The sequence below is a fragment of the Rosa chinensis genome, chromosome 5, assembly GCF_002994745.2.
Source record: "Rosa chinensis cultivar Old Blush chromosome 5, RchiOBHm-V2, whole genome shotgun sequence".
NCBI lineage: Eukaryota > Viridiplantae > Streptophyta > Magnoliopsida > Rosales > Rosaceae > Rosa > Rosa chinensis.
In genome coordinates this window covers 16,783,069-16,911,182 of record NC_037092.1, presented here as the reverse complement: position 1 = coordinate 16,911,182, position 128,114 = coordinate 16,783,069, and the positions used below count along the sequence as shown (strand labels likewise).

At 39.1% G+C, this 128,114-nt stretch overlaps 7 protein-coding genes and 1 long non-coding RNA gene across 35 annotated transcripts in view; 6 read left to right on the top strand and 2 right to left on the bottom strand.

Moving 5' to 3' along the window:
• The window catches only part of LOC112202321 (receptor-like protein EIX2), a 3,015-nt gene extending 324 nt beyond the window's left edge, over window positions 1–2,691 (top strand). The window contains exon 1 of the mRNA XM_024343275.2: window positions 1–2,691. This exon is cut by the window's left edge and continues 324 nt beyond it. Within this exon, the coding sequence (XP_024199043.1) occupies window positions 1–2,691 (2,691 nt within the window).
• Window positions 2,692–8,979: 6,288 nt separating this feature from the next.
• LOC112203295 (receptor-like protein EIX2) lies at window positions 8,980–81,100 on the top strand. Of its 9 annotated transcripts, none has more exons than XM_040506491.1 (11): window positions 8,980–9,530; window positions 70,972–71,117; window positions 71,607–71,935; window positions 72,266–72,385; window positions 72,478–72,667; window positions 72,790–72,887; window positions 73,399–73,993; window positions 75,405–75,644; window positions 76,032–76,178; window positions 76,585–76,951; window positions 77,818–81,100. In XM_040506491.1, exon 11 carries the CDS (start codon window positions 78,016–78,018, stop codon window positions 80,758–80,760), a length of 2,745 nt encoding a protein of 914 aa, XP_040362425.1. In that variant the 5' UTR covers window positions 8,980–9,530; window positions 70,972–71,117; window positions 71,607–71,935; window positions 72,266–72,385; window positions 72,478–72,667; window positions 72,790–72,887; window positions 73,399–73,993; window positions 75,405–75,644; window positions 76,032–76,178; window positions 76,585–76,951; window positions 77,818–78,015; the 3' UTR covers window positions 80,761–81,100. The 9 variants fall into 9 exon arrangements, with proteins under 9 accessions (XP_040362425.1, XP_040362422.1, XP_040362423.1 ...); XM_040506488.1 differs by lacking the exons at window positions 8,980–9,530; window positions 77,818–81,100 and adding exons at window positions 65,681–68,959; window positions 69,214–69,447 and having other exon boundaries at window positions 76,585–77,062; XM_040506492.1 differs by lacking the exon at window positions 8,980–9,530 and adding an exon at window positions 70,129–70,147 and having other exon boundaries at window positions 71,015–71,117.
• On the top strand, window positions 19,504–30,257 carry LOC112203298 (zinc finger CCCH domain-containing protein 37). The gene is made up of 14 exons (XM_040505742.1): window positions 19,504–19,648; window positions 20,377–20,621; window positions 22,533–22,592; window positions 23,869–23,946; window positions 24,041–24,106; window positions 24,200–24,384; window positions 26,661–26,806; window positions 28,039–28,055; window positions 28,156–28,193; window positions 28,278–28,324; window positions 28,424–28,545; window positions 28,715–28,765; window positions 29,111–29,257; window positions 29,640–30,257. Exons 1-14 carry the CDS (start codon window positions 19,519–19,521, stop codon window positions 29,781–29,783), a joined length of 1,476 nt encoding a protein of 491 aa, XP_040361676.1. The 5' UTR covers window positions 19,504–19,518; the 3' UTR covers window positions 29,784–30,257.
• LOC112202325 lies at window positions 31,241–34,139 on the bottom strand. 6 transcript variants are annotated; one of them, XR_002937292.2, is made up of 7 exons: window positions 33,526–34,139; window positions 33,048–33,219; window positions 32,846–32,922; window positions 32,669–32,758; window positions 32,159–32,251; window positions 31,803–31,913; window positions 31,241–31,468 (listed from the first exon to the last, which is right to left on the bottom strand). It is a non-coding gene; the product is annotated as an uncharacterized LOC112202325 (long non-coding RNA). The 6 variants fall into 6 exon arrangements; XR_002937293.2 differs by having other exon boundaries at window positions 32,867–32,922; window positions 33,526–34,138; XR_002937294.2 differs by having other exon boundaries at window positions 33,106–33,219; window positions 33,526–34,138.
• On the top strand, window positions 34,572–37,357 carry LOC112203297 (probably inactive leucine-rich repeat receptor-like protein kinase At3g28040). Its single transcript, XM_024344288.2, has 2 exons — window positions 34,572–36,058; window positions 37,260–37,357. Exon 1 carries the CDS (start codon window positions 34,705–34,707, stop codon window positions 35,896–35,898), a length of 1,194 nt encoding a protein of 397 aa, XP_024200056.2. The 5' UTR covers window positions 34,572–34,704; the 3' UTR covers window positions 35,899–36,058; window positions 37,260–37,357.
• On the top strand, window positions 36,066–48,311 carry LOC112202326 (receptor-like protein EIX2). 8 transcript variants are annotated; one of them, XM_040506498.1, is made up of 8 exons: window positions 36,066–37,641; window positions 42,907–43,596; window positions 44,860–45,076; window positions 45,558–45,637; window positions 45,976–46,115; window positions 46,836–47,269; window positions 47,446–47,544; window positions 47,860–48,311. In XM_040506498.1, exon 1 carries the CDS (start codon window positions 36,215–36,217, stop codon window positions 37,586–37,588), a length of 1,374 nt encoding a protein of 457 aa, XP_040362432.1. In that variant the 5' UTR covers window positions 36,066–36,214; the 3' UTR covers window positions 37,589–37,641; window positions 42,907–43,596; window positions 44,860–45,076; window positions 45,558–45,637; window positions 45,976–46,115; window positions 46,836–47,269; window positions 47,446–47,544; window positions 47,860–48,311. The 8 variants fall into 8 exon arrangements, with proteins under 8 accessions (XP_040362432.1, XP_040362433.1, XP_040362436.1 ...); XM_040506499.1 differs by having other exon boundaries at window positions 44,752–45,076; XM_040506502.1 differs by lacking the exon at window positions 44,860–45,076 and having other exon boundaries at window positions 46,844–47,269.
• Window positions 58,796–65,211, top strand: LOC112202324 (zinc finger CCCH domain-containing protein 37). Of its 8 annotated transcripts, none has more exons than XM_040506509.1 (8): window positions 58,800–59,277; window positions 60,559–61,259; window positions 61,358–61,395; window positions 61,480–61,526; window positions 61,650–61,706; window positions 62,347–62,400; window positions 62,751–62,885; window positions 64,552–65,211. In XM_040506509.1, exons 4-8 carry the CDS (start codon window positions 61,488–61,490, stop codon window positions 64,693–64,695), a joined length of 429 nt encoding a protein of 142 aa, XP_040362443.1. In that variant the 5' UTR covers window positions 58,800–59,277; window positions 60,559–61,259; window positions 61,358–61,395; window positions 61,480–61,487; the 3' UTR covers window positions 64,696–65,211. The 8 variants fall into 8 exon arrangements, 4 of the variants coding, with proteins under 4 accessions (XP_040362442.1, XP_040362441.1, XP_040362443.1 ...); XR_005799880.1 differs by having other exon boundaries at window positions 58,804–59,277; window positions 61,650–61,754; window positions 62,783–62,885; XR_005799879.1 differs by lacking the exon at window positions 64,552–65,211 and adding an exon at window positions 63,291–63,678 and having other exon boundaries at window positions 58,805–59,277; window positions 61,650–61,754; window positions 62,783–62,885.
• A 10,037-nt stretch (window positions 81,101–91,137) lies between the features above and the next one.
• Window positions 91,138–93,262, bottom strand: LOC112203294. The gene is made up of 5 exons (XM_040505741.1): window positions 92,963–93,262; window positions 92,516–92,848; window positions 91,832–92,434; window positions 91,285–91,630; window positions 91,138–91,178 (listed from the first exon to the last, which is right to left on the bottom strand). Exons 1-5 carry the CDS (start codon window positions 93,260–93,262, stop codon window positions 91,138–91,140), a joined length of 1,623 nt encoding a protein of 540 aa, XP_040361675.1.
• Window positions 93,263–128,114: the final 34,852 nt, after the last annotated feature.

Sequence of the window (128,114 nt, the reverse complement as noted above, 5' to 3'; positions counted from 1 at the left end):
AATTATGATGGCTTCTACAGGGAGGCTGCTTTGGGGGGTAAGATTAATCCTTCTTTGCTTATCTTTAAGAACTTACGTTACCTTGATCTAAGCGGAAACGATTTTCAAGGATGTCGAATTCCTAACTTCTTTGGGAAGCTTCAAAGTTTGAGGTATCTCAATCTCTCATATAATTCATTTGTGGGAGAGATTCCCCCAGCTCTTGGTAACCTCTCAAACTTGAACTATCTTGACCTCAATTCTGTTTATCGCGGTCTTTCTTCCAAAAACTTGAATTGGCTTTCTCATCTCTCTTCCCTAAAGTACCTCAATCTTGGAGGTGTGGACCTTAGCAGCACAGGAGTAAGTTGGCTACATGATGTCAACATGCTTCCTTCACTCTTAGAGTTGCATTTGTCTTTTTGCGAAATTCAAAACCTTCCACACTACTCCCAGCTTCCGTCAGTGAACTTCACATCCCGCCTATTGGTTCTTGATATATCAGGGAATAATATTAATTCTTCATTTCCCAGCTGGTTTTTTAATCTTACCAACCTCAAAAGACTTGATGCATCTTTCAATTTGTTCGGGTCCTTCCCTGTTGAATTTGCAAACCTCAAGTCTTTGGAAGACCTTGATTTCAGTGGAAGTTCTCTCGGGGATATTAGATCTTTCGGTCAAATTCCCAAAGTCATTGGTACTTTGTGCAGCCTAAGGATATTAGATCTTTCGTCGAACTTATTCAATGGTAGTTTGGAAAATGTTTTGAATGGTTTCTCAAATGGTACAAGTTATAGATTAGGACTGCTAGAAAATCTGAAGGAACTTGACCTCAGTGGGAACCAATTTTCTGGTTCAATTCCACAGTCTATTAGTAATTTATCATCCTTGGAAAAACTAGACATCTCGGATAATAATTTCAATGGGTCCATTCCTGAAAGTTTGGGACAGCTCTCTCAGCTAGTTCACCTCGATCTATCTGATAATTCGTTGGAAGGCAATCTAAATGAAGCCCATTTCCGAACTCTCACAAAGTTGGAGTCTTTTGCAGTCTGTAGCCAATACGAGCCCGTGACTGGGTGCCTCATTTTTAACATGGCTCATGACTGGGTTCCTCCTTTCCAACTTAATTCAATCGACATTGCCGGATGCAGAGTAGGTCCTGCCTTTGGGGTATGGCTTCAGTCTCAAACTGAATTAACGGAAGTCACGCTTTGTAATACTTCAATCTCAGATTTCATACCAGAGGAATGGTTCTTGAAGATATCTTTCCAACTCACATCGCTGGATTTATCTAACAACCAAATTCGTGGAAAGCTTCCATTTCACATGTACTCCCCGTCTTTGAGGTACATAGATTTGAGTCATAATCAATTTGAGGGCCCTCTCCCACATTGGTCTAGTGATGCTGCCAAATATCTCGCTCTTGAAAGCAATTTATTTTCCGGGCCAATTCTCTCAAATTATGATCAATTGTTGCCTAACTTGGTAGGATTGTATCTATCTGACAATCCTCTGAATGGTAGTATACCACCCTCTGTGTGCAACCTGTCAAGTTTGGAGACCCTTACGTTAAGAAGCAATCACTTGTCCGGAGAATTCCCTCAAGGATGGAGTCTTTGGCCAAATATAGAAACTGTAGATGTCTCAGACAACAATTTGTCTGGCAATTTCACCAGTTCAATGGGTGTTCCAAGCTCACTAAGGGTATTGGATCTGAGCAAAAACAATTTCGGGGGTCAAATTCCTTCTTCTCTATTCCAAAACTGCAGCGGGTTGGTGAGTATTGATCTTGGAGGCAATAGATTTACTGGAAGCATACCTTTACAGACAAGACCAAATGTATCATATGATTTTTATATGCTAAGATTGCGATCCAACTCTTTAAGCGGACATATCCCCCATCAACTGTGCTCTCTTCCATCTATTCATATCATAGACCTTGCCCACAACAAATTTTCAGGGACCATTCCCAAGTGTTTGTATAATCTGACTTCTTTGGCCGACGTTGATGACCTTTTTATGTACAGCGAAGAACACGAATTCACATATCATGAGACGGCCAGCTTGACATTGAAGGGACAAGAACTCGCATATAACACCACTCTGGATTTGGTGAAAATCATTGATTTCTCATCAAACAACTTAGAAGGTGAAATCCCTGACGAAGTAAGCAGCCTCATTGCATTGGGCACGTTGAATTTGTCAAGAAATCAAATAACTGGAAACATTCCCTCAAAGATTGGAAACTTGCAGCAGCTGGAAACTCTTGATCTCTCACACAATCACCTCTCCGGACAGATTCCTCAAAGTTTCTCTTCACTAACCTCTCTGTCTCACTTGAACTTGTCTTTCAACAACTTGTCCGGAAGAATTCCTTCAGGCAACCAACTTCAAACACTCACTGATTCATCCATTTACGAAGGCAATCCATCCTTGTGTGGGGTCCCTCTTTCAACTGTCTGCCCGGGAGATGGCGCAGCTGACCCTGACGATGGTGATCATAATGATGATGATGTTGATGAGAATGGGAAGTTTGGTATCGTTGTTAGCGCTGTCCTCGGCTTCATCATAGGCTTCTGGAGTGTCTGTGGCACATTGGTTATGAAGAAATCATGGAGGTATGCCTATTTTCGATTCTTTGATAACATAAAGGAGAAGGCAGCATTACCAATTGCATTGAGAGTGGCTCGTTGGCAAAGGAGGACTTGATTGGAAAAGGAAAACTAAAGAATAAAATGCACTGAAGGTGGTCTATATGGGGGCCTTTGTAGCTTTCTAGACTGGGTACGTTGTTTCTCTTTTGGTTCAGGTGCTCTCCATGTGACTGCCCTTTGGAGCTGTTTGTGGCGGCCAGTATTGTTTGGTTTGCTGTGTTCTCTTTATTGTTGTAAGCCATATAAGTGTTTAAAAGTGTCATGTAATCAATAATTAAGCATGTATCATGTGTCAAATTATTCAAGCAACTTTGATGCTAAATAATACCTTGCTGGAAGTGTGTATCCACGTTCGATGCATTTGAAACTTGTAAAAGGACTTGGAATAATATCAATTGATTTCAGTATTTAATTCCGGTGAGCAACAATCCCTCTGCTTTGTTTGTTTTGCTCTCTTCACCTACGGAGCCGCCCAATCAGCTCCAGCTCCCACCTCTGCTCTCTCCACCGTCTACACCCCCCGCTCCCTAGCCCAATCCTACGTCTCCGACCAGGCCCACGCTACTTTTCCGGGTCCGACCATCTCTCCACTTCCTCCATGTACCTCGCCGGCACCGACCGCCTCGGCCGCTAGAGCGACGTCGTATATGATGTCCTCCTGGCCCGCCCCGGATGCCGAACCCGGCCCGCCCGGCTTCAAACGCACCTCTGAAGGTTGGTGAGCTCTCACTCTACTGTAACTCTCTGTTTGGTGATTGAAAAGTTTGAATCTTTGATTGAATTTTATGGAACATCATTGCTAAAGTTTTCGAATTCTCTAGTGTAAATTGATGTGAGTATGTTTATAGCTTGCTAATCTAGGTATGTATGAAGTGGGATTATGATCAAATCTAGCTCCTAGTTGTTCATTTCACTAATTAATATAAGCTTTCGGCTGCCAAGTACAAGAGTTTGTGTAATAACTATGCAGTAGCTTTTGTGTATGCTTCTGGCCTTCTAGCGTGTGTTTATAGTTTGCTTACCACCCAGTATGAGTAAGCGTTTTGCTTTTCATGGGTAATGTCGGAGGTGGTGGTTTATGATCTTGGTATTATAGTATTTCTTGTAGTCAGTCATTGCACTACGGATGTGTTAGCGTGAGTCAATGTATCCTATTTAGAATATTCTTATTCTATTAGGAATGTACTTATTGTATGCAGTTAGGAATGTAATTATCCCTTTAATGTAATTAGCACTTACCTAGTTAGTATATGTAACCTTAGTATATAAATACCTCCTTGTGAGAAGAATAAAATTATCTCATCATTCTCTCAAATACATTCTTATTCTCAAGTTGGTATCAGAGCAAAGATCCGTATTGGACTTTGTCTCTTTGTTCTCTCATTGCTCTCAATTCTCTCAATTTAATTTCTCTTAAATTTTCTTCTATCCAGTAATCGGGATTTGTTTGTCTGTGTTCTTGTGATTGAGAGTATTCAAACCTTTAAACCTAGAATTTGGGTTTTAGGTTTTTTGTTTTTTTTTTTTCTTCAAGCGCGCCTCTACTGTTCGTTTTTTCGGCCTACCCAATTTCATCTTTTATTCCGCTGTGCTCTGTTACTGCAATGGGAGGACAAGGGTCAGGCAAGGATGATGATGTCGCTGTTCAAAAGGTGGAGGTATCTCTGAATCAAGACTCCTCTGGGGGTTTTGGTGGTGTTAAGTTGAATGGCACCAATTACCGTACTTGGAGGAAGATGATGACTGCCCATCTGTGTGGGCTTGACAAGATGAGATATGTGAATGGCACAATTGAAGTACCAGATGAGAAGGACCTAGGGTTCGGAAAGTGGGAGAACTCAAATGGGTCTGTGATGTCCATCCTCTACAAATCAATGACCGATGAGGTAGTTCAATTGATCATTGGATGTGAGACAGCTGCTGAGATATGGAAGACTTTGAAAGAGTTGTATCTCAATGATTCTGACTTTGCTCAGATTCATGAACTCCACACCAAGGCATTCAAGATGACTTAGAATGGACAATGTGTATCCCTTTATTTTGCTGCTTTGAAGAACATCTGGTTGGAGATTGATCAGAGGCGCCCCAATAAGATGAAGAACGCTGATGATATCAAGCTGCACAATGAGGAGAAAGATTTGTTGCGGGTGCATATATTTCTGAATGGACTTGATTCCAAGCATGCTAGTGCCAAATGTGAGTTGTTAAGGCTTGCTACTCCTCCTTCCCTTGATGGAGCCTTTGCTTATATTTGCAAGGATGAGGCTCAACTAGAGAGTGCTAAGGCAATTCATTCTGAATTGTCTAGTCTCACAGTTCAGTCTAATCCTACATCACCTAAATATGTGCCACCACATACTCAACAGTTGCGTCCTCAGTCTAGCTTTACATCACCTACTGGCAATCGTCCTTTCTGCAACTACTGCAAACAGTTAGGGCACATTAAAGCTAAATGTCACAAGCTAAATGGATATCCTGCATCTTGGGGAAAACCAGCACCTAATCAACAAGGACATGCTCATTTAGTCCAAAATCCTGATTACTATGGTGTGGAGGGGCGAGATCACACAACTGCTGCTGGTAATCCTTCTGTATCCATCGTTGGACGTGGTAAGATTGGTGTTGCTTTACATATTTCTGATTTTGTTGGGAAAGATACCTGGATCATTGATTCTGGGGCATTGGACCATATGACTTATGATAAATCCTATTTTACCCACTTGTCACCACCACCTGTGTCTAAAGTTACCAATGCAAATGGTGAAGCCTTTCCTGTGTTAGGAACTGGTTTAGTTAGACTTACACCTACATTAGAGCTCCATAATGTCTTATATGTTCCTGCTTTATCTCACCACTTGATATCTGTACCACAATTAAATGCTGAAGCTAAGTGCTCTGTGACATTTTTTCCTATGTATGTTGTGTTTCAAGATCTTCTTACTAGGGAGACTATTGGTCGGGGAGATCTGAGGGGGAGGTTGTTCCATCTGGACCAGATGTATGCAGGAGAGAAACCATCGAAGATGGCCCCAGTCGCTTTGATTTCGAGTTCTGAGCAGTTGAGTGAGCTGTGGTTATGGCATCGTCGCTTAGGACATCCTTCATTTAGTAACATGAAAAAGTATATGCCTTCTTTGTTTTTGGGCATTAATGATTCTTCTCTTAGATGTGAAACTTGTGTCTTGGCCAAGAGCCATCGTGTCAGTTATCCTTTAAGTATTTCCAATAAAAGTACTACCCCTTTTAAGTTGATTCATTCAGATGTTTGGGGACCTTCTCGTGATCTTACTCCTACCGGCATGTGTTGGTTTGTTTTATTTATTGATGATTGTACTCGAGTTTCCTGGGTGGTTTTACTTAAGTCTAAATCTGCTGTCTTCTCAGCTTTCCAAGCCTTTCAAGCCATGATTCAAACTCAATATAATGGTCAAATTAAGGTCTTTCGTTCAGATAATGGGGGGGGGGGACATGAGTCATGAGTTTCAAGATTATCTCTAGGCACAAGGCATTGTCCACCAAACAACTTGCCCACAAACGCCTGAGCAAAATGGTGTGTCTGAGCGTAAAAACCGTCATCTCCTGGATGTTGCCCGCTCCATCCTCTTTAGTGCCCATATGCCCAAGTACTTGTGGGGAGAAGCTGTTCTAACTGCTTCTCATCTTATCAATCGTATGCCTTCTAGTGTCCTTCAGGGCCAAATCCCATTTGAGGTATTCTCCACACATGTCTCCCTTCCATCTTTTCATAATCTACCTGCTAGAGTCTTTGGGTGTGTAGCCTTTGTTCATGTTCCCAAGAACCAACGATCTAAGTTGGAGGCTCGTGCCTTAAAATGTGTCTTTGTCGAGTATGGGACTCATAAGAAAGGGTATAAGTGTTTTCATCCTCCCACAAAAAAGTTTTATGTTACTATGGATGTTATTTTCTTCGAGGATGCCTACTATTTTTCTCCCACCGACACTTCTCTTCAGGGGGAGAAGTTTAGCTATTTTGAAGAGACGGTCAGTGGAAGCCAAGATGATGAAAAAGATGAAGAACGGGATGAAAAAGTTGAAGAACGATCGGTCATTCCAATTGTTTCTGAAGAACGGTTGGTCGTTCCTGAAGAACAGTTAAGTGTTCCTCTCATTCCTGAAGAACGTTCGATCGTTCCTATCATTCCTGAAGAACGGTCGAGCGTTCCTCTAGTTCCTGAAGTCGTTCCTGTACCTCTTGAAGAACGGTCAAGTGTTCCTGTCGTTCCTGAAGAACGAGTTAACGTTCCTTTCATTCCTTTTGATCAATCGAATGAAGAGGTTTCTACAGCAACTCCCCTTCCTCCATTACCCCACTCCGACCAAGGTTCCCAAGGTTTGAAGATCATTCTGAGGTAAATCCTGAACATGTGTCTAATCCTCTCAATCAAGATGAAGAGTCTGAACCTACCAAATACACTTTGCCTAATCGAGTCAATCGTGGTAAACCTTCAAAAAGATATGAACCTACCATTAGTGCCAAGTCAAAGTATCCCGTTGCCAACTATGTGTCAACCCATAGGTTATCTAAGTCATATGAATCTTTTGTGCACCAGATATCTTCTGTATCTGTTCCTAACAAAGTGCAGGATGCTTTGAGAGATCCCAAGTGGTCTAAGGCAATGGAGGAAGAGATGGAAGATTGCAGAAGAATAATACATGGGAGTTAGTATCACTTCCAAGTGGAAAGAAGACTGTGGGGTGTAGATGGATTTATACAGTGAAACACAATGCAGATGGTTCAATTAATAGATACAAGGCAAGATTGGTGGCCAAGGGGTTCACACAGACTTATGGTGTGGACTATGATGAGACGTTTGCCCCTGTAGCAAAGATCAATACCATCAGGGTGCTATTGTCTTTGGCTGCAAACCTAGATTGGCCACTTTGGCAGTTTGATGTGAAGAATGCATTCCTTCATGGGGATTTAGCTGAAGAAGTTTACATGAGCCTTCCTCCTGGATATGAAACTACTGCAAATATTGATGTGGTTTGCAGATTGAAAAAGTCCTTGTATGGTTTGAAGCAATCACCTCGTGCATGGTTTGGGAGGTTTACTCAATCAATGAGCCGCTTTGGTTATAAACAAAGCAACTCAGATCACACTCTTTTTCTCAAGCGTCAGAAGGGTAAGATAACTGTGTTGATAATCTATGTGGATGATATGGTGATTATAGGTGATGATAGTGATGAGATTGGAAGACTGCAACAACAATTGGCTTCTGAGTTTGAGATGAAAGATCTTGAAGACCTAAAGTATTTTCTGGGCATTGAGGTAGCAAGGGGGAGAAGTGGAATCTTCTTATGCCAATGGAAGTATGTTCTGGACCTTCTGACTGAAACAGGTTTGTTAGATTGCAGACCGATTGACACACCTATTGAGCAAAATCACAAGTTGGCAGAGGATCCTGATCAAGTTTCTACATATAGGGCTAGATATCAACGATTGGTTGGAAGATTAATTTACTTGTCTCATACCAGACCAGATGTAGCATATGCAGTCAGTGTAGTGAGTAAGTTCATGCACAATCCAAGTAAGGCTCATATGGATGCCGTTGTGAGAATTTTAAGATACTTAAAGACTGCACCATGGAAAGGTCTGATGTTTTCTAAACATAATCACCTGGAGGTGAGTGGCTTTACTGATGCAGATTGGGCTGGTTGTATTACTGACCGGAGATCTACTTCAGGGTACTTTACATTTGTAGGAGGAAACTTGGTTACTTGGAGAAGTAAGAAGCAAAAGGTGGTAGCAAGGTCTAGTGCTGAAGCAGAGTATAGAGGGATGGCTCATGGAGTTTGTGAGCTACTATGGCTGCGTAATTTATTGCGTGACTTAGGGTTCAAACCTAAGCAAGCCATGAAGTTACACTGTGACAATAAGGCAGCAATCGATATATCATAGAATCCGGTACAACATGATCGTACCAAGCATGTGGAAGTTGATAGGCACTTTATTAAGGAGAAGCTAGACGCGAAGTTGATTGACTTTCCATTTGTTCCAACTGAAGAGCAATTAGCAGATGTGTTGACTAAAAGAGTTTCCACCAAGGTGTTCCATGACTCACTTGACAAGTTGGGCATCCGTGACTTGTATGCTCCAACTTGAGGGGGAGTGTTAGCGTGAGTCAATGTATCCTATTTAGAATATTCGTATTCTATTAGGAATGTACTTATTGTATGCAATTAGGAATGTAATTATCCCTTTAATGTAATTAGCACTTACCTAGTTAGTATATGTAACCTTAGTATATAAATACCTCCTTGTGAGAAGAATAAAATTATCTCATCATTCTCTCAAATACATTCTTATTCTCAAGTGGATGTAAACCGTGAAGAGTAAAAGTGGGACTGTTTAACAATAGCATAACAGGTTTGGTTTGTTATCTCTAATTAGTAAATGCGTGCCCAGCGTACAAGAGTTTATATGTGTATTAACTATGTAGAGCTAGTAGCTTTTGTATATGCATTTAGTGCAATATATACTATTACAGAAGGAGGAAAAGAATCTATCTTTGTGTTTTTAGTATGTGTTCATTCTTACCCCAAATTACTTTTGAAGATATATACTGTATGGTAACATATACGTTTCATCTGGTTTTCTTGTATATACTTGCCTACTACATACTATAGCACTCTACCATCAGGCTCTTTTGGGTGCCCATAATCCGATTGGGCAAATGGAAGCTTGGTTCGACGAATCCTTTAGCAAAGCGACCTAGGTTCGAGAATATTGCCTATTTATCCACAGTGGCCAGGAGCCAGGAGAGAAAGATTGTGCCCACTATATGCAAACAAGAACCTGTAAATTTGGTGAGGGGCTGCAAGTTTGACCATCCTATTTGGGTTCCTGATGGTGGAATCCCAGATTGGAAAGAGGTGACTGCTTATTATTATATCTTATGCCGATATACTTATAGTTTTATGACTTTTACCATTTTATAAATAAATAACTATAAAGTAGTTTTAGCAAAATAATTTAATAATTCTGTATAATTTCTCTAAGCTTATGAATATGGATCGATCATATCCTATAAGCTGTTTAATTCTTTGAAGGTGCGGATAGATACTTTTTTTAGACTTATTCGATTATGTTTCTAGTCTCCTATAATATCTACAGTTATGTAGTATGAATTATAGTTTATTCTTTACTTTTAGATTTTTCTGCCATATCTGTTTTATAGTTTCTATACCTGCTACATTTTGTGTAGCAAGTCTGGTACATGTGGCTAGTGAGGCTGCAAAAAACCAAAAAGTCCAATGTATTCTTCTTAATTTTCCATTGTAGGTCATTCACACATTCATCTTACCCTGTGGGTTATTAAGGGATATAAGTTATATATTTTGTCCACTGTCATCTCAGTTTCTTTTTTAAGTCTAGTTATACGGGAACATACTGATTACTGTTAATCAGTCTCTCATGAACTGCTGAATTGGAAGAGGAATGTTGGGTCTAAAATTTTGTTGGCTAATTTGTTTCAAAACACCATACAATTAAGTTGTATCTTGAGTCTTTGTCCGCCATGATTAGCATTGGGATCATATCCCATCTTGAAGTACGTTGAAGATATTTGGAAGAGTTACCTTTATCATGAAGGAAGATTTTTCAGTCAAAGATCTCAAACCTAGAATGGTGAAAGATATTATAGCCAATCATGTAATCCCAAGTGCTTAGATTCACAGCTCTGTCTGAAGCATATTTAAGGACATTTTTGATGGAATGAATTGATGGATGTTCACACGTGATCATTGCTTAAGCAAAGAGCCCTATAGGTCTTGAATATTGAAAATCTGGTAGAATGTCTCGTTGCATAGATCGCTCAAGTAACATAAGAATATTATCTAAAGTTTGATGCACCCACCCTAGATTCTTTGGCTTTGGGTTTGCAAGCATATTCACTAGGTCTGAGTTTTGAGATTCCTCTTGGATCGCCTGTCTGAAATACAATTCTGCATCAAAACTCATTGAAGGGCATTTATGTGATTTGGATGTGGTCCTGCGTGTATCTTCAAGATGCTGTGGAGCTACCTTGAAGCTAAAGATCAACTGGCCAGATTGCTTGTAGGGTTGTACTGGTAGGCAAGTGGAGAAGGTGCTTGTACCTTTATGTGTTTGTCATGTATGAGTTGGTTATTGCCTTATTGGTCATGTCAAGGCTGTGGCAATGCATTGAGGATTGGAAGCTCCATTGGCAATTCATTAGTTGTTGATAATGATTGTGGAGTCGAGCCAGTTATTAAGTCAATCGTCTTTGTTTTTGTTTTGCCCAAAGTCTAACTTCTTTGTAGGCATATTCCTTTGCTTCGCCTACATAATGTAAAAAGGGCTTCAATTTGATTACTATCTCTAGTGTGATCACAAGAGTTTACTAGAGTTTCTTTATTAAGCCTACATTCCATGGCATTGCATGATTATGATTCATTTGCCTGAAATTATAGGCTTATTCTATGTTAAGCAGGGCTACCATCTGATGGTTAATCTACATACATACATGATTGTATGAGTCTTCTGTACTGGTTAATCCTCAGCGCTTTGGACAGGCTAAGTGTGAAGTAAGCAACTTCTTTTGTTAAATGAATTTGATTCCAGTTGTATATGATTGGCCTTCCAGATCTGAGTTGTTTTATATGATTTACTATGAAAGTGATCCTAAGAGAGAGTACTGAATTTGAGTTTCAACATGTTTAAACAGTTGCAACACTTTTTAGTTCTCTTCATATTATTCATGAAACTGTCAGCACATGAAGTGTTGCTTTATCTATCCACATTTGTTACTCTACTGGTAGACATTTGGCCAGAAATGATTTTGTTTGATCACTTGTTCATATTTTTGAATCATTAAGAACCTGATGATGATTGCTCTCATGTTTATGTCTTGTGGTTTTTTTCATTTTGTAGTATTATATTAAGACTGGAGAATGTAAGTTTGGTGCACAATGCAGATTCCATCACCCAATTGATAGGCCAGTAGTGGCATTGTCAACAACAAAGCCATCTCAACAAAAAAAATGTGAAGCTAATGCTTGCTGGACTACTTAGGAGAGAGGTACAGATGGTGGAGCTATTCTCTGTTGGGACTATCCCAAGTCGATCTTTTTATCAGTAGGGTTCACCTGTCCTTGTTTTAAGCAGGGTACCATTATATTCCAAAAAGCTTGAAAAGCATATGGCTATTCTTCCTAAGAATGAGTCAATTATTCCAAGTCCTTGCATTAGTAGTTTCAGATTACCACTTATCTTGTGAAACTATGATAACTATGAATATACTGTTTGCACATTAGTGATTGGTAAAAATGGAAATGTTAAGACCTTTATTTCCAGTGAGAAGTGACTGCATTTTCTGTAGCATTTAATGATATCTCTTCTGAATGTTGAAATCTTATTTTATATTTCTGATAAAGTAATCTGAGGTTCATATCCAAAACCAATTGGCAATGGATGGAGTGGCCCAAATCCTTATAAACTCATAGGCAAGGTCCCATTTTTCCTATGTGGGATCTATAATCTAACACGCCCCCGCACGTGTGGCGAATTTTCAAGCCATGCATGTCGACAACTTTTGGGTGACGTGGAGCCTGTGTGGCCGTTAGGCATGCACACGTGGGTAACCTGTTCTGATACCATGATAAAGTAATCTGAGGTTCACATCCAAAACTAATTGGCAATGGATGGAGTGGCCCAAATCCTTATAAACTCATAGGCAAGGTCCCATTTTTCCCATGTGGGATGTATACATTCTCAACACGCCCCCGCACGTGTGGCGAATTTTCAAGCCATACACGTAGACCACTTGGGTGACGTGGAGCCTGTGTGGCCGTTTGACATGCACACGTGGGTAACCCGCTCTGATACCATAATAAAGTAATCTGGGGTTCACATCCAAAACCAATTGGCAATGGATGAAGTGGCCCAAATCCTTATAAACCCATAGGCAAGGTCCCATTTTTCCCATGTGGGATCTATAATCTCAACAATTTCCATATAGGCATCATCTATCCTATACATGTAAGACCATGCCATTAACAAGGGTGAAACTTTTTTACAGGTTACTGTTATCTGTGTGTATTACCTTCACTGAAGAGAGACGAGCGCTTCTCACCTTCAAAGAAGATGTTACTGATCCTTCTGGTAGGCTTTCTTCTTGGGTGGGTCAGGATTGCTGCCGATGGAAAGGGATTTCGTGCAACAACCATACAGGTCACATTGCAAAGATGGACCTCCGAACCTGAATTATGATGAAGGCTTCTACTGGGAGACTTCTTTGGGGGGGGGGGGGGGGGGGGGGTAAAGATTAATCCTTCTTTGCTTAGCTTTAAGAACTTAAAGAATAAAATGCACTGAAGGTGGTCAATTAAAGGAGAGGGCAGCATTAGCAATTGCATTGAGTGTGGCTCTTGGCAAAAGAAGACTTGATTGGAAATGAAAATTAAAGAATAAAATGCACTGAAGGTGGTCAATATGGGGCATTTGTGGCTTTCTAGACTCGGTACGTTGTTTCTCTTTTGGTTCAGGCGGTCTCCATGTGACTGCCCTTTGGAGCTGTTTGTGGAGGTGGTGAAGATGATGACCAGTATAGTTGGGTTTGTTGGTGTCTTCATGTTTTTGTATTCTCTTTATCGTTGTAAGCCATATTAAGCATGTATCATGTGTCAAATTATTCAAGCAACTTTGATAATGAATAATACCTCGCTGAAAGTGTGTATCCACGTTCGATGCATTTGAAACTTCTAAAGGACTTGGAATATCAACTGATTTCAGTATTTAATCTTACGCAGTTGATCCACGTTAACGTTATGCTTGAATCATTCCCAATTCCTTGAAGCCATTATGCATTTTTCCCTCGTTGACAAAAGTTGTTTCAATTTTCTTTATCTTTTGTTCTTCCTATTTTTTTTGTCTCTTCATTTTTTTTTTCCTTATTCAAATCTCCAAATTTAATATTTAAACCTCTCTTTCAATATTTTCACGCCAAACTATCATTTTTACACATTATTTTCCTCAGATCGATCTAGTTGGTCTCCTGGCACGTTCTTTAAGTACCTTATCAGTTCATGAGTTCGAATACAACTCGTTTGAATTCAATCCATCAAATTGTTGTTGCCCCAAACTAAAAACATAAATCCAAACTGACCATTTGCATGAGACAAACAAACCAGGATTCCCAGGAATAAAGCATTCACTTAGGCAGTAGAATTTTATTTGTTTTTCTTCTTCTTCTTCTTCTTTTGAAGTACGAGGCCTTGGAAACTTGGGCTTATAATTGTTCTTTACCTGAAATATTAAAAGACAAAGTAACAAAGTACTGGTCTCAACATCTTGGACGATATTCATTACTCTCTTTCTACAATTTTGTTTTTTTAATTGGAATAAACTCTCTTTCTATACTAGATTAACGGGAAATTAATTGCAGTTTGAATTGAAACTCAAAGGCTATTGACTATTTGATGGTAGTATCTTGCAGTATGATCTAAATTTAGCGAATCGTCCCATTCGATAGTATTGCAGAATGGATAAATTGGCTTACAATGGAGAGGAGAGGGGGAGGGAGAGAGAGAGAGACTCGGGGGTTATCCACACTGGCTTATGCTCATTTTCTAAAAATAGAAGAAATGCAATATTGAATTTCTTTATTTTATAAGGAGTGAAAAATCATCCTGCGTGATTGAGTTCCATACTTTTTTTTTTTAAAGCTTTTTTTTTTGTGAGGTGTTTGGTAGCCTTCCTTATGTTTTCATTTGTATACATGAAACGACAATTTTTATCCTCACACAACCCCAGTGCACAAGTCAGTGAGATTCAGATATTTGACTTTGACAATGTTAGTTTTATTAACAAGTAACATGGCACAACTCACCATTTTTTTTTTTTTGGTATTAGGTGAAATTCAATTTTTATCTTCACCTCACCAATCTCAAAAATTAACGTATCAAATGTGTTTTTAGGAAATTTTTATGGTCCAACAAACTGTTAGTTAACGTATCATTTACCAATAATAAAGAATTGATTAGTATGGTTTGTCTCACATTCCACCCAAGGCAAACAAAAGACAAACAAATAGGTTTAGCAAATATTAACCATCTCCTGATCAAGACAAAAAAAAAAATACGTAAAAGGATCCAAGCCCGTCCATATATAGCGGGCCTTGCGGGCTTTATTTATAAATAAATATTTAAAGACACTAATATTTTTTTTTAATCAAGCTTTGAAAATTCATTGGATAATGATCAAATACAACCAAACGGAACAAATCTATATTGTACCAAAAAAAAACTATATTTATATATAGACACTAATTTATTTATAAATAAATTTTTAAAGACACTAATTTTTTATAAATCTATATTTATATATCATACACTCCAAAGAGCAACCTCTAGCAATTCAAAGAAAATACGAAAACCGACCGTTAGATGTGATTATTACAATAAATTATACGTGTGGTTAAAAATTTAGTCAATTTCACCATAGTTTCGAACCCGATCGGATTAGTCAACCGTAGTCACTTGCATGTTTTCTTGGTTGACTGATGGCGTGATGACCGCAAAACTTGCTTATTTTTTTACATCACGTTTGTAAATATTTCATTGATGGATGTGTGTGGACATAAGATAAAAATTTTAATTTTTAATTACAAATACGTTGGCCTATACTAATTTGCCTCCTAAAATTGTATGACTTATACATTGCATTTAAATTGTTGAGGTCCATTCTAAAGCAACCATGAAGTGGAAGATGAATTTGGAGAAACCAACCGCTCGATGGAGAGATTGTAATGTTTTATGGTGGTTGTAAAAAATCCAGCCAATTTAGTTCTCGTTTCGAATTCGATCAACTAGGTCAAACTTAGTTACTCTTATAAACCTATTTTTATATATCATACACTCCAAAGAGCAACCTCTATAAATTCAAATAAAATGAAAAAACTGACCAGTGGATGTGATTATTACAATAAATTATGAGTGTGGTAAAAAATTTAGCCAATTTCACCATATTTTCGAATCCGATCGAATTGGTCAACCGTTGTCACTTATATGTCTTCTTGGTTGACCGATGGCGTGATGACCGCGAAACGTGCTTATTTTTTCACATCAAGTGTGTAAATGCTCCATCAATGGATGTGCGTGGACATAAGATAAAAATTTCAATTTTAATTACAAATACGTTGGCCTGTACAAATTTGCCTCCTAAAGTTGTATGACTTATACATTGCATTACAATTGTTGAGGTCCATTCTAAATCAACCATGAAGTGGAAGATGAATTTGGAGAAACCAACCGCTCCATAGAGAGATTGTAATGTTTTATGGTGGTTGTAAAAAATCCAGCCAATTTAGTTCTCGTTTCGAATTCGATCAACTAGGTCAAACTTAGTTACTCTTATAAACCTATTTTTATATATCATACACTCCAAAGAGCAACCTCTATAAATTCAAATAAAATGAAAAAACCGACCGGTGGATGTGATTATTACAATAAATTATGAGTGTGGTAAAAAATTTAGCCAATTTCACCATATTTTCGAATCCGATCGAATTAGTCAACCGTTGTCACTTATATGTCTTCTTGGTTGACCGATGACATGACGACCGCGAAACGTGCTTATTTTTTCACATCAAGTATGTAAATGTTTCATCAATGGATGTGCGTGGACATAAGATAAAAATTTCAATTTTAATTACAAATACGTTGGTCTGTACCAATTTGCCTCCTAAAGTTGTATGACTTATACATTGCATTTAAATTGTTGAGGTCCATTCTAAATCAACCATGAAGTGGAAAATGAATTTGGAGAAACCAACCGCTCGATGGAGAGATTGTAATGTTTTATGGTGGTTGTAGAAAATCCAGCCAATTTGAGTCTCGTTTCGAATTCGATCAACTAGGTTAAACTTAGTTACTCTTATAAACCTATATTTATATATCATACACTCCAAAGGGAAACCTCTATCAATTCAAATAAAATGGAAAAACCGACCGTTGGATGAGATTATTATAATAAATTATGAGTGTGGTAAAAAATTTAGCTAATTTCACCATATTTTCGAATCCGATCGAATCGGTCAACCGTATTCATGACATGTAGAATATATATGCACATATTCTATATAGAAGTATGAGAACTTCCAATTTCACCATAAGCCAAATTACAACAAATTCACACTCACACAAAGATACACACACACACACACACACACATATATAACACATACATACATACATACATACATACATACATACATACATATATATATACAGGAAAGATCTGAAGAGGGCGTCCGTGAAGGAGGAAAAATGAGGACCGACACGCGTCGGCCAGCCAATCAACCTAATTTTCACGCGGGTCCCACCCACATCTGCTCCTCTGTCTCTAACTCTATTCTGGTTTTATGAAGATGTAAACTTGCTCTTGATCCTTATTCTCCCCCGTCTCTTCAACCTCTAAATCCAGAAACAGAATCATATTAACTAGAAAGAATATATCTTGAAACGGGCAGGGTCTCATTATATAATACATCCCGATAGCAGTTCTAGTGTTGATACCCATCTTCCATTCCCCCTTTGGGTGGCCTGCTGTTCATCATCTTTGCCAATAACAACATCATGTACAACATCTTCTGGGTATCTCTTCAAAATCTCCATCGCTGCATACCTCTAATGCTCAACACTACACAAGAGCACCATGAGCAATCAAGTACTAGTTTCTTAAAAGTCCAAGACTCCAATTCATATCAGTAGCCCAATTTGATATTCCATTATCATCTGGTTCTACTTTCTTCAATGATCAATTGTTTCTGGGAGAATAAGAAAGTGGGTTTTCATCTCGATCTACTTTTTTCTGGGAGAATAAGAAAGTGGGTTCTGCAGCTATTGACTAATTGATCCAATTTACTGAATTTAGTCAAGTCCAGGCCAACGTTCTTATCTTGAGCTACAAATTCAATTATTTGTGTGTTTGTAATTGAATCTCACCTGGAATTTCTCTTTCCAGCATGAAACGAAGTCCATCCCCTCCTTTGCTTCTTCTTGATTGTTATGGGTTGCTTCAATTTTGCTTTGGATTTTTATTAGTCGTTGTTGTGGAACCATTTTGTTTTCAATTTTCATTGGCTTCTTGTTTGCTACTTCCTTCTCATAGATGAAGAGCGAAACAGATTATGGGTTTGCAAATGGTGATGACAAATTTGTCGAGCCATTGTTCTCGATCCGCATCTGAGTTTCGAATATTTAAAAGGAAATGAAATTTACATTGGGTTTTATTGTCGTGCGTTGGATTTGTCAAACAAAATCCAACCGTTGATACCTGACCATCCGCATTTTACTCATTTCACGGACGTCCGCCTGTGATCCTTCCTGTATATATATATATATATATATATATATATATATATATATATATATATATATATATAAACATGTCTAAAAGTCCTGAATCTTCAATAATGATGACGCGGCATACTGAAGATTTCCAAATATATGTGTTGGGCCTTCTAGACATGAACTTGTAAAAGATGTTGCAGATTCCCGTCCAAGCTGAACTGCCTTCACTTAAATTGCCAAAACTTCTTCTAGAAAAGTCGGAATCGCAAACCGTAAAATTCCTCAGAAACTAGACACATGGGGCTTTCCGTGCATATAGGGTACAACTTCTAATTCCATCCGAGCAGTTTCCAGTAATTTTGCGAAGTTGCAGTGGTGTTCACCTGGTCAGTTGCTGACCAAAAAATTTATGCTCAACAACCCTTAGATTTACATCTAATGGTGGAAAACAAAACACCTCAACTTAATAATAATTCTCTCTGCCCTTGGATTTACATCTAAGGGTAGTTGAGCATTATTTTCTTAATCAGCAACTGATCAGGTGAACATTTTCGCTAGACATGAACTTGTAAAAGATGTTGCAGATTCCCGTCCAAGCTGAACTGCCTTTACTTAAATTGCCATAACTCCTTCTAGAAAAGTCCGAATTGCAAACCATAAATTTTCTCAGAAACTAGACACATAGGGCTTTCCGTGCATATAGAGTACATCTCCTAATTCCAGCCGAGCAGTTCGTAGTAATTCAGCGAAATTAGGTGTTCTGCACAACAGTTTTTTGTGTTAGTTAGCTCAGCTTAGCTTATTTTCTTCTTTCTTTGAAACACACCTACAAAGACACTAAACTAACGTAAATGAACCATAAATAAGGAGAACTAAACATATATACCAAGACTCCAAGAGAAAGAGGCATAGAAATATAAGAAAATATGAGCACATCAGCATACATATATAGATAGATATATATATATATATATATATATATAATATATAATAGTTTACGGGCTTTTATGGGCCGGGCTTAGCGGGTTTTTACGGGCCGGGCCTAGCGGGCTTTTGGCGGGACGGGCCTATGAGCGGGGCCCGGTTTTTGAGGGCTTTTTGGCGGGCCTCCATCGGCCCACCGAAGCGGGCTTTTGCAGGTTTTTTGACCGGCCGGGCCGGACTTTTGACCCTCCGGGCCGGCGGGCCTCCATCGGCCCACTTGATCCGCGGGCTTTTTGATGAGGCCTATGACATCATGTGAAATTGTTGCCAAATTTTACTATAAGTGTGGTCCCGAGTCCGCACCATAAAATATTGGTAAATCAAAATTTGGCTTTTGATGAATATAAGTTAAAAAAATCGTTGCGTGGCATTATGGAGATCGAACACTGAACCAGTAGCATGGCGGCGGATCCTCCATAGCAAATCAGATAACCCCGTTTAAAATGGAAAGTACCAAAAGTATGACTCAAGAAAATAAAACAAATAAGAAGAAGAAGAAACGATAATAAAAAATGATTTGGCCCACCGCTACCTTTCCGTGTCGGACCCTCTCTCCACTTCCTCCATGTACCTCGCCGGCACCAACGGCCTCGGCCCTTACTCCGACGCCGCCAGAGCGACGTCGTATATGATGTCATCCTGGCCCGCCCCGGATGCCGAACCCGGCCCGCCCGGCTTCAAACGCACCTCTGAAGGTTGGTGAGCTCTCACTCTACTGTAACTCTCTGTTTGGTGATTGAAAAGTTTGAATCTTTGGGTGAATTTGATCGAAGATCATTGCTAAAGTTTTCGAATTTTCTAGTGTAAATGGATGCGAGTATGTTTATGAGTTGCTAATTTAGGTATGTATGAAGTGGGATTATGATCAAATGTAGCTTCTAGTCGGTCATTTCACTAATTAATATAAGCTTCGGCCGCCGAGTACAAATGTTTATGTCTAATAGCTATGTAAAGCTAGTAGCTTTTGTGTATGCTTCTGGCCTTCTAGTGTGTGTTTATAGTTTGCTTATTACCAAGTATGAGTAAGCATTTTTGCTTTTCATCGGTAATATCTGAGGTGGTAGTTTATGATCTTGGTGTTACTTGTAGTCAGTCATCGCACTACGGATGTAAACTGTAAAGATTAAAAGTGGGACTGTTTAACAATAGCATAACGGATTTAGTTTGTTACCTCTAATTAGTAAATGCCTACTCTGCGTACAAGAGTTTATATGTGTACTAACTATGTAAAGCTAGCAGCTTTTGTATATGCATTTAGCGCAATAGATATTACTACAGAAGAAGATAAAAGAATCTATCTTTGTGTTTTTAGTATGTGGTACGTTCTTACCCCAAATTACTTTTTAAGACATATATACTATATGGTAACATATACGTTTTTCCTCTGATTTTCTTGTATATACTTGTCTACTATGTACTGTAGCACTCTACCATCAGGCTCTTTTGGGTGCCCATAATCCGATTGGGCAAATGGAAGCTTGGTATTCAACAAATCCTTTAGCAAAACGACCTAGATTCGAGAATACAAGCTTGCCTATTTATCCACAGAGGCCAGGAGAGACAGATTGTGCCCACTATATGCAAACAAGAACCTGTAAATTTGGAGAGGGCTGCAAGTTTGACCATCGTATTTGGGTTCCTGATGGTGGAATCCCAGATTGGAAAGAGGTGACTGCTTATTATTATATCTTATGCTGATATACTTATAGTTTTATGACTTTTACCATATTATATATAAATAATTATAAAGTAGTTTTAGCAAAATAATTTAATAATTCTGTATAATTTCTCTAAGCTTATGAATGGATTGATCATATCCTATAAGCTGTTTAATTCTTTGAAGGTGCGAAAAGATGCTTTTTTAAAGACTTATTCATGTTTCTAGTCTCCTATAATATCTACAGTTATGTAGTATGAATTATAGTTTATTCTATACTTTTAGATTTTTCTGCCATATCTGTTCTATAGTTTCTATACCTGCTACATTTTCTGTAAAAAGTTTGGTTATGTGGCTAGTGAGGCTGCAAAAAGTCGTGTTGGGAATTTAGGTACCCTTCTTGATTTTCCATTGTAGGTCATTCACTCATTCATCTTACCCGGATATAACTTACATATTTTGTTTTCAGTTTATTCTATTTTTCAAAAAAAAGAAAAAAAAAAGAGATCAATTTAAAATCTAGTGTCATCTCAGTTTCTTTTTCAAGTCTAGTTATACAGGAGCCTACTAAATACTATTAATCGATCTCTCATGAACTGCTGAATTGGAAGAGGAATGTCTGGTCTAACATTTTGTTGGCTAATTTGTTTCAGAACACCCTACAAGTTGTATCTTGACTCTTGAGTCTTTGTCCGCCATGATTGGCATTGGGATCATATCCCATCTTGAAGCACGTTGAAGATATTTGGAATGGTTGCCTTTATCATGAAGGAAGATTTTTCAGTCAATCAAACCTACAATGGTGAAAGATATTATAGCCAATCATGTAATCCCAAGTGCTTAGATTCACAGCTCTGTCTGAAGCATATTTAAGGACATTTTTGATGGAATGAATTGATGGATGTTCACTCGTGATCATTGCTTAAGCAAAGAGCCCTATAGGTCTTGAATATTGAAAATCTGGTAGAATGTCTCGTTGCATAGATCCCTCAAGTAACATAAGAATATTATCTAAAGTTTGATGCACCCACCCTAGATTCTTTGGCTTTGGGTTTGTATGCATATTCACTAGGTCTGAGTTTTGAGATTCCTCTTGGGTGGTTTGTCTGAAATACCATTCTGCATCAAAATTCTTTGAAGGGTTTGGTAATTTGGAGGTGGTCCTGTGTGTATCTTCAAGATGCTGTGGAGCTAACTTGAAGCTAAAGATCAACTGGTCAGATTGCTTGTAGGGTTGTACTGGTAGACAAGTGAAGAAGGTGCTTGTAGCTTTCTGTGTTTGTCATGTATGAGTTGGTTATTGCCTTATTGGTCATGTGAACGCTGTGGCAATGCATTGAGTATTGGAAGCTCCATTAGCAATTTGCTAGTTGTTGATAATGATTGTGGAGTAAAGCCAGTTAGTAAGTCAATCATCTTTGTTTTTGTTTTGCCCAAAGCCTAACTTCTTTGTAGGCATATTCCTTTGCTTCGCCGACATAATGTAAAAAGGTCTTCAATTTGATTACTATCCATTGTGTAATAACAAGAGGTTAAGCATAGTTTCTTCATTAAGCGTACGTTGCCTGCCATTGTAAGATTATGATTCATTTGCCTAAACATATAGGCTTATTCCATGTTAAGTAGGGCTTCCATCTGATGTAATCTACGTACATACATGATTATACGAGTCCTCTGTACTGGTAAATAGCTCAAATTTATAATTTTTTATTCCAATTTTCTGGCAAGTTATTCAGATGCCTTACTTAGTGTTTGTTTTCTGCCTATTGTATTATCTTCGTTGGCAATCTGTTCAGCTTAGAAAATTGTTTGCAGCTGTTTTTGTTCTGTGTGCGCTATTTTCAATTTGCTTATTAAAGGTGGCAAAAAGAAACAAATTGTTATATTGTTAAAACACATAAATTGATCTCATGTTCATTTAGGTTCCACTTGTTGCTCCAAGTGAGTCCCTTCCTGAGAGACCTGGAGCGCCAGATTGTCCAGTGAGTAGCATTTCAGTTTATTTATTTTTTGCCGATATGATGCGTTTAAGTAGGCCTGGCAACGTGCGGGTACGGTGCGGGTTCTTAACGGGTCGGGTTTTTAACGGGCCGACCCGGTAAGAACCCGTTAAGCTAACGGGTTTTGCGGGCCAAACCCAACGGGTTTGCGGGTTTTCCGTTGGAACCCGTCAAAACCCGTAAACTTTTTAATTTTTTTTTTTTTAACTTTTTATCAAAGCAATTAAAACCAATTAAGACATATATATCCCCTTCATTTGCCATTTTCTCTATATGAACTTTTTTTGTTTTCTATTTTGAAATTTTTTATTTTCTGTCTTTTTGGATTTTTTTTCCTTTCCTTTTTTGACAAAAAAATAATTCACAAATCACAATTATACAACGATCCAACGGTCGGACCCTCACAGATCACCAAGAGGATTATCTTTACCGATTTATACGATGATCCAACGGTCGAATCATCTAGAGGATCATCTTTACCGATTTATACGATGATCCAACGGTCAGATCCTCACGGATCACCTAGATGATCATCTTTACCGATTTATACGATGATCCAACGGTCAGATCCTCACGGATCATCTAGATGATCATCTTTACCGATTTATACTATGATCCAACGGTCAGATCTTCACGGATTGCCCTTAGATTCATCCTCTCAAAATTGTACGAAGATCCAACGGTTGGATCGTCCCGGATCGCCCTTAGAATCATCCTCACAAAATTATATGACGATCCAACGGTCGGATCCTCATGGAGCGCCTTTTGAATCATCTTTGCACAATTATACGAAGATCCAACGGTTGGATCGTCCCAGATCGCCTTTAGAATCATCCTCACAAAATTATACGACGATCCAACGGTCGAATCCTCACGGATCTCCTTTTGAATAGTCTTTTCACAATTATACGAAGATCCAACTGTCGGATCCTCATGGGGAATAAGAAAAATTATAAAAATGCCTTGGTTGAAAAAAAAAAAAAAAAAAAAAAAAAGGGAATTCGTATGGGTAATGGGAAATGGGTTTTTGGGAAGGTTTTTAGTTAACGGGTTCCAATGGGTTTAGCCCGCAAAACCCGTTAATTTGCGGGTTTTTTGAGTGCGGGCTTTTTTTAACCCGGATTAATAAACGGGCGGGTTTGTGCGGGTTTTTAGCGTGCGGGTATAGTGCGGGTTTGCGGGTTACGGGTTTAAATGCCAGGCCTACGTTTAAGCACTTGCACGGCTCACATACACCCTTCCATTGTATATGTTGTAGTACTTTCTAAAAACTCAAAGATGCAAGTTTGGTCTTAGATGCAAGTTTAATCATCCAAAGGACAAACTGGCTACTGCGGTAAGTGCAAATGAGATTAGGATGCCAAGATTTAATTATGATCTGGACTTATTCACTGTAGTTATAATGATATGATACTGTACTCTGGTTTCAGTGTGCTTCAGAAAATGGTGATGTTTATGCCTTACCCGAGACTCCGAGAGGCCTTCTGAACCTGCATGTGCAGTGAGATATCTATCTCCTACTTTTGTAATGTGCATTATCTATCTAGTTTTGTTGACTTGGTTATACTCCCAAAAATATGTTTAAACAGTTCTACTTGAAAACTGGGCAATGCAAGTATGGTGCAACCTGCAAATTTAATCACCCAAAAGACATGATACCATCAGCCACTCAAGAGAATAAATCTGGCGAAACTGAGACAGATCTTAAGACGGAGGGCAGTGAAGTTGCTGTGAAGCCTCTTGTTTCATTCACTCCAGCACTATTACTGTTAACGTTAGTGATCCGAGGGATCTCTAGTTAGCTTTAGAGAGAGAGAGAGAGTGACACGAGATGTATAGTGGTTCGTCTCCCGCCTTAGCGGGAAACTACGTCCACTTGAATGTTACACTAGTGTGTTGAGCCTTGCGACCCAAGAGGATTACAAAAGATGTAATGGGATCGTGTTTAAGTGGGAGGAGGCATTCCTTTTATAGGTGAAGGAAGCCCCCTCATTTACATTTTCTTAGATGTGGGACTCAAAGTTACTATTCTAGTCTAAAGAAGCATATTGTGGAGGCAACTTGGCAAGGCCGGGAAGGTGGCTTCCCGGCGACGGATTTGCGACTTCCGGATACCGTAGCGTAGCTTGAACATAGGGCTACAAGATGCAAGTAGCGGTTGGATCCCATGAGGGTGTTGTTTATGCTTGGTGAGGTAGCAAACTAGCCTTGCTAGTAGAGGTATCTACAAGTCCCCGAAGTCCCCGAGTAAGAGAAGCTTCTTGGTTGGGGAGTTATAATCATGAAGTCATCAAGCATAAACAATGTCCGAGAGGCGCCTAGCCCCTACAAGTCTCCGAACTCCGTAATCAAGAAGGGACTCTTTTAGCCTACACAATGAGACAAAAACGCGCATATGTAGAATGCTTGTTGTATTGGTTACCGCTCGTATTAATGGAATGCGAAAAGAATTCGTTTTGTTGCGAACAACAAATGGTAGAAGAACTCAATATTCCATTAATGTGTATAAACATGTAAAATATTGGTAGTTGTATATGTGGATCTTATGGCCATATAACACGCACAATAGATAGTGGCAAATGTAATGGGTGTCCATATAAATTTGTGGGAGTGGTCCCGGTGACATCGTATGAAGCGTTTGTGAACTTGGGGCTTAAGTAAAGCATGTTGGACATGATCGAGCAAGTTGGGTTGTTCGAGCAAGTTGGGTGTAGTTGAGTGTGTAGGCGTTGTGCGAGCATGCGAGGCGTGGCCCAAGCGCAAGTCGTGGCCATACTCGATACCCAAGTGAGTCGTAACCCGAACAAGTCGTTTATCCGAGCATGTTTAATTAAGTCGTAAGTGTCACAAGCTTCTAGATGCATGTCACAAGTAATTGAATTTAAGCATGTATGTGTGTAGCATGTACTTGTAGTAAAGTTGCTAATAACATTTTGTAGGCATGCTTAAGGGTCATGGAGACATGTATAGTCATGGCAAAGGCTCTATTTGCAAGAGCGTAAGAGATAAGACATAGTTACTTATCTTATGTTGATTTGGAGCAGGTTGGAGTTGGAATCACCGCAAATACTCAAATCACGCTGGAGTTGTCCAAGCATGACGCTCCATTGATTTGGCGGAGCGCAATAGTAGAAGGGTGATGATTTCACTATTTTGGAGAGGTGATCGGTGATTATGTCTCCTTCAACAAACATAAGAAAAAGGAAATAATTATCATCTTTGATCATGTATACATGTTTGAATTATGTTATCCAACATATATGTATGGTACTAATTGACACGAAATGCTTGAGTTTCACGAGCATGTGAGATGCTTGTTTTGATTATTAAGCAAAATCAAAAATATAAAAATACGTGTACATGAAATGTACTTAGAGATGAGTGAATGCTCATTCGGTAGCATATAAACCAAGAAGGCCGCACAAGTGCGCAAGCTTAATTTCAATGCTTTGAAGTTTCAACAAGCAAATAAATGAAATCATGACAAGCTAGTGTTTGTGTGATTGAGTTCAGCGCGGTCAATTAATAATGCTTCACAGAGAAGCTACATGTATGCCTCAATCAGTCAATCATACATAGGTAATTGAGGAATTATATATCGGCATGTGGCACAATTAATGTGATTGCACAAGGCATAAATGTGTGCACGGGTAGACAGGTGTGTCAAGTTATACCATAATACCATAACAAGTATGATTATGTTGCCGCATAAATGCGAAGCATGTGCAGATCAATGAATATACTGCAATTGAAGTGAGTGAGGACACGTGCATTGTACAGAAGCCCATAATTTATGTGTGGCATTAAATGGTTAGTGATGCTTCTGCATGAGCACGTGCGTATCAAAGGAAGGGATAAGAAGACTTATCTTGTGGCTGGCCTTGCATGTACGACGCTAATGCACGGTTGATTAGCGGTAATTGATGGCTACTGTTGAAGTTCTTGTGAGTCCAGAGACGAACGATGCCGGCGATGGCGGGAATTGTATTTGTGCGCAGAGAGAAGAAACTGGAAGATTGAAGTTCCTCCATGAGAATTAATGCCATCCAGCGGTGGTGCTAGCTCAGCAGAGGTTCATCAGCGGAGAAGCACAGCGGATGAGTCGGAGTCAGCGGAGACTCTGTTCAGCGGAGCTTTGCCAGCGAGTGAAGGTTCTCAACTGAGGTTTGGAGTTCAGCGGGGCTTTTCCGACGATGGTGGGTCAGCGGAATAAAAGACGGTGTTGAAGTCTGGCGGAGGATCTCAGTAACGCCTCTGCAGTGAAGGGTGAAGGTTCAGCGGGGCTTTGCCGGCCAGTGGACGTTTTGATGCTCAACGAAGGAGACGTCTTGTCAGCGGGAGCGGGGCTTTGCCCAGCGGTTGATTGCTGGTGGTACGTCCGCTAGCGGTGACCAGTGATGGTGTGAGTGGTAATCTTTGCTGGAGCTAGCGGTTGTGCTCGGCAGAGCTCAGCTAGCGGAGCTCGTTGATGGAGCTCTGGTCAGCGGTAGTTGAGTTTGGCCGGCGAAGTTTGCCGCTGGGATTTGCTAGCGGGAGATGGCCGGTGGACTGCTCTGCAGATGGTGCACCAAAGATTGGCGGTGTACAATGTGGCGGAAGATTTTCCGTCGGAGGTTGGCTAGCGATCCGTTTCCGGTGGAGGATGGCCTACTGGCGGTAGCAGTAGAGCTTGGTGGCGGTGCCTAGCGGAGTGGAGGAAGTTGGCCGACGAACGGAACTGTGGTCAGCGGTGGATGCTCGGCGGTGCACAGTTCAGCGGGGATTTTGCTTGGGTCAGCAGTAGTGCTAGGGAGGCTTGCTACCGGTTGTCGGAGTGGAGCAGAGGTTGCCAGCGAGTTGGGCGGAGGAGAGACTGGCGCGCGGCAGTGCAGCGAGTTGGGCAGAGGAGAGCCTAGCGGTGTTGACTGGCGGAGAGGAGAGCAGCGAAGAAGCAGGGTGTCCAGAGGTTTAGGCAGCGATTTTTTTTTTTTTTTTTTGGCCAGCGGTGACTTTTTTCATTTCCAGCGTTGACTAAGTGTGACTAACATTTTGCCAGCGTTGACCAGCCATCTCCAGCGTTGACCAACCTTGACCAGCCCTTTAAGATGCAAATTTTGCTCTGGTTGTACCGCTGGAGTGATGTTGATCATGCTTTGGCAAAAGTTACCGCCAAGAAGCATAAATTCAAACATAAACTCACTGGGAACCAATGAAGACTCCAGAATGACTAAACAGAAACGGGTGACCAATGAATTTGAAATGGCTCAAAGAAGGAGGGAAGAATTTCTTTGAGTTCCGCTAAGCAGACTTAGCTCATGGTAGGTGACGAAGCCTTTGTGTGTCGGCTTCCCACAGACGGCGCCAATGTTAACGTTTGAAAGTTCGGCGGTAGCTGAACCTTTGTTAACGCCGATCCGGTGGGTGGATCGATATTTGTGGTGTTCTCAAGAGCTTCCTGTACGACCGATATGTACTTATAAGATAGGATTGAGCCTCTTCAAAATTGTGTTATCAGCTTTATGATAATTTTATTTTACTTATAAGACCGGTCTGTTGCTTCTACCAGGGTGAAGCTGATTGTCCATTCTACCTGAAAACTGGAAGGTCAGTTGTGTCTTATTTTGTTGTTTGATTATGATTACTATAGACGACCAAAAACTCATAATGGCGTTTGTTCTCTTAAATCAGCTGCAAGTATGGGGCCACTTGCCAGTACAATCACCCTGATAGATATGGTAGATAATTAAGATTATGCTGCTCTATATTCTAGAGTTCGTTTTCATGTGTTTAACAAATAGCGTGCATCAGAATTTCATTGCCAAGTTTTTGTGCAGATATCAATCCACCTGTTGCTGCAATCAGCTATCCTCTTTCAGCGCCTTCAGTTGCAGGTTTTAACATGGGAGTTGCTAATCCAGCTGCCTTCACTAATCAAACTTTGGCACAACCAACGGTAAATATGTTCTATAGTATTATATGTTTCACATTAAGGCCTTTTTGTTTTGTATCATCAACTGAATTGAACAACTGTTAGGTCTCTCTCTAACCACCCCCCCCCCCCCCCCCCCCCCTCTCCTTCAACATATATAATATTGATTCATGTTATTATATGCACGTTGCAGTTGGGAGCGAGTCCTACTGTTTATCCTCAGAGGTTTGGACAGGCTGAGTGTGAAGTAAGCAACTTCTTTTGTTAAATGGATTTGATTCCAGTTGTATATGATTGGCCTTCCAGATCTGAGTTGTTTTATACGTTTACTATGAAAGTGATCCTTAAGAGAGTATAATGAATTTAAGTTTCAACATGTTTAAACAGTTGCAGCACTTTTGAGTTCTCATCATATTATTCATGAAAGTGTCAGCACATGTAGTGTTTCTTTATCTATCCACATTTGTTACTCTGATGGTAGACATTTGGCCAGAAGTGATTCTGTTTGACTGCTTATTCATATTTCTGAATTGTTGAGAACTTAATGACGATTGCTCTCATGTTTATGTATTGTGGTTTTTTCATGTTATAGTACTATATGAAGACTGGGGAATGTAAGTATGGTGCGCAATGCAGATTCCATCACCCGATTGATAGGCCAGCAGTGGCGTTGTCAACAACAAAGCCATCTCAACAAGAAAATGTGAAGCTAACGCTGGCTGGACTACCTAGGAGAGAGGTACGAATGGTGGAGCTATTCTATGTTGGGACTATCCCAAGTCGTTTTATCAGTAGGGTTCACCTGTCCTTGTTTTAAGCAGGGTACCATTATATTCCAAAAAGCTTGAAAAGCATAGCTATTCTTCATAAGAATGATTGAATTACGCTAAGTCTTTAGTAGTTTGAGATTGCCATTTATATTGTGAAGCTATGATAACTATGAATATACTGATTGCAGTAGTGATTGGAAGACCTTTTTTCCCCAATGAGAAGTGACTGCATTTTCTGTTGCATTTAACCTTATCTATTCTTTCTGTTGAAATCTTATTTTATATTTCCATCTAGGCATTATCTATCCTATACATGTAAAACCATTTAACAAGGGTGGAACTGTTTTACAGGGTGCCGTTATCCGTGTGTATTACCTTAAAACCGGCACATGCAAGTATGGTGCAACCTGCAGATTTGACCACCCACCTCCTGGCGAAGTTGTAGCAATGGCAGCTTCACAAGCAAAATCTGATTCTATTGGAGGAAAAGCATAAGCAGCTGAATCCACACAGGAATAGCAGCAGTAGTAGAATGAAGAAGTGGTGATACCTCGAAGGAGGTCTGGGCAGAAGTATTGCCATCTGCCATGGTTTATAAATTGCCCAATCAGCCATTCTTTATGCTCTGCGTATAAGGTGCGAGTGTTGACCGATTCGATAACATGAGGTATTTCGTTCTCCTGTATTTAAGTGAGTCTCTGCATGTAATTTGTAGATCTGGAGTATCAGGCTGATGTGTTTCAGTGCTATGGTGTTATGAAAGTTTGCTCTCATTGTCCTCTGCTTCTTCCTTCTTTGACGATATTCACCCTTAAAAAGCTTCTTTTTCTTTTTTCTGCTGATGGCATAATCAACCTTATCCTGGCTTAGATTTATGACTAGTTTCAGTGCTATTCCGTAGTGAAAAGAACAACTTTTAACCAAAATAAAAGAAAAAAACAAGTTACTCGTTGGGAGAGTTTTCCAAAAGTTTATTGCACTTTTTACTGGAGTTTGATAGTTTGCCTAATCATACTTATATACACAACATGACCTTACGTTACATGGTCCATCAAATTCCCTCGATTCAAAAGACCACTTCCATTTTTACACCAAAGTTGACCGCCGAAAGCTAAGATCAATGAGAAAAGCTTGTTCACTACTTGTCTTGGAGTTTTTCTCGAATCCTGGAGTGTGGATGGAAAGAAATAGAATTATTCCGGTTTATGAGCTCATTTGCATTTATTAATACAGTGGGAACAAAGAAAGTAGGTGAATCGATGAAAATCCACGGAGCTTTTAATAAGTAGTAAATAAACACACAATTGTTTCCCAATAAATATCTCAGTGGTTCCACCTTCAATTACTAAAATAAATTTACAAACTAGTAGTAGTTTGGTCTAATCATTGAAGTCCTTGTTGCTTAGGCAAACAAAGTCTCAGAAATGTACTTTGAGTGGACTTGGAGACTTGTAAGACGGAGACGTTTGATGACTTTGGAATACCTGGACACCATTCATTTCAGACTTTTCGGTAATTTAATGTTACTCGGTTTTAGATTTCTATACATTTCCACAAGTTCATAGAAATGTCCGGCACTACTACAGAAAATAGCTTTAATGACATTTGAAAAACGTCATTAAAAACTTACTATGACACTTTGAAAAAACGTCATCAATCAAAGAGTCATTGTAAGTCATCTACAAGGACGTTGGAAAAACGTCATCTAATGTCTATTAAGACGCTTGAAAAACGTCCTTATTTCTTAAAAAAACTGTCATATAATGTCTATTAAGACACTTTTCAAACGTCCTCATATCTAAAAAAATTGTCCTCTTATGTCTACTAGGACGCAATAAACGCATCCTCATAACTAAAAGAAAACGTCATCTAATGTCTATTAGGACACAAAAAAAAAGGTCCTCAAATCTAACAAAAACGTCCTTAAAAGTTCAAAGAGAAACAAAAACAAATAATATAATCCACCTTCACTTTTATTAAACAAAATCATATATTTGTCTCTAAAATACAGTAGGAATGGATATACAATACCAGATAATTGTTAAATCTTTACTATTACAAAGTTCCTGACAAGTTTCTATACTGCCAATGTTACCATCAAAGTTGCCAGCAACAATGCTATGCAGCCAGTGCAGCACCAATGCATATCTTCATGTATTCTGTTAAAGAGAAAGGACTTCCTGCAAAAACAAAACACTTGTTCAATAATAACTATATTTTAGAATAATTAAGTGATACTTGAGCAACAACTACTATAAACTAGGCTTACACATACCAGCATCTGTAGGTACTCTTTAATTACCTTATGAACAACTACTATAAACTAGGCTTATACATACCAGCATTTGTAGGTCCTCTTTAATTACCTTACGAAATAATATAATCCAACAAATGGTGTTGTCTTACATAGTAAACTAAAAGCGTATAACAATACATGGATATATACTATCAGTGCACCATCAACGTACCAACTCGCAAAAATTAAAGAGCCAAATTTGGAATAAGTAAACTTACAAGTGTTAAGGCAACATTTATTTCCAACAAAACAACATTATTTGCAGTCTCGATCCATAGCATCATCTAAATTTACCGAGTCTTCTTTGAGTAGCATGCAAGTGACAAGACCTGAATGTGGAAAGAAGTAAGATAATAAGCTACTTAATGGTTGCAATAAAAAACTGGTATAAAACTTGAGACTTGAGACTTAAAAGTTGTACCAGGGCATATAAGTGTCTCAATTTTTGTTGTACCAGGGCATATAAGTGTCTCAATTTTTATCATAGAAATTTAGACAAAAGAACCAACAAATATTGGTAATCATAAACTTGTACAAGTGCCAATAGGTCTAGGATACACTAGACAAAATTTACCTGATCTCCTTGGCCCATCTTCTTTTTGTGTCTTTAGATTTCAATCAAGCTTTGGATCTTTCATTCCCTTGAGAGAATTCTGTTCAGGAGTTGCTGATCCAAGATGCAATCCAAAAATACAAAACCATTTATCAGCCGTTTTATTGAGGTCTCAATGAAAAACAAACATAAGTAACCTCACTCTCAAACAAAACTAGAAAAGAAAAGAAAAATTGAACATGTAAATCAATTCTTCACGGAACTGAACTTGACTAAATCAATTCTCTAATGTGTAACACTAGAATAAACAAAAATGTCAAGAATTTTACACCAAAATCTACACAACATTGCTTTAAACTTATTTCTCCCGAAATCCATGCAATATTTACAATTACAGAAGTATAAGTATATCCTCTGACAGAACAAACATTGACCCTTTAAGAAATAAAAATAAATGCATATATCCTGATACCCAGTAGTCATAGACATTATATTACATGTTCACATCAGCAAGAACATAATAATAGATACCTTGCTTGTCATAAGGAGCCAGATCTAAGGATTCTACTATATGGAGGGTTTGGTGGCAATGAATATCTCTCTTCTTTTTCTTCCCTGCACCTGCCAATGCAAATACAACTGGTAAGTGCAAAGACTCAAGATTTTCTACGAGAAAAGTCTTAAACTATCAACAAGAATAGTTTGTACACAAAAATCTCTAAAACCAACTCAAAAATCTCTGTTGGCTGCTGGGGTTTGAGGCCTTGAAGGAACTCCAGGAGCACCTGTGCCATTAAACATCCCCAAATTCATTTGTAAATGTGCAAAACTGCAGGTTCATCCTAGTTATACACTAGGCTATAAAGATCTCACTACAGCAAATAACTAGGAAGAAACAAATAATTCATACGATCTCGATAATCTGAAGTTAATAATACAAAAGGGCTAGCAACTAGCGTCATAGTCACCATGAGCAAACTTGTCCTCCAGGTAAAACACTGCCACAACTGGATTCCCACCAAATTTCCTGCCATTAGCTGTTGGGGGTGGCTCAACTTTGAGATATAGCTGATTAGCTGCAACTGCACATTGATATATAACAAACAGCAAAATTAGAGGATAACTCAACCAATAGCATAAACCATCAAACTAGATGCCTAAAAGACTGCAAATTCTAGCTTGATTCAACTAGTAGGCTTTAAGTAGGTATATCAAAATAAAAATTCTTTTATTTAATCTATTACTAATGCAATATATTTCCTTTGTTCCGGACTTCATATTCTAGACAATTGGATCTGTTGAATTGTTGTTCAGTTCATATTGAAATGAATCAAAATAATCAATTCAGTTGCAATGACACTACATTGAGCATCAATAGTTTTACTCACTTGTGGAAGCAAATACGTTTTTCCAGATACACTCTACATAACCAAAATAACACCCCGCCATCTCTCCACCTTGCACTGCCCCGCGGCTGCATCGCATCCCAACGCCACAACACTGTCACACCACAAAGTCGCCCATACCAGAACCTGGCCATCGTTCTAGATCAAATTCCATAAGGAATCGGATCCCATCTGGGCTCGCCTCTGCCATGAGATCGAGAACCCAGCCATCTCCAAGCTCTCATAAGCACCGATGACGCCAAAAGCAGCCGGAAAAATGTGCCCCGCCCGCAAATCGCACCTCGCCGATGTTCCATGTCGGAAGTCACCCGCGATCCAAGAAGAAAGAGTCCAGATTGGTCTTCTACGTCCGAGATCGCGCCGCCCTCCTCCATCCCTAAGCCAGGCTTCCGCCCTAGAACCCGCCGCTAGACCATGTTGTCATCCTCTCCCGGACCGGAACACAGTAGCAGGTGAGCCGGTGGCGTTCGGCCGGGAGAGAGCACTCTCGATCTCCCTCTGGTTTTTCTCCGCGCGTGAGGCGCGTTCTTGGTATTGCTACTGTTTTCTAAAGGCTAAAGCAATTTGGGGGAAAGAAGACTGAAAGAGGTTTGTATACAGTGGATCGAATGCCTTTTATATTTTTTGTGTTCAACTATTAAGGTTTTAGGGTATTCTGTGGTTCGAACTCCAAACCTCTGAGGCTGTGTAGGCGCGTTGGCTTTTGTGCAACATCTCCTGTTTTTGCTTTTGGAGTGCTACCGTGCTGTTGACGTCGTAACATGGGTACAAGGACATTGAGTAAAAAAAAACGTCCTTAAAAAAATTAGTGGGTGTCCCCAAAATGGTTTTCTGTAGTAGTATATCCGTATAATCATGGATAGCTTCTGTGCAAATCTATTCAAGCCTACCAGCTATCGCTACCTCATCAACGATGTTGCTCGCTACTTGCTCTTTCTTTTTCTGGCATCTTCATATCTGCAGTCTACTAAGCTGTGTTTGGGAGATGGACTTCCGAGTGGTGTGAGATCATCATCATGCATCGAGGAAGAGAGACGAGCACTTCTCACCTTCAAAGAAGATGTTACTGATCCTTCCGGTAGGCTTTCTTCTTGGGTGGGTCAGGATTGCTGTCAATGGGAAGGGATTTCATGCAAGAACCATACAGGTCGCGTTGCAAAGATGGACCTCCGAAACCTGAATTATGATCAAGGCTTCTACGGGGAGACTTCTTTGGGGGGTAAGATTAATCCTTCTTTGCTCAGCTTTAAGAACTTATATTACCTTGACCTAAGCGGAAATGATTTTCACGGACTTCGAATTCTTAATTTCTTTGGAAAGCTTACAAGCTTGAGGTATCTTAATCTCTCCTATAATTTATTTGTGGGAGAGATTCCCCCATCTCTTGGTAACCTCTCAAACTTGAATTATCTTGACCTAAGTGGAAATGATTTTCAAGGACTTCAAATTCCTAACTTCTTTGGGAAGCTTCAAAGTTTGAGGTATCTCAATCTCTCATATAATTCATTTGTGGGAGAGATTCCCCCAGCTCTTGGTAACCTCTCAAACTTGAACTATCTTGACCTCAGTTCTGATTATTACAGTTTTGTTTCTTCCAAAAACTTGAATTGGCTTTCTCATCTCTCTTCCCTAAAGTATCTCAATCTTGGAGGTGTGAACCTTAGCAGCACAGGAGTAAGTTGGCTACATGATGTCAGCATGCTTCCTTCACTCTTGGAGTTGCATTTATCTTATTGCCAACTTCAAAACCTTCCAAACTCCCAGCTGCCGTCAGTAAACTTCACATCCCGCCTATTGGTTCTTGATATATCAAACAATTATATTTATTCTTCATTTCCCAGCTGGTTTTTTAATCTTACCAACCTCAAAAGACTTGATGCATCTGGCAATCTGTTCGGGCCCTTGCCTGTTGAAATTGCAAACCTCAAGTCTTTGGAAGACCTTGATTTCAGTTATAATCGGCTCCAAGGTCAAATTCCCAAAGTCTTTGGTACTTTGTGCAGCCGAAGGATATTAGATCTTTCGAAGAACTCGTTCAATGGTAGTTTGGAAGAGGTTTTGAATGGTTTCTCAAACTGTACAAGTCCTAGATTAGAGTCACTTGCTTTGTCCCACAATATGGTTGAAGGTGAGCTGCCTGCCGCCCTAGGAATGCTTGAATATCTGAAGGAACTTGACCTCAGTTCAAACCAATTTTCGGGTTCAATTTCACATTCTATCGGTAATTTATCATCCCTGAAAACACTGGACATCTCTGGTAATAATTTGAATGAGTCCATTCCTGAAAGTTTGGGACAACTCTCTCAGCTAGTCCATTCCTGGATCTATCTTGGAATTCGTGGGAAGGCATTCTAACCGACGCCCATTTCCGAACTCCACAAAGTTGAAGTCTTTTGCAGTCAGTAGCACATACGGGCCTAGGTCCCTCATTTTTAACATGGCTCATGACTGGGTTCCTCCCTTCCAGCTTGATTCACTCGACATTGCCAACTGCAGAGTAGGTCCTGCCTTTGGGGTATGGCTTCAGTCTCAAACTGAATTAAAGCGTCTCAGGCTTAGTAATACTTCAATCTCAGATTTCATACCAGAGGAATGGTTCTTGAAGATATCTTTCCAGCTCACATAATTGGATTTATCTTATAACCAAGTCCGTGGAAAGCTTCCACTGCACATGAACTCCCCATCTTTAGAGTATATAGATTTGGGTCATAATCGATTTGAGGGCCCTCTGCCACATTGGTCTAGTGATGCTGCCGCCTATCTCGATCTTCAAAGCAATTTATTTTCCGGGCCCATTCCCTCAAATTATGATCAATTGTTGCCTAGCTTGAGTGAATTGTATCTATCTGACAATCATCTAAATGGTAGTATACCACCCTGTATGGGCAACATGTCAAGTTTGTTAATTCTCATGTTAAGAAGCAATCACTTGTCTGGAGAATTCCCTCAAGCATGGAGTCTGTGGCCAGATATAATGGTTGTAGATGTCTCGGACAACAATTTGTCTGGAAATTTCACCAGTTCCATGAGTGTTCCGAGCTCACTACAAGTATTGAGTCTGAGCAACAACAGTTTCGGGGGCCAAATTCCTTCTTCTCTATTCCAAAACTGCACCGAGTTGCGGAGTATTAATCTTGGAGGCAATAGGTTTACTGGAAGCATACCTTTACAGACAGTATCAATTGTATCATCCGGATTGTATATGCTAAGATTGCGATCCAACTCTTTAAGCGGACGTATCCCCCATCAACTGTGCTCTCTTCCATCTCTTCATATCATAGACCTTCGCGGCAACAACTTTTCAGGGACCATTCCCAAGTGTTTGTATAATTTGACTGGTTTTTACGATATGCCAGACATTGGTGTCCTCGGTTTGTCTAGTTATTCTGAGGAAACCACCTTGACATTGAAGGGACAAGAACTCGAATATGACACCACTCTGGATTTGGTAAATCTCATTGATTTCTCATCAAATAACTTAGAAGGAGTAATCCCTGAAGAAATAAGCAGCCTCATTGCCTTGGGGACTCTGAACTTGTCCAGAAATCAACTCACTGGAAACATTCCCTCAAAGATTGGAAACTTGCGGTGGCTGGAAACTCTTGATCTCTCACACAATCACCTCTCTGGGCAGATTCCTCAAAGTTTCTCTTCTCTAACCTCTCTGTCTCACTTGAACTTGTCTTTCAACAACTTGTCCGGAAGAATTCCTTCAGGCAACCAACTTCAAACACTTGATGATTCATCCATTTACAAGGGCAACCCATCCTTGTGTGGCGTTCCTCTTTCAACTGTCTGCCCGGGAGATGGCGCAGCTGACCCTGACGATGGTGATCATAATGATGATGATATTGATGAGAATGGGAAGTTTGGTATCGTTGCTAGCGCTGTCCTCGGCTTCATCATAAGCTTCTGGAGTGTCTGTGGCACATTGGTTATAAAGAAATCGTGGAGATATGCCTATTTTCGATTCTTTGATAACATAAAGGAGAAGGCAGCCTTAGCAATTGCATTGAGAGTGGCTCCTTGGCAAAGGAAGACTTGATTGGAAAAGGAAAATTAAAGAATAAAATGCACTGAAGGTGGTCTATATGGGGCATTTGTTGTAAAATAACCATATACATGCTCACAACATATGCACACAATCATAAAAGGGATTAAGGCTTACCTTCAGCAATTACTGGCATGGATTCCATCTTATGCAACTGCAAACACGAACACTGAATATAGCCTTCTGTTACTTACCAACTTGCTTCTCAATGGACAGAACAATATGCAAAACGTCGGTAGTAATCAGGGACCAATTCATCTGTATATATCGGAGACTTAACCCTCAAGAAGCTTCCCATTAAAGCTATCCATATCGGTTTAGGTTTCCTAGTTAGATTCTTAATGTATCACAACTTGTAGCCTTCCTTGTAGACTAAGCAATAGATTACTATCCTTAATGAATTGATACACTATTCATTAAGTCACTAGTATTGATTTACTGTTTGTATCCATGTTAAACTAGGATTGATATTAAGCTAATCATCAATTACTTTATGATGATATGTGTTATGTCCATATTTGATCTTACAATCTCCCCCTTGGACTCACACATATCATGCTCGATGATTTGCACCAGAGAACATCAAAACCTACTTAACTTACTGAAGTGCGCGCCAGATAACAAACTCAAATCAAAAATCCATTCCAACATGGTCAGATCACAGTTACTTATGCAGAGCAAGAAACAGTATACATTTTAACAAAAATGCAGAGTTTCAAAACCACAAACATAAGCTCCTGCAATCCACATATGTCAAACCAGAAGTGATACAATATATGTTAATGTGTATCAACAAGTAAACATATATTAGGTCCTTCTTTATGTTTCCAAAACCAGAAACTCAAGCAAATTTACTGAACACTGATGGCTTAAAATTATTGCTTGAACCTCAACATCATGCTATACATGATTTAAGCCATCTGATAGCAAGTATGATATTCAAAACAAGATGATAATTTCCAAAACAAAACAATAAAGCTGTAGAAAAATCATAACTGGAAATACCTCAAAATTTTATTGATAATAAAAACTGTCATTACAAAGAAGTTGTGATAAACAAAAAATAAAAGATCACAACTAAAATACAAGAACTCAGAAAACCTTAGAATTTTAAATGCTCCAACTGGACTAACTCTCTACTGAACCTAAGCATCTAAATTAGCTAAAATTCCAATGCTTGCTGTATGTTTCTGGAATGCTGCTACTGACAATGCCTTGGTGAAAGGATCTGCTAGCTGTGAATTTGTGTCAATACTCAAAACAGCTATTTCACCATGCTTTACTTTTTCTCTAACACTGTAATACTTTAGATCAATATGCTTGGAATTATTTGACCTTTTACTGTTCTTGCTAAAGAAAACTGCAGCCTCATTGTCACAATAAATTACAAGTGTTCCAGCCACAATGTGACTCAATACTTTGGTCTGCATGAGAAAATTCCTAATCCAAAGTCCTTCACACACAGTTTCATATACTGCAATAAATTCAGCTTGCATAGTAGAAGTTGAAACAAGTGTTTGTTTCATGGTTTTCCAAGCAATAGCACCTCCTGCAAGCAAGAACACATATCCACAAGTGGACTTCTTGGAGTCTGGATAATTCCCTGCAAAATCCGAGTCTGAGAATCCAATGAGTTTCAGATCCTCCACTTGCCTATAAACTAGCATGTGACTTTTAGTTCTCTGCAGGTATCTCAACACTTTCTTCCCAGCTACCCAATGTTCATGGCCTGGATTAGATTGGAATCTTGACAAAATCCCTACTGCAAAAGACAAATCCGGCCTAGTGCAGACTTGTGCATACATGAGACTTCCTACAAGTCTGGCATAAGGTTTTGACTCCATATTTTCTTTCTCAACATCACTATTGGGACTTTGCTTCTTGGTTAACTTATCTCCTTTGGACATGGGAACTTCTCCAGCTGCACACTTCTCCATACCAAATCTCTTTAAAATTTTGGTAACATAATTCTGTTGAGACAAACCAAGTAGTCTCTGTGCCCTATCTCTTTTAATCTCAATACCTAGTACATAGGATGCTTCTCCTAAGTCTTTCATGTCAAAATTCCTTGATAGAAAACTCTTGGTATCTTTAAGCAATTTAATGTTACTGCTAGCCAAAAGTATATCATCCACATAGAGTACCAGAAAAATAAAATTGTTCCCAACAGTCTTCAAATAAACACACTCATCAACAAGATTTTCTGTAAATCCAAAAGTAGAAATCACAGAATCAAATTTCTTGTACCACTGTCTAGAAGCTTGTTTTAGGCCATAAATTGATTTTCTTAACTTACACACTAAGTTTTCACTTCCAGCTCGCACAAACCCTTCTGGTTGCCTCATATAAATCACTTCATCTAGTTCACCATTCAAGAAAGCTGTTTTAACATCCATCTGGTGCAGCTCCATATCAAAATGAGCCACTAAAGCCATGATTATCCTAAACGAGTCTTTTGTAGAAACTGGAGAAAAAGTCTCAGTAAAATCAATGCCCTCCTTCTGTGTAAAACCCTTGGCAACTAATCTTGCTTTATGTCTCTCTACATTGCCATTTGCATCTCTTTTGGTTTTGAAAACCCATTTACAACCTATAGGCTTCTGGTTGGGGTCAGGTTCAACTAATTCCCAAACTGCATTTTGACTCATGGAATTAATTTCTGCTTCCATTGCTAGCTGCCATTGATGAGATTCACTACTTTCAATGGCCTGATTAAATGTAGTTGGATCATTGTCCTCTGCACAGTCCATTTCAATTTCTGCTTCTTGTAGATAAACAATGTAGTCACTCTCTTCCCCCCCATAAGTTGGTTTTCTTGCTCTCTGTGATCTTCTAGGTTGAGCTACTAGAGGATTTTGAGGTTCAGTTACTTGACCAGTTACGTGGTCAGTTACTTGGTCAGTGACATGGGCAGTGACTTGACCAGGTACAGTTACTTGGGTAGTTACATGGTCAGTGACATGGGCAGTGACATGGGCAGTGACATGGGCAATGACTTGATCAGGTACAGTTACATGGTCAGTGACTTGGCCAGTTACATGGTCAGTGACCTGACCAGTTACTTGGTCAGTGACCCGACCAGTTACTTGATCATCGTTTTCTGCCAACATCAATGAAGAATGCTTTGTGCATCATAATCACTTATGCCAACAGAAAACCACAAAACCCATGAGCTTTTAACTTTATATTCTACCCAGATTCATCCTTGTAAGAAAATTAAGCTCTCGTATCTGTCAATTTTAATAATGTGTAAACAAAATCTGGGAGATTTTTGTTCTTCATGCAATTTTTACACAATCACAGATACAATACCATATCATCAATCAATTCATCATGCATATTCAAGCACAATCAAAATTGTTTCGATTCCAAGAAACCACAGAACAATCAAGAAATTGTAAATTTCATCCGGTCACCATCTACTCTAACCTAACGCACGCCGGGAATGCAACTAGTGTTCTTGAGCACAATCAAAATTCAATTATCATGCTATGAATCGAAATCAATTTCACAGAAAAACCTGTTTTTTGCTTTTTCCCCAATTTGCTGCTAAAAATCACAGCGGAAGCGTGAACTTGATATTTAACCAGATGCAGCAATTGACTTAAGTAACTTACCTTGATCAGTTACATCTTGTTCTAAAGGCAATGCTACACTTAAATTCTCATCTGACACAATTTCCTCAAAAACTGAGGTTAAATCCTCAAGGTTTGTATTGTGAACTTTTTCACTTAGAAACTTTACTTGATGTGTTTCAAAAATTCTAGGTGAATGATGAGCAGAATATAACTTATAGCCTTTAGATTTATCTGGATAACCTACAAAATAGCAACTAACAGTTTTGGGGTCAAGTTTATTCAAGCTTGGATTATAAATCCTAGCTTCTGCATGACATCCCCAAACATGACAGTGATGAAGACTAGGTTTCCTGCCACACCAAAGCTCAAAAGCAGTATTTTCTATGGCTTTGCTAGGTGTTCTATTGCAAATATAATTTGCAGTTTTTAAAGCCTCACCCCACAGAAATTTAAGCAAACCAATTGTACACATCATGCATCTAACCATGTTCAAAAGAGTCCTATTCTTTCTCTCTGCAACACCATTCTGTTGTGGATTATAGGGTGTTGTGTATTGAGCTTTAATTCCATTGTCTTGCAAAAACAAGGCAAATGGACCCTTTTGTTGGCCGGATTCAGTGTACTTTCCATAGAACTCTCCCCCTCTATCTGACCTTACTGTTTTGATTTTCTTTTCTAGTTGATTTTCTACCTCAGACTTAAAGATTTGAAAGGCTTTCAATGCTTGTGCCTTTTCTGAAAGTAGATAAATATAACTGTATCTAGAAAAGTCATCAATGAATGTGATAAAATACACATTCCCACAGATAGTTTGATGCCTAAATGGTCCACATATATCAGTGTGTATGAGTTCTAATAAATTTTGGCTTCTATATGCAGTCTTCTTTCTAGTATTAGTTATTTTTCCCTTAAAGCATTCAACACAGTCTGTTAGATCAGAAAAATCAAGTTCATTTAGGATGTTGTTTTTCACCAAAATTTTCAGTCTCTCTTTTGAAACATGGCCGAGTCTTCTATGCCATAAAAATGCAGACTTTTCATTTAGTTTGGTTCTTTTAACACCTATTAAAGTGTTAGTACTGTTTGTGTTATTTTCAACAAGTAAAATTTCTTGTTGAGCCATTGAACAATTTAACTGTAAATAATCATTCATAATAACACCAGAACCAATTTGAACAGAATTTTTAGAAATAAGAATTCCATTACTATCCATAACAAGTCTACAGGTCCCAGGATCGTAACCTGGCTCTGATACCAATTGTAAAATAACCATATACATGCTCACAACATATGCACACAATCATAAAAGGGATTAAGGCTTACCTTCAGCAATTACTGGCATGGATTCCATCTTATGCAACTGCAAACACGAACACTGAATATAGCCTTCTGTTACTTACCAACTTGCTTCTCAATGGACAGAACAATATGCAAAACGTCGGTAGTAATCAGGGACCAATTCATCTGTATATATCGGAGACTTAACCCTCAAGAAGCTTCCCATTAAAGCTATCCATATCGGTTTAGGTTTCCTAGTTAGATTCTTAATGTATCACAACTTGTAGCCTTCCTTGTAGACTAAGCAATAGATTACTATCCTTAATGAATTGATACACTATTCATTAAGTCACTAGTATTGATTTACTGTTTGTATCCATGTTAAACTAGGATTGATATTAAGCTAATCATCAATTACTTTATGATGATATGTGTTATGTCCATATTTGATCTTACATTTGTGGCTTATTTCTAGACTGGGTACGTTGTTTCTCTTTTGGTTCAGGTGCTCTCCATGGAGCTGTTTGTGGCGGTGGTGAAGATGACGGCAAGTATTGTTGGGTTTGCTGGTGTCCTCATGTTTTTGTGTTCTCTTTATTGTTGTAAGCCATATATAAGTTTGGTATTGTCATGTAATCAATAATTAAGCAGGTATCATGTGTCAAATTATTCAAGCAAATTTGATGCTGAATAACACCCTGCGGGCTTGCGGAAAGTGTGTATCCACGTTGGATGCATTTGACACTTGTAAAAGGACTTGGAATATCAATCGATTTCAGTATTTAATCCCGGTGAGCATCAATCCCTCTGCTTTGTTTGGTTTGCTTATACTTCATTCCTCTGTAATCACCACAAACAGAACCAACCACTAAGGCAAAAAACACGGAGCCTCCTCTTTTTATACTCAAATCATCAATGGCGAGCCTACGGAGCCGCTCAATCAGCTCCCACCTCTGCTTTCTCCACCGTCTACACCCCCCGCTACCTAGCCCAATCCTACCTCTCCCCAGGCCGGTCGGACCTTCTCTCCACTTCCTCCATGTACCTCGCCGGGACCGACCGTCTCGGCGCTTAATCCGACGCCGCCAGAGCGACGTCGTACATGATGTCATCCTGGCCCTCCCGGCTTCAAACGCACCTCTCAAGGTTGGTGAGCTCTCACTCAACTGTAACTATCTGTTTGGTGATTGAAAAGTTTGAATCTTTGATTGGATTTCATGGAAGATCAAAGAGTCTGAATACCTTGGTGTTTATTATGCATGCTGAAATTGCTAAAGTTTTTCGAATTTTCTAGTGTAAATTGATGCGAGTATGTTTATAGCTTGCTCATTTAGGTATGTATGAAGGGGGATCTTGATCAAATGTAGCTCCTAGTCGTTCATTTCACTAATTGATAAAAGCTTCGGCGGCCGAGTACAAGAGTTTATGTCTAATAACCAAGTAAAGCTAGTAGCTTTTGTGTATGCTTCTGGCCTTCTAGTGTATGTTTATAGTTTGCTTATTACCGAGTATGATTAAGCATTTTGCTTTTCATCAGTCATGTCTGAGGTGGTTTATGATCTTGGTGTTATTTGTAGTCAGTCATTGCACTACAGATGTAAACCGTCAGGATTAAAAGTGGGATTGTTTAACAATATCTAGTTTGTTGCCTCTAATTAGTAAATACCTACCGTGTACAAGAGTTTATATGTCTATTAACTATGTAAAGCTAGTAGTTTTTGTATATGCATTTAGGGCAATATATACTGTTACAGAAGAAGATATAAGCAACTGTCTTTGTGTTTCTAGTATGTCTGCGTTCTTATCTAAAATTACTTTTTAGGGTTATTATCACAAATGGTACCTAGACTTATCCTCTATTTTATCAATGGTATCTGAACTTCAATTTTGATCACAACTAGTACCCGAACTTTTCGACTTCATTTTAAGTGGTACCTAAGGCCACATTCGGTCACTATTCCCGCCAAAAAGCCAAATCTAAAAAAAGAAAGAAAAAAAATATTCAAGTTCAAGGTAAGTCTATTACCAAAAAATCATCACTATATATGATCGCAACCCTTGAAATCATCAAAAATCATCACTATGATCGCCTCACATGCCGTTTTTAGTCGGAATATTGACCAGAGGTGGCTCTAGGTACCATTTAAAATGAAATCGAAAAGTTCGGGTACTGGTTGTGATCAAAATTGAAGTTCAGGTATCATCGATAAGATTGAGGTACAGTTCAGGTACCATTTGTGATAATAACCCTACTTTTTAAGATATTTACTATATACTAAAGATGAGTTCACTGTTCATAAGGCAACAGTGCGGAACAGTGCCTGGGGACAGAAAAGACGGTTCTGCCCTCCTTTAGATCTTTCTGTTCTGCTGTCTATCGATCTGATCTTCTTCTCTTTTCTAAAGCAGTATACTCTTAGTCACCCCCAAGTTAAAATCTACCTCAAAACCCAAAAATCACTACAAAAAAGAGCAACAGAGAAAGAGAGTTGTGAGTAGCAAGAACATTGTAGACCTCAGTCTCTTCTCCATTACTTTTCCATTTCCATAATCCTTTATCAACATCAGTCTCTCTCCTTCGCCGACATCAACAGCACCCATCAACACCCCCATCACTCATAACTTGGTAAGATTTTATAGTGATAGAATAGAATCAGCCCAATATAATAAGCACTGATTTTTTGATCAAACAATTACGATAATTTGTTTTACCAGATTGTTCATCTATACCCAAAATGATGTTGAATCTCTAAGGGCAAGAAACCATCTGATTCAAATTGTTTGATCCATGTTTTTGATTCCTTTTTTATTGGAGTGGGAGATTATTCAGTTGCTTTTATTCTATCATTAATTTGTCCATATATATATATTCTTTGATCCGTGTGTATCAATTTGCTAAGAAAAAGAATGTCTACCAATATTAACCATAGCATTTATTCATATGAATATCAAACTATAACCAAATGAGTTAATATATTTCATCTCAAGATTTGCAAAAAGCATATACAGTTTACTGCTTCATATCCTTTTGGTAATTAACCAATGCTAACAATTGTATTTATCCATATGTAATAGATGAACCTCATCCTGAAAACTACTTTGTGCAGCTTCAGTTCTATCTCAAAAACCGAAATCAGTCGGTAACAATAGAGAAGTGAACAATAATTTGGTCTTCTATGTGTGAAAGGTGAGTGAAGTTTTAAGTAAAAAAATTTATTTGTGCATTAACATCGATACTTTTCTAAAATTTATTATGTATTTTGACTTTTCTCTCTTTAATAGATTTTTGAACAATCTTCATATCACTAACTTTTGTTATTTTACATACACTTTTCTCTCGCTTGAGGTGATTTGTATTTCCTATCACCAATGATTTTCCTTTTTGTGGTTTATACATGGATATCTATGAATGTTTTTAAGTACGATGTGAGGATCATAAGTTCATAACATATGGGACTGTTTTAGACAATATCATTTATCTTAAATATGGTTCTCAGCATGAAACACTTTTTGCTGCTCCTGTAGGTTATGTGAAATTTGGACATAACAGAGAAGACAATGGAGTAGTGCATCATGAATGGGCCTCCGCAGCTCAGTGAGTTCATTAGCTTTTGAACAACCATTCGATTAGCTTTGGAAAAGGTTGAAGAAGGCAGAGGACCTTGGTAAGTGTTAGTTTCTCAATTTTGAATTAGGTCCTATCGAACACTAATTGTGAATACAAGATGAAGATGAATTTGCCTTCATTTACATTCATGAACTTCTATATATACCCTTTGATCATCTGCAATAGGTGGTAGTGATCTCCCTGTATTTAGTTACATGAAGTTATGGTAGCGATTTCTTTGCTGATTTTTATGGCACGTATGATGACTTTCAATGGAAACTGATATATTTTTCTTTTCTTTTCATGTTTATCTTATTGTAAAGATGATGGCCTGAAACAGAATCGATTTTCATTCAGTGTTGGCATATTTATTCATCAATTCCTTTCAAATCTGTTTTCTGAACAAAGTCTTTACCTTATGCTTTACATTATATTATACATGCTCATCTCATTTACATTGGTTTTGCTGTATGATGTGTACTTGATTATCTCTGCCTTTTAGTTGATGCTCTCTATCAAATTTCTTTTCACTCCCATTTATTGTCAATCTCAATTTTCACTTTGTTGCCTCTTGCTTCTGCTGAACTGAGTTACAAGGGGCAAGGATTTGGATAGTTTATTCTTTTTTTACTGTTATTATATGTAAAGTGCTGAGTATGCAGGTTATCTGCATTGAATTTTATATGCTCGATTTATATATGGTTGCTTAGAAATTGAAAAAATGTTGCTGCATTAGTTTGGTTGCAATAAGGAAGATGCTAACCGTGTTCCTTTTTAGGTTTACAGTTAAACAGAGCCATAGACCTCGGTGAGAATAACAGTCATATACCATAGGATGAGAAAGGAAGATTTACAAGCAGCAGCAGATGGAAGGTCAGAAAAATTGAAGAAGAGTTGTTAGTGGTAGTGGCAAAGATCATATTGTCAGTATTGGCGGGTGGGTTTCTGCTGGTGTTCTCACATCTCTATGAGCAACTGATATTGAGGCCTAAAGGGCTAAGATCAAAGCTCCAAAAGCAAGAAATTAGAGGGCGTCCTCCTTCATTCCTCTTGGGAAATATCCTTGCATAACGCCTTCAAAGCAAGGTCCACTCAACAGCAATAAAGACTACAGATCCTTAAAAGCCTCAGCATGATGATCATCATGTACCTTCTATTTTGTCACCAATGACCTTCAAAAATCTTCCCCCACGGAGTGAAGAAGTGAATATGGTACGTGTGTATACTATTATGCATTAGTTCATATATTATGCCAAAGACGATTATTTCAACATAAAAAGACGATTTATTAATTGTCGGTTGATTATTATAGATTATTTATTATGTTGTATTGTTTTAGTTTCTGTATAGTTTCTAATCATATACTTGAATTTTGTAATTGTGTGTAGAAATGCATATGAGTTCAGAAAATTATTCCAGTACTGAAGTAGATGTTGAGACCTTTCAGCTCTTGCTCAAGCATGAAAAACTTTCCTGCATCAGCCCAGGTGAACTAATAAAATTACATTCAACTCATACATCATATAACCTACATATTTCTTTAATTTGTTTTTTTTTTTTCAAAATTTAAATGCTCTAGGCCTGTCTGTATTGGCCTTTTCCACAAAAAAGGAGAATCCTTTGTTACAATAGATGGGTCGTTATATGAAATTTATTGTTTTTTGGGTTTGATTCGATGGCTTTCTGTCTTTGCTTTGTTTCACATGTCAGTATGTCGCACAGTTTCCACTTCTGTCGGGGCTGCAGAGGCTTTACCTTTTTTTTTTTTTTTTTTTTTAAGGAGCTCTACTTTGAATATGCAGAAACCTATAATCCGATTGCATGTTTTTCTGAATGGAGTTGGAGACATTCGAGCACGGCACAAAATTCTATTGTAGAATCACAATCACCCTCAGTGCCCACAACAATGTAGCTGCTAGCAGCGGTGAAGAGTTCTTGGACCAATTGAAGAAGTTGAGAAGGGAAACTTGATGTATAATCTTGAAGTGCTCTTGAACTCTTCCGTACTTCATGGCTGGTAGGAGGCAATTGCCACTGTACAATTCATGAAGGTGACGACCTTTCAGGCCAATACACAAATGACCCTTGGGGTACAAAATGTTAACCGAACATGTGAAAGATCTGTTTGAAAATAAGAACTTCACTTAATTGATTACTATTAGTTGTTAATTCACTTGGAAAGAAATAACTTGATATTTGTTATACAACCTAAATGCAGTTATACTATTGGCAACAACTTTCCGTTTTTATTTAATCACATCTTAGTTATCTTTGCGAGTCACACACTTAAAAAACATATGAAATTTAGCGAACATAATGCAGAAATGTTTTCCCGTGGCATCGCGTGGGTTGTCATTCCTAGTATATACTATATGGTAACATATACGTTTCCTCTGGTTTTCTTGTTTATACTTCTCTACTACGTACTATAGCACTGCCATCAGGCTCTTTTAGGTGCTCTTTTAGGCTCTTTCCAATTGGGCAAATGGAAGCTACCAATTCGACAAATCCTTTAGCAAAGCGACATAGATTCGAGAATACAAGCTTGCCTATTTATCCACAGAGGCCAGGAGAGGAAGACTCTGCCCACTGCATGCAAACAAGAACCTGTAAATTTGGAGAGGGCTGCAAATTTGACCATCCTATTTGGGTTCCTGATGGTGGAATCCCATATTGGAAGGAGGTGCCGATATACTTATAGTTTTATGACTTTTGCCGTATTATATATAGATAACTATAAAGTAGTTTTAGCAAAATAATTAATCAATTCTATATAATTTCTCTAAGCTTATGAATGGATTGATCATATCCTATAAGCTGTCTAGTTCTTTGAAGGTGCGAAAAGATACTTATTTTAAGACTTATTTATGTTTCTAGTTTCCTATAATATCTAGCGCTATGTAGTATTAATTATAGTTTATTCTTTACTTTTATATTTTTCTGCTATATCTGTTTTATAGTTTCTATACCTGCTACATTTTCTGTAAAAAGTCTGGTTGTGGCCAGTGAGGCTGCAAAAATTCGCATTGGGAATTTCTTCTTAATTTTTCATTGTCAGCCATTCACTCATTCACCTTACCCTGTGGGTTATTAAGGGATAAAACTTATATATCTTGTTTTTGTTCTCATTGATAATAGGGGCCTCTTTATATAGAGGATTATAATGCATAGAATCTCAATCATACAAGGAAAGTAATTCTACATTGATTAGGATTCTAGATCCTTCTAATTAAATCCTATTACCACTAGGTCAAGTAACCTAAAGTTTGGGCTAAACACAAATTAGGTTTTCCTTGAACACTCCCCCTTGTGTTGCCCAAACGCGGTGCTTCTCTAGTTGTCTCGTTAAAAACCTTGCCGAATAACAAAAACCCAGTGGGACAAAAATAACCTCGATCGAAGGGGAAAAAGAGCACAGCACACCCTTCACGTTTCGAGGTGAACATGTAGACATCTCCCCCTGATGTCTGCGTCTCCCCCTGATGTCTACGATCATGGGAGTTCAGATAATTTCCACAAGCCAATTCTTGCCACATGTTTCTCGAACGTGGATTTGGGCAATGACTTAGTAAACAAGTCTGCCTCACTGTCCTCAGATTGAATCTAGTTCACTTTGATCTCGAGGAGAGTCTGTTGTTGCTGATTGTGCTTGGTGTTATCGCTTTTGATGTAGCCTTGCCTCATTTGTTCAAAACAAGCAGCATTATCCTAAATGCTCGTAGGCTCATCTGTGGTAGACTTCAAGCCACAATTGTTCGAACATGCGTAATCATGAATCCAATCCATATTCATTCACGAACCACTTCATGAAGAGCAATGATCTCTGCATTATTCGAAGATATAACGACTAGGGTCTATTCTGTAGACCTCCAAGATGTCACGGTCTTTTCCCATGGTGAACACTTAACCGGATTAGGAATGACCTTTGTGTGGGTCAGAGAGATACCCAACATCAGCAAAACCTTCCAAAACACATGTCGTTTTGGGATGGGGATAGTGGACGCAAGCCAGGGTTGGCGGCGTACCTGGTGTGTGATGGGTCCGAATCCATCATCTCTTCGTAGGGATAGAACAAGCCCATATCACTCATACATCTCAAGTATCGAAAGATATCTTTTACACCAATCCAATGGCGTCGTGTTGGCGCAGAGCTATATCTAGCTAACAAGTTCACAACATATGAGATGTCTGGTCTTGTGCATTGGGATAAGTACAATAATGCGCCTATTGTACTAAGTAAGGCACTTCTGCCTCTAGCACATCTTCGTTATCATCCTTTCGACGAAAAGGATCCTTTTCAGGATCAAGACTACGGACGATCATGGGGGTGCTTGAAGGCTTGACCTTGTCAAAATGCCTAAGCATCTATCGACACGATGCTCAAGCCGAGACATAATCGTGTTTTCCCAAAATCCTTCATCTCAAACTCGGATTTCAAGTGTTCAGCGGTTTCCCTTAACTTTTTAAGGGCTTCTAATGAAGATCATGTCCAACATGAACCGCGATAGAATCCGAAACTTGTCATAGAAACGCGTGGGCATATCCCTTCCCAATCAAGTAGTCACTTTAGTGAGCGTTTCAACCTTATTGTAAACGCGCTCCATGGTCTAGAGCCACTTGACTTGGGTAAATGAAGTTCGCCATGAACCTTCATATATATTCCGTATCTAGATCCCTATAGAGATACGTAGTGACCATATTTGTAAGCTGCATGTTCAGTTATTCGGAAACTACCAAACTGACAGGGTAGTGGAGTGCAAAGACATCCATTACGAGAGAATATGTCTCATCGTAGTTGATTCCAGGGCGTTTTGTGAGAAGCCTTGCGTCATAAGGCGAGATTGCCATCTCTTTTTCTCATCACGCTTTCTAACGAAGACCCATTAGTCAACAGGTTTTATGTTAGGAGGTGTTGACATCTGTAGCTCGAAAACCTTCCTTTTCGTTAGAGAATCCATCTTAACTTGCATCACATCTTTCCATTTAGGCCAAAAACTCTCTACGTTGGTATTCATTCATCAACGGAGCGTAGTTCGATATCATCTGACTCAACAAACTCATGCGCAACGAAATACGCAACTACATAATCAATTATGATGGAGTTTTTATCCCACGTCTCATGTACACTAGTGTAAGTTTCATAGAGCTCTATATTCTCAGGAATAGGTTCTGATGTTGAGGCGTCCCCTAACGGTAACCATAACCCGGAAGATACTCATGAGACGGATTTTGAGTCTTGATAATCAAAGGATTGGAATGTGCCAAAGTATCATTCGAACCCACGGGCCTCCCACGCATCCTAGCTGGGGCCATGGCCTGTAACGCTATAGTGCCACTCTCTTTGGCGTTGGCGCCATGCCTACCTCCATGTAGGGTGGCGCTACGTCCTCTCATAGGGACGTCCTTCCTTGCAGGCATGTTTGCAGCATATTTGTGTGATCTCGTCACTTTAATAGGGATCAAGATGAGACATAGTAGGGACAGACCACGACAAATCCTGTCGTTCCTGTTGAACATATGTGTTCTTATCTCCCCCTAACGACGAGAAGACTGTCTCATCAAAGTGACAACCCAAAAATCTAGCGGTAATGAGATCGTCTTGCAAGGGCATTAAGTGGCGGACGATTGTTGGAGTCTCAAATCCAACGTAGTTGCCTATTCATCTGTAAACACCCATCATAGAGCGCTGTGGCGGCGCAATTGGCACATAAATGGCTACTCAAATGTGCGTAAGTACAAAAGACGTGTACCCAGTCACTAGCTGTAACGCATAGGTACATTGAGTGGCGGTAGGTCGTAGATGAATTAACATAGCTGCATGCGATATTGCATCACCCCAAGCAGATGTAAGAAGATTGGTGCGCATTACCAATGTTCGGACTACCATAGTAGTCTTTTCCGCGAGACCAATTGGGTATGTACATGGAAATGTGATGTCCAACATCAAGCCCATTGCAATATCCATCGAAAGTCTTTCGATGTAAACTCTCTAGCATAGTCAAATCCAATTGACTGAATAGGATGATCTGGGGAGTGAGCCCGTTGTCATATGATATGTGCTAGGAGTGTAGCATAAGCAACATTTATTGGTGGACAATGGCACAACATGTGACCGGCGTGTTTGCGTGTCAACCAACATCATAAAATATTTAAGCGTCCGCAAGTTGGTTGAATTAATCAACAAAATCCCTACGGATTCTTTGTAAGAACAGAAAGAGTATTGTCATATCCTTTGCATAGGACGGTCTCAGTCCTAGTTTCCCTAAGGAACGGGCTTTGTAAAACGAGCGAGAGGCCTTAGAAGCAACCATTAAGTATTTTGGTTAGGCCTGAGCGTTCGAAACGCTATGTGAAGCAAGTTGGTGATTGCAACATCACCTGGGGCGCCATCACCATGATGGACGCTATCCATGGCGTGATGGATATGGACTACGCCAGCCCTAGGCTGATGGTGGACAGAGGCGGTGCCCTAGGCAACAGCGTCGGTCACACTTAGTCTAGGAATCAACTTTTGATTCATGCTTCATTTCACTCAAAAGAAATGATGTCCATGAGAAGTCTTTTGTAGACTGATCATCATATCATGACTAGGATGATCTATCCTGTCGTGACAAAGCCGATATGTGTCTAAATCCAAGAGATCTTCTCTCATAACTTTATTGGATTAATAGCTCAAATAGTGACATAGAATCCACTAAAGAGACACATAAACTTCTCTAAGATGCGTCTGTGTTTGTAATCATTAGAGGTAATGCAAAGGAACTCATTTCCATTCTCTACATGCATGTTCGCATGGAATTTGTTGGCTATTCATAGGGTACGATTTACCCTGAGAGCATAGAGAGTTTCTGTGACAGCAGTAATCAAGGTGCCATTTGGCAAGTGGAACTTGGGCTATTCCATGTCCTTGAATTAATATTGATGGCCCAGCCATCGTAGTCACAAAGTAATATGCTCAAAATCAAAATTGAGTCATAACGAAAAGAACTCGAAATTTTATTCATAAGCCAACGGAGTATATCATTGTTTCTTTGATCAAAGAAAATCTAATCCAATAAAAAGTAATATGACAATAGCCTACATCTCTTGGAAAATAAAGACTTAAACAGAATTGGCGATCTATTGATCCCAGCCAGATTTGTAGTCTTCAACCCTTCACTCTAGATCATCTTCTTGATCTTCTTGTTCCATATAGTGAGCTTCTCTTACTTCACAATATGCTTTGTAGGCGGTGACAAGTTCTTCACGAGCTCTACAAATGTGTGCCCAATGATCAGACACTCCACATCGAGAACATACATCTCTTTGCTCGAACTCCATTGATTGAGGCACTTTGAAAGCGTCATTTAGATGGCTCTTAATGTTGGTGGCGCCACCAACATGGACAGAGGCGTTGTCTCCCTCTCTCTTTCCACGTTTACCTCTTCGGTTCCACCCTTTCTCTTTCCACGTTTACCTCTTCTGTTCCATGTTCGCCTATTTTGGCGGTTACCTTCCCAAGTAGAGCGATTATATGGATCAGAATGTCCAGAAGTATACCTAAGATTAGGGTTTCGCTCTTGGCGCCCTCTCTTAGAAGTGTGACTATAATTGGATTCCGGAATATGTTCTGTTTCCACAGATCTCGAATTATAGTTTTTCACAAGGATATTATCATGCTTTTCAGCGACATTCATAGCTCCAATGAGCTCATGAAACCTTGTGATCCGTCTTGCATTTACATCGATTCGATAGTTCTTAGCAACCATCAATGCAGAGACAGGGAAGGTAGAGAAAGTCTTCTCAATCAACATCGCATCTGTGATCTTTTTACCACAGAATTCCATTAAGGATTTAATTGCGAAGTGCTTCCGAGTTATAGTCAAGAACTGTCTTGAAAACACAGAAGTGGAGGCTATGCCATCTCACTTCTAGGTCAGGAAGCAAGGAGTCATGGACGTTGCCAAATCTTTCTTCGAGTGAGACCCACAGCCTTCTGGGGTCTTCTTCATTCATATACTCGTACTGGAGCGAATCATCCATATGACGAGTCATTAGGATGATGGCTTTTGCCTTATTTGCCTCTAAGGCTGCTCTATTTGCTTCCAAAGCTTGAGCTTGCTCAACAGTTATCATGTCCTGGCTAGGCTCGAGAATCATATCCAAGATTCCATCGGCCTTGAGATGCTGGCGGATATCACGAACCCACCTGTGATATTCAGAGCCAGTTGTTCCCAATGGAGCAAAGTCCAATTTGTTCAGGCTACTCATCCTGAAAGAGAACAAGAAAGTAGGGTTAGTTTCGGAGCGAAGTAGGCTACCATGAAAACATATGAAATTTCTAAGCGTAATCGCTTCCAAGAAATTCAATTCCAAGAGATATTGGATTAGATCGAAACAATGATGTAAATGGTCGATCATAAATTCTCTACAAAATCTAAGTTTGGAGATCTCAACAAGCTCTAAGCTTGGAGTGAGCACGAACCCCCACAGTTCGGCTTAATTTGGTCTCCCCTATAATGAAGAAAGGGGGGGTAGAAGAAAGGAGGTTGTAAGTCCCCGAGAAAAAGAAGAGAAATTGAAATAAAAACTCAAAAACGGGAACTTTTAGTAAACCATACCTCTTAGGATTGCGGATCGCATTCGATCCTCATTATAGGATTGCAAACAAGCTTCAGTTCTAGGCGAATCAAACTTGTTGAAATTCGGAGCAGATTCGCTTCTAAACAGCTCCCACTCCGATTGGTGTACAGGTCACAAAATGTCTTCAATAGGGCTGAAATTTGGAATTCAGAAAGAAGAGACCGAGGCGAACAACTTTGATGAAGGAAGAATTTTGATCTGAAAATCCGAAATAGAAGTTTCGGGGCTTGCAATCTGACTGATATGCACAGGAACGAGCATGCTGAACAGCTCCCACCTTGAATACTTTACAGGTCTCAAAACGTCTCCAATAGGGCTGAAATTTTGAGGTTAGATAGAGGAGATAGAGATGAACAACTTTGATGAAGAAAGTATTTTTATCAGAGGTCCTGAACAAGACGTTTCGGGGAGTGCAAGCAGGCTGATCTGCACAAGAACGAGCGAGCTGCTATGCTGCAGGGGCAGCAGGAGTGCCGCAATGCTGCATGGGCAGTAGGTGGCACATGGGTGCGCAAGGGCTGCAGGGGCAGCTTACGGCATGGCTAGCAAGGGCTAGGAGCTTGCGGCTGTTTTGGTGAGAAGAGTTTTGGTTTTTAGGGCTAGGGTTAGGGCTCGTGCTGATAACGTGTTTTAGGGAATCAGAAATTGAGAGATAATCGCTGTGTATTCTCATTGATAATAGGGACCTCTTTATATAGAGGATTACAATGCATAGAATCTCAATCATACAAGGAAAGTAATTCTACATTGATTAGGATTCTAGATCCTTCTAATTAAATCTTATTACCACTAGGTCAAGTAACCTAGAGTTTGGGCTAAACACAAATTAGGTTTTCCTTGAACAGTTTTCTGTTTATTCTTCCCTTTTTCTTTTTTTTTTTTTAAAAAAGAAAAATTTAAAATCTAGTCTCATCTCAGTTTCTTTCTTAAGTCTAGTTAAACAGGAACAGACTGATTACTGTTAATCAGTCTCTCATGAACTGCTGAATTGGAAGCGGAATGTTGGATATAACATTTTGTTGGCTAATCTTTTTCAAAACACCCTACAAGTTGTATCTTGAGTCTTTGTCCCATCTTGAAGTACATTGAAGATATTTGGAATGGTTGCCTTTATCTTGAAGGAAGATTTTTCGGTCAAATATCTCAAACCTAAAATGGTGAAAGATATTACAGCCAATCATGTTATTCCAAGTGCTTAGATTCTCTTAAAAAAAAAAGTGCTTAGATTCACAACTTTGTTTTGTAAGGAAACTAATATGTCATATCTTTTGCATTATATCAGATCCTTTTATATGTAAGCTGTGCAATAGTTGTAACTTTCCTAGTATGTAACTTAGGTTGTAAATGGGTTCCTGACTTGTAGGGATTGATTGTAATTACTCTTGTATAAGAGATACGTTTCTGTATCAATGAATATCATAACTTCAGCCTGTCGTTTTCTCCTCTTTTCATGGTATCAGAGCAGGACTAGATCCTGACTCTTTTCATCTGCTGCACTCTAACTTCTTGTGTATCCTAGTCTTCATTCCTTCACCGTTCCAACCAACATGGGAAAAAATGATATCCCATCACCAAAAGATCACGGCAAATCACAGGCCGACTCTTTCAATCCTCCTATATCTGAGATGTCAAAATCTGACCTCTCTAATCCCTATTACACCCATCACTCAGATCATCCAGGGTTGGTTCTTGTCTATAAACCCCTGAATGGAGATAATTATGCGGGATGGAAAAGGGCTATGACTCTAGCCTTGAATTCCAAGAACAAGCTGGGTTTTATGAAAGGCACAATACAGGCTCCCTCAGAAGAAATAGACCCAGAAGGCTATGCGACTTGGTCGCATTGTAACGATATGGTTCATTCATGGCTCATCAACACTATTGATCTAGAAATCACCGACAGTGTCATCTACTATCCTACCGCTCATGAAGTTTGGGAAGACCTTCGTGAGCGATTCTCTCAAGGTAACGCTCCGCGAATCTTTGAGATCTAGAGAGAAATTGCTTGTCTCCGACAAGAGCAGATGTCAGTCTCAGCTTATTATACAAAATTGAAAGGTCTATGGGATGAATTAGCTAGCTACCTATTCAGAGACATCTCGTGGACCACAGGCAAAACAACAAAGACTCATGCAATTTCTAATGGGGCTGAATGATACTTACAGTTCCGTTCGCGGTCAAATCCTTTTGATGATTCTTTTACCAACAGTCCGTAAGGCATATGCAGCGGTCTCTCAGGACGAGAAACAACGTTCTCTTTGTGCTTCTCATCCTATTACAGATTCATCTTCTAGCGTAGCTATAGCAGTGAGAAATTCTGGAAGATCCAACTTCAATTCATGCATAGGAGGATGCTTTGAGAGGAATGATAGACAAACCCAGCATCCAGATCGTAATTTTGCGTCCCAGGAAGGACGCCGTGTTGATGCAGAACGGTGACAAGGCTCTGACAGGGGGAGACCACATTACACCTACTGTGAAGATCCAAGTCACTGGGTATAGACTTGCTATCAGTTGATTGGGTATCCCCCAGGTCACCCTAAAGCAAAACAAGGCACAGGTTTTTCGAAGCAATCAAGAGTAGCAACGCCTCCAGCAAATCAGGTTAGTGAAGCTGTTGAAGTTGACAATGGGCCGACGGTGAAACTCACTGAAGCCCAGTTTAAACAGTTTATGGTTGCTCTCAGTAATCCTACCTTGAAGCCTAATTCAAGTGCAAGCTCAAGTCCCAAAGCAAATGCCGTAACAAAACCAGGTTTGTCCAAGGTCGTTTTGCCTCAATTGGATCATTGACAGCGGTGCAACGGATCATATTACTTCATCTACGCAATTATTGCATAAAAATAATAATTGCTCATTACCACCTGTTCTATTGCCAAGTGGAGATAAAGTTGACATTGTTGCTAAAGGATCAATACCTCTGAGTACCATTTTTTATCTTCATGATGTGTTATCTGTGCCTAAATTTAAAGTCGATTTATTATCAGTTAGTCGATTGACGAGAGGATTGAATTGTTCAGTGACTTTCTTCCCATATCGGTGTATTTTGCAGGATCTGGCTACGAGGAGGATGATTGGTTTGCGTGAACAACGCAACAGATTATATTATTTGGTGGCATTAGTGACGGAGAAGTCCATGACCAGTCCTTCCTTTTCCACCGCACGCCCAGCTTGTCATCTAACCATCACCTCCACCGACCTATGGCACAACCGCTTAGGGCATGTGTCATCCTCTTGTTTAGATTTTATTGCTAAGAATTTTTTGCATGTTTCCATTCCGTCTAATAATGCTTGCCCCATATGTCCTTTGGCTAAGTAGATTCGCTTCCCTTTTACTACTAGTACTATTTCTTCTGTCAAACCATTTGAAATTATTCATTGTGATATTTGGGGTCGATATCGATTTCCTTCTCTTTCTGGTGCTCATTATTTTCTTACCATCGTTGATGACTATACACATTTTACTTGGGATATTTTTAATGCGACACAAAGATGAAGTCCAATCACTCATTAAACACTTTTTTAGCTATGTTGTCACTCAATTTGATTCTCGTATTAAAACTTTCCGTAGTATTAATGGTAGTGAATTTCTCTCACTTCGCCCTTTTTTTAATGATAATGGGGTCGTTTTTCAACATTCTTGCGTTTACACGCCTCAACAAAATGGGGTTGTGAAGTGTAAACATCGACACATTCTTCAAGTGGCTCGTGCTCTCAAATTTCAAGCACATCTCCCTTCTCAATTTTGGGGGGAGTGTGCCCTTACCGCAGTCCACATCATCAACCGTTTACCTTCTCCCGTCCTTTCTTTCAAAACTCCTTTTGAACTCCTCTATTCGAAACCTTCTTCCTTCTCTCATCTCCGCTTTTTTGGCTGTTTAGCCTATGCCACTAACGTCCACCCCCCTCATAAATTCGATCCTTGTGCCATTCAATTCATTTTCATCGGCTATCCCATTGGTCAGAAGACCTACAAATTGTTTGACTTATCTCGCAAGAAGGTCTTTACTAGCCGCGACGTCAAATTTCATTTCCTTATTCCACTCAGCCCAAGTCTGTTGCCTCGTCCTTGGGCCACAAACCCGGCCCAATTCCCTTGCCCACGTCTGAGCTTGATTTCTCTCTCTCCTTCCACTCCCAGTCTTCCCAATCCGCCTTCTTCCTCTTCCTCTTCCGATCACCAGTCTTCCTCTCCTTTCCCCATCTCATCTCCACTACCTCCTTCGCCCCCGTCACCGCCCCCGCTCCGGACCTACTCCTTCCGCCGTCTAACGCCGCCTGCGGTCGACGATGCTATCCCCCCTGGCCCATCCTCTGTCCCTCCTGTGGTCGACGGCGCCGTCCATTCTTCTCCGGCGCCTCTCTCTCCTTTAGCGTCGCTGCCCTCCTCATCACCTCTCCCTCCCACTTCCGTGCCCATTCCCGCTTCACTACATTAGAGATGATAAAATTCTAGATGGTTCAGTGGCCACAAGATATGTGAATTCCGCTTATCAGCTTGCTGATGTTCTTACTAAACCTTTGGGGAAGGATATTTTCATTCCAATGATTCGCAAGTTGGGAGTGCAAGACATCCACTCGCCAACTTGAGGGGGAGTGTAAGTTTCCTAATCTGTCATATCTTTTGCATTATATCAGATCCTTCTATATGTAAGCTTTGCAATAGTTGTAACTTTCCTAGTATGTAGCTTAGGTTGTAAATGGGTTCCTGACTTGTAGGGACTGATTGTAATCACTCTTGTATAAGAGATACGTTTCTGTATCAATGAATATCATAACTTCAGCCTATCGTTTTCCCCTCTTTTCATGTTTGAAGTATATTTAAGGACATTTTGATTGAGTGAATTGATGGATGTTCAGTCGTGGTCATTGGTTAGGCAAAGAGCCTCGTAGTCTTGAATTTTGAAAATCTGGTAGAATGTCTTGTTGTTTAGATCCTTAAAGTAACGTAAGAATATTATCTAAAGTTTGATGCACCCACCCTAATTCTTTGGCTTTGGGCTTGCATGCATATTCAATAGGTCTGAGTTTTGAGATTCCTCTTGGGTAGCCTGTCTGAAATACCATTCTGCATCAAAATTCTGTAAAGGGCATTTTGGTAATTTATAGGTGGTCCTGCGTGTATCTTCAAGATGCTGTGTCGCTAACTTGAAGCTAAAGATCAACTGGTCAGATTGCTTGCTGGGTTGTACTGCTAGACAGGTGGAGAAGGTGCTTGTGCCTTTATATGTCTGTCATGTATGTGTTGGTTATTGCCTTATTGGTCATGTCAAGTCTGTGGCAATGCATTGAGGATTTGAAGCTCCATTAGCAATTTATTAGATGTTAATAATGAATGGGGAGTCGAGCTAGTTAGTGAGTCGATCATCTTTGTTTTTTGTTTTCCCCAAAGCCTAACTTCTTTGTGGGCATATTCCTTTCCTTTGCCTACATACTGTGAAAGGTGCTTCAATTTGATTACTATCCCTTGTGTGATGACAAGAGTTTTAAGTATAGTTTCTTCATTAGGCCTATGTTCCATGCCATTGCAAGATTAGGATTCATTTGCCTAAACATATAGGCTTTTTCCATGTTAAGTTTGGCTTCCATCTGAAGGTTGACCTACATACATACATGATTATATGAGTCTTCTGTACTGGTAATAGCTCAACTTTTTAATTTGTTATTTCCTTTTTCTGGCAAGTTATTCAGCTGCCCTACCTAGTGTTCGTTTTCTGCATATTTGTATTATCTTCATTCGCAATATGTTAAGATTAGAAAATGGTTTGCTGCTGTTTTTGTTCTTTGTGTGCTATCTTCAATTGGCTTATTAATTGTGGCAAAAAGAAACAAAGAAGGTATATTGTTAAAACACATAAATTGATCTCTTGTTCATTTAGGTTCCACTTGTTGCTCCAAGTGAGTCCCTTCCCGAGAGACCTGGAGCGCCAGATTGTCCAGTGAGTAGCATTTCTGTTTATTTATTTTTGCTGATATGATGCGTTTAAGCACTTGCACGGCTCATATATACCCTTCCATTTTTTATGTTGTGGTACTTTCTAAAAACTCAAAGATGCAAATTTGGTCTTAGATGCAAGTTTAATCATCCAAAGGACAAACTGGCTACTGCAGTAAGTGCAAATGAGATTAATTAAGATGCAAAGATTTAATTTTTATCTGGACTTATTTATTGTTGTTATAATGATATGATACTTTACTGAGTTTACTCTGGTTTCAAGGTGCCTCAGAAAATGGTGATGTTATGCCTTACCCGAGAGGCCTTCTGAACCCGCATGTGCGGTGACATATCTCTTTCCTACTATTGTAATCTGCATTATCTATCTATTAATGATGTTGATTTGGTTATATTCCCAAAAATATGTTTAAACATTTCTACTTGAAAACTGGGCAATGCAAGTATGGTGCACCCTGCAAATTTAATCACCCAAAAGACATCCAGATACCATCAGCCACTCAAGAGAATAAATCTGGCGAAACTGAGACAGCTATTAAGACGGAGGGCTTTGAAGTTGCCGTGAAGCCTCTTGTTTCATTCTCTGCAGCACTATTATATTACTCCAAAGAGCTTCCTGTAAGACCGGTATGTACTTAGTAGAGATGATTGAGCCTCTTTAAAATTCCGATATCAGCTTTATGATAATTTTGTTTTGCTGATCATGTGTCTGTTGCTTCTACCAGGGTGAAGCTGATTGTCCATTCTACCTGAAAACTGGAAGGTCAGTTATATCTTATTTTGTTGTTTGATCATGATTGCTATAGACAACCAAGCACTCATAATGGCTTTTGTTCTCTTAAATCAGTTGCAAGTATGGGGCCACTTGCCGGTACAATCACCCTGATAGATATGGTATATAATTAAGATTATGCTGTTCATGATTCTAGAGTTCATTTTCATGTGTTTTAGACTTTCTAGTTTCATGTGTTTAACAAATAGTGTGCATCAGAATATTATTGCCAAGTTTTTGTGCAGATATCAATCTACCTGTTGCTGCAATCAGCTATTCTCTTTCAGTGCCTTCAGTTGCAGGTTTTAACATGAGTTTGATCTGTTTTACCGAGAAGGTCTACGGTTCGAGTCCGTATAGCCCTAAAACCTAAAAATTAAAAATTAAAAGAAATTTTAGATTTAATTAAATATAAATCTAACTAATTACCTATAAATTATTATCTATATCATAATAGATATTATAATCTAGATAATATGCTATTTCTAATATATATATATATATATATATATAGGAATTATATAGAAATATATTTGAATATAGATTTTGCTTATTTTAGAATATAGAAACTAAAATTCTATTTCTTATTTCTATACCATTATTCTATACAATTAGAAATAAGAAATTTGAATTCTATTTTCTATATTACAATTCCTGCTCTTTAGTTCTTAAAAGAGAAAATCTGAGGTGCGGTGAAAACGAGTCTTATATGTATTAAGTGCTAATCCAGCTGCCTTCACTTATCAAACTCTGGCACAACCAAAGGTAAATGTGGCCTATGGTATATTATATGTTTCACCTTAAGGCATTTTTGTTTTGTATCATTAACTGAATTGAACGACTGTTAGCTCTCTCTCTCTCTCTCTCTCTCTCTCTCTCTCTCTCTCTCCCCCTCCCTCAATATATATAATATTGACTCATGTTATTATATGCACATTGCAGGTGGGAGCGAGCCCTGCTGTTTGTCCTCAGTGCTTTGGACAGGCTGAGTGTGAAGTAAGCAACTTCTTTTGTTAAATGAATTTGATTCGAATTGTATGTGATTGGTCTTCCAGATCTGAGTCGTTTTGTACGATTTAATATGAAAGTGATCCTAAGAAAAAGTATACTGAAACTCAAGTTTAAACAGTGGCAACACTTTTTAGTTCTCATCATATTATTCATGAAACTGTCAGCACATGAAGTGTTGCTTTATCTATCCATATTTATTACTCTGATGGTAGACATTTGGCCAAAAATGATTTTGTTTGATTACTTGTTCATATTTCTGAATCATTCAGAACTTAATGACGGTTGCTCTCATGTTTATGTATTGTGATTTTTACATGTTGTATTACGATATGAAGACTGGGGAATGTAAGTATGGTGCACAATGCAGATTCCATCACCCGATTGATAGGCCAGCAGTGGCGTTGTCAACAACAAAGCCATCTCAACAAGAAAATGTGAAGCTAACGCTTGCTGGACTACCTAGGAGAGAGGTACGAATGGGGAGCCATTCTCTGTCGGGACTATCCCAAGTCTTTTTATCAGCAGGGTTCACCTGTCCTTGTTTTAAGCAGGGTACCATTATATTCCAAGAAGCTTGAAAAACATATGGCTACTCTTCATAAGAATGATTGAATTATGCTAAGTCTTTGCATTAGTAGTTTCAGATTGCAACTTATTTTGTGAAGCTATGATAACTATGAATATACTGTTTGCACAATGGTGATTGGAAAAATGGAAATGTTAAGACCTTTTTTTTCCAGTGAGAAGTGACTACATTTTCTGTTGCATTTAACCATATGTATTCTTTCTGTTGAAATCCTATTTTATATTTCCATCTAGGCATTATCTATCCTATACATGTTAGACCATTTAACAAGGGTGGAACTTTTTTACAGGGTGCCGTTATCTGTGTGTGTTGCCCTAAAACTGGCACATGCAAGTATGGTGCAACTTGCAGATTTGACCACCCACCTCCTGGCGCAGTTGTAGCAATGGCAGCTTCACAAGCAAAATCCGATTCTACTGGAGGGAAAGCATAAGCAGCTGAATCCACACAGGAACAGCAGCAGTAGGTCCCTTGCTAGAATGAAGAAGTGATGAGACCTCGAAGGAGGTCAGTGGCAAAAGTGTTGCCATCTGCCATGGTCTTTTTCTGTTGATGGCATAATCACCCTTATCCTGGCCTCGATTTATGACTAGTTTCAGTGCTATTCTATAGTGAAAAGAACAAATTTGTACCAAAATAAAAGGGAAAAAATCAAGTTACTCGTTGGGAGAGTTTTCCAAAAGTTCGTTGCACTTTTTACAGGAGCTTGGTAGTTTGGCTAATCATACACGCACAGAACATGACATTACCTTATCATACATTGTCCTATCAAATTCCCTTGATTCAAGAGTCCATTTTTCACTTTTACACCAAGATTGACAGCCAAAAGCTAAAATCATTGACAAAAGCTTGTTCACTTTTAATTTTGCTTTTTGTCTTTGGAATTTTTCCCATGAAAAAAAAAATGATTATTCCGGTTTATGAGCTCATTTACGTTTATTAATACAGTCGGAACAAAGAAAGAAGGTGGGTTGAAACCCATTGAACTTTTGATGCTCTTGTAGTAGTAAATAAAGGCACAATTCTCAGCGATTGCACCTTGAAATACAGGAATAAAATCACAAACTAGTAGTGGTCTGGTCGAATCATTGAAGTCCTGATTGCTTTGGCAAACAAAGTCTCAGAAAGACCTAAATGACTGAGTGGACTTGGAAACTTGTAAAACGGGGATGCATGGTGTCCAGGTATTTTGGACTTGGAAACTTGTAAGACGGAGACGTTTGATGACTGGGTGGACTTAGTGTTACTCGGTGAAAAGCATATGGCTATTCTTCATAAGAATGATTGAATTATGCTAAGTCTTTGCGTTAGTAGTTTCAGATTGCCACTTATCTTGTGAAGTTATGATAACTATGAATATACTGTTTGCACAATAGTGATTGGAAAAATGGAAATGTTAAGCCCTTTTTTTCCTGTGAGAAGTGACTGCATTTTCTGTTGCATTTAACCATATGTATTCTTTCTGTTGAAATCTTATTTTATATTTCCATCTAGGCATTATCTATCCTCTACATGTAAGACCATTTAACAAGGGTGGAACTTTTTAACAGGGTGCCGTTATCTGTGTGTATTACCTTGAAACTGGCACATGCAAGTATGGTGCAACCTGCAGATTTGACCACCCACCTCCTGGCGAAGTTGTAGCAATGGCAGCTTCACAAGCAAAATCTGATTCTACTGGAGGAAAAGCATAAGCAGCTGAATCCACACAGGAACAGCAGCATTAGGCCCCTCGCTAGAATGAAGTGAATAGTGATGAGGCCTCGAAGGACGAACGAGGACTATGGCAAAAGTATTGCCATCTGGCATGGTCTGTTTTGTACTATGTTTCTGAGCCATCATGGTTTATAAATTGCCCAATCAGCCATTCTTTATGCTCTGCGTATAAGGTGCAAGTGTTGACCGATTGGATAACATGAGGTATTTCGTTCACCTGTATTAAGTGAGTCTCTGCATCTACTTTGTAGATCTGGAGTATCAGACTGATGAGTTTCAGTGCTATGGTGTTGTGAAAGTTTGCTCTCATTGTCCTCTACTTCTTCCTTCTATGACGATATTCACCCTTAAAAAAGCTTCTTTTTCTTTTTGACTTTTTCTGTTGATGGCATAATCACCCTTATCCTGGCTTAGATTTATGACTAGTTTCAGTGCTATTCTGTAGTGAAAAGAACAACTTTTAACCAAAATAAAAGAAAAAAACAAGTTACTCGTTGCTAGAGTTTTCCAAAAGTTTGTTGCACTTTTTACTGGAGTTTGGTAGTTTGCCTAGTCATACATATAGACAGAACATGACATTACCTTACATTGTCAATCAAATTCCCTCGATTCAAAAGACCAGTTTCCCTTTTTACACCAAGATCAATGACAAAAGCTTGTTCACTGCTTGTCTTGGAGTTTTTCTACGAATCCTGGAGCGTGGATGGAAAGAAACAGAATTATTCCGGTTTATGAGTTCATTTGCGTTTATTAATAGAGTGGGAACAAAGAAAGTAAGTGAATCGATGAAAATCCACGGAGCTTTTAATAAGTAGTAAATAAACACACAATTGTTTCCCAATAAATATCTCAGTGGTTCCACCTTCAATTACAGAAATAAATTTACAAACTAGTAGTTGTTTGGTCTAATCATTGAAGTCCTTGTTGCTTAGGCACACACAGTCTCAGAAAGTACCTAAAAGACTGACTGGACTTGGAAACTTGTAAGACGGGGTCGTTGATGACTCTGGAATACCTGGACACCATTCATTTCAGACTTTTCGGTATTTAATGTTACTCGGTTTTAGATTTCTGTACATTTCTGTATAATCATGGATAGCTTCTGTGCAAACCTATTCAAGCCTACCAGCTATCGCTTCCTCGTCAAAAATGTTGCTCACTACTTGCTCTTTGTTATTCTGGCATCTTCATATCTGCACACTACTAAACTGTGTGTGGGAGATGGACTTCCGAGTGGTGTGAGATCATCATCATGCATCGAGGAAGAGAGACGAGCGCTTCTCAGCTTCAAAGGAGATGTTACTGATCGTTCCGGCAGGCTTTCTTCTTGGGTGGGTCAGGATTGCTGCCGCTGGAAAGGGATTTCGTGCAACAACCGTACAGGTCATGTTGCAAGGATGGACCTCCGAAACCCGAAGTATGATCACGGCTTCTACGGGGAGACTTCTTTGGGGGGTAAGATTAATCCTTCTTTGCTTATCTTGAAGAACTTACGTTACCTTGATCTAAGTGGAAACTATTTTTATGGACGTCAAATTCCTAACTTCTTTGGGAAGCTTCAAAGTTTGAGGTATCTCAATCTCTCATACAATTCATTTGTGGGAGAGATTCCCCCATCTCTTGGTAACCTCTCAAACTTGAACTATCTTGACCTCAGTACTAATAATGTTGATGATCTTTCTTCCAAAAATTTGAATTGGCTTTCTCACCTCTCTTCCCTAAAGTATCTCAATCTTGGAGGTGTGAACCTTAGCAGCACAGGAGTGAGTTGGCTACATGATGTCACCATGCTTCCTTCACTCTTAGAGTTGCATTTGTCTGATTGCCAAATTCAAAACCTTCCACACTCCCAGCTGCCGTCGGTGAACTTCACATCCCGCCTATCGGTTCTTGATATATCAGATAATCATATTAATTCTTCATTTCCCAGCTGGTTTTTTAATCTTACCAACCTCAAAAGACTTGATGCATCTTCCAATTTGTTCGGGCCCTTCCCTGTTGAATTTGCAAACCTCAAGTCTTTGGAAGACCTTGATTTGAGTGGAAATTTTCTCGGGGATAATAGATCTTTCGGTCAAATTCCCAAAGTCATTGGTACTTTGTGCAGCCTAAGGATATTAGATCTTAGGGGGAACTCATTCAATGGTAGTTTGGAAAATTTTTTGAATGGTTTCTCAAATGGTACAAGTTATAGATTAGGACTGCTGGAAAATCTGAAGGAACTTGACCTCAGTTTGAACCATTTTTTTGGTTCAATTCCACAATCTATTAGTAATTTATCATCCCTGGAAAAACTGGACATCTCGGATAATAATTTCAATGGGTCCATTCCTGAAAGTTTGGGACAACTCTCTCAGCTAGTTCACCTCGATCTATCTGAGAATTCGTTGGAAGGCAATCTAAATGAAGCCCATTTCCGAACTCTCACAAAGTTGGAGTCTTTTGCAGTCTGTAGCAAATACGGGTTCATGACTGGGTCCCTCATTTTTAACATGGCTCATGACTGGGTTCCTCCTTTCCAACTTAATTCAATCGACATTGCCGACTGCAGAGTAGGTCCTGCCTTTGGGGTATGGCTTCAGTCTCAAACTGAATTAACGGAAGTCACGCTTCGTAATACTTCAATCTCAGATTTCATACCAGAGGAATGGTTCTTGAAGATATCTTTCCAACTCACATGGCTGGATTTATCTAACAACCAAATTCGTGGAAAGCTTCCATTTCACATGACCTCCCCGTCCTTGGAGAATATAGATTTGAGTCGTAATCAATTTGAGGGCCCTCTTCCACATTGGTCTAGCGATGCTGCCAAATATCTCGATCTTCAAAGCAATTTATTTTCCGGGCCGATTCCCTCAAATTCTGATCAATTGTTGCCTAAATTGTGGGAATTGTATCTATCTGACAATCATCTGAATGGTAGTCTACCACCCTCTTTGTGCAACATGTCAAGTTTAAATACCCTTATGTTAAGAAGCAATCACTTGTCTGGAGAATTCCCACGAGCCTGGAGTCTGTGGCCATATTTACAAATTGTAGATGTCTCAGACAACAATTTGTCTGGCAATTTCTCCAGTTCAATGGGTGTTCCAAGCTTACTAATGGTATTGGATCTGAGCAAAAACAATTTCGGGGGTCAAATTCCTTCTTCTCTATTCCAAAACTGCAGCGAGTTGTGGAGTATTGATCTTGGAGGCAATAGATTTACTGGAAGCATACCTTTACAGACAGGATCAAATGTATCATCTGAATTGCATAGGCTAAGATTACGATCCAACTCTTTAAGCGGACATATCCCCAATCGATTGTGCTCTCTTCAATATCTTCATATCATAGACCTTGGCCACAACAACTTTTCAGGGACCATTCCCAAGTGTTTGTATAATCTGACTGCTTTGGCCTACCGTAATTACAGTAGGTACGGTTTTGAAAATTATCTTGAGACGGCCAGCTTGACATTGAAGGGACAAGAACTCGCATATAACACCACTCTGGATTTGGTGAAAAGCATTGATTTCTCATCAAACAACTTAGAAGGTGAAATCCCTGACGAAGTAAGCAGCCTCATTGGATTGGGCACGTTGAACTTGTCAAGAAATCAACTGACTGGAAACATTCCCTCAAAGATTGGAAACATGCAATTGCTGGAAACTCTTGATCTCTCACACAATCACCTCTCCGGGCATATTCCTCAGAGTTTATCTTCATTAACCCTTTTGGCTCACCTGAACTTGTCTTTCAACAACTTGTCCGGAAGAATTCCTTCAGGCAACCAACTTCAAACACTCAATGATTCATCCATTTACGAAGGCAATCCATCCTTGTGTGGGGTCCCTCTTTCAACTGTCTGCCCGGGAGATGGCCCTGACGATGGTGATCATAATGATGATGATAATGATGAGAATGGGAAGTTTGGTATCGTTGTTAGCGCTGTCCTCGGCTTCATCATAGGCTTCTGGAGTGTCTGTGGCACATTGGTTATGAAGAAATCATGGAGGTATGCCTATTTTCGATTCTTTGATGACATAAAGGAGAAGGCAGCATTAGCAATTGCATTGAGAGTGGCTCGTTGGCAAAGGAGGACTTGATTGGAAAAGGAAAATTAAAGAATAAAATGCACTGAAGGTGGTCTATATGGGGCATTTGTGGCTTTCTAGAAAGGGTACGTTGTGTCTCTTTTGGTTCAGGTGCTCTCCATGACACTGCCCTTTGGAGCTGTTTGTGGCGCTGGTGAAGATGACGGTCAGTATTGTTGGGGTTTGCTGTGTTCTCTTTATTGTTGTAATCAATAATTAAGTGTTTAATAGTGTCATGTAATCAATAATTAAGCATGTATCATGTGTCAAATTATTCAAGCAACTTTGATGCTAAATAATACCTTGCTGGAAGTGTGTATCCACGTTCGATGCATTTGAAACTTGTAAAAGGACTGTTTGTTTTCAGTAATCAATCCCTTTGCTTTGTTTGTTTTGCTGTCTTTATTTAATCCCAATCAGCTCCAGCTCCCACCTCTGCTCTCTCCACCGTCTACACCCCCCGCTCCCTAGCCCAATCCTACCTCTCCGACCAGGCCCACGCTACTTTTCTGGGTCGGACCCTCTCTCCACTTCCTCCATGTACCTCGCCGGCACCGATGGCCTCGGCCGCTAGAGCGACGTCGTATATGATGTCCTCCTGGCCCTCCCCGGATGCCGAACCCGGCCCGCCCGGCTTCAAACGCACCTCTGAAGGTTGGTGAGCTCTCATTCTACTGTAACTGTCTGTTGGGTGATTGAAAAGTTTGAATCTTTGATTGAATTTCATGGAAGATCATTGCTAAAGTTTTCGAATTTTCTAGTGTAAATTGATGTACAAGTTGTATCTTGAGTCTGTCTGCCATGATTAGCATTGGGATCATATCCCATCTTGAAGTACGTTGAAGATATTTGGAATAGTTACCTTTATCATGAAGGAAGATTTTTCAGTCAAAGATCTCAAACCTAAAATGGTGAAATATATTATGGCCAATCATGTCATCCCAAGTGCTTAGATTCACAGCTCTGTCTGAAGCATATTTAAGGACATTTTTGGTTGAGTGAATTGATGGATGTTCACTCATGATCATTGCTTAAGCAAAGAGCCCCCTAGGTCTCGAATTTTGAAAATCTGTTAGAATGTCTAGTTGTGTAGATCCCTCAACTAACATAAGAATATTATCTAAGGTTTGATGCACTCACCCTAGATTCTTTGGCTTTGAGTTTGCATGCATATTCACTAGGTCTGAGTTTTGAGATTCCTCTTGGATAGCCTGTCTGAAATACAATTCTGCATCAAAACTCATTGAAGGGCATTTATGTGATTTGGATATGCTCCTGCGTGTATCTTCAAGATGCTGTGGAGCTACCTTGAAGCTAAAGATCAACTGGCCAGATTGCTTGTAGGGTTCTACCGGTAGGCAAGTGGAGAAGGTGCTTGTACCTTTATGTGTTTGTCCTGTATGAGTTGGTTATTGGCTTATTGGTCATGTCAAGGCTATGGCAATGCATTGAGGATTGGAAGCTCCATTGGCAATTCATTAGTTGTTGATAATGATTGTGGAGTCGAGCCAGTTATTAAGTCAATCGTCTTTGTTTTTGTTTTGCCCAAAGTCTAACTTCTTTGTAGGCATATATTCCTTTGCTTCGCCTACATAATGTAAAAAGGGCTTCAATTTGATTACTATCTCTAGTGTGATAAAAAGAGTTTACTAGAGTATCTTTATTAAGCCTACATTCCATGGCATTGCATGATTATGATTCATTTGCCTGAAAATATAGGCTTATTCTATGTTAAGTAGGGCTTCCATCTGATGGTTAATCTACATACATACATGATTGTACGAGTGTTCTGTACTGTTTAATCCTCAGCGCTTTGGATAGGCTAAGTGTGAAGTAAGCGACTTCTTTTGTTAAATGAATTTGATTCCAGTTGTATATGATTGGCCTTCCAGATCTGAGTTGTTTTATATGATTTACTATGAAAGTGATCCTAAGAGAGTATACTGAATTTGAGTTTCAACATGTTTAAACAGTTGCAACACTTTTTAGTTCTCATCATATTATTCATGAAACTGTCAGCACATGAAGTGCTGCTTTATCTATCCACATTTGTTACTCTGATGGTAGACATTTGGCCAGAAATGGTTCTGTTTGACTACTTGTTCATATTTCTGAATCATTCAGAACTTAATGACGATTGCTCTCATGTTTATGTTTTGTGGTTTTTTCATGTTGTAGTATTATATGAAGATTGGGAATGTAAGTATGGTGCACAATGCAGATTCCATCACCCGATTGATAGGCCAGCAGTGGCGTTGTCAACAACAAAGCTATCTCAACAAGAAAATGTGAAGCTAACGCTTGCTGGACTACCTAGGAGGGAGGTATGGATGGTGGAGCTATTCTCTGTTGGGACTATCCCAAGTCTTTTTATCAGTAGGGTTCACCTGTCCTTGTTTTAAGCAGGGTACCATTATCTTCGAAAAGCTTGAAAAGCATATGACTATCCCAAGTCTTTTTATCAGAAGGGTTCACCTGTCCTTGTTTTAAGCAGGGTACCATTATCTTCGAAAAGCTTGAAAAGCATATGGCTATTCTTCATAAGAATGATTGAATTATGCTAAGTCTTTACATTAGTAGTTTCAGATTGCAATTTATCTTGTGAAGCAATGATAACTATGAATATACTGTTTGCAGTAGTGATTGGAAAAATTGAAATGTTAAAGACCTTTTTTTCCAGTGAGAAGTGACTGCATTTTCTGTTGCATTTTACCATATCTATTCTTTCTGTTGAAATCTCATTTTATATTCCATCCAGGCATTATCTATCCTATACATGTAAAACCATTTAACATGGCTGGAACTTTTTGCAGGGTGCCGTTATCTGTGTGTATTACCTTAAAACCGGCACATGCAAGTATGGTGCAACCTGCAGATTTGACCACCCATCTCCTGTTTAAGTTGTAGCAATGGCAGCTTCACAAGCAAAATCTATTTCTACTGGAGGGAAAGCATAAGCAGCTGAATCCACACAGGAACAGCAGCAGTAGGTCCCTAGCTAGAATGAAGAAGTGATGAGGCCTCGAAGGAGGTCTATGGCAAAAGTATTGCCATCTGCAATCATGGTTTATAAATTCCCCAATCAGCCATTCTTTATGCTCTGCGTATAAGGTGCAAGTGTTGACCGATTCGATAACATGAGGTATTTCGTTCTCCTGTATTGAGTCTCCGCATGTGCTTTGTGAGTATCAGACTGATGAGTTCCCATGCTATGGTTTTATGAAAGTTTGCTCACTGTCCTCTGCTTCTTCCTTCTATGGTGATATGTTTTTCTTTTTTCTTTTTCTGTTGATGGCATAATCACCCTTATCCTGGCTTAGATTTATGGCTTGTTTCAGTGCTATTCCAGTGAAAAGAACAAATTTTAACCAAAATAAAAGGAAAAAAACAAGTTTCTCGTTGGGAGAGTTTTCAAAGTTTATTGCACTTTTTACTGGAGTTTAGTAGTTTGCCTAATCATACATATACACAGAACAAGACATTACCTTACATTGCCCAGTCAAATTCCCTCGATTCAAAAGACCAGTTTCCATTTTACATCGAGATTGACTCTGTACCGCCACCGCCACGTGCTCCTCCAACCCTGGATAAGGTCTGTTCTGTATTTGATTGCATTCTCTAAAAGTTGGTTTGGTGATTCTGACTAGTTAGTTAGATTCTTGTTTGGTTGAATCTGGGTTGCAGCAAAGAGAGGGTTCGGATTTGCAGACGCTGCTCCGGAGATTCTGGAAGAGAGGCGGTGCCGTACTGGTCCTCCGACGACAAGGTCCAGGTCAGGATGCAGCTGGGAGGAGTCTTCCTTCTCATCTCGCCACCACCGGGATCAGCGTCGGCTTCAATTTTCTGGGTCGGGACTTCCACAATGCCCTTGCCAGTCAGTTCCTCTCTGTCTCTCTCTAGTTTTGTTTAGTGCTCTGAATTGTGATGAAGTTGGAAACTTTACTGATTTTCTGTGGTGGGTTTTTGGTGGAACTTTGGAATGGTGATGATGTGAAGATAAGGACCAAGAGCAGTTCATGAAGCAACTGCTTTACTACCTGGGTGCCTTTGCTGGTGGAATTCCGGTGAGCACCAATCGCTGCTCTTTCGCTTAGGTATCAATACCTCTGCTTTATTTGTTTTGCTTATACTTCATTCCTCAGTAATCACCAAAAACAGAACCAACTCAGTAAGGGAAAAAAACACACGAAACTAATAGTAATAGTGATAATGCATAAATGCAGCGATATCTACAGTTAGGATTAGGTTACTGCTGATCACTAGAGTGTAATTCAACTGGCTTTTCCTTGTTCGGAACAATATTTTCTATGTAGTAAAGAAGGCATCATTTTTATTATTATATTTGTCTTGCAGTTATAGATATACTTGATGTATATTACCTTTTTGGGTTCACTGTCAACTTGTCTTGCAGTTATAGATATACTAGATGTATATTACCTTTTTGGGTTCATTGTCAACTTAGTCTGCAGTTTGATTGATTTCGGCCGCTACATTAGGGTTCAAGTGCTTATCGTCTATGTCTGATGCTTACCCTTTTGCCATTCTGTTAAACTGTGATCTTGTCTTATTGATGCATTTGTTCCCTATTTACAATATTCTCTGCAGATTTTTGTGTTGCGGAATTATGCAAGAGAAACTCTTTCTTTGAGGTGGAGATCTTGGATGGAGCGTTATTACATTGACCATTACCTGAGCAACCAAACATTTTACTGAATTCAATCCCAATCAATCATTGATAATCCAGATCAGCAAATTGTTGATGATCTAAGTTCTTTCACGGGGACAGCCCTGTCATTCTCTTTAACACTATTCAATGCTGTGATAGATCTCATATCATTCAGTAACATATTATTTGGTATCTATCCTCCGCTGTTTGTTGTTCTTCTAGTATATTCGATTGGTGTAACAGTGATCAGTTTCTTTATTGGAAGGATAAGTATCTGTAACTCATTTAGCAAAAATTTGTTCCCATCATTATGCAATGGTATCTCTGGCAATAAGGAATGATGCCAACTTGATTCGACTTTGTTCTCAGGGTTTGGTGACATTAAACTTCCTACAAGAGAAAAAGGAAGCAGATTTTCGTTATGGACTTGTGCACGTTCGAGAAAATGCTGAATCAATAGCTTTCTATAGTGGTGAAGACAATGAAATGCAACTTTTGCTGCAATGCTTCAAAAGTGCTTTTGAGAATCTAACTGTATGAACAATTTTTAAACTTCTTCTTGTTTCACTTTGCTATGCATGCAGTCTATGCCTTTACATTGAGGACTTTTTTTCTCTGACTCCTGAAATTTAGTTGATGCAATAATGTGTGTATTTGAGTAGTTACTTTAAACTGCAAGATTTTTTTGTCTTTTCCATTTTTCTGTTATTGTATTTACACTGTATGCTGGTCATTCCCTATTGCAGTTTACTGGTTGAAAGAATTATTGATGCTACATTTAATATCCACAAAGATTCTTGATTTTATTTTGCATCTTATATGATTGTTTGTCTCAAGTCAAAATTGGATTCACAAAATAACCGTTCCTATGTCAGTCTTCTTCTGAACACATCGAAAGTACTTGATCAGCTGTGGTTTATTTGCAGCTTTTTTTTTTTTTTGCCATGATCTTTTATTTCAATTAAGTAGTTCTACAGATGTAAAAGTTTCTGCACATTATGTTGTCCCTATTAGATGTGTATTAACCTCATATCCCTACATTACCTTGCAGCAATTGTTGATATATTCAAGAAATCCTGAGTTTTTCACTAGTGGATACCGCTATCTTATTCAAATTCTTCCTGCTGCTGTCGTTGCTCCTATGTACTTCTCTTAAAAAATTGAGTTTGGTGTCATTAATCAGTCAGTATCTGCTTTTAATCATATCCTGGGGAACTTCTCCCTTATCGTGTGCCAATTTCAGTCTATAAGCGCATTTTCAGCAGTAATTGATCGAGTTGGTACAGTGTCTGTATCCTTCTCTCCTCCTTTGCTATAGCTTCGGTGTGTCGTATATCTCTGAAGTCTGTCCAGATTGAACTTTATCAGGACACTGGCCAATTTGGTTGATGCACCAATGGGTCTTAAAATACAATTCCATTGGTAAATTTTTTACGATGAATGTTAGATGAGTCCTCAGATTCCAAGAAAGAGACTGACAAGAGTTGAAAAGACAGTATTTGTTATTCACTTTCTGTTCTTTCTTTCCCTGTCCTGGATTCATTCAGACATTGGATGCAGACACCACTTACACTGTTTCTTAATTTTTAGTTCGTTTGAAACAATCTTGCGTAATATTTCTATTAATCAGTAATGTAAAACTACATTATATTTGATATTTTCAGTATCTTCCACCCGAAACTCAGATGTAGCTTTTCTGTTGCATTTAACTCTAGAAGCCCTAAAACTATACTTTTGAAGTTAACTAGATTTGTTCCATCTTATACATATTACTTGAAATTTGTATTTTTTGTTTTTTCCGTCTAACCTATTATCCTCCTTCAGAAATTTACTTATGAACTGCAATATTGTTACTGCAATGCATACTGTACTGGTTCTACATAAGATCTGTTTAGTGTTTTCGTACTCAACTTTTTACCACCTAATAATTTTCAAACACATGCAGGTAAATTTGATGATTATTTGTATAGCAGCTCTTTGGGGATGGGCACTAGTTAACACTTCTTTTGATTTTTAACTAGTGTTCATTTGATTTTTTGTTTGTGGGTTTTTGGTGGAACTTTGGAATGGTGATGATGTGAAGATAAGGACCAGGAGCAATTCACGAAGCAACTGCTTTACTACCTGGGTGCCTTTGCTGGTGGAATTCCGGTGAGCACCAATCGCTGCTCTTTCGCCTAATTAGGTATCAATCCCTCTGCTTTATTTGTTTTGTTTATACTCCATTCCTCTGTAATCACCAAAAACAGAACCAACTCAGTAAGGAAAAAAACACGAAACGAAACTAATAGTAATAGTGATAGTGCATAAATGAAAGTGATCCTAAGAGAAAGTATAGTGAATTTGAGTTTCAACATGTTTAGCAGTTGCAACAATTGATAGTTCTCGTCATATTATTCATGAAACTGTCAGGACATGATGTGTTGCTTTATCCATCCACATTTGTTACTCTGATGGTAGACATTTGGCCAGAAATGATTTTGTTTGATCACTTGTTCATATTTCTGAATCATTAAGAACCTGATGATGATTGCTCTCATGTTTATGTATTGTGGTTTTTTTCATTTTGTAGTATTATATGAAGACTGGAGAATGTAAGTATGGTGCACAATGCAGATTCCATCACCCAATTGATAGGCCAGCAGTGGCATTGTCAACAACAAAGCCATCTCAACAAGAAAATGTGAAGCTAACGCTTGCTGGACTACCTAGGAGAGAGGTACAGATGGTGGAGCTATTCTCTGTTGGGACTATCCCAAGTCTTTTTATCAGTACGGTTCACCTGTCCTTGTTTTGAGCAGGGTACCATTATATTCCAAAAAGCTTGAAAAGCATATGGCTATTCTTCCTAAGAATGAGTGAATTCTTCTAAGTCTTTGCATTAGTAGTTTCAGATTGCCACTTATCTATTGAAACTATGATAACTATGAATATACTGTTTGCACAATAGTGATTGGAAAAAATGGAAATGTTAAGACCTTTATTTCCAGTGAGAAGTGACTGCATTTTCTGTAGCATTTAACCATCTCTCTTCTGAATGTTGAAATCTTATTTTATATTTCCATATAGGCATCATCTATCCTATACATGTAAGACCATTTAACAAGGGTGGAACTTTTTTACAGGGTGCCGTTATCTATGTGTATTACCTTAAAACCGGCGCTTGCAAGTATGGTGCAACCTGCAGATTTGACCACCCACCTCCTGGCGAAGTTGTAGCAATGGCAGCTTCACAAGGAAAATCTGATTCTACCGGAGGGAAAGCATAAGCAACTGAATGCACAAAGGAACAGCAGCAGTAGGTCCCTAGCTAGAATGAAGAAGTGATGAGGCCTCGAAGGAGGTCTATGGCAAAATTATTGCCATCTGCCATGGTCTATTTCAGTATTTTGTACTATGTTTCTGAGCCATCATGGTTTATAAATTGCCCAATCAGCCATTCTTTATGCTCTGCGTATAAGGTGCAAGTGTTGACCGATTGGATAACATGAGGTATTTTGTTCTCCTGTATTAAGTGAGTCTATGCATGTACTTTGTATCAGAGTGATGAGTTTCAGTGCTATGGTTTTATGAAAGTTTGCTCTTCCCTCTGCTTCTTCCTTCTATGACGATATTCACCCTTAAAAAACTTTTTTTCTTTTTTCTTTTTCTGTTGATTGCATAAAATAATCATCCTTATCCTGGGTTAGATTTATGACTAGTTTCAGTGCTATTCTGTAGTGAAAAGAACAAATTTTTACCAAAATAGAAGAGTTACTCGTTGGGAGAGTTTGCCAGAAGTTTATTGCACTTTTTCAGGAGTTTGGTAGTTTGCCTAATCATACATGTACACAGAACATGACATTACCTTACATTGCCCAATCAAATTCCCTCGATTCAATAGACCAGTTTCCATTTTACACCGAGATTGACGGCCGAAAGCTAAAATCAATGACAAATGTGAACATTACACCAAGATTGAGTGCCGAAACCTAAAATCAATGACAAAAGCTTGTTCACTTTTCCCTTTTTCTTGTAGTCTTTGGAACTTTTCTACGAATCCTGGAATGAGGATGAAAAGAAATAGAATTATTCCGGCTTGTGAGCTCATTTGGGTCTATTAATACAGTCGGAACAAAGAAAGTAAGTGAATCGATGAAAACTTGTAAAACGTGGTCGTTCACGACTTTGGAATAACACCATTCATTTCAGACTATTCACTTATACAGTACTTAAATGTTACTCGGTTTTAGATTTCTATACATTTCCACATGGATAGCTTCTGTGCAAACCAATTCAAGCCTTCCGGCTATCGCTTCCTCATCAACAATGTTGCTCATTACTTGCTCTTTCTTTTTCTCGCATCTACATCTCTGCAGACTACTAAACTGTGTTTGGGAGATGGACTTCCCAGTGGTGTGAGATCATCATCATGCATCCAGGAAGAGAGACGAGCGCTTCTCAGCTTCAAAGGAGATGTTACTGATCGTTCCGGCAGGCTTTCTTCTTGGGTGGGTCAGGATTGCTGTCAATGGAAAGGGATTTCATGCAACAACCGTACAGGTCACGTTGTAAAGATGGACCTCCGGAACCTGAATTATGATGAAGGCTTCTACTGGGAGACTTCTTTGGGGGGTAAGATTAATCCTTCTTTGCTTAGCTTTGAGAACTTATATTACCTTGATCTAAGCGGAAACGATTTTCAAGGACGTCGAATTCCTAACTTCTTTGGGAAGCTTCAAAGTTTGAGGTATCTCAATCTCTCATATAATTCATTTGTGGGAGAGATTCCCCCAGCTCTTGGTAACCTCTCAAACTTGAACTATCTTGACCTCAATTCTGTTTATCGCGGTCTTTCTTCCAAAAACTTGAATTGGCTTTCTCATCTCTCTTCCCTAAAGTACCTCAATCTTGGAGGTGTGAACCTTAGCAGCACAGGAGTAAGTTGGCTACATGATGTCAACATGCTTCCTTCACTCTTAGAGTTGCATTTGTCTGTTTGCCAAATTCAAAACCTTCCACACTACTCCCAGCTTCCGTCAGTGAACTTCACATCCCTATTGGTTCTTGATCTATCAGGGAATTCTATTAATTCTTCATTTCCCAGCTGGCTTTTTAATCTTACCAACCTCAAAAAACTTGATGTATCTAGCAACTGGTTCGCGGGTCACTTCCCTGTTGAAATTGCAAACCTCAAGTCTTTGGAAGACCTTCGTTCAAATAATGATTTTCTCCAAGGTCAAATTCCCAAAGTCATTGGTACTTTGTGCAGCCTAATTATATTAGATCTTTCGTCAAACTCGTTCAATGGTAGTTTGGAAAATGTTTTGAATGGCTTCTCAAACTGTACAAGTCATAGATTAGAGTCACTTGATTTATCTTACAATATTATGTTGGAAGGTGAATTGCCTGCCGCCTTGGGAATGCTAGAAAATCTTATGGAACTTCATCCAAGTGGAAACCAATTTTCTGGTTCAATTCCACAATCTATCGATAATTTATCATCCTTGGAAACACTTGACATCTCTGGTAATAATTTGACCGAGTCCATTCCTGAAAGTTTGGGACAACTTTCTCAGCTAGTTCACCTAGATCTATCTCAAAATTTGTGGGTAGGCAATATAACTGAAGCGCATTTCCGATCTCTCACAAAGTTGGAGTTCTTTGCAGTCAATACAGACCTACCTAGGTCCCTCATTTTTAACGTGGCTCATGACTGGGTTCCTCCTTTCCAGCTTGATTCCGTTGACATTGCCAACTGCAGAGCAGGTCCTGCCTTTGGGGTATGGCTTCAGTCTCAAACTGAATTAACGCATCTCAATCTCAGTAATACTGGAATCTCAGATTTCATACCAGAAGAGTGGTTCTTGAAGATTTCTTTCCAACTCACATCGCTGGATTTATCTAACAACCAAATTCGTGGAAGGCTTCCATTTCACATGAACTTCCCATCTTTGGAGTATATAGATTTGAGTCATAATCAATTTGAGGGCCCTCTCCCACATTGGTCTAGTGATGCTGCCGCCTATCTCGATCTTCAAAGCAATTTATTTTCGGGGCCAATTCCCTCAAATTATGGTCAACTGTTGCCTAACTTGCTAAAATTGTATCTATCTGACAATCATCTGAATGGTAGTATACCACCCTCTTTGTGCAACATGTCAGGTCTATATATCTTTATGTTAAGAAGTAATCACTTGTCTGGAGAATTACCTCCAGCATGGAGTCTTTGGCGAGATATATGGGTTGTAGATGTCTCAGACAACAATTTGTCTGGCAATATCCCCAGTTCAATGGGTGTTCCGAGCTCACTGTACGTATTGAATCTGAGGAACAACAATTTTGGGGGTCAGATTCCTTCTTCTCTCTTCCAAAACTGCAGCCACTTGCAGAGTATTGATCTTGGAGGCAATAGATTTACTGGAAGCATACCTTTACAGACAAGATCAATTGTATCATCTGAATTGTATATGCTCAGATTGCGATCCAACTCTTTAAGCGGACATATCCCCAATCGATTGTGCTCTCTTCAATCTCTTCATATCATAGACCTTGGCCACAACAAATTTTCAGGGACCATTCCCAAGTGTTTGTATAATCTGACTGCTTTGGCCTACGGTAATGACACTCGTACGTACTTTTTGTTAAATTATCTTGAGAAGACCAGCTTGACATTGAAGGGACAAGAACTCGTATATAACACCACTCTGAATTTGGTGAATACCATTGATTTCTCATCAAATAACTTAGAAGGTGTAATCCTTGAAGAAATAAGCAGTCTCATTGCATTGGGTACCTTGAACTTGTCAAGAAATCAGTTGAGTGGAAACATTCCTTTGAAGATTGGAAACTTGCGATGGCTGGAAACTCTTGATCTCTCACAAAATCACCTCTCCGGGCAGATTCCTCAAAGTTTCTCTTCATTAACCTCTTTGTCTCACTTGAACTTGTCTTTCAACAACTTGTCAGGCAGAATTCCTTCAGGCAACCAACTTCGAACACTCGATGATTCATCCATTTATGTTGGCAATCCATCCTTGTGTGGGGTTCCTCTTCCAACTGTCTGCCCGGGAGATGGCGCACTCGCACCAGCTGACCCTGACGATGGTGATCATAATGATGATGATACTGATGAGAATGGGAAGTTTGGTATCTATGTTAGCGCTGTCCTCGGCTTCATCATAGGCTTTTGGAGTGTTTGTGGCACATTGGTTATGAAGAAATCATGGAGGTATGCCTATTTTCGATTCTTTGATAACATACAGGAGAGGGCAGCATTAGCAATTGCATTGAGAGTGGCTCGTTGGCAAAGGAAGACTTGATTGGAAAGGAAAATTAAAGAATAAAATGCATTGAAGGTTGTCAATATGGGGCATTTGTGGCTTTCTAGACTGGGTACGTTGTCTCTCTTTTGGATTCTCTTTATTGTTGTAAGCCATATACAAATTTGCCCGTTTTGGTGCCTCAAATGTTGATGCAGTTTGGTGGAGAAATTTACCTTCTCCCTTTCTAGCAGAGTATGGTAGATGCTTGTATTCAAGAATTAATTATCGCTTCTCTTAGTTCATTTTTTCCCGTAGATTTATGTTTAGTATTTTGATCTTTTTATTGTATTTCCTTGTACTTATTATGTGTTGTTCCTTTGCAAGTTTTGAGTACGCATGACTTGTTGTTTTGTGTCATTTGGAAGTGGTTTTGGCCTAGTCCCCTTCCTTTTGTACCTTTCTTTTCTATTAATAAAATTTCGACTAAGGGCGAAGAGTTAGCCCTTAGTTCGCTTCCTTAATGAACCTAGAAATCTTTGTAACTGGGTTTTTTCTAAGATAATAACATCAGGGAATTTATCTGTGAATTGGATAACTCTGTCAATAGGGTGAATCTTAGATTGCTGGATATTGAATCCTAAGAACCAAATGCTGGTTTGGAATAACTTTACTTTAGAAGCGGATACAGCTAAGCCATTGAGTTTGACTATATTGAGAAATTGATTCAAGTGTTTCCAGTACTGGTCCATAGATTGAGAGAAAATAAGGACATCATCTATGTAAACTATACAAAATTTGCTAAATTGATTGAATATATCATTCATTATATTCTAAAATCACTAGGAGCATTCTTAAGACCGAATGGCATTACATTCCATTCATAATGACCAAAACGCGTTACAAAAGCAGTTTTATATTTGTCTTCTTCACTAATTTGTATTTGCCAAAAACCTGACTTCATGTCAAAGTTTGAAAAAATGATTGAATCATGTAATCTATATTAATGAGATACGTTTATTATGGATGGGATATCTTATCCATTCCAAGACACTATTTAATGACTTGTAATTAATTACTAGGCAAGGTGTACCTCTTTCTAATTCAGCATTCTTCTGAACATAAAAAGCAGGACAAGACCAAGGCGATTTACCTTTTTGGATAATTCCTTTATTAAGCAATTTTGCGATTTCTTTTTTGCAGAATTTCATACCTTCTTACATGTAGGAATTCTCGTGTCAGAAAGTCTGGAATGTAAGTTTCAAAGGTAGGCTCTAAGTTTAGATTTCAACACAGACTCTTCAAATACACTTTTGTCCAGTTTCCAAAAATTTGTTTAGATGAGTAGACTTTGTAGATTCCATTCAGTAAGTTCTAGTTCTAGATCCAGTCTTAATAAGATCCCCGATATAGTTAATGAAGAACAATTTGAATACCAGTCAAATGAAAATTTTGATTTCAAAATTGTCGAGCAAGTTTATGCTCTTAGTAAGCAACATAAAACTTGTCAATTATTTAGTCCAGAGTCCATCAAAAAACATAAAAAAGATAGCCACAATTTCCTACACATAGGACTAGTACAAATAGGTGTAAAACCTTGAACAAGGAGAGGCCTTAATGCCTCTATTCTTCTTTGTTTACGAGATGCGCGATTCATTAATTTTAGTGATAGCACTCTCGAAATAATTGAGTCAAGTCTTTTCAATGGTCCTATTCATTTTGACTGCTACTCAAACTACGCAGTTAGCCTTAGTGATCCACACATATTAAAAGCTTTAACCTTAAATGTTAAAACTTCAGGTTATCATGTCCTAGAATGAACTCAACCCTTAGCCTTAATTTATCGGGTTCATTACAAAGTCACCAGAACAAATATGAATTTTCAAGCGCGTGTGTGAGCGCGCGCGCGCGCAAAGCTCCAGAATAGTTTTGTAGGTCTAAATGGATCAAATAAGTCCTACATACACTTGTTGCTCTGGCAAACAAAGTTGAGGAAATACTTACATGAGTTTGAGTGGACTTGGAAGTCTCATGAGAACTTGCATTAACTGTCCATTAATGTTAGTATATCCACTTACATAGTCACTCAGAGTGACTTAAAATGATGAATAATATTAATGTTAAGTGAACCACCTACATCACACCTTATGTGGCAACTGATGTGGCATAACAATATCATTTAATGAAATCATTCGATAGATTGGATTTGTGCTACATCAGCTGGCACATAAGATGAGATGCATGTAGTACCAAAAATGTGATTTACCTAGCATTACTCAAAAGTAACTTTTAGAAAGTTGCTTTTATTATTATTTTTTTTCCATAGTGTTTACATAGCTGCTTAGTTATGCATTTTTCCCAATGAGGGAAAGCTGTTTCAATTATTTTTGGAAAAAATGCCCCAACAGTGTCTGGACACTTTGAGGACTGTCAAAGTGATATATGGACTTTAAAACTTATCAATGTGATACCTGGACTTATATTTTCTTGTCAACATAGTACTTACGTCAACTTTCTGTCATGGCACCATCAAGTTGACCACGTGTGACGCGTGAGGCCGAAAAAGTGAGGTAAATGACTGATGTGCCCTCAAATTTCTTTTTTATCTAAACCATGATTTAATATGAATAAAATAATTAATTTAAATAAATTTTATAATTAAGAGAGAGAAATAAAGGGAAAATTAAAAAAATTTCTTCTTTTCTCTCATTCATCATCAAGAGATTGAACGAGGACTTTGAAAGCTTGTTTCTTTGAAATTGAATTGGGCTAAAGTTTGAGAAATGATGATATAGCGGAAGGGCCAGAGGCGAGGCCGAAGTTGTCAGCTGGGCCGAGGAGGTTGTAGGTGCTGGTGGTGTGGCATGCCAGGAACGAAGGAGAGGATGGCGGGGTAGGATTGGAGTGCGTGGGCCTGGGAGGCGGAGGAACCATGGACGACACGTGAGTAGGTGTAGAGGAGGTTGGTGGGGTGAGGGGAAGGAGGGAGGGAGCTGAGGATGAAGGTGTACCAGCGGTGGTGGGAGGAGAACAGAGCAGGCTTGGAATAATGGGGTTGGTGGGTTTGGATCTAATGGTGAGGGCATGGGTGGCATTGATAAAAAGCTGGGGGGGGGGGGGGGGGGGGGTTGTGATAGGGATTTGAAGGAGGAGGAGGAGGAGAAAAAAAAAGAGTTGTTGGGGCTGCATAGACGAAGATGCAGCTTCACTTCTCGCCGAGCATGAGAAGCATAACGATCTTGAGCAGCAATGGGTTTATTGACTTGATGAATATCAAGGTCGCAGCTCGTCACATCTCTTATAGAACAGTCTTCCACACCATTCTAGTCCTCGATTTCTTGTTGCCTTTTGTCTTCATTCTCACTACTGTTGTTACTCTTGAAGGTGTAAACAAGTGCTCCTCATTTGGTACTCCTGTTTTTCGATTTTTCGATCTTTTTGGTTCTTGGTAGTTCCCAGATCTTCCGTTTCTCTTCCAAAATAGGTTTGTTGAGTTTGAGAAGATGGACATGAACAATTGCTGCGATTTCTTTCGTTTTTTTTTTTTGCTGGGTTTAAGAAGATGAACATGAAGAATCGCTAGTTCAAATACTAATCTTGGTTGCTGTCACTGAAGAATTGCTAGTTTTGATGGGGTTAATATCCAATCATGATGATTGGATTGGGATTTTTTTTTGTTTTTTCTTTTGATAATGTATTGGATTGGGATCTTGGTTAATAGAACAAAGCAAAAAAATTATTCAACTTTTATTTTCAATATAATAATTTATTTGTTGAAGGATATCGACATAATGTGTGCCTCTACAAACTAGGGTTTAGAGTTGTAATAGGAATGTGTTATAGGTATTCAATTGTAATCGGATTCTATTACCTTTTTGGTACCTTGTAACTCCCTATTTAAAGGGCTCCTATTATCAATAATAAACACAATTCTATTCTCCTACAACACGTTATCAGCACGAGCCCTAACCCTAGCCTAAAAAAAAAAAAAACCAAAAAAAAAAAAACCCTAGCTTTTGAAAATTTTTTTTCTCTCTGCCGCACAACACCGGCCTCCCTTGCCTGCACACCCGCACTGCACAGCAGCCCCCGCTGTTTCCTACCACCCTGCCGCACCTCCCTGCTGCACAACTGCCCAAGGCCAAGCACCTGCAGCAGCAGCAGCAGCCTCCCTGCAGCCCTCCTACCGCTCCCTGCGTCCTGCCGCGAACAGCCCAAGCCGCCAGCAGCCCAGGCCGCGATCTGCAGCAGCACCAGCACCTCCGATCTGCAGCACCTCCGATCAGCCTCCCTCCGCATAGCCCGCGCACCAGCCCCCTCTGTACACCGCAACACCTCCGATCCCAGCAGCCTCCCTCCCACCTGCTCAACAGTTGATCGCTGCAGGGAGAAGAACCAGAAGGAAGAAAGAAGTCGCGAAAAAAAAAAAAGGAGGAAGAAAAAAAGGAGGAAGGGACCCGGCCCAGAGAAAAAAAAAAAAAGAAAAAAAAAGGAAGGGAGGAAGGGACCCGGCCCACCAACTGCCAATTTCCGACCAGATTCCAGCAATCCTAATTTAGCTACACGCCTGCATCAACACGCGCGTGTCTTCAAGCCAAGAACAATCACGTAAGTTTTTATAATTAAGGTTGCTGCTTTCTTGTATTTAAATTCCTTTTATTTTCTGCAAATATTGGAATATATGTTGCCAAATGATTTTGATATTTAACAAAGCGGAATTGTGGGGATTCACGCTTAACGAACTAAGAGTGTTCGTATGAACTAAGAGTGTTCATAATTAAACGAACTAAGAGTGTTCGTGTGAACTAAGAGCGTTCACAATGCTTGGACTAAGAGCGTCCGTAAGCATCAAATTGTGACCATATTAAAACATCATTGTTTGGTCTAATCCAAAAGAGATTATTGGAAATTGATTTCTTGGTAGCATAGCTCCGAAATCTTATTGTTTTAGTTTTCGTGGAAGTTTAACTCCGAAACTAATATATCTTCTCTTCTTATTTTCAGGATGTCGAATGAACCTAGACTTGACTTTCCCATGCTTGACTCAACAGGCTCGGAGTACCATAGCTGGGTAACCGATGTTGAGAACCATCTCACTTCAAAGGGAATATTGCCCATAATCTAGGCACCTAACCCGGATCTTGTGTTCATCCCAACACTTGCAAAACATGCTCAAGCAGTCATCTTGATGCGACGTCATATGGACAAAGCACTCAGATTGGAGTATATGTCGATCAAGGATGCAAGAAAGCTATGGGTAGGGCTAGAAGAGCGCTTTGGCAATATCCAAGATTCCCTCCTCCCTGACTTGAAGGTTCAATGAAACAATATGCGCTTTGCTGACTTCAAGTCTGTTGCTGAATATAATTCAGAAGCTCTTCGCATACAATCCATGTTGAGATTTTGTGGAAAACCTATCACAGAGCAAGAGCTAATTGAGAAGACTCTCTCCACCTTCCCCGTTTTAGCCATTGTGATATCAAAGCAATATCGTACTGAAGTCAATGCTGGACGGATCACGAGGTTTCATAAGCTTATCAATATCATATCTGTAGCTGAGAAACATGATAACATACTCGTGAGAAATTATAATTCAAGGCCCATTGGAACTAAGAGCGTTCATGAGGCGAATTATAATGTACCCAAAGGAGGGCGCAAGGAGCGGAACCCTAAGAATGGGGGATATGAGGGACGTATGGGCCCATATAACCGCCCTAACCAGGAAAGAAACCACAAGTTTGGTGTGGATACACGTGGTGGTAATGCCACACGTGGGAGAGGAGGTCGTGGTATCCCTAGCCGTAATGGTGGCGCCATGGGTCGTGGTGGTGGCACCAACCCTCCTAGGGAACACCCGCAACGTGCACAACGTGCACCTCAATTAAAGGGAGGCAACCACAATGATGAGTGTCATCATGTGGATCAATTGAGCATTGGTTTAAGCAATGCAAGGCAAGTGAGGAACTAGCTGAAAGATACAGGGCATACAGGGACCTAAGAGAGCAAGAAGTGTACCTTGCAGAAGAAGAAGAAGATGGTGGAGATGTCAATCTCACCATAGAGGACTTCAAAGCTGAAGATGAAGTGCACAAGGATGCAGCAGACTTTGATTAGATTAGTCCTTTTATTTTTCCAAGAACTTTTGTAATGGCAATTTGCCTTAGTCAATAAATGACAATTGTATTAACTCTTTCTTATGTGGCGGACCCAATAAAATGTGATGTCTAGGAAAGTCATTGAGATTATTGGTACTTAAGAGAGCCTCGCTCCACCAACATCTCTCTCTACTTTCCTGGTCATATTTGATTGGAGTTACCAAACGGATAGAGTGACTACAATGTGTCTTAGTGTGATTTTATTTTGGATTAGATTTTGGAAACTTTGATGTAATCATTGGCTATTAATAAAGTGTCAATTCTTTTACTTAATGTCTTGGACATACCTTAATTCGAACTTTATTATATAAGAGCCAATGGTTTTCATGTGGAAACACATTATGAGAATGGACAGAGTTCCTTTGCATCACCTCTAATGACTATGGACATAAACGAGTATTAGAGAAACTTATGTGTCGCTCTAGTGGGTTGTATGCAACCACTATTTGAGTTATTGAATCCAACCATGTCATGAGAGACGACTTATGGGATTTTGACACATATAGGCTTTGACATGATGATCCGTGTATTAAAGACTTTACACGGACATCCATTTTCAGAACGAAGAAAGGTAAGAACCAAGAATTGGTTTGAGGAGCTACACATGCGCCTCATGGCGCCATGATTGTGCAAAGACCGGCCATACATGGCCGGCGCTGCCTACCCCCTGCGGCAAATACATGGCATTGACTCCATAAACTCCTCTCTCTACTTCTCAAGTCTATTGTGACATTATGGCTTAACCAAAAGCCTCATTGGTTGATTATAAAGCCCATGTTTCGTTCTGTAAAGCCTGTTATTTAGGATTGAGACCATCCTATGCAAAGGAGATTGAGGAAATAATTCCATTCTTACAAAGAATCTAAGGGAATTCTATGGATTTGATCAACCAACTTGCGGACCGTATATATGTTTTATGGTGTTGGTTGATACGCAAACACGCTGGTCACGTGTTGTGCCATTATCCACTCGTAATGCTGCTTATACTACACTCCTAGCACATAACATATGGCTACGGGCTCACTACCCAGATCATCCCATTCAGTCAATTTGACTTGATAATGCTAGAGAGTTTACATCGACAATTTTCGATGACTATTGCATATCATTGGGTATTGATATCAAGTATCATATTCCCATGTACACACCCAATTGGTCTCACGGAAAAGCCACCATTAAACGACTACGATGGTAGCCCGGACATTGGTAATGCGCACCAATATTTCCGCTTGGGTTATGCAATATCGCATGCAGCTATGCTAATCCGTCTACGACTCATAACAGCCACTCAACTTTTATTTGCGTTACAGCTAGTGACTGGGTTCGAGTCTAATATCTCGTATTTATGCATATTTGAGTGTGTGGTTCATGTGCCAATTGCGCCGCCACAACGCATCAACATGAGTCATTGCAACGAATGCATATATATATATATATATATATTTGTTGGACATGAGTCTCCAACTATAAGTCCGCTATGTAGAACCCTTGACAAGCGATCTCTATTTAGCTGGATTTGCGAATTGTCACTTTGATGAGACAGTCTTCCCGTCGTTAAGGGGAGATTAGAACGTCAATGTTCAACAGGAACGACAGGAATTGTCATGGTCTGTCCCCACTATGTCTCATCTCGATCCCTTAAAAGTGACAAGATCACATATACCTGCTGCAAACATGCTTGCAAGGATTGATGTCCCCACAAGAGGACATGGTGTCACCCAGAGAAGATGGGTACGGCACCACCACCATGGATTGTGGTATGGTGACGCCACAAGGTGGCATAATGGCGTCATAGGCCATGGGTTCCGCTAGAAAGCGCAGGAGACCCATAGGTTCGATGGATTCTCGCCCTAAGAAGAGAACGAGTTTGGCACAACTTGATCCATTGATCATTGATACTCAAAATCCGTCTCATGAGAATATTTTGGATTGTGGTTATGTCCAAGAGACATCGTTGGGGGACGCCTCAATGTTAGAACCAATGCCTGAGAATATAGAGATCTCTACGAACTACACTAGTGTACATGAGGACGTGGAATTATTGAGACCAATGACATCGAACCTTACTCCGTTGAAGAATGTCAATGTAGAGAAAATTGGCCTAAATAGAAAGATGCGATCCAGGTTGAATTGGATTCACTAACGAAGAGGAAGGATTTCGGGCATGAGATGCCAACACCTCCTAACATAAAACCTGTTGACATTAATAGGTCTTCGTTAGATAGCGTGATGAGAAAAAGAGATGATAATCTCGCCTTATGGCGCAAGGCTTCTCACAAAACGCCCTGGAATCGACTACGAGAAGACATATTCTCTCGTAATGGATGTCATTGCACTCCACTACCTTGTCAGTTTGGTAGTTTCCAAATAACTAAACATGCAGCTTACAAATGTGGTCACTACGTATCTTTATGGGGATCTAGATACGGAATATAATGAAGGTTCTTATGAACTTCATTTACCCCAGTCAAGTGGCTCTAGACCACGGAGCGCGTTTGCAACGAGGTTGAAATGCTCACTAAAGTGACTACTTGATTAGGAGAGATAGTAGCAGGAGTGAGCGAGAGAGAATGGGTCACGCAGTTATTAAATTTGGTAAAGTAGGAAAAAGAACCAAAGTGCGCGAGAATAAAAAGTTTTCTTCCTGTGTTTCCGAAATTTTTTAACTTGGTCTTCTGGTAGTGTTTCTAACCAAAGGACCAATACTATATTACCATCTATAGATAATGGTTTCGATAGCACCGGTGTAGAAGTTAAATGAGAAAATTTCTAACCAAGGGACCAACACTCTGTTAGCATCTATAGATAATAGTTTCGATCGCACCATTGTAGAAGTTAAATGAGAAAACTTCTAACCAAGGGACCAACACTTTCTTAGTATCTATATATAACGGTTTCGACTATACCGTTGTAAAAAAAATCACAACGCTTTTTATTAAACCGTTATCTAGGTAACGTTGTCTATTTTCGATTTTGTAGTAGTGATAATTTGGAACTTGCCATCCCCTTGCTGAGCAGGATCCGCGGGTTCACCAATCATTGATGGTTCTAAACAGCTAAGCCTACGTAGAACTTGGAACGAGCATGAAGAAATTAACGATACTTTTTTATCTTTTGAGTTGTTCTGGGATCACAAGAACTCTCTTGAGCGGATTGTGTCCTTTCCTTCCCTTACTGAGAATAGTGAGACAAATCTTTCTTTTCTTTAGCGAGAGTTTTCACTAGATTTTTATCGAGAGCTTTTACTCTGTTTATAAAATTTTTGCTCCTCGGAAATTTAGAGTCGGTGAAAATTCTCCCAATTTATGTCCTACCATACGATCTATTATATAAATAGGCAAATGCTCCTTTCCATTATGGATAGCAATAGTATGCCCCCCTTTATTTACATCCCCATGTCCCTCCTATGTGGGGACTTGGGGGCGTAAAAAAGGATGATCCGTGAACAATACAAATTCTCTCTGAATCAGGTACTGCTCCCATTGCCTTAATGCTCGGAACACTGCATAAAATTCTTGATCATAAGTACTCCACTTCTGACGAGCTTCACTCAGCTTTTCACTAAAGAATGCTACTGGTTTCTTCTCTTGTGACAATACAGCACCTACTCCCACGCCACTAGCATCACATTCAACCTCAAAAACCTTATCAAAATTGGGAAGAGCGAGAACTGGTGCAGTACAAAGTTTCTCCTTGATCAAGGCAAAACTCTTCTCTTGTTCCTCTCCCCACTGGAATTTGCCTTTCTTCAAACATTCAGTAATAGGGGCAGTAATGGTACTGAAATTCTTCACAAACCTCCTGTAGAAGGTAGCTAAACCATGAAAGCTCCGCACCTCAGAAGCTGTTTTTGGAGCTGGCCATTCTCTTATAGCTCGTACCTTCTCTTCATCAACCTGAATGCCTTCTTCTCCAACCACAAATCCCATAAATAATAACTTGCTGGTGCAAAATGTACACTTTTTCAAGTTGATGTACAGTTTATTCTCCTATAAAGCTCCCAAAACCTGCTTCAAGTGTACCAGATGTTCTTCTTTGGTCCTGCTATATATCAGTATATCATCAAAATACACCACTACAAAGGAACGTATAAAAGGACGAAGAACCTGGTTCATAAGCCTCATAAAAGTGCTGGGTGCATTAGACAACCCGAATGGCATAACCATCCACTCGTACAAGCCATCCTTGCTCTTAAAAGCTGTCTTCCATTCATCTCCTGGCTTGATTCGAATCTGGTGATATCCACTTCGAAGGTCTATCTTGGTAAACACTTTGGAACCTTCTAGCTCATCAAGCATGTCTTCCAAACGAGGAATAGGAAACCTGTACTTCACAGTTATCTTATTAATGGCCCTGCTATTAACACATATCCGCCATTGATTGCCCTTCTTAGGAACAAGGAGGACTGGAATTGCACAAGGACTCATACTCTCTTGAATGAACCATTTTTTCAACAATTCTTCAATCTGCTCTCTCAGAATCTCATTCTCCTTGGGACTCATTCGGTAATGTGGCAGATTGGGCAAGCTAGCTCCAGGCACCAAATCAATCTGATGCTGAATGTCTCTCATAGGTGGTAACTCGTTGGGCAACTCATCCGAGATCAACTCTTCAAATTTCCCCAATATGTCCTGCACTTCCTTGGGGATCACCACTTCTTCCTTTTCTGCAGACAACAACCTCTTTATCACCACTAGACAGAAAACCTCAGATTCTTTAAAGGCCCTCTCCATCTTAAGTTCACTACTAGACAAGGTTAGGAAACTCTCCCCTTTCTTCACACCAGATTTCTCAAATTTACACACAGGAGCCATAGCAATTTTATGGTTATTCCACATAAACAACATCACATTATCCCTGCTTTTATAAGTCACATCCACATCATATTGCCAAGGTCGTCCAAACAAAATATGACAAGCATCCATATCAATAATGTCGCACATAACTTCATCTTTATAATGCTTACCAATGTATACCAGTACTTTGCAGGATTCAACAACTCGAACTTGTGGACCTTTCTTGACCCACCCGAGGGAATAAGGTGTCTCATGAGGCTGCGTAGGTAACTGCAAATACTCCACCAGTTTCTTGGCTACAAAATTTTCGCAGCTTCCATTATCCACAATTAAATTGCACACTTTGTTATTAATGGAACAAAGTGACCTAAAAATATTGCGCCGCTGCCCCTCTTCTTTAGGACATAGTAGAACCCGCTGCAACACAATATGAACCTTCTCAGGAGACTCCTCCTCCGCAAACTCAGCCCCATCATAATCGCCATCTTTTCCAACTTCTTCTTCATCCTCATCATAATCATCTATAAGGGCAGTTCTCCTCTCAGGGCATACATTAGATCTATGACCAGGCTTGTTGCATCGATAACAAATTTCTGTTGTAGGCCTAGCATAAGGATTATTAAACCTCTGGTTCGGGGCCCTGTTTTGAGCACCACTAGAACCGCCAGCCCCTTTAAAAGGAGGATTGGAAGCCTTGAAAGCACCTTCTGTTTTCTGCAGTGTGGTTTTGCCCTTGTCAGTTGAGGCATTTACTAAATCTGTGCTCCTTTGGTAGTTATATCTCTGGAAAGAAGAAGCTCGTGAAGGCTTCTCTAACAACTCTGCCTTCAATGCTAGGTTTGAAGCTTCTGCCATAGTATGAACAGTTTGCAACCCGATTTTCTCCTGAATGGAAGGCTTCAGCCCACTGACATAGCGAGCCACCTTCTGGCCTTCAGTTTCTCCTAATTCATTACGCTCTGAGTAGCGTAAGAACTTAGCGGTGTAATCAGCCACTGTCCTAGTTCCCTGGACACATTCAATATACAACATGTACAAAATCTGCTCATAATCGTCTGGCAAGAACCTCTCCATCATCAGCTGCTTCATTCTTCGCCATGTTTTAACACCCTGCTTCCTCTGTTTCTTTTGAGTGTTCTGCAATTTATCCCACCAAACTGCAGCAGTACTCTTCAATCTCCATGCAACATGCTTAACCTGCTTATGTTCAGGAACTTCCATAATCTCAAAGAACATGTCCACCTGAAGCTGCCAATCTAGATAATCTTCTACACCCAAGTTGCCCGAAAAGAAAGGAATTTCGGCCTTGACTTTGTAATCTTGGTCAGCTTGTCCTTGTGGTTCATATTGCACAATCTCTTCTTCAGACTCAGATTCTGAAGTATGAACAACAACCTCTCTACGTGGAGCCCTAACACGCTGGCCTCCTTCCCTGCCTCTATTCCGATCGTTGTTGTTGTGGTTGTTTCTCTCTCCCAACAACCCACGAATTTCCCCAATCTGCTGGTCCATCCGATTGGTCTGCTGGTCCATCCGATTGTTCATGGTGTTGATGGCAGCGGTAAACGCTGCTGTGAGAGCTTCGATATCTGATTTTGTAACTTCACCCATTGCTACCAAGGTAAATAGGAGAGACAGGGAAGACCTGCTCTGATACCACCTGACGCAGACGGATTGATATCTAGGTTTACCAGGAATAAACCTAAGCAAAGGATTCTGGAGTCCACCAGAGATAAAAGAGAATAATTTCAATTTTATTGATAAAAGATAAAAGATACATTCTGCAGCCTTAAGGCAGCTTATTTATAAGAAAATAAACCCTAGGGCGACTAAGAATGAAACCCTAAAGTCCATGGGTAAAAACGAAAACAACCCGAAAATACTTAGGAAAACCAAAACACCGAAAAATAGAAAAATGCAGTTTTGAAGCCCTAAACGACCCCGAAAGCCTGAAAAAGGTCACAGGTCATAGCAAGGCAACGAGTTTGATTTCTGGTGCGATTCCCTTTCCAGAAAGGTAAGGTACGTCCCAATCGGACTCCGAAAGCCCGTTTCGCGTCTACTAGTCACTTTTCGTTTTCCTCCTTTAGCACGATCCAACTGTTCTTCAAATTGGGCTGCCATCTGTTCTGCATCATTATCGCTTCTCTTAGTTCATGTTTTTTCGTAGATTTATGTTTAGTCTTTTGATCCTTTTTGTTGTATTTCCTTGTACTTATTATGTGTTGTTCCTTTGCATGTTTTGAGTATGCTCGCCTTGTTGTTTTGTGTCCATTGGAAGTGGTTTTGGTCTAGTCCCCCTTCGTTTTGTACCTTTCTTTTCTATTAATAAAATTTCGATCAAGGGCGAAGAGTTAGCCCTTAGTTCGCTTCCTTAATGAACTTAGAAATCTTTGTAATTGGGTTTTTTCTAAGATAACATCAGGGAATTTATCTGCGAATTGGATAACTCTGTCAATAGGGTTAATCTTAGATCAATTGCTGGATATTGAATCTTAAGAACCTAATGCTGGTTTGGAATAACTTTACTTTAGAAGCGGATACAGCTAAGCCATTGAGTTTGACTATCTTGAGAAATTGATTCAAGTGTCTCCAGTACTAGTCCATTGTCACACCCCGCACTTAAGGCATGACTAAAGTGATGGATTATGTTGCAAATGTAAGTTCGCTGGATTTTTTTTTTTTTTTTCAAGCTGAAGACTTTAAGAAAGAACTAGAAATGTAACCACCAAAATTTTGGTTGGGTTCTCTTTAAACGAAGAATCATTTTGTTAGCAACAATGAAATGGAACTTGAGAATTAGAAATCTCATGAAATTCAAATATACTTTCTTTTCAAGGATCTAGAAGAACTACACCAGTAATACACCAAGAAGATGCAAAAAGCTTTAAGTACAACTTTCTTTCTTTGGTACTGTTGCCTTCAAAGTTTCAAAGTAAACTATACAATCTTAAAAACATAATACTAAACAGAGCATTACATTTTGTACAAAAGCAAGTTTAGTTTCAAAATCATCCATCACATATAGCATCGATAGCTTCACCAGGTTATCACTTCATAGCCAGCCAAACTATTCTACCACTTCATAACATGATAACCAGAAACTCAGACTCCTCAAATCAAATATGACAAGGCATCCCAGCCAAGAGAACAAAGGTATCTGATCAATAATAAAGGCATAACCAACGCACCATTACAAAGTAAAGCCAAGCAAACTTCCACTCAAGAAAGCTCCAGAATATCACTTAAATGTCCTCGCATGGACTACTTGAAATAAAATGACAAGAGTATAGGGAATAAGCTTCACAAGCTCAGTAGGTACGACAATAACAATCCTTATTATAACTAAGATTCTAGCCCAACATGGACTAGAAAGTGAAGGATAGAAAACATGCTTTTATTTTTACTCTTTAGCATAAGAAAAAAAAAACTACAAATTGAGGTTAAAGATCAATAGTTGCTGCTGCACTTGTGAAAGAAAACCAGAGATCCAAAGTAATATAAAATGACAAGGAAACACTACTCAAATATAACATTGTAGTTGAAGATGTCAAAGATTTATCAACTTGAATAAGTCACCTTGCCATAAATAACCAAAAGAGAAGAAGGCTGAAATTAGAGACCACCTGACAGCAAGTCCAGTAGATAAGGAATACTCATTTGAATCCAAATAGGAATAATGCAAAAACCATAAAGCCTTTTTCTCTTCAAAGGACTCTAGCTTTACGAATTTTTTCTAAAATCCTTTCTCTCTCTTGGTTGTAAATTTCCAAAAGTAAACTTTCAAGAATGGTTTCCAGAACACTAAAACTTGAATCCTTGAAATCCTTAAAATTCTGGTTAGAGCCCATTGCTTGCATTAAGGTCACCGAGCGCACCCCGTACAAGCGGATCTTGATCAGGTTTTGGGTCTTTCACCCTAAGGAGGCACAATCTCTACTTAACTTTTTCCTGGGCCTAACCAAATAAAAATCATTAAGAAATCAATCCTTTCTTTTCATGAAACCTTTTTGTTTCTCCAAACCAAACGGACCATTCAAAGGATTTTCAAACTGAACTTGAAATCCCTTTTCAAACTGTAATAGGAAGCTACCAAGAAATGACACTTTAGCTTAAATCTGTTTTCTTTCAAGAAACAGAACTTTAATAGATCAAATCTTTATGTAAAGATCAAATCTTTATGTAAAGATCAAATCAGTAATTAAGTACACATAAGCTTGGAGTTTCAAAGTAACACTTGATCAACATTGATATAGACAGACCTCTAACAAAAGGAGATATATAGGATTCATAAGACTGTAAGTAAGGTATTTCAAAGAATAAGACTTTGTTTTTAGTAAATCAACAACGGAAAAGATGGTTAAATTCATGTTTGACCCAAACCTCTATAAAGAAGTTCAGCATTTCCAAGGAAAAATTGAACAATGCAAAATCAATATATATATATATATATATATATATATATATATATTTATATAGCATCGTTCAGAGCCGGACCTGACATGAGGCCGGTGAGTCAGCCTTCTCAGGCCCAGTGTCTCATCAAGCCTAATTTTTTTCTGGGGTATTTTTTTTTAAAATTATTAATTAAATAAATTGTAAGTTTTTCACTAAACAATAAGATTGGATTAGTTGGCAAGTTACATTCCTTTCTTTTATGCTACTCGTGGCCTATGTTTGAATCCTTTTTCTGTTATATGTTTAATTATATATGTATATATTATATATATATATATATATTATATATATATTTGTAAATATTCATTCGGCTTTTTTCTTTCTTTCTTATAATATAGGCCCATTTTATTTTTCACCTCAAGCATCAAAATATCAAGTCCGGGCCTGGCATCGTTGCAGCGACCAAAGCTTTGGAAGGAGAGAACGAGACTACCAGAACCAGTATGGTTTCTTTCCTTTCATAACAATGTCAAAAGACCAGGAAAAGAACATTATTGATTAGCAAGAGCCTTTACTAGTTGGAGAATTACTGATAATTCAAAATGGCATATTGAAGATTAAGAAGTAATAGTCAAGGACAGTAGACACCGGTTACTTATAAAAGCTACCAACCATGATTATATAAAAGAGTGAGAAGGGAATGAGGCTCCAACAAGAAGCATATGTAAAAGGAATCAGCTTTTCTGGTTTTATAGGAAAACGCTCAAGTTATATGTATATATAATGATGAGCAAAGATACCAACTGAAAAACAAACAAAGATGTAGAATTTTGCGAATAACAAGGGGCATGATTAGGGAGTAAAATTTGGTCTCAAGTCTATAATCCATAGAAAATTTAATGAAAAGTCAAATAAGTAAACATATATATAAACCTTGTACATTGAAGTAATGGTTGGTTTCCATAGGCATAGCCAGTATTGTTGGGTTTGCTGGTGTCTTCATGTTTTTGTATTCTCGTTATTGTTGTAAGCCATATATAAGTTTGGTATTGTCATGTAATCAATAATTAAGCATGTATCATGTGTCAAATTATTCAAGCAGCTTTGATGCTGAATAATATATACCTTGCTGAAAGTGTGTATCCATGTTCGATGCATTTGAAACTTCTAAAAGGACTTGGAATATCAACCGATTTCAGTATTTAATCTTACGCAATCGATCCATGTTAACTTTATGCTTGAATCATTCCCTATTCCTTGTAGCCATTATGCATTTTCCCCTCGTTGAAAAAAGTTGTTTATGTTCAAGTAAATCTCTATTTGTGTGTCTGGCCCAAACTCTAGGTTACTTGACCTAGTGGTAATAGGGTTTTAATTAGAGAGAATCTCGGAGAATATCTTAGAGATATTCATTCATTGTATGATTACCTTTCCTTGTACAATTTAGATTCTATGCATTGTAATCCTCTATATAAAAAGACCCATATTATCAATGAGAACACACAACAATTTACTCTCAATTTCGTTTCCCTAAAACACGTTTACAAGCCCTGAAATGTCTAGTTCGGAACTTCAGATCAAAATTATTTATTCATCAAAGTTATTCGCTCTGTCTCTTCTATCTGACCTCTAAATTTCAGCCCTATTGGAGTCGTTTTGAGACCTGTACACCAATCGTAGTGGGAGCTATTCAGAAGCGAATCTGCTCCGAATTTCAGTAAGTTTGATTCGCTTTGGACTAAAGCTCATCTGCAATCTTACAACGAGGATCGAATACGCTTTGCAATCCTAAGAGGTATGGTTTACTAAAAGTTCCTGCTTTTGAAGTTTTTCGCTTCTTTTTCTTGGGGACTTGTAACCTCCCTTCTTCTACCCCCCTTTCTTCATCATATGGGAGACCAAATTGAGCCGAACTGTGGGGGTTCGTGCTCACTCCAAGCTTAGAGTTTGTTGAGATCTCCAAACTTAGAGTTTGTAGAGAATTTATGATCGACCACTTATATCATTGTTTCGATCTAATCAACCCCTCTTGGAATTGAATTTCTTGGAAGCGACTAAGCTCGGAAATTCCTAATTTCTCGGAAGTGACTACGCTCAGAAATTTTATATGTTTTTGTGGTAGCCCTTTACGCTCCGAAACTAACCCTAATTTCTTGTTCTCTTTTAGGATGAGTAACCTGAACAAATTGGACTTTGCTTCATTGGGAACAACTGGCTTTGGATATCACAAGTGGGTTCGTGATGTTCGCTAGCATCTCAAGGCCGATGGAATCCTGGATACGATTCTCGAGCCAAGCCAGGATGTGCTAAGTGTTGAGCAAGCTCAAGCTTTGGAAGCAAATAGAGCAGCCTTAGAGGCAAATAAGGCGAAAGCCATCATCCTAATGACTCGTTATATGGATGATTCACTCCAGTACGAGTGTATGAATGAAGAAGACCCCAGAAGGCTGTGGGTCTCACTCGAAGAAAGATTTGGCAACGTCCGTGACTCCCTACTTCCTGACCTAGAAGTGAGATGGCACTACTACAAAAAGGTCATCAGACGACGGTGATTTTCTGTTGTGTGATGACCAAACAAACCGTGGTCTAAACGAGTGTTATGTGATTGAAAAATCAGACGGTGATTTCACCGTTGTGTGACAATACTTTGCTCAACAGAATATCTATTTCCGTTGTGTGAATTCTGCGCAAGCATGTGCCTGGCATGGCATGCGTGCAGATGTGTAGGTACATTTAGACAACAGAAGAAAGAATTCACTGTTGTGTGAGATTCATAACACACAACATATATAACTCATTCTTTGTTGTCTGAGATTCATGACACACAACAGATATTACTCATTATTTGTTGTCTGAGATATATAACACACAACAGATATTACTCATTCTTTGTTGTCTGAGATTAATAACACACAACTGAAGTGAAATTATATCCCTTGTCTGTTGATTACTCAGACAACGGAGATGATTTCATTTCTGTTGTGTGTTATGAATCTCACACAACAGAACTATGTTTTCTTTTGTTGTTGGTTGTTAGTTCACATAACTACTCTATTTGGTTTCTGTTGTGTGTTAGGAATCTCACACAACAGAACTTTGTTTTCTTTTGTTGTTGGTTGTTAGTTCACACAACTACTCTATTTGGTTAGCTGTGGTGTGAATATTGTAATCAAATTGGGTAACAAACCAGTGACTGTTGTAGGAAAAGCCTCAATTTTGAACTCTTTTACAGTCAGACAACACATTGATTTGCATTGTGTTGTAAGACTAAATATTGGACAGTAATTACCACATAAAAAGTACTCAAATCCATATCATTCCATTACCATTTTTCAAACATCCATACATTCAAGTGACTAGGTAATGTACCAAACAAGAAAGCATTCCTAGCTAGCTACACATGAATCAAAAGCTAATATAATATCTTTTCGCTTCAACAAAACCTTCTTGTGCCATTTTATCAAGCATCATGTGCACTATATATACTCTCATTTGCATCACCTCCAAGCTTATTGTGAAGCTTCACGAGTTAGCACATATTGCAGCAGAAGAGCATGATACAGTACCAAAGGGGTTGGTTTTTCAGAGGAATGAAGAACAAGAGCATGTAACCCAAATTCAAGTGCCTTTTCCCCACTCACTAGCACCAATGAAGCTGCGCCATCACTACTCAAGAGAAAAGCACAACCCATTATGCACTGTTAAAAATGAGAGACCATTATGCTTTATGAGAAGTACCTAAACATAGACACATATATAGATAATCTTATGATAAAAGCATTGCCACAAGTAACTATACCCCCATAATATAAAGTTTCGGATAGATGTAGATGGGGTGTGGGTAATTATTTTCTCTGTAAAAAAGGTAATGTACTTCATACTCAATGAACTTGACAAGCACAACCAAAATTTTCAGGTTTGACAGTTTTATGTAGAGAAGTCATGATTTAGAGATTCTTTTCCTAATGGACAAATTGCTATTAGCCTAAGCTATTACCACTTCTTTATGTTGCTGATTAAATATACACAAACTCAGTCTAAAACAACAAAGATCCCAAAACCAACCCACCCAGCTGGAAAGGAAAGCCATATTCACCATAAAATTGATCTAGACGAATGTTACTATATGAAGACTGATCGATCAGTAACAAAAACAAACTATGATAGAAGTAAACAATGCAGAACTTGTATTTCTCACAATTCACAAGCCTAATATATATCATTCTATAGTCAATTACCTCTTATAACAAGATTGATAAAAAGAAATCAAACGAATAGAGTAGTAGAGTGCTTATCCTAATCGATCTATATGAGGATAGCATAGTACTTTTCCTAATCAATATAAGGAACTAAATTGTGTGAACTAGCCAACGTTCCAGATTGGGCATATCTAAACAATGTAAAATAAAGGGAAAAAAATTGCTGATGCATTCACTACGGTAAAGATGCTTGCAAGGCAATTTGATTTGTCGAGCTCCTCTTTTGTACCTACAGCCAAACAGAAGAAGATGCATGATGACTCCCAAACACAAAATCAAAACCCCAGAATGACACTCAAACATACATTATACATCCACAATGACACTCAAACATAGCAAACTACATGAAACATTCATCAAAAGGCACTACTTGGTAACCAAAAGTAAAAACAATTTCTCACATTGTTAAGTGACCAAAGGCAAGCAAGAAGAATGATGCTTCAAAAAGACAACCCTATTACCATTGAATCTTCCAGCCATAACGATCAATACAGCTCCAGGGGTAATGCTTGCCCTGCAAAATATCAAATGGCAGCGAATCCCTTCAGGTGCAAAGTAAACACAGCGGAAAAATAAAAAAAACCATTTCACAATAACTTTCGATCTCTACTGTAATTTCATGGCAGAAGGAAGTTTGTAGTTTTCCCAAATTTAAAACAACTTGAGATTTTTATACAGTTGAAAGTTGCTTTGGAATCATACACAGCTTTCATGAGTTATCGTATCATTTCTATACCTCGAAGCAATTCAAAACCATTTCTCCAGACAGAAGCATATAGGAGCAAGAGCAAACTTATACTCTAACAGAAGGGAAGAATTTAACACACTGATTTCTATATAAAAAAAAGTTTATGTTTATGTAACCGCTTATTACTGTAAAATAATAACTATATGTAGGTCAATAACACTGTCCTTCACAAAGATAGAATCTCTCACTGATATACCAAATCTCATATGACATAAGAAGTTATAGATCAAATAACTATAGGTGTCAACTGAAGGAAGAAGATGTAGCTATTGATAGTCAGAAGTTTCAAATTTAGGATGTAGATTTTACTTTTTAATCTGTCATGCTAATTTGAGAAAACAGATTGTCCCTTAAAACTTAATAAGACATGTTGAGTTAAGAACTAATAAGCCCCATATACATGAATGATCAGCTAGTGCAAAGCAGAGTAAGCGAGTAATAAGAAGCAGAGAAAAAAAACTCATCAAACTTGGAGGAAAAAGGATTTTTTTTTTAATACTATACAACAAAAAAGCTCAATGAACTTCAAAACCAAACCTCTCCTTCTGAGTGTGTCAAAAATAAGTTTTAGAGTTTAGATTCTAATCCATTTCTCACCATATGGCTGAATATATGGTTTGCAAGTCTACTTACGCCATCACAACTGGGTTCTTCATCATTTGGAATCCGTGAGGTCTCCTCTCCACAAAGGTGTTTAAGAATATGTATAGAATAGCAACCTATCTTGACCTGAAAGCAGAGAACATCATTTGGCATTTTACTCATCTGTCATTAATTCACATCAAATACAAAGTCACTGAATCTTGAAACCCAACCACAACAATAAACTCCAATAGTATAAGTATAAATATGAATATGACTAAATAAATGGGAAAAAAAAAAACCTTAAGCCTCCATCGAAACTGGAGATGGAGAATATGTGAGAGTGGACTCTTCATTTCTTGTACACTATTCTCCAGGGTTAATTGTACCTAAAAATTATCAAAGAAGAATGCTTTGCCTAATGAGAATGATAAAGATCAAAATTTTAAGGGAAATTGCCTATTGGATACAGAGCTTTCTTCACTACACGAACAATTGCTTCAATTCATATCACGTAGAAATATAACAAAGGGAAGAAATTAAGGGGAAAATTAGTTAAATTAAATACCAGACCAAAAATAGACTCTGTATCTAGAAAATTGCCTGACTTCTCAGCTCTACTGCTCAAAACTGCAGCAACAAAAATAAAAATTCAAAACCTAATTTGTAGTAGAAATTGAACAGTGAACATAGAAGCAAAATCAGCTTGAGCCAAATTGATTCTGCATAAAACAAAAAGCTACTTACGAGAATGAAAGAACCTCCATAGACGCTGCATATTAGCTCCTGTTGCAACTCAGACTAGCAGAGAGAGAGAACGAGAGAGAGAGAGAGAGAGAGAGATCGAGTTGGCGAGATTGACATAGAAGAAGTGAGGTTTAGGGATTGAGAATCACCCACTTGGATGGCTTGAGAAGCGAGGCCATCGTAGTTGGTTCCCCGTGAAGGTGCAGGATTTAGGGATTTAGGGGGTCCATGATGATGGGAGGTTGGGATTGAAATTAAGTGTGGAATTGGAAAAACCCATCATTAACATGAAAACATCTATCAGATTAATGAGAATACGCCATTGCTAAACCTCCAGGGAAAAACCTTCCAACTGAACACTACCTTCAGAAAGAGTGGGCTAGGTTTGCGAAGGAGAAAGGGAAAATTAGGGTTAGGGTTATGAGGTAGAAGGCCTTGGGGGACTGTTTGGGGGAAGAGGTTGATTCTCGAAGAATGTCTGGGATTTAGAGAAACTGAAGTTCTTCCGGGGCCAGATCCATGGTTGATTCAAGACAGGTCGAAGCTTTAGGGCCAAATTTGGGGGAGATTTGGAGAGAGAGAGAGAGAGAGAGAGAGAGAGAGAGAGAGAGAGAGAGAGAGAGAGAGAGAGAGAGAGAGAGGGATATTGGGAACGGAAGAAAGTAGTAGTAAAGAAGAAGAAGAACGGGAGCTGGCAGAAGAAATGTGGAGTAAACCCCAATCGAGACTATTGATTTCAATAAAGACTACTTAAGTTGTTTAGTACGTGGGGGACTTCCAAGTTTCTCCAACAACAGAAAATTAAAGCATCGTTGTATGAGCATATGATTACAAAGCAGGCTGAGAGGGAAAATTTGCCGCATGTGATTATAGGTTTCATTTGAGTGAAATTTTGCCGCGCTGTGCAATTTGTTTCCAGGCTCAGACAACAGCACTATCACAATCTGTTGTACAAATTTGTGCAACTTGCACTAGTTATACCTAGAGGATTTCTCAAAGTTCATGCAACATTTCATTATACAACAGATATTAAAAAAACTGTTGTGTGAATAATTCAAATTGAGCTCCTTCTGGGAGGGAATTATGTGCTCATTTCCCTCCATCTAGGCCTCACATTCACACAACGGAAACTTCTTAACTCAGTTGTACAATATCTTCTTAAAAAAAAAAATTTCAATTTCCTTATATTAACACAACAGAAACATAATTGTACCGTTGTATGATAGAGTGCGTGTTAACACACAACAGCAGATTTTAGTTCTGTTGTGTGATGAGTGTTGTGTGTTTCGACTTTTGTAGTAGTGTGGCGTAGCCTCTGCTTATGTGATTTCAAGTCAGTTCTTGACTACAACTCGGAAGCACTTCACATTAAATCCTTAATGGAATTCTGTGGTAAAGAGATCACAAATGCAATGTTGATTGAGAAGACTCTCTCTACCTTCCCCATCTCTTCATTGATGGTTGCTAAGAACTATCGAATTGATGTTACTGCAAGACGGATTACAAGGTTTCATGAGCTCATTGGACCTATGAATGTCACTGAAAAGCATGACAACATCCTTGGGAAGAGCTATAATTCGAGATCCGTGGAAACATAGTATATTCCGGAATCCAATTATAGTCGCGCCCCTAAGAGAAGGCGCCAAGAGCGAAACCCTAATCTCAGGGATACATTTGGACATTCTGGTCCATATAATCACTCTACTAGGGAAGATAACCGCCAAAATAGGTGAACACGGAACTGAAGAGGTCAACGTGGAAAGAGAGAGGGAGGCAACGCCTCTGGCCATGTTGGTGGCACCACCAACACTAAGAGCCATCTAAATAACGTTTTCAAAACACCTCAATCAATGGAGTTTGAGCAAAGAGATGTATGTTCTTGATGTGGAGTGTCTGATCATTGGGCACACATTTGTAGAGCTCGTGAAGAAATTGTCATCGCCTACAAATCATATTGTGAAGCAACAGAAGCTCACTATATGGAACAAGAAGATCAAGAAGATGATCTAGAGTGAAGGGTTGAAGACTACAAATCTGGCTTGGATCAATAGATAGCCAATTCTGTTTAAGTCTTTATTTTTCCAAGAGATGTAATAGGCAATTGCCATATACTTTGTAGTAAATGTCAATGGTTTAGTCTTTCTTCAAAGTAGGCTCACCCAAAGTAAGTGTGATGTCTAGGAAGGTTATGAGATTAGTGGTACTTAAGCGAGCCTTGCTCCACCGACATCTCTTTACTAACCTGGTCATATTTATTTTGGAATTACCAAAAGAAGTTAGATGACTACCATTGTTTTGCATTAGCTAGCATTTTGTATTAGATTTTCTTTGGTCAAAGAGACAATGATGTAACTCCGTTGGCTTATGAATAAAATTTCAAGTTCTTCTCATGATGACTCAATTTTGATTATGAGCATATTACTTTTGTGACTACGATGGTTGGGTCATCAATATTAATTCAAGGACATGGAATAGTCCAAGTTCCCCCTGCCAAATGGCACCTTGATTACTGTCGCAAAAACTCTCTACGCTTCTAGGGCAAATCGCACCTATCAATAGTCAACGGATTCCATGCGAAAACACATGTAGAGAAGGTAAATGTGTTCCTTTGCAATACCTCTAATGATTGCTAACAATGGCGCATCTTAGAGAAGTTTATGTGTCTCTCTAGTGGACTTTATGTCACTATTCAAGCTATTAATCCAATAAAGTTATGAGAGAAGATCTCTTGGATTTAGACACATATTGACTTTGTCACGATAGGATAGGTCATTCTGGTCATGATATGATGATCCGTCTACAAAAGACTTCACACGAACATCCATTCTCTCGAGCGAAATGAAGCATGAATCAAAGGTTGATTCCTGGACTAAGTGTGACCGACGCTGCTGCCTAAGGTACCGCCTTAGTCCACCATCAGCTTAGGGATGGTGTAGTCCCAACCCATGATGCCATGGATGGCATCCATCATGGTGATGGCGCCCCAGGTGATGCTGCAATCACCAACTTGCTTCAAATAGCGCTTCAGACGCTCATGCTTAACCAAAATTCTCATTGGTTGCTTTTAAAGCCTCTCGCTCGTTTTACAAAGCCCGTTCCTTAGGGAAATAAGGACTGAGACCGTCCTATGCAAAGGATATGAAAATACTCATTTTGTTCTTACATAGAATCCGTGCGGATTCTGTGGACTAGTTCAACCAACTTGCGGAAGTTTAAATATCTCATGATGTTGGTTGACACGCAAACACTCTGGTCACATGTTGTGCCATTATCTACTTGTAATGCTGCTTATGCTACACTCCTAGCACATACCATATGACAACGAGCTCACCCCCTGGATCATCCTATTCAGTCAATTGGATTTGACATTTCTAGAGAGTTTACATCGAAGACTTTCGATGGTTATTGCATTGGTGTTGGACATCATATTCCCATGAACACACCCAAATGGTCTGGCGAAAATGACTACGATGGTAGTCCGGACATTGGTATTGCGCACCAATCTCCTTACATCCGCTTGGGGTGATGCAATATCACATGCAGCTATGCTCATTCGTCTACGACCTACCGCCACTCAATCTACCTCTATGTTACAGCTAGTGACTGGGTACAAGTATCGTACTTACGCATATTTGAGTGAGCCATTTATGTGCCAATTGTGCCACCACAATGCTCTATGATGGGTCCTTACAGACGAATGGGCAACTACGTTGGATTTGAGACTCCAACAATCGTCCGCCACTTAATGCCCTTGCAAGGCGATCTCATTACCGCTAGATTTGCGGGTTGTCACTTTGATGAAACAGTCTTCCCGTCGTTAGGGGGAGATAAGAACACAAATGTTCAGCAGGAATGACATGAATTGTCGTGGCCTATCCCCACTATGTCTCATCTCGATCCCTGTTAAAGTGACGAGATCACACAAATATGCTGCAAACATGCCTGCAAAGAAGTATGTCCCTACGAGAGGAGGTAGGCATGGCGCCACGCCAAAGAGAGTGACACTCTGGCGTTATAGGCCATGACCCCAGCTAGGATGCATGGGAGGCCTGTGGGTTCGAATGATACTTTGGCACATTCCAATCCTTGATCATCAAGACTCAAAATCCGTCTCATGAGAATCTTCTAGGTTATCGTTATCGTTGGGGGACGCCTCAACGTCAGAACCTATTTCTGAGAATATAGAGCTCTATGAAAATTACACTAGTGTACATGAGACGTGGGATAGAAACTCCATCATAATGATGATGTAGTTGAGCATGTGCATGAGTTTGTTGAGTCTGATGACATCGAACCACGCTTCGTTGATAAATGAGTGTCAACGTACAGAAATTTGGCCTAAATGGAAAGATGCAAACTAGGTTAAGATGGATTCTCTAAGGAAGAGGAAGGTTTTTGAGCCAGTGATGCCAACACCTCCTAACATAAAACCTGTTGACTAATGGGTCTTCGTTACAAAGCATGATGAGAAAAAGAGATGGTAATCTCGCCTTATGGCGCAAGGCTTCTCACAAAACTCCCTGAAATCGACTACGATGAGACATATTCTCTCGTAATGGATGTCATTGCACTCCACTACCCTATCAGTTTGGTAGTTTCCGAATGACTGATTATGCAGCTTACAAATGTGGTCACTACGTATCTCTATGGGGATCTACATACGGAATATACATGAAGGTTCATGGTGAACTTCATTTTCCCAAGTCAAGTGTCTCTAGACCACGGAGCGCGTTTACAAAGAGGTTGAAACGCTCGCTAAAATGACTACTTGATTGGGAAGGGACATGCCCACACGTTTCCATAACAAGTTTCAGATTCCATCGCGGTTCATGTTGGACATGATCTTCATTAGAAGCCCTTAAAGAGTTAAGGGAAACCGCTGAACACTTCAAATCTGAGTTTGAGATGAAGGATTTTGGGAGAACGCGATTATGCCTCGGTTTGGAACTTGAGCATCGTGTTGATAGATGCTTAGGCATTTTGACAACGTCAAACCTTCAAGCACCCCCATGATCGACCTTAGTCTTGATCCTGAAAATGATCCTCTTCATTTGAAAGATGATGACGAAGATGTGCTAGAGGCAGAAGTGTCTTACTTGAGTACAATAGGCGCATTATTGTACTTAGCTCAATGCACAAGACCGGACATCTCATTTGTAGTGAACTTGTTAGCTAAGGTATAGCTCTGCGCTAACGCGACGCCATTTGATTGGTGTAAAAGATATCTTTCGGTACTTGAGATGCACGATTGATATGGGCTCGTTCTATCCCTACAGAGAGATGATGGATTCAGACCTATCACACACTAGGAACGCCGCCGACACTGGCCTGCGTCCACTATCCCCATCCCAAAATGACATAAGTGTTTTGGAAGGTTTTGCTGATGTTGGGTATCTCTCTGACCCATACAAAGGTCATTCCCAAACTGATTAAGTGTTCACCATGGGAAAAGACCGTGATATCTTGGAGGTCTACATAACAGACCTTAGTCGCTATATCTTCAAATAATGCAGAGATTCTTGCTCTTGACGAAGTGGTTTGTGAATGTATATGGATTAGATCCATAATTACTCATGTTCGAACAATTGTGGTTTGAAGTCTACCACAGATGAGCCTACGAGCATTTAGGATAACGGTGCTTACTTTGAACAAATGAAGCAAAGGCTACATCAAAAGCGACAACACCAAGTATAATCAGCAATAACAAGTTCTCCTCAAGATCAAAATGAACTAGGTTCGATCTAAGGACAGTATGGCAGACTTTCTCACTAAGTCATTGCCTAAATTCCACTTTCGAAAAACGTGTTGGTAGCATCGTTTGCGGATGTTATCCGAACTCCAATGACCGTAGTCGTCAGGGGGAGATGCAGACATCAGGCGGATGTGTCTACATGTATGATCTCGAAACGTGAAGGGTGAGTTATGCTCTTTTTCCTTTTCGACCGAGGTTATTTTTGTCCCACTGGGTTTTTGTTACTCGGAAAGGTTTTTAATGAGGCAACGAGAGGAGCACCACATTTTGGGGACACAAGGGGGAGTGTTCAAGTAAATCTCTATTTGTGTGTCTGGCCCAAACTCTAAGTTACTTGACCTAGTGGTAATAGAGTTTTAATTAGAGAGAATCTCGGAGAATATCTTAGAGATATCCATTCATTGTATGATTATATTTTCTTGTACAATTCAGATTCTATGCATTGTAATCCTCTATATAAAGAGGCCCCTATTATCAATGAGAACACACAACAATTTACTCTCAATTCTGTTTCCCTAAAATAGTTTCAATTTTCTTTATCTTTTGTTCTCCCTATTTTTTTTTCTCTTCATTTTTTTTTCCTTATTCAAATCTCCAAATTTAATATTTGAACCTCTCTTTCAATATCTTCATGCCAAACTACCATTTTTACACATTATTTTCCTCAGTTTGATCTGGTTGGTCTCCTGGTACGTTCGTTAAGTAACTTATCAGTTCATGAGTTTGAATCAACTCGTTTGAATTCAATCCATCAAATTGTTGTTGCCCCAACCTAAAAACATAAATCCAAACTGACCATTTGCATGAGACAAAACAAACCAAGATTCCCAGGAATAAAGCATTCACTTAGGCAGTAGAATTATTTGTTCTTCTTCTTCTTCTTTTGAAGTACGAGGCCTTGGAAAATTGGGCTTATAATTGTTCTTTACCTGATAGATTAAAAGACAAAGTAACAAAGTTCTGGTCTCAACATCTTGGACGATATTCATTACTCTCTTTCTACAATTTTTTTATAATTGGAATAAACTCTCTTTCTATACTAGATTAACGGGAAATTAATTGCAGTTTGAATTTAAACTCAAAGGCTATTGACTATTTAATGGTAGTATCTTGCAGTATGATCTAAATTTAGCGAATCTTCCCATTCGATAGTATTGCTGAATGGATGGATTGGCTTATGAGGGAGAGGGAGAGGGAGAGGGGGAGGGAGAGAGAGAGACCCGGGGGTTATCCACACTGGCTTATGCTCATTCTCTAAAAATAGAAGAAATGCAATATTGAATTTCTTTATTTTATAAGGAGTGAAAATTCATCTTGCGTGATTGAGTTCCATACTTTTTTTTTTTTCAAAAAAAAAGTTGTTTTTTTTTAAGGATATATCTATTTGTGTTTGGCCCAAACTCTAGGTTACTTGACCTAGTGGTAATAGAATTTAATTAGAAGAATCTAGAGATTATCTTTCCTTGTATGATTCAGACTCTATGCATTGTAATCCTCTATATAAAGAGGCCCCTATTATCAATGAGAATACACAGCAAATTCCTCTCAATTTCTGATTCCCTAAAACACGTTATCAGCACGAGCTCTAACCCTAGCCCTAAAAACCCAAAACCCTATATCCTCCGCAGCATCCTCCCGGCATCCCCGCAGAGGCTTCGCAACAGACCTCGCGGCGTCTCGGAAGAATCCTCGCGACATCCCCGCAGCATCCTCGCGACATCCCAGCAGCATCCTCGCGGCATCCCCGCAGCGGCACCACAACAGACCTCGCGGCATCTCTGAAGAATCCTGGCGGCATCTCCGCAGCATCCTTGCGGCATCCCCGCAGCTGCACCGCAACAGACCTCGCGGCGTCTCTGAAGAATCCTCGCGGCATCCCCACAGCGGCTCCGCAACAACCTCGCGGCCTCGCAGCATCCTCGCAGCGAACCTGCAGCATTCCTGCAGAGACCAGCCAACAACTTTTCCGGCCAAGATTTCGGCAAATTTTCAAGGTAAACTTTTCTAAAAGTTCCTGTTTTTGAAGTTTTTCAATTTCTTCTTCTTTTTCTCGGGGACTTCCAACATCCCTTCTTCTGCCCCCCTTTCTTCTTCATAGGGGAGACCAATAGCCGAACTGTGGGGGTTCGCGCTCACTCCAAGCTTGGAGCTTGTAGAGCCCTCCAAACTTAGAGTTTGTTGAGAAGAAAACGATCGACCATATACTTCGTTGTTTCGATCTAATCTAAAACCCCTCTTGGAATCGGATTTTTCTTGGAAGCACTACGCTCAGAAAATCCCTAATTTCTTATAAGCGACTACGCTCAGAAATTTAATAGTTTTTCATGGTAGCCTTTTTCGCTCCGAAACTAACCCTAATCTTGTGTTGTTTTTTAGGATGAGTTACCTGAACAGGTTGAACTTTGTTCCACTAGAGGCAACTGGCGCAGGATACCATAGGTGGGTCTGAGATGTGCGCCAACATCTTAAGGCTGATGGACTTTTGGAAGCCATCCAAGAGCCTAGTCAGAACGTGCTCTCCATTGAGCAAGCTACTGCTTTTGAAGCAAATCAAGCTAAAGCCATCATTCTCATGACAAGGCACAGGAGTGACACACTCCAAAGTGAATACCTCAATGAGGAAGACCCAACAAAGCTATGGGTAGAACTTGAGCAGCGATTTGGCAACGTTCGTGACTCCCTGCTTCCTGATTTAGAAATGCGATGGCATAGCCTCCGTGATAGGAGCACAAAGTGTGACGTTTTTAATATGTATTTTCCCTTATTTGACTAAGTTATTCTGTTAAAATTACTAATTATAACATCATTTATGTTTTTAGGTACTTCAAGGTCAGAAATGGAGAAAAGAGCCGAAAAAGAGTAAAAATGAGAGTAAAATAAAGACAAGTCATTTTAGAAACTTTCCACTTTCACTTTAGGAAATATTTCCTATTTTGTTTTAGGGAACTTTCTTTGAACTTTCCTATTAAAGAGAGAATTTAGGAGTCCATCAAATTAAGAACTCTTGAGTGATGAATTCAAGGAAAACTTAAAGGAAAAATCAGGAAGAATTCAAGGAGATAAAAGGGAGTGTTTATAATAAATATTTATTCTTGATTATCTTATTTACTATTGATTATAATACTAATTAAATTCTGATTTTTCTTGATTGTAGGAGTTCATTATGTGCACAATTGGAAGAAGATATTAGTGCAATTTAAAGGAGATGAATGATAAGCTCATAAATGTACATGATTTTGTGTTGATTTCTTCATGTTTTCTTAGCTAGTTTTCCATCTATTTGAGTCATTTACTTTATTTTTATGATTTGTAGGTGTTATGGAGCAAAGTAGAAGAAAGGAAGCTAAATCAGTAAATCTGCTTGCGCAGATCAGTCAACTTCGACATGAACCTGAGAGCACTCAGAATGAACCAGACAGTGAACTTTACATGCTTGGAAAGCTTCGGATGTCTAGTTTCCATAACTTTTAACGGTTCATTCATATCATTTTTCTACAAGAATTTATGGCCGATTTAGTATAGCAAGGTCGGGCAGTCCGAGAATCTGACACTTTGACGGAAATCCACGATTTGAGGCCCGAATTCCTTTTAGAAGCCCACCAACGAGTATTAACTGAATATCTCTGTTTATTAGAGATATATGACATATTTTTATGGGTGAAAATTATTAGGAATCTTAAAGGAGAAGCTACTTGATTCCTAAAAGGAAAAGAAGTGAAAATCTCCTAACCTAAGCAAAAAAAGAAGGGACCTCTAGGGGGAGGCGTACGTTCTGCCGCACAAGAGAAAGGAGAGAACGACATCTTCTGCCATCATCTAGCAGTGATCTCACCTCCTTCTTTCATCTCTATTTTTCTTTTCGATTCTCTTGATGTATGCATTCAGCGAATTCATGACTATGTCTAGCTAAATACTTTTGTAACTAGGGGCGATTTCAAAGCCCCAAACATGTTCAATTCATATTGATGACAATTCAGTTTATGGTTTTCTATATTATCAATTGAGTGTTTGTTTCACCGTGTCTACAAGATGAATCTTTGCTTGTTTGTTTAGGTGCGCAACTAAATGAATAGGTTAGGGTTCTAATGCTAGGAGTAACACTAGATTCGTATATGTCGTGTGTTGATTCCAATTGAGTAGCAAAATATTTTCTTGAATTACATGTGACTCAAACCCTAGGTTTAGCAAGACTACCAATGTACTTGTGACCCTAGATTTATCCAAACCCTTTTCTTGCTTAATGATTTTGATATGTTAAACTTAGCGAGCTTGTGTCTAGGCTGCATAATCGGAAATAGATTAAGTGGTGAGCTTGTATTCACTTAACGAGGAACTACGAAAGGGTGATGGGTTAATTCGAGCTTGTGAGTTAACTTCGGGTAAATTCAATTGAGAATTAAGATTCCCTAACTGAGCTTTGATATGATTGAGTGTGTTTGGTGGTGAAGAATGAGTCCTTAGCTTGTTTCTGTCAATAGTTTTAAAGTTATAAAATCTGTTTCCCGCTTTGTTATCTTACTGTGTTCAATTTTACGTGATTTATTTCATATATCAAATCAATTCCGATTGTTCTGAAATTTTGTATGCGTGTTATTAAATGTGTCTTTAGTATCGTGTAAAATTTTACAGAAAATTCCATCAAGTCTATGTTAGTTAATTAATTTATTTTCGTTAACTGTTCAGTAGCATGGTTTAGAGTAGTTTGTGACATTTGGTTAGCAGTTTAGGAACAATCTTCAGCGGGTAATGACCCTTGCTTGATCACTATATTACCAACGATGATATTTGAGTGCAAGGTTTAAGTTGTACATCTTTTAGACGTATCAATTTTTGGCGCCGTGTCGCCGGGGATTGTTTTTCCCTAAATAGCTAATCTATTTTGTTCGTCTTATTTTTCTGTTTTATTGGTTTACTAACTTAGTTGCTTTTATTTTTGTAGATACCTTGATCTTGCTGAGTACGATCCTGAGCTAGAACGTACACTTAGAGAGCTTCGAAGAACAGTCAAGACGACGCGAGCAACGACATCCTTGCCACCACCATCCCCACCACACTTGAGTTCAGGGGAAGAGGAAGAAGAGAGACAAGAAGACATGGCTAACCGTACTTTGAGGGAGTTGGCAACTCCTAATGTAGAACAATAACCATTGTGCATCACCTATCCAAATCCGAATGGGGATGGAGGATTTGAGCTTAAGTCTGGCATGATTCACTATTTGCCTAAGTTCCATGGTTTCTCAACAGAGGATGCCAAATTGCATCTTAAGGAGCTACATATGGTATGTTCAGGAATGAAGCCAGCAACTGTCCATGAAGACCATGTCATGTTAAGGGCCTTCCCATTCACATTGGAGGGTAAGGCTACGGAGTGGCTTTACAATTTGCCTTCCGGATCACTCACCACATGGAATCAAGTGAAACAAGCATTCCTTGAGCAATATTTTCCAGCCACAAAGGCTGCAAGCATAAGGAAGGATATATGTGCAATCCGACAAATGCATGGAGAGTCCTTTGGAGAATATTATGAGAGATTCATGTGCTTGGTTGCTTCATGTCCTAATCATCAAATATCGGAGCACCTTCTCATACAATATTTCTATGAATGATTGTGTGGCACAGATCGTGTGATGCTTGATGCAGCAAGTGGGGGAGCATTCATGGACAAGACTCAAGCTACTGCTAAAACATTGTTAAAGAACATAGCTGGAAATACTCGGCAATTTGGAGGGAGAGATGAGCTGTCACTTAAGAGCGTCAAAGAGGTAAGCACTAATTCTAATATTGAATTACAATTAGCAAACTTAACTAATCTTGTAAAACAGGTTGTGATAGCTCCAAAGCAAGTATGCAGTGTGTGCTCAATGGTGGGACATGTTTCTGATACATGTCCATCATTGATGGAGCAAAGTGGTTTTGAGCAAGCTAATGCGGTTGGATTTCAAGGGCAACAAAGGCCAAAATATGATCCATTCTCTAATACCTATAATGCGGGGTGACGTGATCATCCGAATTTTAAGTGGAGCAACAATGACAATGTTTTGCAACCTCAAGGAAGCAATTACAACCGCCCACCTGGATTCTATCAGGCTAGACCGCAAACATCTTATCAACCTCCTCCTCAACAACAAGCTCCAAGTAAGTCTCTTGAGGATTTAGTTGCTTCTTTAGCTAACTCTTAACAATCTTTTCAACAGAAAACAGATAGGTCTATTGAGAATCTTGAGCGTCAAGTGAGTCAACTAGCAAACATGATTGGACAACAACACCAACAAGGAAAGCTCCCTAGTCAGACTGTGATCAATCCAAAATGGGGGTTTGAGAATGCTAGTGTTGTGACCTTAAGAAGTGGAAACGAAGTTTTGGAGCAGCCAAGAGGGCAAAAGAGAGTTCAGAGAGCCATGAATAATGAGGAGGAGCAAGGAGAAGTTACGGTAGCAAAGGAGGACAACTATGAGTGCTTGGACACTTTAGGGCAGCCCCCTAATCACATAAATGCATCAAAGGCAGCCCTTAAACCCACGGGTTTGAGAGATTCTAAGGTTAGTAATGTAGTTCCAAGTTTGATTACTTCATGTCTTCCTGCTAAATCAAAGAAAGAGGAACTTGAAAAGGAGATCTTGGAAACATTCTGAAAAGTCCAAGTGAACATACAGCTCTTAGATGCAATAAAACAAGTCCCAAAATATGCCAAATTTCTAAAAGAACTTTGCACTACCAAGCGGATTTTAAAGGGGAATGAAACTGTAAAGGTGAGTGAGAATGTTTCAGCAGTGCTTCAACGAAAACTTCCACCCAAGTGTAAGGATCCCGGTAGCTTCACTATTCCAATCACAATGGGTAACACCAGGTTTGAGCGTGCTATGTTAGACTTAGGTGCGTCTATAAATGTCATGCCTTATTCAGTTTATGCAACTCTAGGTCTAGGTGAACTCAAAAAAGATGGTGTTGTTATTCAATTGGCTGACCGTTCTAATGCATATCCCAAGGGTTTGTTGGAAGATGTTTTGGTGCAGGTAAATGATTTAATCTTTCCAGCAGACTTTTATGTGTTAGAGATGGAGGAGGAGCCATCATCTACATCTACACATATCCTTCTTGGTCGCCCTTTCATGAGAACTGCAAGAACCAAGATTGATGTCTATGAGGGGACTTTGACAATGGAGTTCGATGGTGATATAATAAGCTTCAACGTCTTTGAAGCTATGAGGTATCCTAGTGAGTTGCATTCTTGTTTTTCTATTGACATTCTTGATGATTTAGCTCAGAAATTCTTTGAAGTCATAAGTGAGGATGCATTGGAAGCCACAATCTCTCAAAGTTTACAGTTTGAAACATTCAAGAACCCAAAAAGGGACATCGATTTGAGGGAGGATATTGAGGAAACCGTGGCTGCACTTGAGTCACTACCACGGTCTAGAGGTAATTCTAATGATTTTATTTCCCTTCCTTGTCTACTGAAAAGTTGTTGCCTTCTGTGATTCAGTCCCCCAAGTTAGAGCTTAAACCATTATCGAATCACTTGAAATATGTATTTTTGGGAGAGGAAGAAACATTACCCGTGATCATTGCCTCAAACCTCACAGAGTTGGAGGAGGAGAAGTTGATTCGTGTGCTCAAGGAGTACAAGACTGCTATTGGATGGAGCATAGCAGATATAAAAGGCATTAGTCCGGTGATTTGCATGCATAGGATACTTCTTGACGAAGGCTTAAGACCAACAAGAGAAGCTCAATGTCCTTTGAATCCTGTCATGATGGAGGTGGTGAAGAAAGAGGTATATATTAAAGTTGCTAGATGTGGGTGTGATCTACCCTATCTCAGATAGCAAGTGGGTGAGCCCAGTGCAGGTAGTTCCTAAATGATTTGGTATCATGGTTATGAAGAATGAAGACAACGAGCTAGTGCCTACACGTGTGCAAACTGGGTGGCGGGTGTGCATTGACTATCGAAAATTAAACACAACAACTCGCAAGGATCACTTCCTGCTACCCTTTATTGATCAGATGCTCGAAAGGTTAGCTGGTCATTCTCATTATTGCTTTCTTGATGGTTATTCAGCTTACAATCAGATTGCTATTGTTCCGGAGGATCAAGAAAAGACGACATTCACTTGTCCTTTTGGGACTTTTGCATACCGGAGGATGCCTTTTGGACTCTGTAACGCTCCTGCAACGTTTCAGAGATGTATGGTAAGTATATTTTCAGATTTTGTCGAAAACATCATAGAAGTATTCATGGATGATTTTAGTGTTTATGGTGATTCTTTCGATAAATGCTTAGACAATCTATCTCTTGTGCTTAATCGTTGCATTGAAACTAACCTTGTTTTAAATTGGGAAAAATGCCATTTCATGGTTGATCAAGGTATTGTTTTAGGGCACGTTATTTCTGCTAGGGGCATAGAAGTTGATAAATCAAAAATAGATCTTGTACGTTCCTTACCCTCTCCCACAAGTGTGAGAGAGGTTCGTTCTTTTCTTGGACATGCAGGTTTCTATAGGCGATTCATCAAGGATTTCTCAAAAATATCAAGACCCTTATGCAGGTTGTTACAAAAGGATATGGCATTTGAGTTTGATGAGGAATGCAAGAAAGCTTTCGAGAAACTTAAGGAGTTGTTAACCACAGCACCTATCATCACTCCTCCAGATTGGAATTTGCCCTTTGAGCTAATGTGTGACTCCTCTGATTATGCTATGGGGGCTGTTTTGGGCCAACGTGTGAACAAGCTTCCACAGGTTATCTACTACGCATCTCGGACTCTTAATGATGCTCAGTTGAATTATTCAACTACAAAGAAGGAGCTTTTACCTATTATTTTCGCTTTAGAGAAATTTCGTTCATATTTAATTAGTACTAAAGTGATTGTGTTTTCTGACCATGCAGCTTTGAAGTATCTTCTTACAAAGAAGGATGCAAAGCCAAGGCTTATTAGGTGGATGCTTCTCTTACAAGAGTTTGATTTGGAAATCAAGGACAAGAAGGGAAGTGAGAATGTGGTAGCAGATCACCTAAGCCGAATTGTAAATGGTTCAAACGCAGAGGAGGATCTATTGCCTTTGCATGAAAGCTTTCCGGATGAGCAGCTTTTTCACTTAGAAGTTTTGGAGCCTTGGTATGCAGATATCGTCAACTACAAAGTAACCAAGAAGTTTCTGGATGATTTGACAAAGGCTCAAAAGGACAAGCTTGCTAAGACTGCCAAGTATTATGTGTGGGATGATCCGTACTTATGGAAACATTGTGCGGATCAGTTGATAAGAAGGTGCGTACCTAACTCTGAATTTCTCTCTATTCTTACTTTTTGTCATTCCTATGCATGTGGTGGTCATTTTGGAGAAAAAAGGACAGCTCTCAAGTACTGATTTTATTGGCCTACCTTGTTCAAGGATGCATTTGAGTTTTGCAAGTCATGCGATCGTTGTCAACGAACAGGTAATTTAGGTGCTAGAAACCAAATGCCGCAAACTCCTATTCTTGTTGTTGAACTTTTCGATGTTTGGGGCATTGATTTCATGGGACCTTTTCTGTCCTCGTATGGTAACCTTTACATTCTCTTAGCTGTTGATTATGTTTCCAAATGGGTGGAAGCTAAAGCCACTCGGACTAATGATTCTAAGGTTGTTGTAGATTTTGTTAAATCTAACATCTTTGCTAGATTTGGAACACCAAGAGCTATCATCAACGATGGAGGGAGTCACTTTTGCAATAGATCATTCGAGGTATTGTTGAGGAAATACAACATCACACATAAGGTTTCAACGCCTTATCATCCTCAAACAAGTGGCCAGGCAGAAGTTTCTAATCGAGAGGTAAAGCAAATTTTGGAAAAGACTGTGAATCCTAGTAGGAAGGATTGGAGCTTGAGACTTGATAATGCATTATGGGCATATAGAACAGCTTACAAGACACCAATTGGGATGTCACCATTCAGAATGGTCTATGGAAAACCGTGTCACCTTTCGGTTGAGCTGGAGCATAGGGCATATTGGGCGGTGAAGCGATGCAATACGAACTTGGAAGCTGCTGGTGAGCAGAGAAAGCTGCAATTGAATGAGCTTGAGGAAATACGCAACGATGCCTATGAGAGTTCAAGAATATACAAGGAGAAAACAAAGGCGTTTCATGACAAAATGATCACAAGGAAAACTTTTGTTGTAGGACAAAAAGTTCTTCTCTTCCATTCTCGCCTTAAATTGTTTCCGGGTAAGCTGCGCTCTCGTTAGGTTGGTCCTTTTGTTATTACTAATGTTTTCTCTCATGGTGCGGTTGAGATTCGTAGTGAAAAAATAGGCAAAGTGTTCAAGGTAAATGGACATCGACTCAAGATCTATTATGAGCCTTTTGTGATGCAAAATGTGGAGTTAGTACCCCTTCACGAACTAGTGTCACAAGAAGATTGATTCTTGGTATCGTCAGGCTGAGGACGTTAAACCAAGCGCTTCTTGGGAGGCAACCCAATGAATGAAGGAGGAAGATTGCGGTATTTTTCTAAGGGATGTTTTCTTTATTCTTTTCTTCTCTTTCTTTGCTTCTTGTTTTGTTCGGTTTTATGTTTTTTGTGTGTGTGTGTGCAGGTCACATAGTTGAGAAAGATTTAGAGGAGTCACTTTTTATCAAACCAGTTTTTCTGACGCCCAGATTTTAGTCCATTTCAAATAGCTGTCGTTCACAGCTCTTTTGGAATCAACAGATGTACTATATATGGATCAAAAGCCCCATGTGTCTATTTTCTAATGGCTTTGGTAGATCCAAATTTCAATTTTCCAGCGTCTGCAGTTTTCAGTTGAGTACAGGAGGGTCGGAACAGAAAAGCAGAAAACTGGGCATCAGAGGCACATACAGGGCAAAACAGGGGATACTTCCGGTGGTCCAAATGAGGCAAAACTTATATGGATTTGAAGCTCCGGATGTTAACTTCATTCCTACCGAAGGGTTTCTGAATGTGACCCCTGTAGCCTCTTGTATTCAGGTTTGAATGGACAAAGGTCATTCTGCTAGTTTTTTTGTAATTTTTTGCTAACTTTGCAGGTCTCTAGTTTCTACATCCCTTGGAGTTGGAATGCGTGCCACATATGTATGGAAAGCCCTGAATATGAACTTTCATGTCCAAGTGGAACCTTTGGATTCCGGTTCTTACTGGATGAGCTATGAACCTCGGAAATAGGGATGCTACAAGGTTTTAGCTGAAATCAGTTTGTGAACAGTGATGTTTCCTAATGACTTTGAGCATTATTGGAGTATCTTTGGCGCATTTGGCATAGAGCTTGCCCTAGACATTCAAGGCTTACAGCCTTGAGGTTGACATCCAAAGATCATTAGCATTGGGAGGTCTACAAGAGGGAGCATTCTCTACTCTTCTTAACTATTTTGTTTTTGTTGTGTTTTCTCTTTCCTTCTATATTTAACTATATCATTGCATGATTATATCTAGATCAAACATTGAGGACAATGTTTAGTTTAAGTGTGGGGGGAAGGAATTTGAAACTTTTTGTTATTTTCAATCAAAAAAAAATCAAACAAATGAAAAAAGAATTAAAAAAAAAAAAAAGTCTAGTTTTAGGGTTTATTTTCTGTTGAGTCTTTAGGGTTCTTCCAAACTCTATGACGAGCATGAACTTTTTATGGATTTATATTTTGGTCACAAAAGGAATGCAAGCATGTGTTAGATTCTTGATTTCAAATAATTGTTAATAGATTTTGATGATTATTGTGCTTGATTTATATACATTGATGGTTGGATTAATGTAACACTTGAGAATTGATGGATGCATGTTATGCCATGTTAAACTTGATTTAAACCCTTGTGAGCTTTTGATCCTGTATATGTGCTATTTCTTTTCTGAGTGCTTAGTGTAGAATCATCTTATTTTCTTGACGAGGATTTTGCATGATCTCATCTCTTATTCATCTTAGTTGAGACTCGGATTCGACTTGCATATTTTATAAGGACAAATGTTTGCACTTGCCCCAAAGCCTCTTGAAGCGTATGGTTGAATTGCATGATGGATGGGAAGGGATAAAGCCACTAGGATTACCACCATAGCCAAATTAACCTGTGTCCCTTTTATGCACACAAGATGTGCAATCCCCTAGTTAACCCCCTAGAGCCTACATTAAGCCTTTTTGTTTCATTACCCACGAATTCCTTAACCCTAAGCTTAGTATAGATTTATCCTTACCCTATTCTAAGGAATTAGTGGAGCAAATATTTTTAGAGATATATGTATGGTCAAGGTACTTTTGTAAGCAAGTGTGGGGGTAAGACTTGTCCATAAAAAAAAAAACAATATATGTATGCCGAAACAGAAAAAAATATGAAGAAAAAAAAAGTATACGGCAAAAGAGAGGGAAAAAAAAGTGTATGGATTTTAGTCCCCCTTTTGTGAATAAGGAGCTTATTTTGAGTTGAAGGCCTGTTCAAGAAAATTTGGCCTTTGTCCTATTTCACAAGTGTTAGAAGAAAGGTTTAGAATGAAGCAAAGGCCCAAGAAGATGACATCTGGCCTTGAAAAATTACTTGCTTCATGTTCGAAGATTGATTACCTTGAAGAGTTTCAATATTCTTTTATCTCTTATGTTCTTCTAGTGCTCTACTAGGTTCTTTAGGATCTTTGAATTTCCTATCCTTTCTTTCTTCTAACCTTAACCCTTGGCCCCATTACAACCCTGAATAAAGACCTTGTTGATCTCTGAAGTTGTGCATTCGATTTGTGGAGACTTGTGTGGAGGGGTGAGTATATGGTGTCACTGGCCTTTCGTCCGAGTCTTGGCGTTCTAATCATGGCCGGGATCATATGTAAAAAAAAATTCAGAAAAAGCCTTTCTTTCTTATTATTATATGGGAGCTATTTGTTTGTCTTATTACATCATTCCTCTCACATATAACTTGAGCGAAATATATGCTTATACATCAAGTCAGAAAATCATGAGTGCAAAGAATTGAGAGCATCTTTGTGAGAAATTAAGTGAACACTTGTTTGAACCATGAGGAAGTTGGTTCTCATTTGTTGCATTGGTTTGATTGTCCTTGCATTATACTTTGAGCATGATGGTTATCAAAATAAATTAGCTCTTAAGTGAAGTTGTGAAGATATGTGACTGCTTGAATTTTGTTAACCATACTTGTGTGCATTATAAGTTCTCTGAGATGTTTGGAAGACATTAGGTTTGTGGTTTTTGTTATAGTAGTTAGTTTCTTTTGTTTTGCTCGAGGACTAGCAAAATATAAGTGTGAGGGAATTTGATAAGCTCATAAATGTACATGATTTTGTGTTGATTTCTTCATGTTTTCTTAGCTAGTTTTCCATCTATTTGAGTCATTTACTTTATTTTTATGTTTTGTAGGTGTTATGGAGCAAAGTAGAAGAAAGGAAGCTAAATCAGTAAATCTGCCTGTGCAGATCAGTCAACTTCGACATGAACCTGAGAGCAGCTCAGAATGAACCAGATAGTGAACTTTACATGCTTGGAAAGCTTCGGATGTCTAATTTCCATAAATTTTAACGGTTCATTCATATCATTTTTCTACAAGAATTTATGGCCGATTTAGTACAGCAAGGTCGGGCAGTCCGAGAATCTGACACTTTGACGGAAATCCACAATTTGAGGCCCGAATTCCTTTTAGAAGCCCACCGACGAGTATTAACTGAATATCTCTGTTTATTAGAGATATATGACATATTTTTATAGGTGAAAATTATTAGGAATCTTAAAGGAGAAGCTACTTGATTCCTAAAAGGAAAAGAAGTGAAAATCTCCTAACCTAAGCAAAAAAAGAAGGGACGTCTAGGGGGAGACGTACGTTAAGAGAAAGGAGAGAACGACATCTTCTGCCATCATCTAGCCATGATCTTACCTCCTTCTTTCATCTCTATTTTTCTTTTTGATTCTCTTGATGTATGCATTCAGCGAATTCATGACTATGTCTAGCTAAATACTTTTGTAGCTAGGGGCGATTTCAAAGCCCCAAACATGTTCAATTCATATTGATGACAATTCAGTTTCTAGTTTTCTATATTATCAATTGAGTGTTTGTTTCACCGTGTCTGCAAGATGAATCTTTGCTTGTTTGTTTAGGTGCGCAACTAAATGAATAGGTTAGGATTCTAATGCTAGGAGTAACACTAGATTCGTATATGTCTTGTGTTGATTCCAATTGAGTAGCAAAATGTTTTCTTGAATTACATGTGACTCAAACCCTAGGTTTAGCAAGACTACCAATGTACTTGTGACCCTAGATTTATCCAAACCCTTTTCTTGCTTAATGATTTTGATATGTTAAACTTAGCGAGCTTGTGTCTAGGCTGCATAATCGGAAATAGATTAAGTGGTGAGATTGTATTCACTTAACAAGGAACTACGAAAGGGTGATGGGTTAATTCGAGCTTGTGAGTTAACTTCGGGTAAATTCAATTGAGAATTAAGATTCCCTAACTGAGCTTTGATATGATTGAGTGTGTTTGGTGGTGAAGAATGAGTCCTTAGCTTTGTTTTTGTCAATAGTTTTAAAGTTATAAAATCTGTTTCTGCTTTGTTATCTTACTGTGTTTAATTTTACGTGATTTATTTCATATATCAAATCAACTCTGATTGTTCTGAAATTTTGTATACGTGTTATTAAATGTGTCTTTAGTATCGTGTAAAATTTATAGAAAATTCCATCAAGTCTAGGTTAGTTAATTAATTTGTTTTCGTTAACTGTTCAGTAGCATGGTTTAGAGTAGTTTGTGACATTTGGTTAGCAGTTTAGGAACAATCTTCAGCGGGTAATGACCCTTGCTTGATCACTGTATTACCAACAATGATATTTGAGTGCAAGGTTTAAGTTGTACATCTTTTAGACGTATCAAGGCATAAGGGATGTATCTGGTCACTATTCAAGGAATATACAATGAGTCATTAAGGGGAAAAGAGATCAGAAAAATCAAGACTTTGTCATGAGAAAATCAAGCAAATTTGGAGGAGAAATCACCTCAAGATGATTGGCCATGATTGCATCACAAGAGATGAGAATTCCACTATAAATAGCAGTCATTCTCTACTCCAAAATCATCACTTCTTCATACAAAATTCAGTTCATTAGCTTAGCTCTCTTCTCTCCAAAACCCTCTCCAAATATTCAGAAAAAGCCTCTTGTTGTGAAGAGCTTTAGGACTTCTCCAAGGCTGTTCGTGTTCTTGAAGGCCAAGCCTTGTGTTCTCTTGATGTTCTCCAAGCTTTCTTGAAGATCAAAAAGTGTAATTCATGGCCCTTATTTCTGTTTTCGTACTCTTTTGTATTGAATTTCAGATTTTGATTATGAACTTTGTTATTGGAATTGGATTTTTGTTGAGAATGAGTTTTTGTTAGTAAGTTTCAGATTTGTTTCTTTATGTTCTTGATTTGTTTATGATATCTTTACAATCTGATTTTGTGCCATCCTTTATATTTTTAAGCATATGATTTTGGTTAAATAATGACGTTAATCTGCAGGTTAATAAAGCCAAATTTGTGTTCTGATTCACCTAATCGTTTTATGGCAGAAATTAAAGTGGTAAAGGCTATGTACAATGGTCGAGATTATATGCTACATGTTTGTGCGTTTGTAACTTCTTATGGGTGCATACATGTTTGGATTCAGAATTCTAACTGCACTTAATGATTCATGTTTAATGTTGACGGATGCTCTTCAGTATTAACGTGATGCTTTATATGAAATATTTTAAGTTACGGACTTTTCCTAACTTAGGAGATTAAAGAAGAATTAAAGTTGTGCTCGATCTCTTCAGACTTGTACTTCGAATTCATTTCTGATATTTAGTGTTGGCACGATTTTAGGTTGTTTAGATTGAAATAATTCATTGCATGTTGATATGGTTTGGAAATTCTGATTTGAGTGTGAAGAAGTCGATCACATGTATATATTTATCTTTTTATTTTATTTCGTAGGAACTTAGAAACCAAAATTTGAATCCCCCTTTTTATGGTTGTTTCTTTTGTAAAATTGTATATAAATACTTGTTAATACTTGTTTTAATAATTACTAATTTAAATTGACCCATCTTTGCAGGAGTACCCTTAATCCCTGGTTAGAACGATCCCTACTTGCTTATATACTAACGAATGACAACAGGGTTTTAAATTGAGTGCCTATTTTGGACACATCAATTTTTGGCGCCGTTGCCGGGGATTGAAAAATTCTTTGTTAAAAATGTGTTATTTATTGTATATATTTGTTGTTTATAAACTGTTTGAAACTTAGTTTAAATTAACTAGGATGTTATTTATATTGTTGAACATGAGTTTTAATTGTAAGTTGTAAATTGAACGGAATAGGTTAAGTCTCTTTTGTTAATATTGGCCTAATCCCCTTATTGGCGCCTAGTTCAGGTCCCTTAAGGTTGAGGGCGGCCTTTATTAACACTTGCTGAACTGTCTTCACACTTGTGAACTTTCTTATCTTAGTAAGTATAGCCTATGTGGAATGGTGTCTAGGAATGGGACAACGTTCATGACGGGTTTTTGAATCCAGAAGTGCTTCTAAATGGGCCTAAACCACTGTGTGGGAGTAGCTCATGCCAAAATGGATTCTGCCTCTTATGGTCGCCTTCCCCCACCTGGCCATTTCAGTAAGGTTGTCCAAAGGATTTGAAAGGGAGTTTGTGTTTAGGTGACTATACTTGGGCCGCACGTCCACCTTGATTTACCGCTTGGAATTAAATTCGATATCAACTATATTTATAACAAAAGAAAATGTTGTGATACGCTGAGGTATATTGGATTAAACATAATCTTGAAAAAGAGAGCTGTTTCAGCCCCATTGCACATCGAGATTCCTTGTTCCCGTACCTAAGTGTTGAAAATAGAATGAGTATAGACTAATTGGAGCTCCCTCTTTTTTTTTTATGTTTGAATAGGAATTCATTATACTTGCTTTCTATTTTATAACTTGTATATTAATTGTTTTATCTTGTAGGGTCCATGAATGTCCAAGTCAGTTAGCAAGCTTTTAGAAATCAAAGAACGGTTGGATAGGATAAAATGAAATCAAGAGCTTCCAAATTTCTTAGACATTCCTATCCAAACTCCCTTGGCGTTTAGACAACTTTCAATTGACACCCAAGGGAGAAGGACTGAAGAAGAAGCTAACTTGGGTTCAAACTCCTCAAGTTACTTGTCAGAAGAGGAGGAAGAAGAACCCATGGCTGGATTGAATCAGACTTTAAGGCAACTGTCTTCTTCAAATGAAGGAGGAGCTACCCCAACTTGCATCATCTACCCAGAACCAGCTAATGGCAAGGTAGCAGAGTTTGAATTGAAGAGTGGTTTCTTGCACCACCTTCCCAAGTTTCATGGACTTATGAATGAGGACGCCAACAAGCATCTCAAAGAATTCCAGTTCGTGAGGGAAGATCAAATAGCCATGTCTTTGCCCTATCTTCAAGAGAGAAAGGGAATGCCTTTAACTTTAGGATGTTAAGGTCAGCATTCTGAGGGCACATACTCTCACGCCATGTGGACTCTTGGAACAAGATGGTTAATGAATTCCTTACGAAGTACTTCCCAGCCTCGGGGGTAACTGTCCTAAGGAAGCAGATAACTGGGATACAACAAGCTGTTGATGAATCATTCTGCTCCTATTATGAGAGGTTCAAGACTTTAGTGGCGTCATGCCCTTCACATGGGATGAAGGAGGGGAACCTACTCACCTATTTCTATGAGGGACTTCTCCCTCTTGAAAGACAATTGTTGGATGCTGCAGCTGGAGGGTCCTTTATGGATAAGACACCTGAGGTGGCTAAGGAGCTGTTGGCAAATCGTTCTCTCAATTATCAACAATATGAGGGGGCATTATCCTCCTCAAGGAGGGTAAATGAGGTAACTTCTAACTCAGCACTTGAGGAAAAGTTGAATAATATGAGTGCTTTGTTGTCTCAGGTATTGATCGGGAAAGGCCAAGAAGGAGTAAAGGCGTGTGGGGTGTGCTCTACTCAAGGGCACCCAACTGATCAATGCCCCCAACTGATACAAAATGGTGGATGGGAGTCCTTAAATGCTTTTGAATCTCAAAGGTACAAACCTTTTTCCAACACGTACAATCCAGGGCTTAGGGACCATCCTAACTTTCGTTGGAGCAATACGGAGAATGTTCAGAACCCCCAGAATCAAAGTGGACCCTTTCCACGTCCTCAGGGCTTCTATCAGAGGCCTCAGGTTCCTCAAAACTTTGCTCCTAATAATAATTGTGTTCCTAATAATGTTACTCACCCTTCTTATGATAAGATGCTTGAAACCCTTTACCAGGGGCAACAAACTTTGACAAATTCTACTCAAGCTCTTGTAATAGGTTAACAGAGTAACACGAAGGACATAGCTGAGCTTAAGAAGCAAATGGGACAGGTGGTGGACTTCATGGGAAAGATATCTGAGAGTGGGAAGCTTCCAAGCAATAGCATTCCCAACCCAAACTTTGAGTCTGCAAAGGTAATCATCACAAGGAGTGGAAAAGAGCTTAGGGATGTCCCGAAGGTCCAAAAGAAGGCCCAGAAGAAGAACCATGTGACCCATAAGGAGGATGATGACGTTGAGGTTACAAAGGAGGATATTGAGCATGATCCAACCACTTCTAGGGTTGAAACAAATGTGGTTCAAACATCTGAGCCACCTTTGAAACTAAGAGGTAATGATCTAACCCCTAAAGGTTCAGTTAATACTAACTCCCCTTTCTCTCGTGCTCCTTTCCCCAGTAGGTTTGCAAAGTCCAAGAAGGATGAATCTGATCAAGCCATCTTGGAGATCTTCAAGAGGGTGCAAGTCAACATGCCCTTGATTGAGTGCATAACACAAGTCCCAAAGTACGCCAAATTTCTGAAGGAGTTGTGCACCACAAGGAGACAAACACGTGAGAAGGAGGTAGTGAAGATGAATGAAACTGTCTCAGCAGTTATCCAGAGGAAATTGCCTCCAAAACTTAAGGATCCAGGGAGTTTTTCTGTTCCTTATGTCATTGGAAACACTAAGTTTGAAAATGTCATGCTAGATCTAGGTGGATCAATTAATGTTACGCCATATAGTTTATATGCATCTCTAGAGTTAGGTGAGCTTAAGAAAGATAATCACTACAACAGAAAGTCTTTTTAGCGACCAAGTTTTTTGCGAGGAATTTATTTTCCTCAGTAAATGTCACTTTTTACGAGGAATATTTCGATTCCTCACTAAATGTCATTAGGTTTTTTGCGAGAAACATATTTTCCTCACTATACACCACTTTCTACGACAAATATTTTTGTTCATCACTATAAGTTACAGACTTTTCCTAACTTAGGAGATTAAAGAAGAATTAAAGTTGTACTCGATCTCTTCAGACTTGTACTTCGAATTCATTTCTGATATGTAGTGTTGGCACGATTTTAGGTTGTTTAGATTGAAATAATTCATTGCATGTTGATATGGTTTGGAAATTCTGATTTGAGTGTGAAGAAGTCGATCACATGTATATATTTATCTTTTTGTTTTATTTCATAGGAACTTAGAAACCAAAATTTGAATCCCCCTTTTTATGGTTGTTTCTTTTGTAAATTTGTATATAAATACTTGTTTTAATAATTACTAATTTAAATTGACCCATCTTTGCAGGAGTACCCTCAATCCTCGGTTAGAACGATCTCTACTTGCTTATATACTAACGAATGACAACAGGGTTTTAAATTGAGTGCTTATTTTGGCCACATCACTCCGTTTTTGTGATTTCAAGTCTGTGCTTGATTATAACTCGGAAGCTCTTCGTATCAAGTCTCTGATGGAGTTTTGTGGCCAAGCCATAACTGATATGATGTTGATCGAAAAGACTCTCTCTACCTTCCCCGTCTCTGCCCTGATGATTTCAAAGAATTATCGGATTGATGTGAAAGCAGGACATATCAGAAGGTTTCATGAGCTCATTGGCGCCATGAACGTAGCTGAAAAGCACGACAACATACTTGTGAAGAACTATAA

Bases quoted from the DNA above. Each gene is read 5' to 3' on its own strand.
- LOC112203298 (XM_040505742.1), top strand. From the start codon at position 19,519: ATGTACCTCGCCGGCACCAACGGCCTCGGCCCTTACTCCGACGCCGCC. The intron at 23,947-24,040 runs GTAAGTGCAAAT...CTCTGGTTTCAG, and splicing joins AGGACAAACTGGCTACTGCG to TGTGCTTCAGAAAATGGTGA. The intron at 29,258-29,639 runs GTACGAATGGTG...ACTGTTTTACAG, and splicing joins CTGGACTACCTAGGAGAGAG to GGTGCCGTTATCCGTGTGTA.
- LOC112203297 (XM_024344288.2), top strand. From the start codon at position 34,705: ATGGACCTCCGAAACCTGAATTATGATCAAGGCTTCTACGGGGAGACT.
- LOC112202326 (XM_040506502.1), top strand. From the start codon at position 36,215: ATGAACTCCCCATCTTTAGAGTATATAGATTTGGGTCATAATCGATTT.
- LOC112202324 (XM_040506507.1), top strand. From the start codon at position 61,038: ATGTTTAAACATTTCTACTTGAAAACTGGGCAATGCAAGTATGGTGCA. The intron at 61,260-61,357 runs GTATGTACTTAG...TGCTTCTACCAG, and splicing joins AAGAGCTTCCTGTAAGACCG to GGTGAAGCTGATTGTCCATT. The intron at 61,396-62,346 runs GTCAGTTATATC...TGCACATTGCAG, and splicing joins TTCTACCTGAAAACTGGAAG to GTGGGAGCGAGCCCTGCTGT.
- LOC112203295 (XM_040506488.1), top strand. From the start codon at position 65,809: ATGGATAGCTTCTGTGCAAACCTATTCAAGCCTACCAGCTATCGCTTC.
- LOC112203294 (XM_040505741.1), bottom strand. From the start codon at position 93,262: ATGGGTGAAGTTACAAAATCAGATATCGAAGCTCTCACAGCAGCGTTT. The intron at 92,849-92,962 runs GTCAAGGCCGAA...GAACATAAGCAG, and splicing joins AAGCTGACCAAGATTACAAA to GTTAAGCATGTTGCATGGAG. The intron at 92,435-92,515 runs GTTCATACTATG...TCTTCTTTCCAG, and splicing joins AGAAAATCGGGTTGCAAACT to AGATATAACTACCAAAGGAG.